We start from the raw sequence: 144179 nt of genomic DNA, 5'->3' as shown, positions 1-144179 counted from the left end.
TTACCCGATCTTCGTTTCATCAGCTCCTTGCTCCCCCACTGAGCATCCCCACGGCGGAGCCTTCTGTCCCCGAGGTTTCAGTGACAGGGGACAATATGTCCCCAAGGTGAGGAGTAGGGGGAAAGCCGCACGCACACCGCTCCTCCAATGATTATTTAATCAGACTCTTCACTCTGGATCTGAAAGAGGAGAGAGGTACAAAGTGGCGCTTATTACCCATTTGTTCAACGCAGGGAAAGAAGAGCAGAGAGAGAGAGAGAGAGAGAGAGAGAGAGTGGAGGGGTGAGAGGAGTGAGGGGCTTGAAATGGCAGATCAGTTAACACCGGTCCAGAGGAGCAGGCCAGAAAAAAGGTCATGATGTGAGGAGAAAAGAGAGGATCAAGGATGAGAGGAGAGAATGCGGACAAAGGAGATTGCATGCAAAAATGACGAAAAAAGAAAAGGAGATATGAGAGGACAAACGATGAAAAGGGCCAATTACTGAAAAAAAATCGATTAAAAATGACAGCAGATGAAGACATAAGAATCAATTTTTTTCATCAGTGTAGGATGGGTAAATTAGACACTAATTTGCTTTTAAATCAGAGATATTAATCACACAAACTCAGTGTTTCGTAGTGGTGGAAACATTCACTCATGTTTTTCTGTTTTGTGCAGCCTTAGTCTCCTGATTCTGTATTAGAGGCAAATGTTTTACATTTTATCCCGCTACATTCGTTTGACAACTATAAATTACATGGTATATATGATATTTTCTTTCTATCATGAGCTATATCAGCTTTAAGGGAACTATAAAATGACAAGAAATCTATATGCAATTTCTGCAAATTTTTCTGATTAAAAAAACAGTGAGACTTTACAAGTCATTGCAGAAGTCGTTACAATTTGACCCAGTGGAGCTTTACAGTCAAAGTTACACATTAACAGATCGGTATTATTGATACAGAAAATCTCTAAAAGGAGACCTTCTACCAAATTAATACAATAACTATAAAAAAAACCCTTTTCAAAGAACTTACACGTGAATGTTTTTACGCTGTTATGTCAACAGTGATTTATTTGATATTCAGAATCTGTTTGCTGATGGCAGTTGACCTATAATCTATAAACCACAAAGATTGGAGCAACAAAAGAGCATAAAAGAGCTTAAAAGGAGAATAAAAGACAAACATATGATGAGGTTTTGTTCAGTCCTGCAGGTGAAGCTTTAACCTGGCTCTCTCTGTCTGGCTACCGTTTGGTGTGCCAGTCGCACAAACGCCACATTTGCATGTGCAAAAAAGCCCTGTGTTGAAGTGCTGTGCCCTCCCCACCCCGCATCAGCGTGTGTGGTCGACCTGTTTGCGATTTGTTTAAGTGCTTATGAAACCTCCTCATCCACAGCCACAGTCTGTCTCTCAGGCCTGCTTGATATGAAATACCTGCTTTTTTCCAGGCTCCTGTTTTTCCCTCCAGCAGATATCGCCACGCAGGGAGGAGCCAGAAAAAGGCTCGCGGGTCACAGTTGTGTGACACGGTTTCTGCCCTCAGTGTTTGTCTTTCTATTTTAATACTCTGATTCCATTTGGATAGAGCTGCATTTAGAGCCAGGTGGTTGTTTTTGAAGGTCACTGGGAGTATTTCAGGAGCACCTGTCCGCAAACATTCACCTGAGAGACTAAATTTAGCCAGAACTGCGAGGCCTGTTTGGGGGGCCGCTTGCTTTCGTCCATTTCACGTTGTAAATTTGACATAAAGTGTTCATTAAGTGGTTTTAATGGGAGAAGTTTATAAGTTATGAAATTATAGGTACTGTTCATGAAAGTGTATATTTATCCCTCAACTTTTACAAGTCTGTTTTCAAACTCATGATGGGTAAATATGGACGGACTATCAACAGAGAGAAAGTGGGTGGGTGTTTTTTTTTCATCTACACTGACATATTACTTTTATCAGTGATTTTTAGTGTAAAATACATTGGAAGTTATTTCGACATTTTACAAATGTGTTTCTGACAAAGTTTAGCACAATACATTCCTCACTTTTGACTTGATTGATTGTATGTCATATAGAGACATTAGTTAGTCTACAGCCGCAAAAAACGGTATTTTTAGCTATTGAATATATTGCAAATGAATTGTATTTCTGAATTTGAATTGCCACTGAAGCATCACTTTGTCCTTCACACCAGGGTTCAACAAACCCTTGCTTGATGGAGTTCATCATGTTTCTTTAGAACTGACTTTACACAAGGAAAATAAAGTTTCTACATCTCCTGTAGAAAATGTCCTTTAATGCAATGTTGTATCCTGTTTTGAATATCTGATTGTGAAAACAACACTAAACTCTCCAGTGAATTCAAACTTGGTAGTGCAAGTTCAAGCTGCAAACAACAGAAAACATTTTGTTATAGCCAACTGATTTAAAAAAAAAAGACTTTAAAGTCTTTAGTGTCAATAACAGCACTCATCAATCAAAGATGACGATAGGCAATATCCATCCATCCATTCTCTATACACCGCTTTATCCTCACTAGGGTCGCAGGGGGTGCTGGAGTCTATCCCAGCTGACTCGGGCAAAGGCAGGGGACACCCTGGACAGGTCGCCAGTCTGTCACAGGGCTACATATACAGACACACAATCACACTCACATTCACACCCACGGGCAATTTAGAATAATCAATTAACCTCAGCATATTTTTGGACTGTGGGAGGAAGCCGAAGTACCCAGAGAAAACCCACACATGCACAGGGAGAACATGTAAACTCCATGCAGAAAGATCCCAGGCCCAAGCTGGGATTTGAACCGGGGATCTTCTTGCTGCAAGGTGAAAGTGCTAACCACTATGATGATAGGCAATATGTGGAACCAATATAGATTTGCAGTCAGAATTGAGAAAAATGAAAACTAATACCAACCATGACTGAAATGCCTTAATTTATGGCAGTGTTGTGGGCAAGATGTTGCCTGAGAAAACAGAGTGGTGGCTACAGATAAAGAGATAATGACTTAAAGAGAGAGCAAGAGAGAAAAAAAACAATGATTGGATAAATATTGATCAATTGACCAGTTGATCATTGGTGGACTTCTACCAAAAAAATGATGAATCTTTAATCAAAACATAGAAACCTGCCTGTTTCCAGCACTTTATAAATTATATATCTTTTTCACATTTTATCTATTCTGTGCTACTACTCTTAAATTTATTTTTTTCTGTGTCTTTTGTCTTTATTGCTGTTATGTCTGTGTTTCTTACAAGCCAGACAAGCTTCCATCTTTGGTTCAATTCTCATTTGATTTCATACAATCATCACCTTGAGCGACAGAAGTTACTGCATATCCATCCATGAATTTTATCAACACATCTTTACTTTAAGTGCATTTCAGTCATTATTTTTAGTTAACTGTTCCAACACTCTGTTTACGAGCCATTTTTCATGTGCTACTGGTCAAAAATGTGGTGTTTAGAAGTTAGAACCATGAGCATTTTTCTTAAAACGAACCAGAATTTATTCCTTTCCTAAAATTACTTTTGCAACACCACAATCTTGCGATGACTCTTTGGCAACTGCAGAAGAACCCAGTGGCTGGTTGAGACTCACTGCTCCGCACAACTACAGAAAAAAAAAATCAATAAAATTTATCTCAGAGTTGACATTGTTGAAAAACACTTGACATAATACAGGCTGATGCACTGGCTGGTCATCCGCTTGGTTCTATTATGACTGAGCACCTCCCTTAAGAAATCAATCTCAGCTGAGCCCTGCAAAAAAACATTCCTTGGCTATGTAAACAGTCAACTGAAAATACTGGTTTAATTAAATTCCCTTTATGATAATGATTTCATCTCGGGCCAATAAATAGTAATTTCTGCTATGCCTTTTTTTCCTCAGTGTAACCCCAATATTATTTTTGCCATTTAGCTGGAGCTAAAATGGGGGCAAACAGGATGAGTGCGTCATTAACGCCACGCATCAACACGCGGCGACTGGGGGAAAAGCATCCAGTCTGTTAATAAGTAATGACTGCCCGAGATCACAGGAACCTTACACTACAACAAAACAAGTTAAGCACAAGCTTTGATAATGACTGTTAATAATTCAATATGTGTAATTATCGCTTTACAGGAAAGCACAATGGCGGCGGCTTGCTGTAGGGATGGTGGTAGCAATTAAAGACGAGAGAGATCGGGGTCAGGAGGCATCTTGTCGAGTCGACGAACGCTGACCTTACAGGTGCTGAAATATGAAGAAAAAAAACTTGAAAGTAAAAAGCAACAAGCATTCATTTTTGTTCTCTCCTCTTTTGATTGAACATTTGGAACGTCGTTTTGACTTCACAAGAAATACGATGGTTTGATCAATGGGAAAACCCTCTTAGTCTTCATTGTGACATGCACAGCTTTTCCATTCCAGCATCTCTCACTGTGTGGTTTCTGAGACCGACTACTTCCTCGCATTTGCTTCTCCATTGTCCCTGAGACCTTGATTCGCACTAGCCAAATGTCGAGGTTGCACATTTGCAACTCAAAACTAGCCAGATCAATGGTAAACGTAATCACTGTATTTGTCATCCTCAGATTTGAATTTCACAATGAGTGTGTGGAAGAGAGAAGGAGGGAGAGAGGGAGGGAAAAAAAACTGGAACGAAGTCTGACTTCTCTCAAAATCAATGTCTTTCAACAGCCCTCCGATCCTCTTTGACGGGAAAGGGCATTCACGCGCATTTGGCGGCCATTGTTGGCAGCAAAATGACTAATCATAACATCATTGATGTGTTAAAAAAACGACTACAGACGACAGTACCATTGACAACCTTTGCACCCATCCAGAGAGAAAGAGTTAATTTGATCATGATGACACCAGTCTCTTTCAAGCCCCTTTTCAGGCCAGCAGCAGCTGGGGCTGGAAGAGCAAGAGATGGGATGAATCCTCGGCAGAGTGAGGGGGGAGGGAGGGATGGGTGGGGGGAGAAAAATAACAAGAAGAGTCGTTATTACGTCTCCATTTTAGGACTGAGAGGGGTTTCTGAATTGCCCTGGATTGCGATCCTGTCTTCGTTCATTCCTATATAGGCCCTCGGAGCAGCAAATGGGCCTTGGGCCAGTGTGATGCTCTGGAGCTGGAACACGAAGAAGATCACAATTGCATTTAAAGCCCAGAGAGGCAAAGAAGAGGCGGAGAGACAGAAAGAGGGAGCCTATGAGCCCTAATTGCCAGATGGTGAATATTTTCGCTCCCTTTCAACGGCGCATTAATTGCAGGGCTGCCCGGGGGTTGAGACGTACTGATCAGTGTGGTAGAGGATCCTGACCCTGATTATCCCCCCTCAGACTCCCCCTGCTGTAGGGCAGGGGGGGGTGAAGGAGGTCTGATAAGGGAGAGGAGGGGAGGTAAAGGGGTTTTGCAACAGTTACTCACCCAATCATTCGCCTATCGAGCCACCTGGGCCTTGACACTTTTAGGTTTCAAGTTGGAAAGGATGGCGATCAAGCAGGGTGGAGGGTCTTCTGGGTGCAGGAGAAGGGGACTCTAGAGGGGTGTGATAGGTAGAGGGGTGAGGGGAGAGAAGACCGCCTCCTGTCATCCTCTCTCCTCCCCTTCATCTACCTTTCCCTCCCCCTCCTCCTCCTTCTCCCCCCTCTCTCCCAGCCCCTCGGCTCCTCGTTTACATATCTCCAAAAGATGTAATTTAATTAAATAAAGCTTTCCTTCGGGGCAGCTGCCACAGCTGCTGTTTGTGGCATGTCGAAAGGCCCGCCACTTTAAGAGCACTTACATATGCTCCAAATTAGCAGGTCAGATAGGCGGACGCACGATGACAGGGCCAAGGCTGCCAGCGCGACAAGGGGCCCACAGCTGTGAGCAATTCACTGGCAGAGTGGGGCCTCTTTCAGACCCCTGATTATGAAGGGCAGCGGTGCACGTGCTCATACACACACAAACACATTAACGGGTGTAAGTACACCCACGTCGACACTTGCACATCACCTATTCACAGATGCAGACACAGGGGTCACTGTGGTAATTGGGAAACATCTCTGATTTATTAGAGGATGAGCCTGTGCATACGGTGACCCAGAGGAATCCTTTGAAAAGCACTAATTATTCAAAACAGAAAAGTAAATGGCAAACAAATTGAATCAAATAACCAGTGAAATGAAATCAACAACAAATTAGTCACCTGCACAAAACTAAAAAGTGAAAGCAGAAAATGAATTACCAACTTGAGGACTTCAGTTAAACTTTAGTGCAAATATAACACGTTATACAGTATGTCCAGCACATAATGCGCATTCAAGACAAAATATTAAAAAGAAATGAGTGCCTAAATTACTTTAAACTCATTTTAATTTTCTGCTTCTTGATACACAGGAACATTCACTAAAAATAGAAGCCACGGACCACATCCAGTCGCCTGCCACTGGTTTCTTGAAGTATGATGATTTACCTGAAAGCTAACCACTAATTATGTATTTTAAAATCTACTAACGCTTGCATGCTGCTACTCACATGCAGATGACTGAATTTCAAAACAACTCTACCTCCCAAAAAACATGTTCCTATGCATCACACGGTGTTTTTGTTTTTGTCTTGAAAGAAATGCATTTCTTCCCTGACAGGTTGACTGTGATGAAGCAGACGGCAACATTGACTCTTTTATCGAGCACAGAAAAACATAAAGGGCTGCTGTGAATGCTTCTGAAATGCGAGCTGTGACTGCGCTTTTTACAAGATACAGCAGCTGGTTACAGATCAGACTGTTGCTCGGTGTCAATGTAAATATTTCCAAGGTGTGCAGAGTACAGAGGATAGATATACCACAGGATTCCTGAAGAATTTAGAACTTGCTGCTGTGTTTGGGGACCATCAATGGAAAGCATGTGCAAATCGACACACCTCCAAAGTTGTGGACTGAGCATTTCAAGTACAACTGTATTGCTGATTAATTATAAACATGCGGAGGATTAAGAATTTCCTCGTATGGTCTTTCTCCAAAACAAACATTTGCCATAATTGCCACTTCTTTCCCTAGCGCAACCAGTTTACTTACAGTAAAGACAGTACATGTGTCTCAGATTTTGGGCTGCACATGGATGTCACCTGCACGAAAAGAAAAAAAGTTAAGTTGCATATGAATGTAGTTTTGGGAAGCAGGGTTGCCCCATAGTGCTGAAAATGAAGTAAATAGGCAATAAGCAAAAACAGCAAACCAAAATTCCCAAAGGATCCCAGTGTGATGGAGTTTAGGAGACCTGGGTACATTCATTCAACACTTTAAAGTAAAACTAATAAAAAATTATAATAGCTGAATTACAATTAAGTTTCAGTGCCCTGGCATGCACAGTTAGTCACCGCTAATGTCTGTAACACCTTTTTTTTTTAAGAAGTCACATCATCTGCTATGAAAAAGATCTACTGTCAACTTTGATTCGGGTGTGAGGGTGCTTCCATTTACATACAAACCTTTTCAGACACCCGCCACAAAAGTTATCACATATAAATGAAGTCAAGACTTTTATGTTTATCTCACTTCTTGCTTATTTTAGTCTCGGTTTGTTTTTGAGAGCTGTAGATCTGACTGCTACAGGGAAATGCTGCAAAAATAAATGGAAAAAAAGCAGCAATATTTGTACTGTAGCGACTGTAGCTGTTTATTGAGGGGTTGGAAGTGATGAGCAGAAGCATCTTAAAATGATCAACACTTTACTCCAGTTGTGTATCCAGTGAGACACGCCTGTCATATCGTAATCAACCGTTGTGAACAATCATCTAATGACTTGTCACTCAAGGTCTGCTGGGCAATTATGCTGCATTTGCATGGCAGTGAATGATGTTTATGACAAATAATCCATGTCCTAATTGCTTGTCTGTTTTCCTTAAGACGTGCACTGCTGATAGGATGTGATTAGGTGGGGACTGAGGAGTAAAGCAAAGTTAGCACTGATCATACAGGTTATGTTTAGCAGCGGAGTGCAATCTTTTATGAGTGCCGAATGTATGGGGAGCTGCTTTTTTTTGTAGGGACTCCAAACTGATCATCAAGGGGAGACTTTCGCAGTCACTCTTCTTAGCAAATACACATTCAGTTTGTTGGCTACTGAAGGGTGTAAACTTCACCTAACTGCAGAGAGTACAAAAACAAATGTTTGTTGAAGTTTGTAAGGTCACAAGAGAATTGTCTGACTTGTGTGGAATTATTATTATACTACTGAAAAAAAACTGTCTGACTTTACTGAGGTGACAAAATAATGGCACAGACATCACAGAAAAGGCTCTGACAGCTTTCTATTCCAGATAAAAAAAGTTCTTGACAAAACAGAATAATGCATTTTTAAGTTTATTTATGATCTGTGCAAGTGTTTGTGTTATGAGCCAGTCATAAAACAACTTTCTTGGAATAAAACAGAGATTTGCTAGAGCACATTTAAATGAGTTCTATTAGTTAACACTCAGATTGGAAGCATTTCTGTAGGACAAACCAGCTGTGGACTGTTTCAAACAATGATTGGTGAATTGTTTTTGGTGTTTCATAAATTCTGGATTGTTTATTGTAAAATGATTCAGTTGCAACCATAATCCCTTTCAAATGGAAGTTAATAGTGTGTGCTGACTGCCGGCTTAGTATTTAACCCAGTAAGTCCCAGAATAGTTGCACTATCATTAGTTTTAAGCTCTTATATCTGTTATTGTAAAAGCTAGCCATACATGTGGTATCCTGTTGTTGTTTTTAAAAAATAATAAGCTCTCCAGATTTTCCATCATTTGATATAACATTAAATTGTTTTCTTCACTGAAGTGTTCATATGCAGTAATCTACTTACAGAGGTGGCAAACCACACAGAGAAGCCACTTTGCTTTGGGCCTCCTTAAGTCTAGGGCGACCTGTACTCAAATTTTTGAATCGCTGCAATTCAAAGCAAACATATTATTTTGTGTTGAAGATATTTACAGAAGTTTGATCTGTCTTAGGGTAGTTGTGATGTTTAATTTGATGTGCATCACATCTCTGTATAACACAAAAAAACTTCTTTAATCACTGCATATATTTTACAAAAAAATCTCAAAGCTTTAGTTGAAATGTATTAATGCTGGATGTACATAGTATAAATATTCTCCTGGCTATATTTTTTAGTTTGCTGCCTTTCTTATCTCCTATCTAACACAGCCTGCAGTTCAGTTGAAAAGAATTTTTGTCTTGTGACTGTTCCTGTCGCTTGCACCACGGAGCACAGAATTTACTGTTTTGGGGAATCTGGTGCAAAAGGTTTAATTCTGATTATTTTACTTTATCCTTTGGTGAACTGTTCAGGCTGTTGAGGTGCCAGAGAGTGCAGGTCTTCGTCTCAGTACTTGCAGGGTTATAAAAGGCCCAGCCCTGAGCGAGGTAACTCTCCATCTCTGCTCTGCCTGTGACCACATTTTGCTGTAGGCTACATCCACACTAATTAAAACGGCGCTTTATAAGGAAAATGATCTCCAACCAGATGAGCATTTTGGCTCTGGTTCAGGAATTTCTGTACATACTAACATGCCTGGAAATACTGTGAGATGACGTTTTCATATACACTGACCATACTGGTGTAAACATGAAGCAGGAGGCTGGTTGCTTAGTTGCAGAAGGTGTTACAGAAGAACAGTAATGGTGAAAAGTAAGACCATAGATTTGCCTTAAACACAGCTGCTAGCAGAAACAACAAGGCCAGCAACTCCTGCAGCTACATTTTTTCTATATGGAACAAAACAATGATGGTCCAGGCTAATGTCTTTGTTTTCTCTCAGAAAATGATCAGGTGGTGGGAGTGTTCATTCTTCCCGTCCAGACTAAACCAGAGCTATCAAACTATAACGAGGTTACCAGTATTTATATCAACATGCTAGATTTACACACAGAAGGACTTATGCGCTTTAAAATGAAAAAGTATCACTGCGGATGTAGCCTTAATTTAACATTTGTTTTGGTTTCTGCTCCTTTCTAAACCTCTCACTACACTACACAACCACAGTTTCCCCACAGATGCCACTGATTAACACACCCAACACACCCAGTAAATACAGAATCTTTCTTGCTGGTGTTTTGCATGTCCATTCCTAACTTTGTCACATCCCCTTGGCTGGAATAGGACATTGGTTTCAGCTCATGTGATGACAGAACTGGAGCAGGGATTATTAAAAAAGCAAACCATGAGGAATGATTCACTTTACCTTCCAAGTGGGAACTGTTCAGACTTTTAAATCGCTGCTCAAGAACCACCTCTTTTTTTGGCATCTGATTTAAGTACAGCATGAAGCCCTGACTTCATCTTTTACTGTCTTGTATCTTTAATTCCTATTATTTTATCAGACTGGTCTTTTAGTCACTGTGTATTATTGTGTTTAAATGACCTGAAAATTTTATTTGTGCAGCACTCTGGTACAGCCTTTGTTATTTTTTATGTCCTTTATAAATAAATTTGACTTTAATTTAATATGGAAATAGAACAAGGCTCAGATTTTATTCACCTGCTTCTTTCATGGATACATTTGAATAAACTTTCCCACAAAACAGGAGTCAGTGTTCAATGTTTTGCCACCCCAGCAGTATTGTTGCCGTGGTGATGGATGCACAGCTTTACTCCAAACCATATTATGAAATTAGATACCATTAAAGACCCCCTCTGGTAAAAATCAACTTCTTTTCTTTTCTTTTTTTCAGAAATTCAGGGTTTTACACATAACAAACCCAAGGAACAATAACCTCCGGTGACATGCAAAGTGGGGCTTTCTGAGTCAGTATTCGTCAGAACTGGTTTCCAATATTTGTGGTGGATTTGCGGGGTTTTAGCAGAGTTGTAGGTGCGCTGGTGTGCTTTAGCTGCAGCGAGCAGCAGAGGACTGCATGGAGAGACAGATGGGGAATCATCACACATCTGCACATTCTAGACATTTAAACAACACGAAGGCATTATATTCATGGGAAACATGTGGAAATATGGTAGTTTGATACATGTGAGTTCTTAGAAAATCAGTGACCAAGGAGGGACTTTAAACACATTGTTTGTTCCTATCAGTCAAGAATGCATACATATTTCAGGCATGTCATAACATAGGATCAGTCCACAGCATCATTTCCCCTGAATTAATGGTAATATGGCAATGAGATATTTTCTTCTGACGTTAATGGAACCACTAGCTCCCTGCCAATGTCACAACTACAGCTTACAGATTACATTTTTCCAAAATGTGGTTTACCTGAAAGAGGGCTGAAACGTGTGTGTACTTATTCCTACAAATGTGAAAGGCTTTGCCATCACCTGGACTTGAAGAGCTCAAAAAGACCGACTGAACATCTGCGCCACAAACCGAACAGAATCACAAGTACTCCAGGGTCCCTCTGCTGTGTCCTGTTAGATTATAACACATCATTTGACTTCATCTGCAGACTCCAGCAGGAACAAAGGTTGTCAAACACAATTTAGAATGAATAAATCATATTTGCCTGTATACTAGCGGACACTTTTACAGTGGGCACTCTAATTTAGCATTTCAGGGTGTTCTTGTTTCTTGTTGTCCTGTGGCGAGCAGAAAGGCTGTGACTCAGCTGTTTGCATGCAACATTTGAGAATAATGGATGTGAAGGCACACCAAACATGGACCTTTAAAAATGCATGAGCGCCCCCCAAAAACCTCCCTCTCCCTCCACAGAATAGAGCTATCACTGGTGCCTGTTATCTCCCCGAACCCCCAGGTAGAAAATGGTAATGATACCACTTAACATCGCTGCACATATGGAGGGAAAATGGAAATGCCAACAGCACCTCAACTATAAAGCAAATCAAATTGAAATATTAATCCGCTGATTAATATAACATTATGAGAGCCCATTCTCTTTGTTGTTAAACAACAAAGGGTTGCAAAATAAGCAACTGCCTAAGAGGTAAGGGGTTTAAAAGAGTCCCACAGAGGTGCTGAAGCCCCTCTCAAACATCATTACTCTGCATAATGTATTCCCTTCCACAGTGCTGAGATTTGATATTGATGTTTACTCATTTATTTTTTAATTAACGTTCGTTGTTAATGAATTCTTTGATGAGAGGCATTTTGTAAATCATTATCCTTGGAAGAGGGAAAAAAGGGATGCATTGCTCTTGCCCCTTTTCTCGTGACAGAAGGGAAAAAAAGCAAGGTGTAAGGGGAAAAAGTTGCAGCAGAGAAGTAGGGTCATTGTTTAAAGTTTGTTTTTTGATGCGTTGATTTTTTTCTCCCCCTCCCGTGTTGCTGTTTTGGTTTTTTTTTTGATTGCATCGTATCTACGGGGATGAGCGAGTCGACAGGGACTCGTACGGGAGCTCTGTGTGTGAGAGAGCCGTTGTGGATACTTAGCTAATTACAGGAATATAACTCAAGGCTTTCAGAGAGTTGCTTCAGTGGGGAGGACGGGTGCAGTCTTATCCACGGAGCCCTTGGTGGAACTCTGTCCTTCCCCTCTTTAATATTGATCACTGGGGATCTCTTGGAGGACACAAAGTAAGCTTAGAGGCAGGGAAAGTTTGTTGAACCAACAGTTTACTCTTTCTCACAAGTGTCATGAGCGCAAATAATTTGTCAGTTTGAGGTGATTTGCTGTCCCTCATCTGTCTCACAGAGTATATGACATCCACTTTGTTTTGTACCATTGCCTTAATTTCTTTTACCAAGGCAGTTAGAGTATAAGTGGTTTAAATTTCCATTGAAAAAAGAATCTGCAGCTATTGTCAATAAAATTATGAAAAAAAAATCAAAACAACAAACTCTTTGTTGCCAAAGTAAGTACCAAGGCCTGATATATTGGAAGGATTTTCATCCATGAGAACGATGCTTGCATATCATATGGAGCCATTACCCTGAGACTTTTGTTTCCCTTCAGTATTCATTTCAGAATATCATGATTTTGTTTAATTGATGACCCTCTCACAACATGTTTGACGCTTTGCTACCATTTTCAGGGTTTCCAGGAGATCAGTCCCACCGCATCTTACATTGATTTGGCACAAAGTTAACTGAACATCTCAGTCAAGCATTATGTTGGAGTAAATACATTTCCTTCAAATGAGAATGCAGATTAGATGTACATGAGTTCAAACAATAGTAGTATGGCTGTTGCTGTAACTGGAACATTAATGTGTCTTAATCTGCTGCTGAAAATAGTTCTAATAAAGTCAATGCCTATTCTTGTTAACCACGCCTGACGTGTATGTCAGCGGGGTTACTGTATTCGCTTCGGTATCTGGTAGGGCTGCACCTAACGACGCGTCACTGAGTCGTCTGAGCACGATACGTCATCAAAAGCGAAAGTGAGCGCGCAATGCAACAGAATTTACCTTCCGACCGGAGCACGGAACACGGACGAACGTCGGCGCGGCATCGTGCATGTATTATGTATGCACGCTGCAGCGCGGACGTCCGTGTTTAGATACAGCTGTGTAGTAAATGCTGACATCCATGTTTACGATAGAACGTGGACATCCGCGCTGCAGCGTGCATACATAATACATGCACGATGCCGCGCCAATGTTCATCCGTGTTCCGCGCTCCGGTAGGAAGGGAATTTCTGTTGCATTGTGCGCTCACTTCCGCTTTTGATGACGTATCCTGCTCAGACGACGCATCAACGCGTCGTTAGGTGCAGCCCTCGTATCTGGCTGGCTGGGTAAGTATGTATGTGTGTGTGTTTGTCCGTTCATGGGCGTGGTTCAGCCATCTACTGAGGGCTCATCTAGTTTTGACTACATTAACAAAAAACTGCGATATCCGATGTCTTTAGGAGCTTTTGAAAAATATGCCTGTATCACTGACCTTTGACCTTATATATATTTCGTAGAAACCAGTGGTCTTTGGGCTAAGCAGCATAATCAACGAATTGTAGAACATTCCTTTAAGGCATTCTGTATTGACACAGTGTCACAAACAAAAAAATTCTAACACTATTTAGGGTTACTGTGTGGAGTTTTGCGTTCCTTGGTGTTGCTGTGGATCATTGTGTTTTTGAGCAGATATTGGTTTCCTTTCTATTTCCTTGTTAGATGTTACAAATTTCTGTCCATGCATGGACTGTGTGAGGGCCTCCTCCTCACCCCCTGTCCCACCTGGCATCCAAATCCCCTTTTCCTACCTTTCTCCCTCCTTTCTCTCTCCCTCCTTCCTCTCTCGCCCTCTCCTCTCTCCCCAGCTCTGCACCGGGTGGAGCGCAGCCTCATGGCTGCCTCCACTTAGTAATTTGCTCTCCCCAGATTCCGGGCAGCTGTGGCTCATTCACTGATTACTCCTCCTCTCAATAAAAGACCGGCTCATCCGCCCAGACTCTGCCAGATTGTAAACTCGACTGCATAGTCAGTTTCCATCTTGCCGTGCCTATTCTGTCCGTGTTTAGAAAGACTAGACTAACGTTGTTTCTCCTCTCCCTTTGTCTAGAGACCTAGCTGCCCGGATCCCCTCCTGTCCTGTCCGCCTCCCTCGAACCCATTTCCAACTCCCCCCCCCGGACCCTCCTGCCGCCTCGTGACCCAGCCGCTTGGACCTTCTCTCGTCCTGCCTGCCCCTTCATGCTGCTCCCTGGTTTTCCCTCCTGGACTCCCCGGCCGGAGCCCCGGAACTCCCTGCCTGGACCTTCCTACCTGGACCCCCGGATCTTCCTACCCGGACCCCTGGACCTCTCCTCACGCCCCCCTCTTGGGTCTGCCTCCGACCACTCTGCCGCTGTGGTGTGTTCTCTGCTCAGGTTCACTAGCCTGAACCGTGACAGACTGACAGTTACCAGGTGGCAATTACGCAGAATGAAGCATAGCAATGTGCCAATCCCTATCTCCACAATCGCAAGGAGACTTTACACTTTTTTGTAAATAGTTGTTTTAATTTACTTCCATCTATCTATCTATCTACACATATATATATATATATAGAGAGATATTTAATACTTGTTTAAGTTGATTGTTATGTATGTTGCTTTTGGGGTTTTGTTTTTTTCGGAAGTGCCAACAAAGTTTCATTGCAGAAATGCAATGACACGAAATATCCTTGAATCCTTGACTTTGAGGCACGTTCCTGTATTTAAAGGCTTTCCTGCTGTTAAGATGTCAAGTGTATGAGTACTGTGATGTGAACTGTCAGATAATCTTACGTTTATTGTGAGACCTTCTTCAAGATCTTGCCCTGTAAAATTTATGATATATATGTCTTCGTTCTGCACCCTTACAAAACGTACTCAAACTAAACATGGCTGTGTTGGGAATAAATTCATTGAGAGGTTTATCTGTAGATGACAGCATAGTTCTTGTCATGTTTTTTATATTGAGAGTTGCTGATCAAACTGTGAAGGAAACATGAGTCAAAGTTCCATTTTTTGTAAAATGGCGATGTGTTATTTCCAAGCAATGTGCTGTCCCATGATGGTGTGTTCGGCTCCTTTTCTTTCTGTTATTTTAAGTCTAAACGAACTCATATACTCAAGTACTACAAATATGACATCAGTTTAGTTTGCACTGGTTTAGTCCATAGGTCTTAAGATAGAGACTGGATTTGGACTATGGACATGGCTGTATTATAAGAACAAGGTGGGCTACAAAATACTGAAAAATGTACTTTTTTTGGCCACTTATGACAGTGCAGTTGAAGATAAAAAAGATCACCTTTTCAAGCTGACAGGGCAAATTAATTTATTTTTTAAATTTCTACACCTATGCTTTGAGTACTGTTTGCAGTCAAATTCAATTACAAGACTCCTTTTACATTGTCATTTGATACTTTTTGTAAAAAAAAAAAAAACACACACAAAAACAAAAAAGGTTGAACATCATTATCAGTCCTTGAGGAAATCCACAGTGCACTTTGGTGAGAAGCAGTCAGTGTAGCTGTTTGTTTACAGGAAAACTCAGTGGGGTATTTTCAAGTGCGAGAGAAGAGAGAGGTCAGCAGGGAAATGCATCATTTACTAATGATTTTCATATATTGACAAAAGATGCAGGAATATGTTTCAGAGTCTTGTTCAGGGAGTTGTGGGTCTCTGATACTGTAGGCTAGTCCCAGTGTGAGTTTTGGACCAGTTGGCCACAGATGAGTCTCAAGCCCCCAACCCATCTGGAGCCATCTTGGAGATGAAGCAAAAACCTGGAGCTTGTCCATCTCTTGGCAGGATCGGTCTCGTCTCTACACATACGAGGCTGATCGTCTCTAATCCCACCAAAGAATTAATTGCTTAATTGGATCAATTAGACGTCCCAATAGGTCCCGATGACGTGCGGTAGGTGCATCAAATAATTATGAATCAAATGTGATTCAATATTTGAAAGGACCGCGTGGCTGTTGTATCCAGGTTGCTGGCTGCCGAGAGTTGTTTGCGTCTCCGTCATATGATATTGAGACAATTCTAGACAAGTTTCAAATCTTACTTAATATCCATTTGCTCATGTCACAATCTCATTTCAATCATGCAAGCACTTTTTCAAGTTTGCGTCACTCGCCTACATTATGCAGTGCTTGTTTTTGAGACAGAAGAACTATTTTCATGACTTATGGCATTTGCAGTATCTCAAAGATCGCACTGCTGTTTTTCTTCCTTCAAGCCAGTTTTAAATGGAGCCAAACTGCACAGCTTTAAAGGCACATTCATCAAAAAGCGAGTGCACTGCAGATGCTGCCACTTTTTCTTTAAAAAAAAAAAAAGATTGCAAGTAGAATTATGGCTTTTCATCAGCCGATAAATTTCACTTGTGATTAATTGCAACACTCACTTTTGGGATCACTTCTACACAAAAGAGCATTTCTGCTTTGTAAAATTTATATAAAAGAAATGCAAATCAATGGTGTTCTTGGCACCAAACATATGCTGCCACAATGCCAACAAGCCTGCCCCTGACAACCCCAGCTGGGGGCTTGTAAGACTTGCTCTTGGCAAAAGACGTTTTTTCCACCCGCTTTGCAAATGATCACCAATTAATACGAACAGCATCCAATTCTAATTTTGCACCTGGTAAGATTGTGAGTATCTTGTGAAGCTCTTCTAAGCTATGGATCCAAATTACTGGATGCTTTTTCCCTCCCTTCTGGGATCACTGTAGAAAAAAAAAAAGGAAGAAAAAAAAAGATGGCAAAAGTCCATAACCCATCAAGATCAACATCAGTGGAAACCATGAAAATGACCGCTTAGCTAGAAAGGTGTTGTGTGTCAGATGATGAAAAGACAATTTAGCTGAGGGGGCATCAGAGGCGAGAAATACGGTTAAGTGTGGGATCTTTTATCATGATGCAGCAATATGATTCTAATAAACCAAACAAATATGACACAATGAGGAACAAAATATGAACTGTTCTACTACTTGATGAAAATATTTGAAATTTCTTTATTTTTTGTGAATCCTAATAACCATCCTTTATTATCTAAATAGAAAAATCACTTTTCATTGTCTCCTCATTTTGAAACTTTGAGAGGTGCAGGAGAGAGAAACTAGGGATGTGTTTATCATTTGGTAACACAGCAGCATCCATCCATGTGATGAATTTCACATATTTCGCAAAGAAATGAGACTAACAATTCGAAGGCGTTTCACGTCACTAATTGCTCATCAGAGCTCCTAGCATCTCTGTCTCTTTCTCTCTCCATCTCTCACTCTAAAATTGATACTCGCCATACAACTTATGATGGATAGGAAGCTTTAATGAGCTCTTACAAGCAATTAAGTAATCAGGGAACCCTGCTGCGCTGCGCTGGAGCTAGCAAGAGCAGTGACAAACGGAGGCCCATCAGTACTGTAATCAGCACAGGACACAGTCACCGCTGCTCACCACTCCCTAACCAAGGGCAGCAATGGGCTGAGCAGCAGGCTGCCATCGCATTTTATTGTTTTGTCTGCAAATACTCACTGAACTTTGTGACTTGGAGACATGATCCTGCTCAAGTCTCCACATTCTCTGCGCTTTTTCTGGAAAGTTACACAGTTGGCAAGAGATTTACAACTTTACAAGACATCAAAACATGGGAGAAGTAAATGAACACAGTGTAGCTGTCAGGTCTCAGTGCCAAACAGAGTGATAATGGAACCACCTTTTTATGCTGGAGAAGCAGTAATGGCCAACAGGTAACAGGTGTGGAGCAGGTTCCAGCTGATTCTCATTAGGCTCATTAAGAAAGAGTGCGGTACCTTTGTGTGAGGAATCAACAGGGAGACAAAAAATACTAAAATAAAGGAAGACAAAAAACAAAGAAAGGGAGAAAAAATCAGCCGCCTTCAATACAGCCACACATAATTACAACATTAAAAAGGTCAAGTGACGGATCGCCATATTTTGATGACTTTCGGTCTTATTGTTCTCTGTCTGTCACTAATCACACTCGTTTTAATGTCAGCTCTAATTTGTTTGCTGCACTCAGTTTTGTTTTCTTTTTCTCCTGCAATGAAAACATCAAACCACTCGCTAGTAAAATCTATGAAGGAAGTTTCCGAGTGGAGTAAAGCTTTATTCAAATGGAGATAACAGAGTGAATCCAGTTTAGAGGAAAACTGCACCTTCCACTGTTAAGAGGCATCACAAACAGATGTGTTTCTAAAAATGGGATGCCTGCAAAAAATCGCAGTTTCTTGAATATGCAGTATTCTGATGTTTTAGTTTTTCTGCCTTTTTCCGGCAATAAGCCTCGTGTAACCAAAGATGAGCATGCATTAAGGAGCAATTTTGACATTACCATGCAATTAAACACCACATATAGTAAGCAATGCTAGAGTACTAATGATGAAACCCACCCATTTAAGCCTGATTTAGCCAAATGTTTTAGTTCCCCAAACTGTATTTAGACAAACTGGTGCATCTGCCCGTTTTTCTTAAAACTGATTTTGTTTTTCCCTGTAGCATTGTTGAGTCATGCAAAAACAGCAGCATGTACAGTGACAACAAAGCAGCCCACATGGAAAAATAGCAAATGTTAATGTTTTTTGTTTGTTTTTTTTTTGAGTAATCAGCATGTCCGATATGGTTATGTGTCACAACTAATATCTATATTAAGGTGGTGATTCATAACACCAGCTTATTTGGAGCACAGAGAACCACAATGATGGAAGTTTGCTTAATGGCTAATCTCGCTAATGCACAGATTATATATTTTGTGTATTTTACTCCATTCTTTTATTGAACGGGGACCACAGTTTACGAATATGACTACCGTGCTGTATTCACAAAGTCTTGAAACGAGCAGTTGAAATCATAAAACTACTAGTAAAATTATTACTGTTTTAGCAAATTAAATATTGTAATAGTTCTAATGAAATGCTAGACAATCAGTAATCTTTTTTGCCACCGGATAAGTTGCCCCATGCTAGCTGCTAGGGAAAATGCAGGTTTAAGGCACTTCCATATTTGCTTTGCTGTCCAGAGCTGTAGGCTATGCCGATTCCTTATATACAGCCAATGGACTGAATCGTTTAACATTCATGTGGCTCTAAAGGTTTTCCAAGAACATTATGTAGTTAAAGATATTCTTTATATCATAAAACTTTGTATCAAAGGGTGTGGTGAGTCACTTGATACTTTATTTTGATTGTGCGATCTGATTATGTGTTCACTATGAAATTAGAGCCAGTTAGCGTGGCATAGCATGAAGTCTGAAAGCAACCTGTAACGAATCTCTCTCCAAAGTTAAACAATTACCATGCAATTTGGGAAACAGTAGTCCAGGCAGCTTTCCAGTGTAGGAACTTGGAGCAGGTATAAAGTGGCACAAATATTTGCAAGAATTCTTCCTTAATCAGCCCTTTCAGTCTGTTTCTATTGCAGTCTGAAAACTTTGACAGCAACATAAACTTCAGTTGTGCCACAACAAGACACAAAGGAGTTAATGGATGCAATTTCAGTTCCACAAGTACATAGGAAAAAGAAAAAAAAGGAGGGTTTGTTATATAAACAGTATATTTGATTTTACGTAGTTGCTGGCGATGTTACAGGGAAGAGTACTCTAGACAAGAACATCAACAAGGCGGAAAGAAATTATACTTGTCCACTCTGAATTCAACTTATCAGTATTGTCTTGCAAATGTACCTAATCAAGTTTGTGCCCAACATAGCAGGCCATTTTTGCTTCGAAAAAACGTCCCTGAAAGAGGATCTAGAGTTATGAATCATGCACAAAGATTCGGATCACCCTACAATGATCCATAGACTAGGCTTATAGTTGAGCCCTTGTCACATTATCTCATTGTCATCAGTTTTGTGCATCAAAATCTGTTGTTTCAGGACAGTTTGAGCTCCTTTGAGCTACATGTGGTAACATGTTGTGACAAGGAAAATGAAATCTAATTGCAAGATTTGGCGTTCTCAGCTCCTTGCTCACCTGGAGCATCCGAGCTGGTGAGCTCCATGTTCTCAGCTCCACATTCTCACCCACCCAAAGCATGTTGGGCGCCCCAGGGCGGCGTGACACCTCTCCCACACTCTCCGACTCCCCTGAATAATTCTGCCCCGACCATACACATCTCATGGCATTTTAGGGGGGCCTGAGATAACACGTTTCACATTGAAAATCAAATATGTTGCTTATTAATAGGACGACTTTGGCGAACGCTACCTGGAGAAATGCTGGAGGGGGGAGCTAAGAGAGAGGGACGCCTACAGTGTGGTGTGCTTTTTCTCTCTTCTGTGCAAACCGTAAAACAGCTGAGGGTGCAGATTTTCATTGCTAAACTGGCACAGTGGATGTAGGTGCACACACACACACATACGAGTGTGCTCACACACACTGTATGGAAATCAGAGAACCAGGGTGTGGTGGTTGGCCATGCATGAAAAGCACAGAGATTCATGTTTACTGCATGTATGGGAGAAAGATGAAATGAAAAAGAGACAAAGGAAAAGAGGACAAAAAGTGGGCACAAAGATGATCCTAATTTGCACATTTTTTGGTTTCGCAGCAGTGTTGAAACACCAAAAACACACAAACACATGTCAGTCAAAACACAGCCTGATGTTTGGGTGGCAACACTGAGAATAAAGGCAATGCCAGTTATTTTTTTCCGCTACCATCTGCTCCATTATATTCCTCCTTATTCAAACACGGACTCCTGCACTGTACAGTTTGTTTGTTTCATAAAGCTGCCTGGAAAAGGCTGCCGACGTCTCCATGTCTCTCTCAGGCTAAACGGAGAGCGAGTTGCGGCGCGCCGTGCCGCTAACTTGGCGTCATTTCCTCGGATTCCGTACAGATTGCACCAGCTAATTATGATCTAATAACTGGCAGACTGTCTGTTTCAATATTATTACAGGAAGAGTAGGTTAAATGAATAGCTCATCATCTGCCCCCTGTATCAGTCATGTTGTTTTAATGATCATAATTTCACCATTAAATCTTAATAATATGTCAAGATCATAAGGGAGACATGTCAATTTGGGGCTTCAATGAGAATTAAGCCAAGGATTGCTGAAGTTGAGCCTGTTTTTCTTTCCTGGGAAGACTTGATTTCGTTAGCTGTGTCCTCACACACAGCAACAGAACAGACACAGAGCTGTTTCTGACTCAATCTGACATTCAAAAAAATTAATTTGTAATCCCTGATTGATGTGTTGATGCTCAACAGGAAAGGAGCATGGTAAATGTTTTCTAGCATTGGCATTCTCAGAGTAAATATGGTCCTTTAATGATCAAACTATTTTGATCTGTTTCCATCATTTCTGTCTGATAACAAAGAATTTTTTAATTCTATATTCTATATATAATCAGCAGCTGACAAAACAGGCACCTATAGGTGCAGTTAGTTGCTGCATTTGATCAAATTACATGATTCTCTCCAGTATTTGGAGATTGTCCAGGCAACAACTGACAAGATAATCTGACCTCAGAATCTATTTAGTAGCTGTTCTGATTATATTATAAAATATTCATAAGCAGATACCAAGTTGACAAAGAAATGTAGATTTTCAAATGTTCGAGGACTTTCTGTCCACTCAGTGCTGACCTTGGAAACAGTTAACAACAGCACTAATTTGAAAAATCCTTTTCACACATATTGAAGCTTTTTAAAACAATTTTAGAATAAAAGAAATATTTTTTAGACCACATTTCACTTTTGAGAAGTATTCAAACAGCATACCTGAAAAGATTTGAAAAAGCCAACATGTGAAAATATCTTGTTAAGTGAAGACTAAGACGGAGGTATGTTTGATGCTGGAGGATCAGTTCTTGGAACACTCTATAGATCCTCTGTTGAAGTCACAATTACAGCACATTAAACTTTGAAAGGCCTCCAAGGACCTGGAGTACAGGCACTTTTTGGATGGACTTCTAGAGTCTCTTAAAAAAATCACCTCTGAGGTACAAACCTGTATTCTAATCACTTTTCCCTCAAGGTTTTTTGTTTGTGAGGCAGAGACAGTCACTGCATACAGCTCCCAGCTAAGAATAGCTGCAGGAGAGGGGAGAGAAAAGCAGCAAAGTGAGGAAAGTGAGGCAACACGAAAGGCACAGAGTGGGGGGAGAGACAGAACCATAGGGAAGGAAAAAAAAAGAGGAAGTGGGCGACAGTGGAAAAAAAATAACTTAGGGAGGGAGTGTGAATGAGACAATGGTTCTGTCAAAGAGTCAAACGAAGTAAACATCATCAGTGCAATCCGGCAGTGACTCGGTCTGGCTCGGGACTAAACACGACACAGGGAAGATCAATCTAAATCAATCAAGGGGCTGGTGTGTGTTTGCGAGCATGTGTGGACAGGGGTGGGTGGTATCAGCGTGGTGACGGGATGTACCCTGCCCCGAGGTCACTGCTCTGGTCAGACATGTGTATATGTAGATATATAAATCTGTGTGTGTGTGTGAATGAGTCTATTGAAGGATAGCATGCTGCAGAGTTAATAAGTGAGCATTATGTGGGTGTGTGCATGCAGAAGGGTGGTAAAACAGTCAATGAATCTATTGATGGACAGCAGCCTGTATACAAATAATAGGAGTGTGCAGATTGAACAGTAGCTGAGGAGAGGAAGCCCACATAGGAAGCTGACTGACACATTGTTAGAGATGCCACTTAGTGTCATGTATCTGCATCCAGATGGGAAGCAGCTGAAAGATATATGTTCATGGTAGATAATGCACGATTCACAGTGTTTCAGCTTTTCATTTTTTCAAACTGTTCAGGCCACTCTTCTTACAGGTTCATCAAACATCCAAAATGCACTAGTACAACCTAAACACTATGTTTTGTGCATTCCAAAACGCACATTTTGTTACTCATAACACAAGGACCTAAAATACTAACAACAGGTACCATTACAATTTGAATCCCTTTAGCCCAGTGTCACACCAGAATGTGCAACAGCTACATTGGTCTACAGTACAAAAGGTATAATTTTCATTAAAACGACTATAAAATGCTATAATCCTCTGTTCTTATGGGGACTCAGTTTGGTATGATGTAAAGCTGCTTTCACTTTAGGCCTTACATTGCATGATATGCATTTGTATTGAACGTCCTCCTAACCCTAACCATTGCGCTTGATTTTTTAACACTGTAAAATGACACGTGAAAAGCTCAAAATGCATAGACGTCACACGTGAAATGTGGCGTGCTATTCATATGCAATCCCATGTTATTACTGTAGTCATCTTTAGAACTTAGAATACAAGCAGAGCCTTGTGACTGGCATTTGCACAAACCAAAATCATGATCTTTCCCTGAACGACACAAAGAAAACTAAAGCAGGAGTGGCTATAAAGGACAGAGAATGAAAAATAAACACCAAATTAAACATGACACAGGGGTTGAATCCTTAGTTTCATAGGGAAAGTATTGCATATGGGTATCTAATGCAGATTTAGTAGCTGTTTTTCGGTGCAGAATATACTTGCATGTCATGTGACATGGACGCCGGCCAATAGAAAAGAATAGGTGGGAAAAATAAAGACATTTCACAGTCTTAGTGTCTGAGTGAGAGAACAGTTTCTGAGTTTTGAAAGATGTGCTCATCAAGTGCATCTTATGTCAAAACAATGAAATGAGGGATGTTTTTTTTCAGAATTGCAATCTTTTCCCAAACTACAGAAAACTGCAGCTGCCACATGCAAACATGCTCAGATAGCACATTTGTAAAAACCTAGAGTTTTTGCAGAATTGTGCAATATGCCAGTATTGTCAGCAGCAGCATAATGATAACCAGCTCTGTATATGAAGGGATTTAAAGGAAGTATCTCATTAGGGCTTGTTGTGACTTCAGGAAGCTGATGGTAAGTTGAGTGCCTCTAAATATTACTTAGAGGCTGTGACTTCAGATTAAGGTTTGGCTGACTGCTTTTTACCAAATCATTCAATTTTTTTTTGTTCTTACCAGGATGAAAAAGCCTCTGAAACAGCTTTTTAAATCATCATTGACACTATTTTTCCTGGACTTCCAGCCCTAAATCCAATCCAAACTATAACACTATAACAATAGACCTTCAAAAAGTTTATTATATGAAGAATATAGCAATACATAATAAAATATATTGTACAGTTAAACCTATGTGCATGTACCAGAAAGCCTTGAGCTCATAGGTAGGTCTGTAGTAGATGGACAGCCTCCAACAATATCTGTCTGAACTACCAAACAAGCCTGCTGCTGGAGTGGACACCTAAAATAGAGTGCTGGCTAAAATAACAATGTCGTCTCACATGCTTCACATGCTCTAATGCCAGTTGATCAATAGTAATTACCTACCTGTGGACCTGGCTAGCGGAGCTCCTTAGGCTCCTGGGTCTTTCTCTATATACAGCTCACAATCCAGTCCCAGGTAACTCCATAGGACAGACCTTTTAATTGCTTTGTTCACTGTGAGTAATTGAGGGTTGGAGTGTGTTTGCCACGAGGAGTGTGACTTCACTTGGCCTCCGTCTAATTAATCCCATCACACAAGCCTTCTGCCTTTAATTTTCACTTTGCGCGCGGCTTCGTGAGGTGCGAATACAACTGGAAATATAGGTTGGTAACTGTATACGGCATGCTGCGCCAGATGCACCACAAATGCAGCCATATGGATAGACGGCGAAGTGTTTCTGTGTGTGTTTTTTTCCCCCCCTCAGTGTGGCGGAACATATTGCCAGACGCTCGATGCATCATTTTAGCACAGCAACTGTCCCATGGTTCTGATTTGATCTCATTCCACGCTAGGGCCCCTAAATCAGATACATGGAAGTGTATCAATATGGTTTCATTAGCATACTGATTAATCAGCTGGTTAATTAGACAAATTTCCTATAGGCTGATTACGCCGCCTGGACCTCTTGGTGTGAAGACATATAGAGTGCATAAGTAATTTAATTATTCCGACCGTCACATGAGGCACGGTAAGTTTTATTTTTTCGTACAGTATAGTATTGTTCATACACAACAGCTTTTCAGAGTGCTTCAGATAAGGCATCAAAAGGAGGAAGAAAGGAACATTGCAACATGTCCTGTGGTTCTGCTTGATTCGGTGCAGATTAAAGTTCACAGTAAATATGCACTCCTCATTCTGTAAGTCAGCTGGATAATCATGCAAGTGTCATCCTGTATGTGGCTGAATGAGGCTGTCCTTACTGATCTTTAGTTCAAAGTACATTGTACATTTATGTCGTTACTTGGGTACTTTGAGGCAGAAGAAAGGCCTCGAAGCACAGTCTGAGGTGCTCATCATTTCACCAGAAACCTCTATGTTGGACACTCATTGATGACCTTTTATAACGGTTTCAGCTTATGTGATAAAAATATATTTTATCAGTCATAATCACATGTTATTCTTGTGAGGTTCTTTAAGAGTTTATTATATGTGATATATTTATTTTTAAGTATTCTGTCTTGTGATCATGTCTGATTAAGAAGCAGTACAGTGGAAAACAAAATGGTTAGAGCTAAGAAACTGAGAAAAAAAGTGTGTTAGTAACCAAAGAGGGACCATGTCTCCAAAAATGACCTTTCTGTAGAACTAACCTACATTTTTGGTTATGCATTGAGGGAAAAGGATTTTCTCCCAGATCCCAGATTATGGTTATATGTTATGTTAATGACGTATCTTAAGTATGTTTCAAATCAACATTTCTTTTACTAACCAATCCTATATTAGATGGTATGGGACTCATCACTCTCATAAATGGAACACTGAGAAGAAACTTCAAATATTACCCGAAACCATGGTATTTTTTAAAAACTTAACCAAGCTTCTAACTTGGTAAAAGCGTATATATTAACCTAAAGCATATTTTTGTAAAGCTAACCAAGTAGTTTCTGTGCCTAAATGTAACCCTACAGCATCTGAAAACAAAAGTAAAGTAAAAGTAAGCAGCGAATAAAAACAAAATTTAATCTGGCACCCCTCAAGGGTCATAACTTGGAGTCTTTGAAAGTGGCAACCATTCCTACTAAACTGCATTATGATGTAACTAAGAGAAAATTTTTAAAAATGTAATTGAGATTGCAGTTTGGTTGTATACAATGATAGTTTGGGAGAAAGAAACTGCTATTGAGACTAATGTTAATTGTCTCCTGCATGACAGTCAGATGTATTACACACCAACCCCCCACCCCAACCTCCACATTCTTACTTTCTGTCTTATAGGCAACACTATTCCTGGCACTTATCCTGAATCTTGGCATCGGATATAAATTGTGAGTAGAGTATTCATCCAGTAAATACGTTATTTAAAAGGATATGTTATTTTTATCCACATGATAGGTGATCTGAATGTCAATGCTGTTGTGGCACAACAAAAACTGGATCTAGAAGATTCTAGCAGAATATTTTTCCTCTACCTAAGAGACATAATTGAGATGACACTAATATGTATATATTGAAATGTGATATTGCTTTGGAAAAAGACAGTTTTGAAAAACGTGCACCACTAAAACTGCTAAAAAGTAATACAGTGGAGAAATGATATAGTTGATGTGGAAAACACTTTATGTACAGAAGCACATTCTCCAGATCCCTTCATGTTTTGCTTGAGATATAAATAATGTATGGCATTTGGAACTGTGACAACCATTTGAAGCAGAAAATTTGAGTACAAACAGTGAAATGATGCTATATACACACACTTTCATCCAGATATTATCCTTGTCCATAGCCTGTAAAATAACCTCAATAATCAACAACTTCAACTCCTCCCTGTGCTTTTGGCCTCTGTTTGTCCTGTAAGCTACACTTGCAGCAGCGAGACGGAGTGGGTGCTGCTGCGAGGTGTGATGGGTGCCGGCGCTGGCACCGCCAGGCTTGGGTGGCCGTGCAACAGTATCTGCAGGCTGCCATCCTTCTGTTCACAGAGCATCTGAAGAAAGCAAACTGCACTGTTGCTCACACTCCCCGATCCCGTTGTTGTCATTGGCCGGCAGCCACCAATAGTGAGCCAACTGAGTTAACAGACACTTCCGCTCTGCACATAAGGAACCATCTGTTTTAAAAGCTAGAAATAAATAAATAAAAACCCTCTCTCTCTCTCTCTTCCTCTCTTGCTTCCTCTCTCCGCCACTTACTCTTTCTACCACAAGTCTACACTATGCAGAGCTCTGCTATTATCCTGCACCTCACTCTTCATCATTTGTAATCTACAGCTAGCAACCAAAATTACCACTGTGACTACGCTGACTCTCCACTGTCCTTTATTGGCCTTTCAAATTGTCTCAAAATGAAAAAGTAACCAGCTTCTCATTTCAGAAAACTATTTTTTTCATCTGTTCTCCTGGTAAATAACAAAATTGTCTATTTGTTTTTGCCTTGACTGCCAGCTTATAATGCATCACCAAGTGAGGCATTGCAGCAGTTATCAGACACATTTGTAATTTATTGGACATTAGCAAGGTCAGAATCATACAGAAGGCTGATGTTTGTAACATCTTGAAAATCACGGTTGCACGCCTGTCTTGGCTGAGCTGGGCTCCTCAGACATGCCAGCTTGTAGCTAAATAAATATTGGCTGAGGGGCATTTGAAAAACATATTGTCCTGGCTCAGCACTTGGTCCCCCTGCCCTCTGTTGCCAAAACAAGACGACGGGGGTCCAGAGCAGAATCTCCTCTCACATGAGCGGTTTCGTAATGGTCAGCTTGCTGCCATGGCCTGCTCCTGCAGCCTTTGTGTCTGTGCTTACAGGTCCTCGAGTGTAATGTATTTACTCGGCTCTTCATCGTGTGGCTTGCGGAGGGGAGTCCTGGAAGCGTGCCCACTTGCGCTATCACACTACGCCTTTGTTTCTCATGCGGCTTACGAGAAGAAGGCTGCACTTGTCCTGTGTGTTTCTTTGCAGATTTTTGTGATAGCCAGAGATATATTTGTCACTCCTATTTATGACACGTGTTTTGAGATTGAGCCTTAAATACGACCGTTTACCACAGCGGGGTTTATTTTTCTGGCATTTTTAGTGCTGTGAACTCCTTCTGTATGCTGATAATTGTTTGCTTTTTTAGTTCGTATGTATTTACTGTGCATGTGCTCTAATTTAAGACCAAGACATGATGCTCTTTTAGTCTTTGGTATTCAATATCATACACAGAATCAGCACTTGTACTGTATTTCTATTTAACACCTTGACTGCTTAATGACCCCTAAATCTTCTCTCATCTCAAGTACAAACACACAATTCTCCCTTTTTCCACTCACTGTTTATGGTCTAATCCTCTACTTCCCTCACATTAGTTTCCACAGCCGAACCTGTGCAGAGAAACAGAATAACTTTAAGAAAAATATTACTAAAACATTACTGCCTGCATTCAGTTTAACCTGTGAATACCCCATGAATTCCTCCCTCTCTCCAAGAAATTAAGGTGTATTGTAACAAGTGCATTATTTAGTAGATTTGACATGGCTGCCACATATTCGCAGAGAAAGAATTAATACGCCTGTGGAAAGGAAAGCAAGGAGAAGAAATCTACTGAAAATAATTAATTATCCGAGCCTATTTCTAGTCCTCCTCTTAAGCCTATTTAAAGGGCATTAGGTATTATGAATGTGAGGTGGTCTAAATTTACCCCTGTAATATCTATCTTCATCTGACTACATTAGTATACTTTTCCAGGCTCTTTGCTTGCTATTTAAGTCCCATTGCATGACTCTGAAATCCAGACTCATCTGTTTTCTTTTTTCCTCCCTTTTGTATCTGTATTTCACACTCTTTCCACTGAGATTAATCTCTCCGTATGCTTTACTGTGATCAGATTTGCACACCTGAAAGTGTCGTACAACAAAAAGATAAACCTGACATGATTATTTGCTAAACGGGTGAAAGGCGCCCGTAAGTGACTCGGAGAAATGAATTATGTATTACGCTAAAGAGAACTCATTTGGGAATTAAGGAGGATAAGTAGCAGTCCATTTTGTGCCTGTTAGGGGCCCTCTTGGAGCTACACTGAGCTGCATTAGGGAGAGCTAATGGGCCCTGGGAGGGGGGCAAAGGGTGGATGGAGGGGGTTGGGCCCTTTTGCCGCCCAAGGTCTCCGGGCCCCAGTGACAGATGGTTGGCCACCTCGCTGGGTGGCTGTGGCTACAAGGTCTGTCATGAGGCTGATCCGCGGCGTTGACAGCGTCGCGGAGATCAAACGACATTGTGGAAGGTGAAGAGACGGGTGGCGTGCCAGTCCCAGAGCGGGAGAGTCCGAGTTTGGGCTCCGTTTGGGGTTTTCGCGGAAGCTGCCAATACAGATATTTTTAGACCCAAGTCACAGATAGCTGATGTTTTGTGCTGCTGTTGAAGAGCTGGAAAATCCTCAAGATTAGCGGGAAGAAAAAAAATCACAAGTGCGCCTTTGGAAAAACCTCTCAGACACAACAGATGAGACACTGAAAGTTTCACAGAGAGTCTGAGTGGATCAAATATCTAATTCTGGATTCTGTGCATCAGTTCGAGTAATCGAATGTAAATCTGGTGCAGCTTCCTCAGTGACAGATTTATATAAAAACAGCTAGTTGAACGACCCCTTACTATCTTCCTGTACTTAGTAATCAATTATTTTTCACAAACATGGCTTCAGTGAAGTGTTTCCGTGTTTCACAAAAAACTAGAAACTATAGAGAGATTTCCTGCACTGTTGTAAGAATATTTTTAAATTTATTTTTTCGAACATTTTTAGCAGGAAAACTATTTTTTCATGTTCAGTATAATTCCTACTTGCACCTGTTTTGGTTGCGGAAATGTTTCTTCCTCTGTTTTAAAACATCGTTTTAGTTCAGGTTTGTCTCAGTTTCAAGTGCTGCAGTCACCACTCAACAACACCATGCCACATCATTTTATAGCTGTGACAACTGAGAAAGACACATGCAAATACCATGAAGAGAACACAGGTTTTGTATGAGTAAAATACTAATTGCATTTGACCACAAAATACTGTTTTGCTATAAATGTGAAAATACCCAAAAGAAATACAATCCCTGTGGCAGTTTTTATGTAACTGGTCAGAGAAAAAGCTTCTATACATCTACCAGAAGTAGCCAATATTAAATTTTTCATTGAAGCAAAGTAGCCACACACTGAGTCCTCATGTTTATTAAGACAGCAACTGTACAGCAAACAGCTTTCATTAGGTTTCATCACACTCTGATCAAAGCTGTTTGCTCAAACGCCCGTGTCTTTCTAAAGTTGCAGAAAAGGAGAGCAGAAAGTATGGCTACTTCATCTGAATGTAGTCATTTCTTGCCTCTGCCTTGGCCTTGCCTGAGGTGTTTGTACGTACAGACTGACTGCAGAGCTGAGCGCTAGCAGGCAGACACTTGTACCCAGCAAATGGTGTTGGTCTGCGGTGAGGATTAGTTCAGTCTTAATAATGAAGGAAGGGAATTTAAAACTGCTTTACGTTAACGACCTCGTAGCAATACAGTTTCACTCATTTTTTTTCTTTGGTGATGATTTTATGAAAGGGTTTCATGAGGAGCTTTGTAAATGAAAATGATCCAATAAAATAAAAATATGAGAATAGAAGTGTTACTTCTTCCTGCCCTTGTTGGAGTGTTTTCTTCATTGCTGTGCAGGCCACGGACTGGACATATTGCATTGCACAATAGCATTTAATTGCCCATCAAATGCACCAACATTTTGACAAACAAAAGACATAAAAGTGCTTTTATGAGTCTCAGTGAAACTAAAGAACTGATAAATCCCCATTCAAAAAGAGCACGGCTTCAATTCCCCACCACCAATGCCCCGTGGGCACAAGAGACCCGGCCCGTTAGGCGATTAGCCCATCTTACATTCCCGGTGATCGGATTAGTCGATTCCCACAGTCTAGTCTGAAACTACTCCCGACCCGCAGCTCCGGAGAGCATCTCAATATCCAATTTCACAGCTTTCTAAACCTGGATCACAGAGGCTATTTATTACTGTCACAGTCTTTGTGTTGGGGAAGTGGGGTGGGGGGCAGCTTTTGTGTTTCATCTGCTCCGAAGCAGGAAGATGATCAACAAGACAGCGTAATGAGTGAGCAACCTGTGGTGTTGCCTTAAACCTCCTAAAAAATAACAGCATCCCTGTTAAATTAGGCCACAGCCGTGCTTGTTTCAGCAGTCAGGAGACCTTTGATCTGTACGCCGACCTGCCAGGGACTGCTGCTGAAAGAAATCATGACCCCACTGTGTGTCCTGCAGCACACTGCAGCGTGTTCTGTAATGGACAAAAAAGCAATGAGAAAATGTCGACTTGACTTTGAATTTGGGACTTCCGAAGAAAATTGGGATGTTTTTGAAAGTTTCTGATTACAGTTCAGAAATGTGTTCAGAAATAGTGATTTTGGACATATGTGCTAGTTGCCAGCCAAAATAGAGTCTCCCAGATTGTAAAACCATTTCTAAGGCAGCCTTAAACTGGAGCAGCAGCTGTAATAGGGGCCTCCATTATAGCTGCTTTATAATTTCCCTGTTTTTTCCTCTTAGAGCTTCTGTTGTTCCTCTGAATTACCTCTGAATGATTTATGCTCACTGGTCTGGCCACTGATAGACCCTGGCAACACAGATAGAAACACACTTAGGGCTTTTTGGTGTGTAAACACACTGTATTAAAAGCCAACTTGTTTCAAACAGCCAAACACATTTGCTGCGACGGGGGCCGCTCGGTGTCATTTCACTTGTCAAACACTGCCATGTCACAGCCAATCAGGGGACTCCATGGGCAACACAAGCCATTTAACCTGAGCAAACACAGTGTGTCACGAAGCCCGAGGATGACTTAAGAGCCTGAGCAAACACTTGCGAGAGCCATCGGGCACGAATCAAGGCGGCCTGGCCGAGGACAAGTCACTCTCATAATGGGTTTGTGATGACTCAAGATCGAGCGGCCATCTGTTTGTTACAGTGGGGGAGGACCACAATTCACATTTCAGATACACAGAATATTAGCCGGTAGTGCAGCAGAGGAGGGGAGGATTTGGCTGGTGGCACAGGAAGTAAAGCATATGTCCATAAATGGTAAATATGTTGATAGCTGAGGCCCCGATTCCCTGAGCAGGGGCCAGATAACAGGATTTGCATGGTGATTTTCAGCCTCAGTGACACAACGCCTTTAAAAGGTGTAAGACAAGTAATCCTGCGAGTGACCTTCAGACTCCTCACTACATACATGTAGAAAATACTGCAGCACTGCTTGTCCTGTCAGCAACTCACCGCTGACATGGAAAACTCACCACATATTTAAAACACCAGTGTGTTTGCATGAGATTTCAATGACGTGAGTTTGAATAAACCACAGTCATTTGTGTCCGGTCTGTAACCGTGAAGTTCATTTGAACAGCGAAAGTCAAACCACATCTGAGGAAGAAACTGGTTTTCCTGGTGCAGGACTGTCCCCCAACGTAGTCTTTTCTAGTGGGAATCTCACCAGACACCTACTAGAAATCCTTTAATAAGTGAAAGTACTCAAATACCACGGTGTAAAAACACTCAGATTCGAGTGGAAACTTTCATTTACTGAAGTAAATCAGCAAATTGTACTTAAAATCTAAAAGTAAAAGCAGTGACTATGAAGGAAAATTGACACAAAAAGAGGCCATATCAAGCACTGTTGGGTGGTTTAATTCACTATATAACATTGTATCATGTTTTATATCCTTATTATAGATTTTTGAATTCATAATCTAAAAAGCAAGTGTGTAAGTGGTTAAAAATCTAAAATGTTTTAAAGAGCAGAAAACTAAAAGTAGATAGGTAAAAATATACAATAGTCTTCCTCAGTAAATGTACTTTCCACTAACACCTAAGTCTGTAAAATGTTCTAATCAATTATTTTTTCTGTCTGTTGGTAAAATAACAACTACTAAATTCACTATACTGATAAGTACATGTGAAGATTGTTTAAGTTTCAGTTGTAAAAACATGAAAGGACATAAACAAAATAACCTCAAAAAGTAGACCGACTGAGACGAATTTGTGTTTTTGGAAAGGTGTTTAAAAAAAAAAGACTCTAAAGAGCAAATGATGATTCTGGAATTACACTCGATGTTGCTTGTTGCTGTTTGCTGTGGGTTTGGCCGTTTTTCATAAAGCCCTCCTATAAACGTGCTGTATTTTTCTCGGCTGAAACAGTTTATTATTGTGGATTATTGCCATTCTAAAGGGAAAACCCAAATTAGAAGTGTCATTCATCAAATTCGGATTAGATGCTGCTAAATATCCTCAGGGAAGCAATCAGGTGTTTAAAGTTAAGGGCAATTCCCTGCGCTACAGACAATCAATAAAAAAAATCTAAGAGTGGGGACCGTAATAGGGTTGGCTTGTAACCTGCTCTGACAAATTAAGGCAAGTAGTGTTTTTCATTACTTACACATCCGTTTTCATTTTTTCCCATCAGTGGAACCAATTAAACAATGCTTCCTTAAATTAGTCATTGATTTTTAGCAATAGTGACACTTTACAGAAGGAAATAATAACTTTAAGGCAGTGTTACCACTTTTTTTCCCCATTACTGCCAGTCTTGTGAAAGCAGCAGACACTAAAGGACAGAAACAATTCACCTACATGAAAAAGCGGTGTCTTCAATTAGCCATTGATTTTCCTCAGGTGTCACTTTGGCTAAATGCTTTGTGGTTGTGAGTTTTCTCTCCAACTTGAAACTTGACAAGAGTCCATAATCTATTAGTCTTTGTACACAGACAAACACACACACATATTTGTTTTTGTATTTTTTTAACCCGTTTCCGGTATGTAAATTTATCACCTCTTTTCTGTCAAGAAAGTTGTGATGAACGATAAATGTGAGTGTGGAAATAACAAGGGAAATGTTGGTTTTTTTAACATCATATATAAGCAATACATAAATCTGCTAAGAGAAAATACTAATACTTCTTCGCAACAACCTTTTTTGTAATGATCAGTTACATAAAACATGTGAAAAGTGGTCATACCTTTGTTTTTCAGAGCTATTTTATTACAGAATTTTTCCTATTGCCAATCCCATCCCATACACTTGAACCTCGAGAACAAAACTGAGACAGATCAGATTCTTTTTTAATGCTTAAATTAAACAAAAATAATAAAAAAACAAAGTGAAAATTCAAAAAAGAGAAATAGAATAGAATAGCGGGCCATAGCTGCCACACTTCTTTTCTTTCTTGTAATTTTAAGACTAGAAAATACACTTAGAATTTGAAGCAGCAACAAAATGTGCATTTACCTGATTATACAATGAAACATTATGAGTTTTTTATTAATCACATTATAAACCTCTAAATAATTCTTATATCTAAAAGCAACCTATTAATGGCAAAGCAACAGTTTTTAAGCAAAATATACACCTTATGTTTGCCTGGAACAAACAAAACAAAAAAATGAAGGAAAATTTAGTTTTTTAATTTTTTTTTCTGCTTTTTATTGTCTATGCCAATGAAATCAACTGTATTTTTTTATTTTTTATTTTTATTCTGGGGATGCAAACGTTATCCTGAACGTGAATGAACTGCTGTTTTCACTTGATCTGTACATACACTTCATCTGTTCATCGAAAAACTGAACACCTGAATGACAAAATGAATGGCTACTGCTCTGATGCATTTCAGAATACAAAGGAAACTGCTGTTTACAGTGAATGAGTTATTTTACAGCAGCCTGAAGCTTTATCGATTATCCTAAACACAGGTCGGTCACTTGTGATGCAGAAAAAAAGTATTCTCCATCCATCCATCCGTCTCCTCGGTGCATCCTTGTGTGCCGCAGTCTCATGTTTCCCGAACCACCATGTGTTTTTAGCTGTCGAGGGGACGATCCAGTGCAGTTTATGTTGTTACAGCAAGAACACCTACGTGATGAGATCTAAAGTTTGATTGGACGAGGGGTGGCAGGGATCATCGACAGACAGAGGTGCTGTGTTCAGACTGGTGGCGAGGCAGTTCTTACTGATAGCTAAAGGTTTCTTTTTTTATCACATTACTTTTTCAAGTCTATATTCATGTCACTTCACCATAAAAGTATCGGTACAACACGTTTCCAGTACAGGATGGTTGGGGACAAACTAAACGACAGTCGAACAAATAAAAAGGGTCATCCTTCCATTTGCTGTGTAGACTGTTTCTTTTGCAGGAGATCAAAGTTTAGGAATTTCACCTCGGGGTGACCGTGAATTAGCCGCTGAGTCCAGTCTCACAAGGCGGGCACATGCTCAAAATCATAAAAAAAAATTAAAAAAAAAATAACATAATGATTCCCACATTAATGTACAAACATAAACAACGGTCAAAAGCCAACCACATAGCTAGCCCCTGGCAGGTTATCACCGCGTCGTTCCTGTCCATAAAGTGCACTCTCCATTCTGCTGTGCGGCTTGGATGCCAGAAAGACGAGAGCAAAAAAGGAGGATGTGTGAGTGTGTGTCTATACGAGGCGGGAGAGGTAAGGGGAGCTCCGCTGCATGTGTGTGTTCAGTCTTATTCCCGGAGCGACTGTGAATTAGAGGACATGAGAGTCTCAGGCGTCTGGAGGGGGTGGGGGGCAGGAAGGAGGGCAGCGTGGAGGTGTTGGAGTGTGTGTGTTTGTGGGGGCTGACGTTAATAAACGTAGCCCTCGCTGTAGGGGTGCGGCTGGCAGTAAGGCCCGTCCTGTACGTAGGCCATGTTCTCGTCAAAGTGCGACAGTGGCACCGTGTCCTCCTCGTTGATCTGCCGCTCCATGTCCGTCTTCAGCACCGGCCGCTGATTGTCAGGAAAAGCCATGGAGAACAAGGCCTCAGGGTCGCACACAAACTTATACACGTATCTCTCCCCGGCCACCTACAAGATGACGGACACGACTTAGAATTTCACATGTAAGATGAAATCTTCTTTTAAATATGTTGTCTATGGAATGCAACTCTTCATCTGAACCCCTCAATGGGTAAAAGATTCATTTTTATAAACAAATACTATTTTATTAACCTCATGTCTCAAGTCAGTCTACGGAAATGGCTTCGGGTGGAATAAGATTTGAGTAAATTCAGCTCCAGCTACCACCCAATGAAGCTCAGATGGCTGAAAATGATTGGTGAAGAGAGCACGGTGAAGTGGAGAGGAGCACTTTTTATCATTTCAGACTTCATGTTTGTTTGACCCCTAATGACTTCCTTATTCAATTTAAACTCCTGACATGCAAACCTAAATGCTGCAGCTCTTGAGCTCCACCAACTCAATCATTCATCCTACAAAACACTCTGCTTCAGCTGCCTGTGGACGGACTCTAGTGAATAAAGGAATTGAGGAGCTGCTCACAGCAGAAAAGCATCTGCTGTGATGGGAGTAAAGCAACACAAGAACAGAAATACCTCAGAAAACACAAAAATAACAAAATAGAAGGAAATGAACAAGGTCTTGACTCTTGTTCTTTAGTAGTTCCACCACTTCTGCTCTGCCTCCTCCTTTTATAAGCTACCTGGGGGAGGGGAGTTAACACCTGATGCTGCTTTAATGCAGGTGGTGTCAATCAGCTCATTTAATGTGTGTAAAAGCTCGCAGCGCTTCATCTTAAAATGGTGAGCTGTTTTCAGAATGTGCAAATGACAGCAAAGAATAAGTGACTTCTGGATCCCCTTCAGTGTTGTTTGTGATCTTTTTTTAAAACACAATATTATCTGGAGTTGAAGATCTTGCTTCTCATTTACCTTTTGCATGATTCCCTTCTCATAGTAGTAGCGCAACGATCTGCTGAGTTTGTCGTAATTCATCGCCGGTCGATTCTTCTGAATACCCCACCGACGTGCCACCTTCACACACAAACAGCACAAAGCCGGTCAGTAAACAGACGTGGCAGACATAGGCGTGCACGGCCGACCTCACTTCCTGATGAGAATGTTGCAGCAGCTGAAATGTTAAATAAACTTATCCATATTCTCCTAATAACAGTAATTAGAGTGTGTCCAGCGTGAGCAGACCTGACCAGGGATGTGTTCATTAGGAGCTTGTCACACACCCAGCGGAGGAGGCAGCAGATGTTACAGCACCTGTCTACCAGACCACCCACCACCCGGCCTCGCAGTCCAAACCCACAGCTCTCTCTTCAGCTCCTCTTCTCTGGGATTTTTTTCACTCTAGTTCCCACTCTCACTCTTCCTCGCCCCATATGATCCTTTTTTTTCGCCCCAATCAGTGGATCTGCTGTCTTTTTGTCCCCGTAGCCGTTGACCCGCTACACCTGCCCACCGCGGAGCCAGAAGCTAACGTGCGTCCGCGGCGTCCCGAAGCGAGTACGCTTGGTCACCTGATGGCATGAATGGGCCCCCCTGTCAGCTGCAGCTGGCCTGTGCCTCTACACACCATGGGGTTGCGTGGACCACTGCCAGGCTCTCCTCCCCCCTGCACCCTGCATCCTCCCCCCTCCAGCAGCGAGCAACAGTGACTGAGCCCCACTGTGTGTGATGTGGGCGCACACAGACGCAGCCTCTGTTCCATTTCAAAAGGCCCAACTACCAACATGGGTTATATTTTAAGGAATATGTCCTGTGAAATATTTAGCAGGGGCAAAGCCATGAGGGTCAGATGGTTAGATGTGGCTGAATGCAAAATAAAGAATAAAAAACAAAACATATTGCGGCAAATCCGAGCCTGGCCACTTTAAGAGCAGAGGACTTTACACATTCCTTTTAAAATGTTCTTCTCTGACATCGTCTGATTTGATGGATCGCACATGTGTTGCTTTTTGAACTAGCAAATACACACATTTTTACCTGGCACTGGCAGGATTTCGAGAAGCAACTAGCAATTATTTTAATCACAATTGATCTTCTTTGTTTATTGAGTAATTCGAGTGAAGAAAACATCAAACATAACTGACAAACTGCCAAAACAAGCCCTAAAAATCTAATTTTTCTGCTCAACATTCAAACAAAACCAAAGACATTTAATTGATAATAATAAAAAAACAAACCAGAACCTTTTTTTTTTCTTGAATAACTTAATCAGATGATCGTTTGAGTTTTGTAAGGTTTATGTCTCACATAAACAAGCCAATATGTATAGTAAAATGCAACAGGCATGCTCCTAATAGTATACAAAAAATGAATACAGAATGAAACCTAAAGACAACAAATAGTAAATTAATATATAGAATAATGCATCCTGAGTCTCTCACCTCCTCTGGCTCGATGAGTTTGACCTCCATGCCACGACCGGTCCAGGCGATGAAGTGAGAGTGGACGGTCGTCCAGTAGAGCCACGAGGAACTGCCAAAGCTGCAGCGAACCTCTGCGCTGGTATGATGGGCCCTCACGGTACAGGCCTGACTCCTGCTTGATGTCGCCTACAGGAGGTACAAGAAAGGCTTATTGCACGAAAGTTAAAGATTGCATCAAAATACTTAGCTTCATTGTGATGTTCAAAAGTATTAAAATCTTCTTCAGGACGACTCACCTTCGACCTTTTCTGGCACCACGCAGTATCGTCGTAGAAGTGTCTCGCCACTTTATCAACATACAACCTGGAAACACATCACAAAGGAGTGTTTGATACAACATTCAGGGAAAAGCGGTAAATACACAATCACAACATCCACACGTATCATCGCTGGTACCTTCAGTCCTGTTAGTGTGAGCCAGATAGCCGTCTTGCCGTAAGTAGACAGAATGGCAGGCTAGGCACTTTCTGCTGAAAGCCAGGCAAGAACAAGAGTGGGTGTTAAAGGGCCCGAAAGGCAGCATTAAGAACACTATCTCAGTTATCTGAGAGCAGTCAAAGCCTGTTCACTCAATGCACCACTGGCTCTGATTAAAGAAAATGCCCTCCAGCATCGGCATTGCAATGGCTCCCAGCCACAGGCGAGCTCACTATATCACACTGCTAATATACACTGCGGGCGTCTCCACTCAGAGGAAGATTTACTACCGAATAAAACACGGCGCTCGCGTGAAAACACAAGCTGACATGATGTAAGTTTTTTCCATAATGCGAGGGTTCAAGATGATGCTTTTACAGACTTTTTTAGATCAAAACTAAACGGACCTGCAGGTGTTGGTTTTTTTGACGTTTTTCCCTGCGACATATTAGCTAGAATGGCTCTGAAGTCGTCATTTTGGATTTAGAGACCCTGAGAACTTCTCTTCTCAGTCTTAACTGCGAGTGACTGCATCCAACGTAAACACACTATTAGTCATTAGTTGGGTTATTTTAACGCGAGAAATTTTTGTTTTCTATTTTTCTTGTCACACTTCTCACTGGTTTTGAGTGGTTGGGGCTCAAGCGGAAAAAGTTATGTCACACAGTTTTTATACAAGATTGATTGTAATAAAAGGTTTGGTTTCACTTTGTCTTCTCTGGTCAACCTCTCAATCTGAGGGCTGAACACAAAAAACATTACGTTGCGGATTATTCTAGCAGATATTGTAACTGTAAAAAAAGTCCCAATCTCATTGGAAGTTGTAATTTTGATTTCTTAAATGATTGTGAAATCTTTTGATGTATTCTGGTCCTGTACGTCTCGAGAATATGACTTGCAGCTCCTGTGATTTGGGTTGTATTTAGCAATACTGCAATTTTTGATCTTTAATGCTTCTTTTTTCAATCTTTTCTTTCCTTCATTAACTTGTGGACTGAAGAAGATATCAAACTTTTACACTGGAACACTTTAATACATAATCAAGATTCTGATAAATCATTTCATGAAAACTAACTTATTTGTGCCTTCCTGCGTGATTAAATAATTGATCTAGAAATGTCTAATTTCATATGCAAGTTTTGTACACAACCCTTCCTTTATCAGTTTGCTTCCTCACACTGTCCCATTGACTTGCCTGTTTACTGTACATGTCCCGAACCTCCCACTACACAGATGAGCTGCTGTGATCAAAAAACGCCCCAAACAGGTTACAAAGTGAATGTTCAATAAACAGACTGAGGCCCTTCATTTCAGGCCCATAAACATTTCTCTGAGCTTCATCAAAGTAATGGGCTGGTGTAGAGGAAATTGCTGCTAATGAAATTACCAGCTCCCCTCCCATCCTTTCCAACAGGCCTGCTCCAGTCAACATGCTCCACTGTGACTGCTAATAGATTCACTCTGATGCTCCATCTTGGATTTACAGCAGTGGAATACATCACTGGCAAGGACCTCTTGTTACGATTAACTAAATATACATTTCTATTTGTTCATAATCTTTTTATTGAACGCCGTCTTTAACATGTTTGCTGCTGGTTGCTTGTCATACTTAACAATTTTGATCATCATTTAACCTATTTATCAAGCAATAAACGCAGTCTAGTTTATCTGGTTTTACTAGTTAAATGCAGTTTATCTCAGATTTATGTCATTGAAAACAAAATAACCTTTCACTTTAGACTGTCAGGTAGATAAAACAGTCAATTTGAAGCCTGCACACTGAACGTACTTCGTGCAATTTAGAAAAATAATGGTTAAAATTGAAATTAAATGATATATTAATTGGTGCAAGCAATTGAGCTACTAGTAAGGAATCACCTGACAGACAATGAGAGAATATTCATCATAAAGTAGGATGTTTTTACACTGAAATCAATGTTTCTTTCTGAAATTTTTCCAGTGGTGTTATTAGCATTTGAAAACCACGAGCGGCTGTGAAACTCTTCAAACACATCTAAAGCAAAGTAAACCTGCCACTGCAAAGCGAGAAAAACACCCAGAAAAAAAAAATCACAGCTGTCTGGTGTCGGTGACAAAAAACTGCCCGAGCTGCTGTAAGGAAACAAACAAAGTGTACATACAGTAAAAGAGATGTGAAGAAGCCCACAGTGTTTTTTTTTCTTCTTCTGGGTAAGGGCTTTCATTTCATCCTGACTGGCCACACAGATTCTCCTCAAGCTCTGCCTCTCCTGGGTCTCGCTGTCGCCTTGTGAATGAACCCAGCAGTCCGGTGAATGTCCATTCATGTCCTGATGTAGCCTCAGGCTCCACAGAGGCTTCGGGTTGATGATTAGGTCCCTTTACTCTCTGACCAAAGGGAGCGGACAAGCGTGGGAGGGCAGATTCTGGATTGTGACCAAGCATAGGCCCCCCTCTTTTCTATTAGAGCACGACAGGAAATGGCGAACGGCGCAGACACCCGGTCCAACCAGATCCCCTGCCCTAATAATGGGCAAACTTAATAAACGCTACCCCCTCCTACCATGTCTTCTTCCATTCCTGAAATTATAATGCTCTGGTAGCAAAAAAAAAAAAAAAAAGACTGCTAACACTTCTTGATTCTTTCACTTCCCGGAGTAGTTGAAAGTAACACCCACACACCAGAAACTTTTTCACATCTCTCACCTGAGTCGTAGGTGAAGTCCCTTGGCTCCTGCTTGATCATCATGCCGGCGGGATAAGCGTGGGGAAGCGGCGCTCCCATTATGGCCGGGTGTTCGAAGAGGGGGTCGGGGTACTCCTGCTTGAAGCCTTGAGGAGGGAAGGGATGCTAGGCTCAGACATCTGCCTGTGGTAGATGGGCCGGCCGTCCCGAGCCATCGTCGGTGGAGAGGGAAACGAGTGGCAAGGCTCCGAGAGCTGACGTCGAAATCTGAGCCGCAAGACAAATTCAATGTGTTCAGTATACAGCAGACATACATTTGATATTGTTTAGTTTAATTCTGTTTGAAAAATCAGTGATGAAAAACAATCAAGAAGTAATTTCTAAATTCAAGGATGCATGACAGTTTATATAAAGCTGCACGACTTGAATATGACATTATGACAAAACATTATAAGCTCAAAGGTCTGCTGGCTTATTAGCTTTCACAAAATACCTAATTAAGCCCATTCTCATTCATGGACAGGTAATAATATCATACAACCAAAGTAGAAAACATGAGTGGATTAACTGATTATCTGTGTTATATTACTTTATTTCTCTTAATTGACTAATCAAATAACCTCCATGCTCTGATCTCAGTTTTCAAAGGTGACAAATCAGATTGAACGATCAAACCGCATTAGACATACAAATAGGAGTTGACCAATAGGGTTTTTTTAAAGGCTGATTATAATTGTTAACAATCAAAGAGTCCAATAACCAATATTTGGAACCAACACACATTTACAGTAAAAATGAAAATGTTGGTGTTAAATTTTAACTCATACAAACTCACTGAAATGTCAATATTGATTTATGTTTTTTATATGCTTGATTAAAACCGAGGGCTGCACAGTGACTTGGTGGTTAGCACTCTTGCCAAGCAGCTAGATAATCCCTGGTTCGCATCCCGGCCTTCCTGGGATCTTTCTGCATGGAGTTCGCATGTTCTCCCTGTGCATTTGTGGGTTTTCTCTGGGCATTCTGGCTCCACAGTCCAAAACACGTTGAGGTTAATTGGTGGTTCTAAGTTGCCCATAGGTGTGAATGTGAGTGCGAGTTGTGAATGTGAGTGCGATTGTTTGTGTCTCTGTGCAGCTTGTGATAGACTGGTAACCTGTCCAGGGAGTCACCTGGGATAGACTTCAGCCCCCGTGACCCTAATGAAGACTAAGTGGTGTATAGATAATGGATGAACGGATGATTAAAACTGAGCTTTTTCATTTTTCTACTGCAGTGTTAACAGGCTATTATTAGCCAATCAGACAGCGCTGTGGTTGGTTCATTGGTCAAGAACAGAAAGCCGTGACTACAGATAGAGAGGTGGCCGCTTCAGAGTTAAAAAAAAACAACAACAAAATTTGGAAATTCTTTCACTTTATCGAGTTCTGAAAAAGCAAATAACAAAACTGATAATAACTAGTTAACAGCTGAATACCATATCGGACAATTGAGTGATAATAGATGATCCTTACTATTAAAGCAGACATGAATAGCAGAAGCAGTTAATGCATACAGATAAAGACGTGCTGCCATTTTTAGTACTGTATATACAACACATACTTGTAAATTAAAAAGAAATAAAGTTGTGCTTCATGCATATTTGTTTATACAGAATGTCACCAAAGGATGACACAAAGGAAATGTTTTTGCCATCACCATTGGCTCTAAGATCAGTAAATCTGTTTGAGGACACTGAAATTTAAATACTAAAATACAAATGCCATTGTCACCCACATTTAGCAGTGAGAGAAGTTCCTGTTTTTGCCCCGCCCACTGAGGATTCACTTAGCCAATGGAATTCTCCTGCAACTAAAACTCAGATGTGCATCTGCTGCTGTGACCTTATTCTAATACGTTATGAGCACAACCGCCAGCTAAAAGCCCCACATGTAAATGCGATGTAAATGTAAAAGGCTGCAGGCGCAGTACCTGTGGTCCATAGAGTAGGCGTTGTCAGGGAGAGGCTGCGAGGGCGGTATGTGGGCGTAGGTCCTGTCTGGTTTAGGTGTCGGGGCTGCTGTGGGTGAGCCATGATGAAGGGGGGACACAGGGGTGCTACAGGGGGGCGTCACTGGGCTGGAGGGCTTCATTCCTGTGGGCTGCTTCTGCTCATAGGCACTGTGGTGAACGCAAGAGACAAGAGTCAGCGATGCCTCTATTACTGCAGGAGCTCAGCATATGATCTGTAATGTATTCTAATTGTGCTGAAAAGAAGCTTCATATCAGAATTGGATGCTGTGAATGGAATGTTTCAGGTTTTAAACATATGTGTCCATTCCAAATAAGAAAGGAGAATTGCTATTGTCTCATCTTAATTTCACCATATTTTCTGTACAATAGCTTGAAAGATATTTGCAAATTGTCGTACAAAAGACAGATTAAACAGATTTTAATCAGATTAGAGTTGTGTGAATGGTTGCTTTGCTATTTCTTAAATTGGTGTTTTTTTTAAAAGGGAATTTGGTAAAAATGTCTATTCTATTACTGACCTCTTTTGTTCAGCACTCATTCGTCCTTCCTTCAGTTTTTTTAATACAAAGAAAAGCCACCTCAGAGCAGGGCTGACTTGTTTCAATGAATATATCAGGAAACGTTACAACATTTCTTAGCATAAATCATGGGGAATTTTGATGTAAAGCAACATCAACTAAATGATATACTTTGCCTTTTTTGTTCTCTATGTGCATCTGAGCAGATGTCACCAGATGAGCAAATGAATCACAGACTGTCAACATACAATGTCATTATAGCAGCATGCAAGTAGATCGGGTGCCATGTGGTACAAATCAAGTCAGTTCAGTGTAACTAAGCAACACTTGCATCCCAAGGACCTGTTAATGTTCATTAAAGTGAACAAAAGGAGACACTCACATGACTGTACATGTGAATCTTTTCTGAAGGTGCTTCGGATTCATTTTAAATAACAGACAGAGATGCCTGCAGTTTCTGATACATTTAATTTGTGATAGCAAGCAAAAGCATGCAAAATGTCTTTTTCAGGCCAATAAAAAATAATCACAATACAGAGTTGAACATTGGAAAATTATTTACAATAACTGATTGTACGTATATCAGTGCTTTGTTTTTACTGCCTGGTTGGTTGGTTTTGAAAAGCAAGTGTCTGCAAAGTAATTTTCAGTTGAACACAAAATACGATGTTGAACTGAATAATTGACAATACAAAATACAAGATTGCTTTTTTTGAGATGCTGAAATAGCAGTGGCTGTTCTTGCGGCTTCTTTTCAGTGTTTGCTTTTATTCGCAACTGTGATGGAAGCTTTCATAAGAATAGTTTATGTATTTGTAAAAGACATTTGAACTGTTTTCCCCACCTGATGCTGTACGGACACTTCTCCCCATACTGGAGTTTGAAGGGCCGCTCCTGACTACAGTTGGAGCTCTGCTCTGAACACGGGCTGTGCAGCTCCCTCTTGATCTTCAGCTGCAGTCCGTGGAAAGCCACTACGAAGGGGGGAGGAACAAAGAAGAAGAAAATTTAGAGACTGAAAGACAAGGTGGAGGTGCAAATGATTTTTTTTGCAATGTTTTGAAAGTTTCTGGTGTTTTGATATCAACAGCAGAATCTTATTTTTTCCAGGGTGAAAAAGTGGTAAAAGAAACAATTGATTACAACTATACCAGCAGCTTTCCTCAGATTCAAAAACAGTTGTATTGTATTGCAGGTATTGCAAATGTACACGAAGTCAGTGCAGATTAACTGAATTTGTGATGGATAAATTAATGGTAAAAGACTGGCTTTTCCAAGCATCCATCTGCCAAACAATTTGACATCTCAGGCCATCACTTACACAAACAATTCACTTCAAATCTCATTTGTTCGGCCTTTTCCTGACGGCGACTCAGTTAGTGAAATATGACAATCATAAAACTGGGTGTGCAGCAAGCTCCTCTAAATGCTTTATCTGCTTTCAGCTGGCTGTCAATACGTTCCAGACGACAACAACAGGGTTCATTGATCTGAAGGGGGCCCTGCGCTCTCTACCTATGGCCCCACAGCGAGCCCCATGCATCTGAGAGGCTGTTAAGTGCCTGATCAGTCCTGATTAACATCCCATCATCTTGAGTCATGATCAACGCTAATCCAATTGACTGCGCCTCTGACGAAAACCCAGTCAGTCAGAATGAAGTCAGACTCAGGTTGCCTTGCCAATCGCCGTCTCACCGCGACTGCACACAAAGCAGCAGTGCAGCCATCCCACAGCGCTCTGTCAAACAGGAGAGAGGGCCAGTCGAGGCTAAAGACGGGGATTTCTGACTGATGTTTCAGGCTGAGAGGTGGCCTTTTCCTGGGTTAAAAAACAAAGTGACCAGAAATTATAAATGGAGAAAGGAAGTTCATCAACTCTTAATCCAGTTTGAGTGCAAACATTTAGACATTCGATGACCAAAGAGACTCGAATCTGTGGTTTGGGAATATTTTTTTTTAAATACGCCCACAGTCAGAAAGGTCTCTGAGGCTGCTAGGAGCTGAGAGAGGAGGATGTTTTGGGGAGTTTTCTCACGGCTGACTGACAGCTGCCGTACGAGCAGGGGTCGATCTGCCAACACCCCCATCTGACGCACAGCCGGGCCCCTGGGGACGGGCCACACGGGCCCGGCACGATAAAGCTCAGGGGTTGTTCGCAGCCCTCGCTGGGGGCCTGACCTTTCCAGGTCATCGATCGGAGGTCAAAGAGATACTTCCTGAGGGGAGACCTTTGACGACACTGGCATGGCAGAGCCTTGTTAAGAGCTTATGAAGTCAAAACAATACCTCAGCTTTGCCTGTCGACATCACCATCAGCGCCACTTTAATTACCAACGACAATAAACATACAGGAATTTGTTTTTCTGAGTTTAGTCCTAGAGCTGACTCCTCTGACTTCTTGTTTGCAGCTCACCTCTTGTTATACTTTTTTTCTTGATGAGTCAGTTTCTGGGTTATTCAGCTTAGATATAAATATAAAATAAAACCATAAAAATACTGTGCTTAGCTGCAAACGTCGCATCAGCCATTAACAATGGCTTCACATGTGCCGCAGCACAGGGTCTTAAATTAGAAATGGAAATGTCACAATAGATTTCATCAGTGGGGTGCCAAGGTACACAAATCAATAGCGAGGGCATTGCCTCTGACTAAAACAGAGACTTCCTTTTTAGTCCAGAATGTCATGCCCATCACTGCTTGATTGCTCTCATTATCTACATATTGATTACCCGAGATGGTAGGGTGTTTAAAGAAGGAGCAGTTAGAACAATTACTGGGTCTATTTCGAATGCAAATGTTGTTGTTTTTTTTTCCTTTTCTGTGCGATTGACTTTAACATTTAGCAATTTTATTTGGTCTTTGCAGTACAGACTGAATAGAAATCTTTGCTTTAAATATTGAAAAATCTGTTTGTCTTTCATGGAAGCAATATTTTACAGTTCAACATTCAAGATTTCATTTTTATTTTTTATTTTCCTACAACCCTCAGTTCTAATAACTTCATTTTAGTTGCAATTTGTTTGCCAATCCTTTCACTACACTATCAAGGAACTCTTGGCCCCAACTGTTGTTTACTCTGAGGTACAAATTGTGCGTTTTGGCAGAACCAGAGCCTTCGTTTGGCAGATATTTCTCCAGTCCATTCATAAAAAAATACAGGTCTTTTGGCAACAGCGAAAAACCTTCCATTCCATTTTCACCTACTGTAGGTGCTCGCCTTTGCTGTTAAATGACGGAGGCTCGGATCTGCTGGTAACGTGTCATTTTACACCTCCTCTACTCCTTCATTCCCTGCTAAGTTATGCTAATGGTAAGCATCTGTGTTGGAGTTTGAGACAAAGAAATTTCTCCTTCTCCTCCTTCAGCCTGAGGACACTTTTGCTTCGAGGCCGCTCACATGCTGCTTCGCTGCCGCATAGATGGAGAGTGCGAAGTTGACATTGAGGGAAACAGTCACAGCTTCTCGAGAGAGAGGTGATGAATCTGAGGCCGTGAAAATATAAAATAACAGCAAAGGGACAAAAATCCTAAACCCACTTTTCTGATGCAATTTCTGAATCTACAGTATGCCTCAACGCAGATCTCTTTTTCTTTTCCCCTCCTTCAGCTTCCACTTGTTATTCTCATTCGAGCTGTCGACTGAAAACAATATTGAAACATTTAAATGTAAATGTTTGCTATACTGACACGGACATGAACCTACAGTTGGATAGTACAGATACAAAAAACTGACTTTTTGGGAATTTCTCAGGATAGCAAACATTTTTCATATTTTGTTTTACATTCTAAAAATAATATTCTTAAATGAATTACACTCCTATCAGAACATTTTGTTAAACTACTATTCTACTATCTGCTACTGCGACCAAGTTGTTAGCACAGACTACACAAACAACACAAAAGATTAGGTGGTAATGCTAACTGTGCTACATTCTTTTTGATTAATGTTAGTTTAGTTAGGATATTCTGAAAACTACACACACACACACACACACACACACACACACACACACACACACACACACACACACACACACACACACACACACACACTTAAACACACACTTAGGTCACATATTATGTATATTATATGGAAATAATATATGCATTTATTTTATTGCACTGTTTTACTGAAAAATCGATGTAAAAATTAAGGCAACACAACCCTACTCTTCTGGCAGTTTGCCTCAACTAAATGAGCTTACACTAAGGTCATAAACACAATATATATAAAGCTTTTTTAGTAATTTATTTTTGTACAAAGCTATTTCCTGAAATAAGCATGCAAGTAAAAAATTACTTAAGCAAGGTAAAATTATGCATTTTAAGGGACTTTATTCAGATGTGGATTTGAAATTTACTCAAAATAATCTACAGTGTTAAGCACTGCCAACAAATGCGGCTCCAACACCACCGAGCAGTGCACTATTTTCAGCTGTGGATTACTGCACATGTAGCGCTTTGATGGTTATTTATGGCCAAATTGCAGTGTGTGTGGAATTGATGGAAGCCAAACAGTGCCCACGTTGATCGTAATAAAGGAATATGTCACCCAGTGCTGTTTTTTTTTTTTTTGACTCTTTAACTCGCGGACAGATTAGCTACTGTATTTCACACTTTGGTTACACAATCCTTACTTTGTGTAATAATCGGTTCATTGTTGTTGAAAATACAGAATGTTACGGGTCTAACAGTCACCATCAGAACTGCTTTGTTGCACTACAATATCTCCACCTTCTACTCACTCTGTCGTCTCATCTCTTTAGGTACAACTTCTTCTTGCGTCTCACTCCACCTTCACCTCTTTCTGTCTCTCTATTTCACCATCTCTCGGCCTGGTGAAACCCATATGGGAGAGCTGCCGGCTGGGATGCCTGCTCAAGCGCCCAACCACGGTGCCCTCACCCTCCTGCCATCTGTTAGTGCCTCTCCAGTCTGCTGCAGGTTTGCCAACAGGACAATTCAGATGGTCAGCAGTCTCCTGCCACCATGGCCACCCACCCCTGGCTACCTCTGAAGGACAACAGGACAGTCTTGGTGACCTCTGGTTCTCTGCTCTACACCACAACGCTCCTCCATCTTGGATTTTAGGGTAGAATAATTCAAATCCAAGGTTTAGATTGTTTTGGTTGCAATACAGCTGCTGAGCTCATTGTTGTTCTGTTCTGAACAATGAAAACCAAGTCAGATGAATGGAAATTGTAAATTTAATTGTATTTTTTAGTGGTCTTTGAACTATAGTTGAATTTGATTTCAACTAAAAGAAATGTGTTTTTAATGTAAGGGTCATAAAATTGCTCAAATTAATTTCACTATAGCATTTTCCCAGTCAACCAAAGCTGTTAAAGTTTGCCATTTCAACGTAGAAGCAGTCATGGCAAAAAACAGAGAAAACTCTAAAAAACCACCAGGAACCCGCTACATGATTATCTGGGTCACGTGGGGTTACAAGGGCTGTGAACCATCCCAGTTTAATTTTACCAAAATGTTAGCTGCGACCACTAAATCTTTCTCATCTACACTGAAATTAAGGTTGTAAATATGAGATGTGATCTTTCCTCCTTGTTCCAGATCAGAATCTAACTTCTGCCTTCTGTTCAACTTTTCATTTCCAGGTTAAAGGGCGTTGAGGACATAGGGAAGACGCAGGGTGTGGACATGCAGTTTTGTGTATTTTCTCACAGTTTCATGTGCATTTTGGCTCCTCTGAAAGACATGTGCTCGCTCCGGGTCCCACTGAGCTCCACTCACTCAATTTCTGTCCCCACCTTGGCACTACTTCCTCCAGAAATGGGCCGTGCCAAGTCACCAGTCCCCATGTGCAACCACCGTACACAACCAGGTGAAGTACGACTAACTACCCTATCCTCTACACTGAGAGCGCAAAAGCGACTCATGTCAGACATTAGAGGATGTTTTCGAACTTTAAGGAAGTATTCTTAGAAACAGAATTTGTTCTTTTTGTGGGATAAAATATGTAGAGAAGGAGAAAACAAACAAAAAAACTAATCCATGCTTGCTTTCATGCTGTAAAATCCCCAGTGAAGGTTGGGGGAGTGTACAAGAAGGCCAGCCAAGGATAGATGTAGTAGTAACTAATATTACACTGCCTGATTTAGAAAATGTAACCACACTGGATGGTTTGCACAAAAAGCACTTCGAGGAAAGGTCAAGGAGGAGCATCTTTGAAAAGATTTTATTTTAATAAATTCAAAACAGCCATCAATTGACAGCAGTTTGGACTACCTGGAGTTAAAAATATCACTTCAACCACTTAAAAAAAATCAACCACAATATTTTGATGTTTCCTTATGCAAATAAGTGACAGTGCAATAATATCTCAGTGGCAGGGAGAGGTTCACAAGCAACAAGAGAGAGACAGCGAGACAGACACAAACAGAGAGATAACCCTCCACCCAGGCACCTGTCTGCAGACCCACTAGACTGCTGCAGCTCTCCAGAGAGCACTTGTGCAAGCAAAGGTGAGGGGACTGAGAGACACGGAAAAACACACACCGACACTTTCCACGAGTACAAACACACCAGTTGGGACGAGCGGAAAAAAACAGCACAGATGTTCACTCACACCAAAACACGCACGCACGCACGCACACACGCACACACGCACACACGCACACACGCACACACACAGAGGCAGAGAGAAGCGACATGGTCTCTTACTCACAGTTTTCAGTCTGGAAGTCTGGAACAAACTGCTCGTCATTGTCGGGAACTTGAGCTTAAGACAAAAACAGAGGAGAAGAAAGGGGATGATTGTTTCTGATGTTGATGGACAATGCAGCACTGATCACAGCTCTTTTACTGTCCAATATTTGCCCCCCTGGCAAAAGCCTCCTGGGATGATAGTTTGGCCTATCCCAGCATTGTTTGCCTCTTGAAGAACACAGCTGTGAAAAATATGTTTTACAGGAAATTGGGAATAGAATTAGTTCATTTTTACTCTTGCACCAATGCATATTTTTTAAATGCCTTAACATCCTCATAGTCGTGGTGATAACCTTATGAAATTATTATTTTATTTAAAACAAAACGAGCATTTTAATGATCATTTTAGTGAAAATTACAGAGCTTTCAGTCATACCACACAATTTTCACTTTACTGACTTCTTGTCAATATCGATATTATTTTCATCCAGCTTGTATCAGTAACTGATGCACAACCCTTTAAAAATTACAAAGAGGTTAAATATTAATTTCTACTTTTACTATTCAATAACAGGAAGAAAAACACATGAGTAACCAGGAAAAAACACACCACATAACCTTGAAACACTTCCACCAAAATGTTTTCCACAGTTTACTAAAACTACTAAAATTTTCCAACAAACTCCCGCTTGAGAGGGAGAAAATATTTTGCTTTAGGTGACCGTCTCCCTCCTATTCCCTTCCTGAGGTCGCCTTGTCCATTGACTGCTCCGCAGCCTCATCGTTCACTTCTTGCCAGCAGCCAAACACCCATTGTTAACAGTATCTAATTGGCTTCTTCCCTACTGGTGAATCCACCTGTACCTACCGAGTTAGGTCTGTTCCAAACCTTGCAATGCTTCACCTGCGCTTCAAACGCCCCTGCACTCAGGCTAATGCTAAAATAATGAAGCCTGCTCCACTCTGGCTCCAATTAGGCATGTACATATTTATACACACCTATTTACACTCAGCGACAGTTCTGTGTCCACCAAGTTTGAGTCTCTCAAGCAAAAGGCAAATAAAAAAAGAGAGATTTAAATGTGTCATTAGCACATCTATTTATATAGACAATGAGGTGGATCCTCATTATCACAGGATCAGGAACATGCCTTGACATGCTGAGCGATTTTCAAAAAAAAAATTACAGATTTTCCATTTTTGTCATTCTTGATGTGGTCAGGGATGTTTTTCTCCTCAGCAGAGGTGTGAATTGAGGAGAGTAAACAATTAACAGTTCAAAAGGAGAAACTGCTCCATATTTTCAAAGAATGTTAAGCGGCTGAACAGAGCAGCAAACAAAGACGCAGAAGTCACTTCATTTTAGATTCTGTGTAGTTGACGATGTCAGCACTCTTCTTTTGAACACAATTTATATTTTAGCCCGTTTGAATTACTGTCAGTGGAGAACAACTAATGAGACCTTCTACAAAGAGCTACTTTGCTGTATTACTCCACTTTCTAGCATGCTTTCTTAAAGGGCCATGACATTAACATCTGAATATGCAACAAATCAAGAGCAAATAAAAGGAAGATTTCCTATGATAACTCATTTGCAGGCATTACAAAACGCTTCACACTTAAAAATGTCTGTTTTCCAATAAAAAGTTCAACAACTCAAGTGCCCAACCAACACAACAATGAAAAAAACACAACCCAGGAAGCGTTCCCTCACAAAAAACTTTAAAAAACAGAACTTGGACAGAGACACAGAGAGGACAAATGGAAAACAACAGCAACAACAACAAAAAAAGAAAACAGCAATGTCTCAGTGTCCAAAAGGAAGTACAGGATGGATGAGTCACCGGCCTCAGTCTGTGAATGAGCCAGCTGATCTCTGCAACAAACTCCTGGGGAGAACGGCAGAGCTGGAAATCTGCCGCCATTCACAAAAAAAAAAAAAAAAAAAAAAAAGGGCGGGGGAGAAGGACAGAAGGGGAAAAAGAGGAAGGATAAAAAAAAGGGAGAAGTTGTAAAGGTTGTAAACAAGGGGCCTGAGACTATCAGAGGAATTTTCTTAAGTTGCCACAGCAGTGAGCAGGATTGAGTTTTAAACAAATTTACCATTTTGCCTGCTGATTTCCAAGACAAATAACGCTACCTACGCCTGAATTTCACGTGTTAACAAAGGAAAATGCACTTTTAAAGCCAGAAATCTGTGAGAATGTTTTTCTTCGAGGCACTTAAACGAGTGCACAACCCTGTGTGGAGGAAAGGAGGGCTGCTGTGGTCTGAGGGGTCAAACATTTGCCTGTCAGATGACAAACCTTCAACCTCTCGGTCTTAGGAGTCGGAAATTCAGTCTGTCGCTATAATTCCTCCTCTTGTTTCAATTACCTGAACTAATAAATCTTAGAAATGGGAAGGTATTCCTTTTCATCCTAATGGACAGGAAGTCATTCATTAAATCTACAATCCTGAAGCGCACATCATCACATTGATCCATGACAGGCAGAACTGTAATCCTTAACAGTAATACCTCTTATCAGCCGCTGTCTCTTTTCTCACTTTGGATACTGAAATATTAAAATCGTGATTCTTTTACACACCCTGCGGTGTGCGGCGCGACGCCTCATCTCACCTCAGTGCTGCTAAGAGTCGGCTCAACTCTTCCAATATCAGTTTCAAAGAATACGTCTCATTTTTAAAAGCTTTGGATTGCACTGCGAGCGTTTTCAAATGTGTTAAAGAATAGATGGAGCCCATAAATGATTGAGTCTTTTTTGGCTGCGCGGAGGGCGTAAGCCAAAATTTCTCTCGACACGTTTCCAGTGGATGTATTACAACTCAATCCTTTGTTAAAATAAAGTATTAAAGTTGATTCAATTATATTGCACACTTTAGAGTTCTACTTTCCGACTAGAATTATGGCTTTACGTGTGCACTGTTAAGAAAAAGAAATATTCTGGAGCAGGGCAGCATTTTATTCTTGCCAACGTATAATAGGAACAAAAAAATTCTAAATTCACAAATTGTAACTGACTTTGTTTGACACAAATTAAAAAATATAGCAAAAGAAATTGTGCTCATTCTGTCTTTCTGTCCTGTATTTTTGTTTATCCAAATTTAAATATGAAACATTTTAGTACTAAATTACATCCCCAACTCCAGTTTTGTCATTTTTTCCCCAAACAATCTTTTCATTACTTGAATTTTAATGTTAAATTTACACATTAAGAATAGCTTAAATAATACATTTAGAGTTTTTCCTTTTTTTTTTGTCACAACGTCTGCATAAACCAATAAGCTGCAGAAGAGCAAAGACGGAAATGCTTTTACAACTGCAGTGACAAAAGTAGCAAAGTGATTTACAAACTTAATTTTTACACCATTTTTCACAGGAAAAACTTCATTTGTTTTACTTTTCTGATTTGTAAACAAGAAATAACTTTTCAAGCAACCGTGCGCTTTCACACTCTACAACTCCACAGTCGTATTTGCTTGTAAAGGGACAAAGCAGATCAAATACTACTTTAAATATCCTCCAAAATGTCACACTTTTAACTGTAAAATTCTAAAATATCCTTCTACGGCAGTGGTATGAACTTTCACATTACATGCAATATTAAAGTAAGTAACCAACATGCACACATGCACATAAAAAAACAGTAAGGACAAACAATATTCACCACTAACCAAAACTTCTGTGCTGCAGACACGACGGAAAGAGGACGCTCGCACTTAAATCCTGAAGCATCACGTCTCAGTTAGACCACAATGAGCAAGTCTTGCCATTAGAGAAAAAAAAATAAGAAAAAGCAAAGAAATGGATGGAGAAATCTAAAAAATAAATAAAAAATCAATTGTTGCTTTGAGAGACTGACTGGTGTTTTGGAAGTTTGCGAGAAAAAAAAATTATAGATCCATTCTCTCTTTTTTTTTGCCGCCAAGAAATGAAATTGAAGAAGACAAGGTGATGGTACAGCTGTAGAAGATAGAGAGGTGTGCTGAGAGGAAGCAGAGAGAGAGAGAGAGAGAGAGAGAGAAAGAGAGGAAGAGAGAGAGAAAGGGGAGAGAGAGCAGATGAGAGAGAGAGAAAGAGGGAGCTGGTGGACTACAGCAGAGCTCTGGTGGAGGTGGAGGTAGTGGTGGCGGCTGGCGTGCAGCGCGTTAGCTCCTGCCAAAAGCAGAAGAGACAGTGAGCGTCGGAGAGCCTTCTCCTGGTAATTTGTGATGACACTCTCTGGGTAGAGCCTCCTCAGTCTCCCTCAAGACCCCTCGCTCGCAGTCTCTAATGTATGCATGACACACAAGGTGCCTCTTCCACACAGGCTTTTAATTGGACTGCGACGCTAGGCATGTAACTCCAGGCAGCTTTTTTCCCCCCTCACAACCTATCCATTTTTACCCATCTCTCCTCCTTTTTGCTCGAGATTTAAAGCACTCACCTTCTGCAAGCCAAGTCTCCTGCAGCTGACTGAGGTCCTGGAAGAGCTCTGAAAGGGAAAAACCAAAGCAGAGAATGAGGTTTGAAGGCAGTTAAAAAAAACAAAAAAACAAAAACGCAGTCAAAGCCCAGGAGAAGCATCAGAAACAAGTTGCTTCATTATAGCTGGCTGATATGCCATTGGAGCTCAGTGGGCATGTGTGCAGCTAATAACAAGTCAATTTGTGTCTCTGACCACTGACAGAAGCTTGTGAGAATCATCACAGGCCGCTGTGTTGTAATTGAGATTCTGTAGTTAGCAGCACAGGTGGCCACAAACCAATTGAATTTTGCTAAATGTTTAGGAGCCGTGAAATTAACTTCTCCCTCTGTCCTGTGCCTACCTTCAGTGTCCAGAGCCAGGTCGGACTTAATGAATTTTCTCTTTCTGTCATTTGCTGGCCTCTCGCAGCTCGTTGCCTTTTCTTGCAGCTTCTGAAAAAAGGAAAAAAAAAAAAAGATCAATTTTTTTTTCTCTTTTCCTCACTGGAGCAGCGATTCTGTTGTTGGCTGCAGCACATGTGCAAGTGAAATAGCGAATGAAAGAGCCTCAAGGAGCCACTCATTGATGCCTCACACACTTGCAAAGCTTGACACATGCAAAAGGGGCCTGTGCTTCACATATCAGACATAATTAACCAGTTGTAACATGGTGCATAACCGATAACACTGTGTAAAGTAGTGGGCACCTTGTTTAGCTGTTTATCTTTGATGATTAGAGGAAACTTAAATGGTCCCTGAGGGAGAAATGAGTCTTGGCAGCAGCAGAGAGAAAGACAGAGATGGGATCAGAACAAATAGAAGGAATTAGAGGGAGAACAGACTTTCACAATAAGAAACAACATTGAAGATGCTGCGAAAGAGACAAATCAGGATGAAACATCTTCATTAAGAGACTGGGAGCTGGATGAAGACAAGGAGGAGTGCATTATAAACTGATTCAGTGTTTTTTGAAGGCAGAGATCACTCACTTTGGAGTTACAGTAAGGCACTTGCTGGTCGTGAAATCCATCCATTCTGCACTGTGGTGGCTGCAATTGGCGAGCAAGCTGCAATCTGTCCCGTCCCGTCACCCTTCAGACACACAGACAGAAAGCAGAAAGAAGCAGAGCATGAATGACACTTTCTCATCTGTGTTTTATTCACTGAGAAACCCCGTTTGTATTGTTCTGTGCGACAACGCCTCCGGCAATGCTGCAAAGTTAAGTTGCCAATTTAGTCGTTTGGTGCGTAACGAGGAGCGCGCCGAGCTAGAGGGCGCACCGAAAGGTTGTCCGCTACGTAATACACTTATAAAGCGGAGGAAGTATGGAAACTACACGTACTCACCCAGCGACTTCATCCGTGTGCAGAGTGCCACAGAGCGGCTGCAGGATCTCCACAGTAGCGGCTGCAGCCTGCGCTTCACCCCGCTCACTGTGTTGCTTTCTAGCCGCTTGGCATCGCCTCCCGGGGCCTCCCATGGAAACAAGCCGCACTCCGCTTCCTATTGGTTGTCAATGCCTTTCACTGGATCAGATTGCTGGCAGTCAATCACGCCCGGCTTCAGGCACGGGAGAAGTCACTGACAACACCATGCGCTTATATTTGCGCTTCAAGTTTTGGAGCTCTTCATTAAAAACAGGAATTACGCACCAAACTTTAGCGGATTATTTTTTTCCCCTGCTTTTAAATTTACACTTAAACACACATGCAGACTGCACCTGCACTCCCCCTCTCTCGCTCTCTCTCTCTCTCACACACAGTCCTGTCTTCACCCACTCTCCCTCTCGGTTTCTTCGCATACAGTGTGTACACACAAACGCACCACTCACTCCTCTCCCGGTCAAGTTTGTGTCCATGGTAACGGTGTTTTGAAGAGCCTCCAGAGGGACTTGCTGAAGAGCCAGTTCTTCCCTCCTCTGTAAGGGAGACATTGTTGGGAGAGCCGAGGACCTGCAGAAGCCACTGACCTGGAAGTGAAGCTCAGGTCAGCCGAGGAGGGCGTCCAAAACCTCAGCATTGCTTCGTTACGCACATGTTAAATAAGAGCAGCGGCCAAAGCAAGAACACTCATTTACAGCTACTCCAAAAGATAAGGAAAAAAGGAAAAAATTAAAACAAACACAGTTTCATTTTTTTTAAAATTAACTTCACAGTCATGCCTAATAGTTTGTGCATAGCTATTGTTATTATTTTACTTTTTTGTGTCATTAATTATATTATTAATTAAGTCCAACCCATAAACAGGAATGTGTGTATTATTATATAAGTGAAGTCCAGATATTGTGGTGAAGGTTTAGCAACTTCATTCACATAATTCTAAGCACACATGGGCGCTCTGCTCTCATTTGCTCCGCACTCCCTTCTAAAAATCTTTATGTGGGCGTTGTGGCAAATGTAACGTGATAAAGATATTAATGAACACAACTGTAAACTTCACAGTTGTTTGCTGGATGATGTGTGACAGATAATAATGCTGATGGGTTAATTAACAGGCACATATTCCTGTTTTCAAAAACTTTGATTCCACTTTGTATAATTTTTTTTATATTATTTATTTTCCACAATTATAGGCACTGCACAAATTGATATATTGACATTAAGATTACCTTTCCAAATATGTTCTGACTAAGTTGTCCTTATTTTGTCACATTAACAACTGCTGGGAACATAACAGATGCTGACTTTGTGCTAAGATAACCGCTAGAGTTTTTCCAGGATGGCCTGCTCGCCAGTTAATGCACTGAATGCTACGCTAGCAAGGTAGCCTACTGCTAGGAACTTAGCATAACATTGCGAGACAATAACCATTAATAATATGAAAACATTTTGTACTTTTCCATCCTATATTACATTTGAAAGTAATGAAATACCCCTTGTCTGTGGAGAACTGCTCTGAAGCCTTGGGTTTGGCTTTAGTGTGTTGCCATCTTGTTTTTTTGAAACTGCTCATGATGACTGATGACTAATATTTTCTGTGGTTTGCCGGGAAAAATTTTTCAGCATGCTCACATACAGTATGTCAATAATACCAGGATGTCATTCTATGTCTGGTTGCATCTTGTGGTATGCAAGTCAGCTTGGTTTTCTGACCATTCTGACCCACAAAATTTTTTGCTGAAAATATATGACACTAACAATGTCTGCAAGCTTGAGTTGCTGAGCGTGTACAGATAAATGAAATTCATTTCAGACTGTGACGTTTAAAACACAATGTTGTGATAAAGTAGTTTGTCTCAATTTGGTGCATACTTCCTGCAACAGTACGTAGTTCGTAGACAGCTGCAATTCTAAGTAAGCCTGACTAGGATCAGAATTTACAAAAATAACACCATGCCGTATTAAAGGAGACTTGACACTAGTGATTGAGACCATGAACCCATTAAGAAATGTTTACTGAAGTAACAGTTCATGTGAGAAGCAGGCTCATTATCTCAGGGTTCTATGCAATTGATCTTCTTGTGCAACCAGAGGAGTGGCCCCCTGTTGGCCATTAGAAAGAATGCAAATTTAAGGTAATCCAACGTTACCTCAGCTTGGCTGAAATCCATTGTTTGCATACATTTTATGATTGTACATACCCACAGCAATAAAGTAACAACTTCTGCTGGCTACGCAAAACAACTTGAGTTGCAGTACATATAATAAAATAGTTGTAATACCAGAACATTCAGCAGTACTATAAAACTGAGTTTTGGTCTCATATCAATAATCTATGCCAGAACTGGTTTAATACTGATATTCATACCAATTACTGCTGAAAGCAATCCGTGTGTTGTCATGCAGGAGAGAGGATATATCCTGATTTTTGAGTCAAATGCAATATTAATAACTCCTGAAATAAATTACCCACAAATAACTTCAACAAGAAATTTCTTTTTAGCCGTTCTCTGTTAATTACTTAATCACTTGCATGTTTACCGTAATCACAAAACAGTTTTAATGGTTAATTAACAATATTCATTAAGTGAATTCACAGTCCACACATATACAGTAGCAGCAAATATAGACATCAGCAATAGGAGTATTTGTGTGTCCAGATGTGAAGCAATGATGTTTTTATTCACATAAACACGTAAGTTGCTGAGTTCAGCCACAGTGTGCTGTTGACTGGGGAAGTGATATATTTCCTAAAATGAGGTTTAGTAAGTAACACAAACACTTCTCAAATGCAGAATAACATTTATGTAACTGTTCATATGCTGCATTCAATGAGTTTAAAATATAATCTATTATACAACCTTATTTTAACTATAATCCTGAGTGGCAAAATGGGAAATGCTTAGAGTAAAAATATAGTGTGAACGCAAGAACAGCAGTTTAACTAAATGGTTTGAACTAACAATACTTGCAGCTTTGACAGCAGCAAGAAATGAATCCATCCTGTTGCTCCTTTAAAGTCTTCTCCTCCTGTTCAAGAATGAATTGGAATTTTTCTTCAACCAGAATCCAATGAGTGTCCTGAAATACATAGAATTTGTCTTTCCTTCTCACCTTATATTGTTATTATTTGCTTAGATTAGAAGGAAATCCTGCAAAAAAAATATTAAAAGTAAATATTATACATAAATCTATTACCAGACTTTGTACTAAAATGTGATTGCATAAGCTTCCAAAAAAGGTGAGACAAAGAAACAGTGTACAAACTGTACAAAGAAAAGGAAATCAACTCCAACCACAAAGTATACTTCTTTATATCAATATATAGGACTAAGTTGGAACTGGGTAAAATCTATTTCCACCATGCAACAATCCACAAAGATATCCGTACAGCAATACAGGCCAGTTGTAAGAGAACTTTACCTCTACTTCAAACGATTTGACTGAAAGACGGACATATCGGAAGTCAGTAGTGGTCACGCTGGTGCCATCTTGGATCCAGGCAGGGTTCCCTTATCAGGCAGGTGAAGTGGATGTGAAGTGAAGTACTGTGTCACTCCTGCTGAACACCCCGAAGACGAAGAAACGCAGGTCAAGTGCAGGCGTCCACCCATCTAACACTGAAAAACCAAGTGGCACTCCAAGAAATACAATAGACCTTTTCAGATTGTGTTTAGTGTGTACTTATTTGGCTAAAATTGTAATCACCAGAAAGAGGGGTTGGTAATCTTTGATATGCACATAATCAGCACTGGCGACAGTTCTTTTTATCACTTAAATTCCAACAATCTTTAAGAAGTTAATCACATCATTACTGTTCAGTTCTTTTTTTAGGATGCATTTTAACCCTCCCTGTGTCCCTATATGCATTAAAATTATCAGCAGGTTACAACTTGTTGATGTAAGTTTTGGCATTTTGATCATTTTTCATTACATGAAAGAAACAGCTAATTTGTTAATTAGACACATTTCCTTTCTAGGATGCAGGATAAACAGCAAATGTGCAGGAGCTCACAATAATTCAGCAGGTGTTGGAATAAATAAACATATAATCTAGGGGAATCTGTATTAATCATAGCAACATAGTGCCATCTAACCACATCATGTTTTTCTTTTGAGAAAAGGTCTTAGCTCAAAGCTTAAACTCTGTATCTGAAAATGTGAGCAAATTTACTTGATACCCTTTTGAAATATGAAGAAATATGTACAATCTTTGCTAGCCCAGAGATACAAAACACAAATTCTGGTGATTTTTTTCTCCCAGTAACAACCAAATAATGTTGTCATTACCACTGACAACAGGTAATGCAAACACACAATTTAAATTGCTGTATCATGCAAAAAACCCCAACAAAAACAAGCAAACAAAAAAAAAACAACATCTGTACAGTGGTCTTGGACAGGAATATTAGCTATAGAGACCAAAACCGTTATTTGTATCAGGGTCTAAACATGTTTATTACTTTTGTAAATTCGACATTTTAACATTGGGACTATGGGGATTGACTTGCTTTTGCAGCTGCTTAAGGTGGTCATTTAAGGAACTACAGTTTTTGGCACTTCGCCTTCAATTTTCAGCACCAAAGATTTTGTCTAATATTGTGGCTGCAACATCATTAAAGTTTTAATTTCAAAGAGTGAGGAGAACTTAAATTTCAGTTTCACTGTGTGTACTATGTGTGTCCATCTGAAATCACTTAAATCATAATCTTGAGAAGCAGAAGGAAAAAAATGTTGGTAACTTGCAAGTCAAACCACAGACGTAAAAAAAAACTGTTAGTAGAATGACTTTAAATCATCTGCTGCTGGCAGTTAAATGAAAATAAACTCCCTTTTTAACACTAATACACTCGCTGACTTCATATGAATTACACTGTTTCTATCTGGTTTTGCTGGATAAGGAACTGAAAAACAAGTAGCACAAGAAGAAGATAATTCAGACTATTAATCTGTTGTGCTTACAGTTTTTGTGATAATGTTTGAGAACATCCAGGTCAGAATAATTTCTATTCCCCTCATTCTGCAGACATTGCTTGAATTCAGCTTCAGTGGGCCACAGGCCAAAGATTTAAAAGAACATCATTTCAAACAACAAAAAGCTTTTTTTTTTTTTTTTAATCATTTCCATCACTTTTCTCAGTCAACACTGGCAGGCATAATTTGTTTTAGGCAAGAACAACATGGTGTGAGTTCTAGAGTGAAGCAGTAAGCAGAAAAATAAATAATACTGTGTACAAAATACAACCTCACTGTACAAACGCTGCACCGTACAAAGCAAAGAGACGGGAGACTCATCACCTCAGACCTCAGTCTCCACTGGCGTATGGCACTTTTAAAGACTAAAACAGTCAAGCCTAAAATTACTCTCAGAAATCATGCAGAAGAGCATTTCTGGTAAAAACAATGCATTTATCAAGTGTATCTTGCTGGTAGGTCTGTAATAAATCCCCCAAATTTAAATGTGTGTTTTTGTCTTTGGTGTGACTGAATAAAGTAAGTACATAAATGCAGAAATGCATTGAGTCACTACCAATACCACACAGAACACTGCAATAATTTGTATAAGGAGACTAATATGAAGCATTTTAATAATATTTTTCAGAAGCTACACTATGAATTATTTCATAGATGGCAAGTGCACACTTGAGTGGTATAAAATGCTTCCGAATTATGCTTATTCAATGGCATTGATTTGCAGTATTGATTCTTTAAATCATGCTTGTACTATATATATATGTCAATAGTCATCTTGTATTTAGACTTTAACTGGTTAACGTACGCTTGTATGCGCAGTGGACTGTAAACACTCAACAGTAGACATCAGAACAAATCAATGACCACAGGAGGTCAGACTGCGTGTTACTGTACCAATATGCAGTTTGATTGAATACCAGACACTTTCCTGCTGCCTTTTCACCGTTTTTCATTTCAGAAGTACCTGAGTACCTGTACACAAAACACAGGGTCGCATAAAAATGCAGCCATCTCATAGATAAAGGATGATATGGTTGAAACCGAGCAGCTCTGTAGATTCAAAAATGATCAATTTCCATAAGTGTCAAAACAGATCTTGGTCACTCATGCAACACAAAGTGTGCACACAACTGGTAAAACTGTCTGGAAATGTCTCGTGCGACGTAAAACAAAGAATGTCATGCATTTTTTAAAATGAATGATCAATAATCATTCCTAATCTTTCCACTGACGGAGCAGCAACACAGCCGATCAAAGCATGACAAGGATGACTTGCAGGAACCGTTAAAAGAAAGCAAATGTGGTTCTCTGTCTTTGCACTACTTGAAGCCATTCATGAGTGAAGCGCAGAAGAAATGCTGAGCAAAGAAACTTCACTTCTTACTAAAACACTTAGGGAAAATCAGCTGCAAACTCCACATATGTCAGTTCCAACAGCCTCTTTCACTGCCCATCATGCATCAGGGGTATGCAAATACAAAAAACAAACAAACAAACAAACAAAAAACATTAGAAAACATCAATAGCAGCAAAATATGAATAAATAAATAAATACATCATATCACAAAACACATTCATCTGTGGGTTTGTTCCACATGGCACAGAGCACAACAGCAAAAATAAAACAGACTTTTAGAAAATAGAAGAGAAGTGGACTTCCAGAAATAGCTTCAGTATTTTTGGAGCTAAACTACACTACACACTGTAGATCAAAGCGTCAGTGCTAAACACGCCTCATTTTGGATTGCATGAGGGCTTCTCAGTGACATCTCCATGCTGCAGGCGACACATACTGAACCTACAGTTTGCTACTGTACGCTGGGCTATCAAACAGACATCAAAGGCCCCGTTCACCAACGGGCCGAGCAATGCTCAACTTGTGACCGCTGACTCTGCAGGTGCTTGTGAGGACGCAAAGGTCTTGAACCGTGTCAGATCAGTCTTTGCTCTCAGTGCGTGTTCGTCTGATGACTGAGGAGAAGAAGCTCCGTCCTTGCAGAGGCCCCATTAGCATGGGAGCCTGGTTCTTGTGGACAATCTCAATCTGGAGATAGAAAAGAGGTGAGATTTAGCTTCATGTTGTTCACTGTAGAGGAGGCTGCATTATAAAGAAATGCGTAGTCAAACGGCACACAGAGAGTTAAGTTGACTTTGTACCGTATTCTGTTTGGAACATACAACTTTTGAGTCTCGTTGAGTCGGGTTAGTTGGCTTGTAAAGTTACTTTGTTTTCATAATGTGACTTCAGTTCTGTTCATGTGACCTCTTTTGTGGGCCCAGCTTGTTTTTTTTGTTTTTTTTGATTGATATTTCTCATTTATTGAGGGGGAATGAAATAAAACCCTTATTTTGAGAATTCACCTGTGACTCCTCATGCCTCATAAAGTGTGATGTACAGAGGCTGTACCCCACAGTGATCGACTCACACCACCATGCATCATGATAGTGGCCTCTCTCAACTGTCAGAATAAGAAATTAAGTTAAGTACGAACAAGTTTGAGTTATCAAGCTTTATTTAAAGGTTGTGAAAGAGTCTGTCAAATACAGTGTAACTGTCCACAAAATGCAACATTGTGGTGTCCATGGCCTCAAATGTGGTGCAGATGTTTTGAAGTTTGTTTGGAAGCAATTGTGAAAATGCTCCGCAACAGCTGTCTGCCCTCGTCCCCTCATGAGTCTTCTTTGTAGCCAACACCAGATACTGGACAAGTTGACATCTGAAAACAGCGCTAATTTCAGCTAGCTGCTTTAATCCAGTCAGCTCTAAAAGGCCATCTAGCCTCCTCCCAGCCAGCAGATTCCCCTTTCTCAGATTAATAATAATAAAAACTGAAATTTGTCGCTTTGTTAAATTATTTCTAATTAGATGGTAGATTTCAGAACTGACTCAACAGTTTTGGGAATCTGTAATTGAAAAGAGAAATGGCTGCAGGCTTTTTTCTGTTTAGTATCATTCTAGGCTGATTGTCTTTGAACACTGAACTGACATTCCTTGCTGCTTGTGATGGGCCATTTTTGTGATTTTCTGACAGCAACACACTTTATCAAAAAGTTAATTGAGAGATAAATTGACAAAGAATATGCAAGATTATTTACTTGGATGTGGTTACCTTTAATTCACCAAGATAAAACCATACATTGCTCCCTGGCTCATCTTTCTTAAGAGTTCATCCAAATAAAAGCTGCACACAACAACATGAACTTTTTTTGGTGAAACTTCAACTTTAACGGTTTTACCATTAAAATCAGGGTAAATAGAAGTTACATGCAACGTATGACAGAGAACAGTGGAAAGGCATGGTCGTCAACACGATTACGCATGACACCTAAGAAGAAGAAAAAGAAAGAAATAGAAGTTTCCACGGTTGTACTGAGTTCTTTACCTTTCATTTAAATTGCTAAAATTAATATTGATTAAATAATGAAGTTTCTGGGTACAGTTCATTATATCCAGTGATATATCTACACAGAGTTTAACTCAGCAATGCATCAACAAAAAAAAACTTCCCATATGGATCTTGTGTCCATATGGGTTCTTGTCAAGCGAGGTCTTTTTGCTTATAATGTATATTTGAAAGTCCTTAACACAACAAACTTTGAGAATCCCTGCGGTTCATGACTGCGATAATGAATGGTAACATATATTATGGTGGATTACAGTAACATTTGGATTTTATAATATCTGATAATATCCTGTTTGCCAGCAGTGACACCATTTCTTTTGAAAGTTGAAATTGCAGAACGATGGAACAGCAAATATCAACCATCAAGGGCTGTCAGATTAAGCACATCATTATACTGTCACGCTAAGAGTCTAAACGCAGTAATGGGGAGGGGAAATGCGACCATCTGCATTCAAAGCCCACGTTCACTTCAAAGAAAAGCTGCCATTTATTGTACTTGCACTCTGACTCTGTAGCAATTACCAGCTTTTGAAGGCTTTCTGCCAACATTTACCATGATTGAACTTAATGTTTCTGATGTACTTCACAACATACATGATAACCTGTTTTGTCCAAGACGCGGGTCGCGTATGAAAGATTTCGAAGAATAGCTCAAGTGGAATTGGGAGCTAACTGAGCACAGTTTTTAAGATGCAACATTAAAGGTTATGTGTGCACTATTCAGAACAACTGGATGTCACAGTCAGGACCAGTACCTTTGGCCAAAACAAAGACACATTGACCACGCCCTCTCCCTTCACTTTTATTTACAACCCATGGTTGCACTCTGATGGTTAGACTGAAGCTATTCTGACTCACTAGGTGTGCACTTTTTGTTGCTATGAGAAATGACAATAACAACCTCTGAGCAGCAAATCGTGACTGAAATTTTCAAATTTGCTGAGGATTCGGATCGTGTAGTAAGGCAGCCCTGCTAGTTTTTGTCAGTGTATTATCCATATTACGGTATTCATCTCCCTGCATGAAAATGTTTCACCACAGTTCATGTGTGTGGAAACAATAGCTTTGTGCGCTCAAGTGAAATGAGTTTCTGGGGCACCTGCTAAATGATGGACGGCATTTTATACGCATAGGGAAAGAAGTTTCAAAGGGAGGGACTCACATGCACTTATACGCACATGTGGCAAAACAGCTGCCAAAATTCAAGTGTGTCTTCTTTTTTTTTTTGCTAAGGACACATGACTGCACAATATCTTCAATAGCTGACAGTTGTTTGCTTCTATATTTATGTTCAACATCTTCCATATTGCACCTTTAACCATGCTCAGCATCTGCTTCAAGAGCCTCAGTTAGAGACCACTTTTAGACAGAAATTAAGACCAATTAGAACAAATGAATTATGTGTGTATTGTACTTATTTGCTATCAGAAATGCTCCAAATTAATAAAGCTCAGAGGGTATTATATTCAGGCCTTAATGAAGAGGTAATCCAGCAGGATAGTAACAATTTGAGTTTGTTAGCAGTTATTTCAGACCTAGTTATCAGAGAGGGCGATATACATGACGTGTGTTGTTTCAAAATGCAAATGGTTTGATGGTGTTAAATATGTTATGCATGCAGAGGAACTGAGACGCATTTGCATAGTTGTTGTTGTTGTTAATAATTAGTGGAATAACATCCCATTTGAGCTGCGATGTTTTTAGAAGTATTTAACAGGTTGAGTGATGCAAATTCAGCTCTGACATACAGTATGAAAAACTCGCTGTGGAAATTATTGCTGCACAATTATCTGTTATGTGTCCTAAGTTTGCTCTGTGGAGTTATGCTGGCAGATAGAAGAGCACTTGCAGGCTACTTGTTTCGTCATGCACTGGGTTTTTTAGCTTTTCCTGGGCAATCCATATGTAAATCTCAGCAACACTTCATCTGCAGCAGCGTTCTAATTAAAGTTAAACACAACCGTAATCAACACAAACTCAAGAGCTTCATTTTGAAAAAATAGAACTCGGACAGAGAGCAAACACTTATCGAGGTGCATGTCTGAGATGTAGAGGGTAAGCAAATTAGAAGAAATAAGACTTGTATCATCAAGGATTTGTTAACATAAATTACTGCACAATGAATACACAAGCAATAATGTGTGCAATGAATGCAAGGGACAGGCAAACACACTGGACACATCTCTTTTTTATACAATTTGACAGCACAAACTCAGAATTCTTTTAACAACCCAGCTGATTTGCCACATTCTATTTGTTGAAAAAAATATGTTCATGCAATATATGTTTAAATGTACCTTGTCTTAGGTAAACTGTAAAATAATTCTGGCACTGACTAAAATGTGGCACATTAATGGAATGATGATATTTAATGTGAGATAAAGAACAGCAGGAAAGTGAAGTTTTAATTCAGCGAGCTTAAGAGGAGAGTCATTGATTTCAAAACTGTAGCTTTTTGTCTGACCTTTGTGCACACACAATTTTTAGGTTTTAGGTCACTGAAAATGGACCTTTTGGAAATATCCATCCAGGGATAGCATTTACAGTTTGCGGCGTTAACAGGGAGAAATGGGAGAGACTTTATGTAACGATGGTGCACATAAACATGTTTGCTTCCTGATTGGGTTGGTATGAATGGAGGTTATTTCTGAAAATATTCTTAAGCACTCGCCATTTCATCATGATGTTTTCAAACGAAAACATAGTGTTAACAAAGCTTTAAAATCTTGCAGAAACATAGTTTTTACTGATGGAAACAAATCTTGTCACCTTGCAGTAGCGATGTAAACGTGCATCAATATATCACTGCTAGATGGTGTTAGAGGTGTAACAGATCACACTTCTGATAACAGACATCATAACAATGGTAATGATGTGTGTCGTCAAAGGTGCCACATACAAGGCATTCTTTGTATGATGCTGTCCCCCTGCCCATACAATATATCACTGTTACATGTTTAGGCACAGTGAATCATTCACTGAAACAACTTACAGTGCAGGGAGTCTGCATCCAAGGCTCACCGTCAATCTGCATGGGAAGTGATTTACTGGTTCTGCAAGTGATAAACAAGAGAACATGTTAGAATAACACGGAAAAAAGTCTGAAAAACAAAATCAAACAGAAGCATGTTGCACCAGGCAACTTTATATCCCTGTTTGGTTATTGAGCAATACTTAAAAACTCATCTCTCTGTATTAAAGTTACAATCTAGAAGTTTTTTTTTTTTTTTTTTTTTAGTGAAAAAATCTCTTCCTGCGTTAAAACAGTTGAAATGGAACTCCACCCACCCCTCTTTACTCATTGCAGTTCAGCACACCAGCTCACCTACAATTCTGCTCAAACACTACAACACATGTATGTTATGAATGAAAGCCTGGAAGTCTGAATCCATGTTTTTGAGACTGTCATTGACAGTTTAACAGTTTTAAACTGGAAATGCTCAGCCATGAAGTTGACTGCTTATTTCTTCATGATAAAGTCCTCTTCTAGCATATAATGCACCAGTGTTAACAAAGAAAAGGGGGTCTTTAAAGGTGGAGTCTCTAATTCTGGAAAAAGATTGCTGGCAGCTAGTTGGTGTATTTCAGCACACACAGAGAACTACAGCAAGCAGACTGTGAGGAGATATTCACTACATTTGACAAAAAGTACACTGGATTAGAATTGTATACTCAACCTTTAACGCGTTAGTCTTTTTAAATTACTAATATATATATATATATATATATATATATATATATATATATATATATATATATATATATATTTCCACATGCCACAACATATTTGTCGACTCAATTATGGAGTCACAGGAGTGCCAAATCAAAATATAAATAAATAAATAAATATATAAATGTGGAAATATAAAGAGAAATAAATAAATAAATAAATGTGGAAATATAAAGAGAAATAAATAGGAAAATTTTGTCTTTGCTTTTACCTTTTCTGTTTTTTCCCTTTTATTTATTTATTTATTTATTTCCCTTTATATTTTCACATTTATTTATTTATTTATTTATTTCTCTTTATATTTCCACATTTATTTATTTATTTATTTCTCTTTGTATTTCCACATTTATATATTTATTTATTTATTTATATTTTGATTTGGCACTCTTGTGACTCCATACTCAATAACCTCATGGAGATACAATCTCTTGCTTGGCAGGGAGAAATTGTGGCCATGCAGTAGAGAGTTAACACTGACCTGATGGTCACCGAGGAGCACTGTGCCAGACGTCTTCCAGCACTCTTCAAGCCAGTGTAGATCTGACCCATCTCCATGGCTCCTTCCAGCCCCACGACCTCCAGGAGCTGGTCAGACAGGTCTAAGACAAAAAAACACATCTTCAACTACAAAAAATCCAAACAAGCAGAGATGTTGCTACAGTATAAGGCCTGTGTTTGTGTAACGGCTCTAAATATAACAAGATTAAATACAATAATTTGTAATGAACATATATTGTATGGTTGATTCTTCAGGTATGCTAGAAGAACTCATGATATGCTTTAAAAGTCAGGTTTATGCTAAAATGGTTCAGTAAATGATCTAATATTAATCAAACGTCTATCTTGCTTTTAAATATCACCAACTCTCGTTCACTAAGTACTTTGTTTGGAAATAAAGTAAATAGTGAAAAACAGTTCTACAGGGAGTGAGAAGACAAATAAGGAATGAAAGAAATGTAGTAAGAAAGTGAGGAAGGACAGAAGAAAGTGAGATGCAGGTGAGGAAGAATAAAAGAACATGACATATGATCTTCCTCACTTTGCCTTCTGCATTTAACACTCACAGTTTAAAAAAAAGAAAAAAGGCAACAAGCTACAAACAAAACAGCTATTAATTAGATTGCACCGGCAATGCAAAGCAATCTTGTGATAATATAATTATTAATTTCTCTTCTGTTTTTCAGTTATGAGCATTGATTTTGCCCCTGCTGGAAGCCCAGTGTCACGCAGGGCCCATCTGTTTCAGCGGCCCGCTCTGCCTCCGACTCTCCATCGACTCGTCCCTCCACAAATTAAGAAGCTGCTGCCTCGCTGTTGGGAGTATACAGACTCTAATTGAAAGTAAGACCCATTTTTAGGCACTTGGTGCGTGCGCGCGTGTTAGCTCGCTGTCACCGATGCTGTCATGCTTATGCGAGTCGTGTTGGTTTCCTGAGGGAGTGTCGTAGGTAATGCTGCTGTTGTGTTGAGATGTTGCTGTCGCTGCCGACCTGTGGTGTCCAGCTGTCACCATGGTGATGGACATGCGTCTGCCCCTATCTTAGTGCCGGACAGTGAGTGCAGTGCTTTCCAGGGTTGGAGTGGAAGAGTGTGTGTACATACAGTCCACAGCAGGTTGACCTCCTGACACTGAGCTTTAAAGCTGCTCCCTCACTGTGGCTTCTCACGTTGATGCAAACGCCTCACACAGGCTCGAGCTGACACATATGATGGACAGCATCACCACAGTGATAGGGATTCCTTGTTACCCTGAGCTACAAAGATCTAGTATACCCTAGAGGGCTTGCTATGGAAAAGAACACAGAGGTTGCAGCATCTCTGCCAATTTAACAAGGTCAAAAGGAGTCTGTGCAACCAGTGGATATTAAAAAAACAAAATATATGTTTTTCCAGCCGGGCGTCAATCCCACCTTGTCACATATGGGTGGCCTGTCAGGACCCCTTCGTGTCACATTTTAGTATCTTTCATTTTAAGAGTAGTCTTATAAACCTCAGTATAACTCCCTGAATGTGTGAAATATGTTGATGTTGCTCTTTTTCAGGCAATAAGAAGCCTGCATTGTAACATACAGTTAATGTTGTGAGACGGTGTGTTTTTAACCCAAACTATGATCTTTTTCCAAAGCAACCCCATAAATTTGGTGCCAAAACATAACTAAGCAAAAAGCAGAGAAAATTTACGCAAAATATATTGAAAGAAACCACCTGAACATGTGACACAGACCCCATGCTCCTGTGTGAAAGTCCTGTGACACACAGTCCTATCATCCCTCCAACCCCCTTAGGCGCCTTGCAAACTGGAAACAACCTCTGTTTGTCTCCAAAGTGTTTGCTCTCAGTGTGTTATATTACTGGGTTGAAATCTGACCTGATTGCAAACCTTGTGCGTCACAGCACTGATGCCAGGGGACACCTTGTGCGCATCTCTGAGATGCCACTTTGATGAAATGCATTTGCACCCTGGGAATAAGATAGTTAGATGAGGAGTTCAACACCACTCTCTCATTTGTTAGCTTAGTACACCTGACGCCTGAAAAAAACAAAAAAACAATCAGCACACCTTAACACAAATAATTGTTTAATTTGTGCAAAAAGAAACAAAGTATGAAATAACAAGCTTTATTGTTGCATCAAGTTTTCAATACTTCCCTTTTTCTATTATTTATCTCACGCTGTCTCATTTTCACCTGCTTTAATACAGTGAAAACATGATTTCAATAAAGGTCTTGTGTGAATCAAAGTCAGTTTTCATCTAGTATGATTAACTGGTGAGTTTCCATTTTCGCTTTGAATCAACAACCATTATTTATTATATTTGTAGTTCAAATGAAACACTGGGAACAAACAATAAAAAGTTCGCCCTGCCAAATATAGAAAAAGCCATCTTGTTCTTTCCAGAGATAAACTGGGAGAAAAATGGAGCCCGCTGACTGTTTATGCAAGAGACAGGCTGAATTATTAACACAAGATAAGCAGCCTGTGGCCAAATATAAACCAAATCACCCCTTACCTCACCGTCAATCAGCATTACGTGCCTCACTCAGGTGATGAAATCAGTATTTTGATTGTGATAAGCAGACACTGAAGGTGGCAATGCAGAGAGAGAGCGACACAATCGTATGAAAAAATGTGCCTGTACGGGACACAAATGCAGCACTGTGGCTTTAATCTCAGCCACGTCTTCCCGTCCACAGTGTGAGATTAGAAACGGCGTCCTTGTCACTGTCAAAGAGCTACCTGTCGAGGCCGGTGGCTGCACTGACACATGTGGAGCGACAGGGTGAGAGCAGAGGAATAAAACACAGGCAGAGACGGAGCCGAGCAGGACCAGCAGCCGATCAGCTGAAAGTAAAACTAAGGAGGAATGGCGGGAGGAGGAGGGAGGGCGCGCGGAGGCCGATCCTCCAATGAAAGCTTCATGGGGCTTGTCACGGGGGATCAGTCCCAAGCATCAACCCCTCCACCCACACATGAACCCCCCTCCCCACCTTGCAAAACCTCAGTCCCATTCTAAATAATTCACTCTGCAGCCATTCCCTTCCACCTGAGGGGCTTGTCTCCTGGCGTCACCAGCGGGACGATTTAACAGCTCCCGAAAGGTCAGGGTTTTTTTATCCCCCAGCCACCCACCAGCTACCCATCCACACACAGATGCACCAACACACACACACACAGCACACAAAAAATAATCCCTGCCAACAGTTTGATCCATGCGTCGTGCTCGGCGTTGCCCCTCTGGGCTAATGCACTCCTGTGTTTACCTCTAAATACGCTGTTCTCTTGATCTGACAAGTTAGGCGGCTCACCTTGAGGGCACCTTCCACAAGGGCATTTATTCTTACAAATACAGTAGAGGTGGACACAGAACACACACATCAATACACAGGCACAGAGAGACACGAACGGAATGGGCACACAAATACACACTCCCCACTAAGTGCCTTCCCAGGTTCAGATGGTGGCCTCTTTTTTTAAACCACAAACACCAAAACGATTGATTTTTATTCAGGGATTAATGGAGTGTTCATCATAGAGAGGCTGGGCTTTGAATTGATCAACTATCTCCCTCACATTCTGCCCTTCTCTGTACCTTCATCTGACAATCACAGCGTTACATTAGAGAAGTTATAAGCATCCCAACATGCAGCAGTTTGTCTGTTTGGGTTGATTCCATTACGACTGAGCTGCTTCCCCTTTCGTCGTCTTCTCCACTGTCCTCGCTATGATTTACAACACTTTCTCCTTTTCTCAGCTTTGCCAACATCACGAAACATTTATTTTGCCTTTTGATCAGACGTACAATAAATGTTGCTGCTGTGAATTAGGGACTAATTTGACAGATTCTAACAAGCTTTGAAGCCACAACTGCTCCAAAGGAAACAAAAAAATGAATCAGAACAGAAAAAGAGGAATAGAGCTTCATCGGCAGCTTCACAGAGATCTGTTTTTCCAGCAGTCATGTTCCGACCAGTGAAGTCTCATAAGGGATCACTGGCAGCCATGTCTGGAGATCCTCAGTGACTCGTCACATTTCAAGCCCGACACAGATTGTAACATCCACTTTATCCACAAGTACAAACACAAAATCCCACCAGGAAACCTAAAAACATACTGTGCACACCTGAACAGGCAGCAGTTAGACATGGTAGAAAGAAAATTGAAAAAACAAAGCCACAAATATAAATAAAAATTTAGAAGGAGTCCTGTACTATGCTGGTAAATCCAGGGCGAGATAAGATCCTCTGCAAGAAAACATCAAAAAACGAACTTTTTTTTGGTGAATTCTTACAACTAGTAGTTTAAGCAATTTTAGAAAGTAAGTAAAATATTTTGTAGAGAACATTAGTGAAACATATAAAACCCTTCAATTGATTTCCACTCATAAAAAAAAAAAAAGTTTAAACCACATCATGGCAAAATGTCATTGATACACATGAAAATCCATTTACAGCTGTTTGATCTTACATTCAAGCCACATAAGTTCACACAAGGCTGATTTAGCCTGTGAACGGCAGATAAAACTCTCTCTCTGTCTCTCTGTCTTAGCTTTAAACCTGTTGTCTGCGGCGACATTCCCACACTGGTGCAACATTAGCTAACATTAACATTAGCTGTTTCGCACATAGATTGTATATGAAAAAAGTATGTGTCGACTGTGATGTCATCATTAGTTTGTGGACTTCTGTTTTTAAGCTTTGAAGGTGGAATTTGTTTTTTACCATCTTGCTTTTTAAAACCAGATGTAAAGAGCACAATTAGTACAGTGATATGGTAGCAACCAATCACGATAAATGACAAAGCATGTCATGCTTTATCATCAGTTTTACTGTAACTGAGGCCATACTTTACCATGTATACATTGTGCTGTATGAAAGAAGACTGGAAACTAGTGATTGAGAACGTAGGTTCATTAAGAAGATGTTCACCGACATAACAAATCAAGTGTCAAGTAGTGTCATTTTCTCATAGACCTCTATACAATCTGACTTGTTTTTGCAACTGGAGGAGTCGCCCTCTGCTGACCGTTAGAAGGAAAGCAGGTTAAAGGTACTTCTGCTTTGGCTTCATTTTTCAGAACAAGAGGCCACATCCCATCATAAATACCATCAATGAATCAACCAGCTATAATTAGTTTCACAGATGAGGAGAACAACTGCCCTAACAGAGATCAAATAGACCACAGGCCACAACTAGAAAAGCTCCAGATGAAAAACAAAGTTGATGTTCATAGTGAGGTTACAGCAGTGTTTCTGTAATTTCTTTCACTGCCAAGAGGGGGAGACAAAAGTTCCACACTGCTGGTTGACTCTTAAATTCACATTTTCACAAGAAACGTTAAACTTTAACGGTACTTTTCACATGATGGGAATGATTGGTTTTGGAGGTATTTGAGCATTAAATCAATTATTGTATTGTAATCTTGTAACCGAAATGAAAATCATTCATTCATTCATTCATTAAATGGAGGAAAATAACAGGACTAAAGTAAAATCTGACATGTTTGTTGAGTCAGGGCATCACCACAATTGTAAGCCTTCATCTTTCATGGAATTTCATGGTTTTGGATCTTAAGATATTTCAGTGCAGGACAGAGCAACTAACACTACCAGTTTGAGAATGACACTGCCAACATTGCTAAAAAGCTTGCCTGTCAAAACAGAACATCACAATATCATGATCTAAAAGTAATAATGCACAACAGCAGTAAAACTCACCTCTGCTCCATGATCATTACATGGAAAATTTGTGCTTTATTAAAATGGAAAACCTATTCTGCTGCTGGTTTTCAGATATTTTTTTCCGCCCCTGATAAATCCTTAAAGTGGTCAACACATTGTCACCAGTTACCACAGAACAGCTGACTCATTCCGTTTCATTCATTCACACTTTTCCATTGATGGACTTCCTTTTGACGTAAATGGATTCAGGGGTATGCCCAACACTCCACTCAGTCCGCTCCTATTAACTGAGCCTGTCCACTGGCGCCTACACATACCATTAATACACAAGTGACAGTTCCAAACAGTGACATGATTGTACCTCTTCTTTGCAAACAAAACCTGCTGGCTGTGATTCACCTTGTCATCAGTGAAATATTAATGCGCTCTGGAAAAGTTTGGCCCAAAGTTTAGTCTTTGATCTATCTGATAGAAGCAAGGACACAGATGGACTGTGTGTGATGTGGGCTTCAGGAGAAATACCCTCCTATACTGCCAAACCTTATTAGCTTGCAGTATTATTCTCCAATAGCGCAAACCGACCATACACTGTAGCTTTTGAAATGCTTTTAAAGTGCTGCTGACGACTCACCAATTCCATCACCAAGTGTTGAGCTTTCTGACACAGTGCTAAACACATCTTTTGTGTTTAAACTATTAGGCTCTGGGCTATTCTTTGAAATTCCCACCTGACAACACATCTCTAAATTTAGTCATTACAGAACAACCTTGGGCTGATGAATAAGAGACACTTGACTTGGGAGAATTTTGAAAGACAATAAGCTTCTCTGTCATCATCAGACCAGAGTGAAAGTTGGAAAGAGCACTTCAAAAGTTGACAGTTTTTCTTTCATTGGATCAAAGCTGATGATGAGCAATGAGTGAGTAAACAATGATGGTTTTTGAAGCTATTCTACAAAAAGCTCAACTGCAACTCTACTCAAACCAATGCAGCAGACAGAGCACAGCAATGATCAACCAATCCATCCATCCATCCTCCACTTAACCAGACTCTAGTCGTGGTAGCAGCAGGTTAGCCAGGGCATTCCAGTCATCAAGAGTTCCTCCTGTGAGATCTCAGTGCCTTCCCAGGACACATCAGTCATGTAATACCTCCCGAAAATTTTGATTCTACCCTGTGGTTATGGTGCCATAATTGTGTCAAAAGTCACACACGAGAAACACGTACACCATGCGTGCGTAGCAAAGTCTCCACGTGCAAAAAGTGAGAGAGTGTTACGCGCACGCGCAAGAGAGAGTGTTAGGCACACATGCGCGCGCGAGAGAGAGTTACGCACATGTGACTTTTGACACAATTATGGCACCATATGTGGTCTCCTCCCAGTTGGATGTGCCTGGAAAACCTCCATTGGAAAGCACCCAAAAGGCATCCTGATCATGATCTTAAACAACCTCAGCTGGCTCTTTGGATCCTACTCTTCGATATCTCCAAAAGTCCAAGCTCCTCATCTTTCTCTAAGCCTGAGTCCCACCACCCAATGGGAGAAACCAAAACAACGAGACTGCAGATACAAGCCATTGAAATGAATAAAGACTGGACTGTTGATCAACTTGTACATCAAGACCTTTGTTCCCTCTTCACCATTAGGGTTTAGTGCAACAAAGAATGAATATATCCATTGAACTTGGTCTTGGTACAAGGACCTTGAGGGTGGAAAGGATTAAAGCAAAAATCTAAAGTCTTGCTAGCAGCTCTCTGAGGCTGTAATTAGGCACTGCTGAGGATGATCATCAGGATTCATCCTCTGGGCACCATGAGAGTCTGTGCAAAAATTCTTAGCAATCCACCCACTTTGTTGAGATACTCTATGAACCGACATTCTTATCCCTGAAGCTACACCATTAAGTGTGGCTTGAACACAATCATCTATTTCATGATAATATATTTCCTATTTTATTTTAGAATTGTGATATAATGTGTTTGCCAACTACAGTAAGTGCAGGACTAATGACATCAGCTATACAACAATCAAATGCATTGTGGTGTTAAAGGTACCTTGAACTGCAAACATGAGTTCTTTGGGGTCAACCACTGGTGTCCTTTTGTCTTGGCCCTTTTTCCCCCCTTTGCGGTTCCCCCTCCTTTTCTTGCTCTCGCCCCAGAGGTTGGAGCCGCCGTGCATGCTGGGAATGTTGAGAATGGCAATGCCTTCCAAGGAGATGCTACTGAGGTCCAAAGTAACACCATCGCACTTTCAGAAAGGAGAAAGAAACAAATGGAAAGACAGAATTCAGTTAATCATAGCTATTGTGCTGTTGTAATAAGTTAGGTGAAATAAGTGTTGTGGAGTCTATCAGAGTAGAAACCTGAATCTTTCTGTTCTTATCTAAGTATTTGTTACTGTCTGAGCCACAATCTAAATGTGCCTCTTCTTTTTGAAGTCTGTGTATGAATTCTTATGTCCTTACTTTAAATTGGTTTATTATCTAAGTCTGAGTCTAAGCCCAAGACTAATTCTGCCTCTTTGTCTGAACCCGAGTCTGGTTTTTCATTTTTTTGCTGCCAATTTGATGTCATTGAGCTCAAGAGTCCACCAGAATGATGGCAAACCCTTGGCTCTTCACAGTTTCCCCTGTTAGACTCCTTAATATGTAAAAATAACACTCTCAATCATCTCCATACCTACTCCTCTACGGTGCTGTATGTACTCATCCAGCACTAATTAATAAAGACCTTTGCACTTAGTGGATAGCTCTGAGAAGGGGGAAGATGAATTGTATAGACACCATCTTCATTATCACTCAATATCACACACAGTGGGGTCATGTAGGGCTAATTACCTGTGTGTTGAACTGAGGTTCTGTGAGAAGCGGGTGTGGAGGTGCACAGATAGCCTTCACACATCAACACTTTGTCTAGCTGAATCTGAAACTTGTTTAAATTTGTGCTATTAATGGAACAGGGGATGACTAGAATATTTTTTTAGTGGTACCACAATGCTTCCCTTTATGTAAATCAAATATTCTTAATAATGCAGAGAATATATGACAGCTTCAGAAACAGAGTAGACAGAAAGGATGAGTTGAAAAAGCAGGGACCTTCCTAAACGTTTTTCTTTTGCTTTTGTTTCTTCTCTTGTCTTGGTCTCCACAAACAGAAAAGACGTGGTTTGATTTACCTCAACCTCCAGAAAGTCGTGGAGCTTCTTACATGTGGCCGAAAAGGTCTCCGAAGTGCCGAACTCAAAGTACCACAGCTTATTCTTTGTTCTGAAAAAACAAAAACAGGAACTGCAAAGGGACCAAGAAAAAAGGAAACATGGGAGTGTTTTCCCCACATCAAAATCTGAAGCTGGTGCACTCTCTCAAGTCCCTTATATGCTGAGAATATATATATATATATATATATATATATATAAAACAATAGAAGACCGCTCCATAAAGGTGTGTTTGATTCATGCTTAAAAAGGAATCTAATCTACACAGGAAATACACCTCTAATGTTTACCGCCAACCAAAATCACACAGTCATTAATCTCCAAAGAATGCATAATGTGCTTCATTAATCACATATTGAAGCATAATGATGAATCTAAAGCTTGTTAAAGAGGCATCTGAGGGAGCACATGGGGTGGCCAGTGGGTACCCATGCCCAACATTAAGGCCCAGGGAGGGGCATGAGAGGGTAATCTACCTGCCCCTGCAATTAACAGAGGACTGGGGTGCTGCTCCCCAGGCTTCCTACAGCACACACTCCCATTGCTAAGGCTGATGATCAATGACCTTGCAGGGATGAGTCACCATCTGTCTGCACACTGCTGCGCTACATTATATTCACTCACAACCACACAGATAAAACATTAACTTCATCTACATGCACACTAGTATTTCACCATTACTCAGAATTCGATATAGGAAACAATGTATCCCATTTGAATATTCTGAATTAGGCCTCATTCCAAATGTAGCATTTTCCCAGTTAAGACATATGGGACATGTTGGCGGTCTGTGAATATTAGGAGCATTCTTTGAATATGCACACAAAAAATGCATTTTAATTAGGGTTGTTACTATGGTTTGCCTGTTCATGGTCAGCTAGCCAGCAGTTTGTCAGGCTGAGTTGAGATGCATGCCCAAAAGAAAAGCACACCTTTTTGTTGGAAGGACAAACACACATACTTTAGAACACTTTAAAAGACTTGGATATCCACTGGGTTTAGGACATTTGCAAATATCACAACCTTTTGTGAAATAGAAGGCTGAAGGAATAAAACAGGGAGGCTGTATTTGCACAGTCGAACAAGTCTGCCACTGGCGGAAAAAAAAAATCCTGTTTCGCTGCAAAGAAGCTAAGTGGCACAAGTGGCTCCAGCTGTTCCACATTTCCATATTTTTCGCTGTGATAAATAACATGTCAGGGCATTGAACCGTCGAACACAGAAAGGCACCGATATGGGATTCTCTGGTCTCAGTGGTAGCGATGCGGCAAGCTCCTAAAATGGACCATGTTTGTTTGAACGGGAATGAATGAATGAATTTATTTTGGTCAGACACTTCAACACAACATTATATTCTCAATTTCATCATCATTACCAAAATGGGATGGGCATGAAGCAAGTGCTTTTTTTCCAGCCCACCCTGAAGATTAGTACAATAATTGTTTTGAATAGCCACGTAACCAGATCAAAATCATATTTTTTCCCCCTTTCTTTTTTTTTGAATGAGGCTATAAACATGTATACTTCTGCGGTAAAGTTGGGCAATTTAACATGGGCATCCAGGGGTATAGATTCACTTTTGGAACCAGCCTCAAGTAGCTATTCGAAGAACTGCAGCTCCAGGCATTTCTGCTTTGGTTGCAGAGGTCTTTGCTTGTCAAAGGAGGAAGCAAGAGCAAGAGGGACTGTCACTCTTAAAAAATTAGCTAACTAATTATTAACAGTCTTTCTCCAGAACCACAGATGGCTTTAAAAAGATGCAAAAACTTGAATGTATTCAATAAATGTAGAGGCAAAGAGTCAGTCCATCTGCCCATACAAATAATATATCAAAAACAGCCAACAAACACATAAACATGGCTGTTCGATATCAAAGAGGGAGGGCAATTGGGCATTTATGAGTTAAATGTACGTCAGAGCAACAGCTTCACAATTGATAAATGTTCAGAGTGTGGAATAATCTTCAGATGATCTTGTGACTTTCACGCACAACTTTATAACATATGGCATGCCAATATGAAAATTTGAATCACGATATGATTGGAATTACCATATAATGGTGCGACTAACACTTTTCAAATGCCAAACAGCTTTAACAATGCTCACTGAATATCATGAATTAGATCCTAGCGCTTACATTGACAATTTACAAACTTTTCGAGGCTGCGTTAACGCTCTCAGACCGCAGATATTGAGCTTTGCAAGAATTCAAACCTGACTTTTCCCACCAACTCCTGACCAGAGGTGAAATACTCAATGAAACACGTTTCCTCCAACTTTTTGTTGGCAGATATCCAAACCTCTTAGTGCTGTCAGTGAAAAAAGATGGCAGAGAGGTTCACTGACGGTGGGAAGGAGTGATTTCAACCAGCCAAACCACCAAATCTAGATAGCTGTTTATTGTTTTGTTAAATATATTTAGATTTTCTCATCAATTATCATGGTATGGATGGGTAGCGGTGCTATTTTACTTTTTTTTTCTTTAATAATTTTAGTGAAAATACTTTATCTTTTGCATTCATTTCCCAAGAAAAGGGATTTCAGGTTAATACTGAAGCACAGATTGCGATCGGCTTTTGATCTTACTAAGAAACAACAGACAACAGCACATAATTTATCTTAAAGATTCAAGGAGAGGAGGGGAAAAAAAGCCTACAACAGTGCTGACACGCAGAACTGAACACAATAAAAAATGGCCTTTTCTTAGCTGGAATCAAAGCACTACAAGAGGAACGTATTAGTATAAGCAGAGTAACAATCACTGAATTATTGATTTCCTCATTAGGACTTTTGTCAGGACCATTTAGCCACTTTATAAATGAGCTTTCATTAGGGTACTTGCAAGGTAGCCCGACTCACAGTTGATTTATAATGTGCAACATGGTCAATAGCAGAAGGATGGGGGCAGAGGGAAGTGGGAAGAAGCAGGAGGGTGACAGGGCCATGCTGAGAGGCTTTACACAACACATTTCTACATCTTCTACACCTTCATCACCATCATGAGTCTGTAAGCTCTGCAGTCAGGAGGGAAAACCAACAGAACACACACACACACACACACACAGAGTCCTGCACAAGTTTGCAAATAAACAAATGCAAGTGGCTACTCTGAAAGGCATATTCAAAACTAATGGTTCACAGAGGCAATGAAGTCAGATACAGTACAGGTAATGTTTTGGATCCCTTTACGCAGAGTTGCTGGTTTGCTGAAGTATTCAAGAGTCTTTGAGTGCAAGGTCAGAATTTTTGAAGCAGAAGACTGCACCGAGTTCAAGTATCACACACTGAGCTGAGGATGTTTCTGTGTGAGCTGTTGCACTTCAACCAGAGAGATAAACTTGTACTTTTCCAAAATATCACCCCACTTCTGCAATGTGAGGAAAATGATGAGAAACCAGAAGAAAGTAAAATTAAAAAAGTTTGTAGTAGATTTGGCAATCAGGTCTTAGCCTTTAATACAGATAAAGACCACACACAGGCACACACACACACACACACACATTCAGCAAGTAAGTGGCTAAATGCTACAGTACAGTTGTCAAAATGGATATTGTGGCATAAATAAATAAAATGACGCTGCACAACCCAAAAGGTCGAAGTTGGGCGAATACATTAAGGTAAATAGTTGCAGTATATAAGATTTGAACACATTTTACAGGGGAAGTGCACTGAATTTACATATTAATGTTTGTTTACAGGATTTGCTTAGCTGAAAATGGTTGTATAATGCCTTCAATACGATGCCAAAAAGAGCTGTGTGAAGTCTGAAAATGGTGCTGAGAAGTCTGTTGCTCTGTTTATGTGCAGAAAGATGTGCCAAAAAAACGTAAACGGACAGAACAGACATCTCACTAATTTGTAGTCTTTAGGTGGTGTCCTCAGTAAATTGTGTTTTCCTGAGGCCATACATAAAAGAGCCAGCGACACAGACAGGGCACCAACTGTCTATTCCCCTCCATGCCGCTGCATTCTCAACATTTTCTCTGGTTGTGGACACCTGAACAACTTTTCATAAAGCCCTGTGCTTATCACTTGACCCAATTGTCCAATCACAGTAGTGGAGGGGCGGGACAAGTGCTATACCAACCAACTGACACGTTCTACTTGTACAAGTACGGACAACATTGAAGGGAAAGTTCCTTGTACTGGTTTCTGACTGTCCATCCAGATCAATAGTGTTAATATGGTAAACCACGCATGGAGAAACATTTCTTTATCATTTAAGCAGCAGTCTGCTTTGTCACTTAGCTGAACGATGCTTGGAAGACATTACTTCCTTGGATATTTGTATCATGGTAAATGAATAGTCTTAGCGGTAAAGATACTGTACCTGCAATGCATTCACAGTCACTTCTATCTGGGAATTTTCAGAGTTTTTTTTTTTTTTATTGTGTTTTGGTGGACACACAGCCTTGTGGTGAAACTAATACATATTGCCAATTGTCGTGTAGTTAATACAAAAAAAAAAAAATCATGATTTTGATGTTGGATTGCATCACCATGGAATATAAAAGATGATCTATCTGGTTCTGCTGCATCAGGTTCGATTCTTAAAGAGAAAAAAAAGGCCCCTTTTCAGCCAAACAGTGTTATAAGTTTCCAACCTTGGTGCAGTACTCTTAAGGTATTAAAGCTTCCAATCTGCACTCTACGGATTCTCATCAAATTTTACAACATGACTACAACTTCTGCAGGGCAACATCAATACAGTACAACATATCAAAACTGAAGCCAACAACAGGAAAACATAGGCCACTGTAAAAAGAGATACAGTAAGAGACAACATCTGACCATCCTGTCGATTCCCACCACTTAACCTAACAAGCACACCATGGCAACAAATCACCTCATGGCTCTGTTCATTAAGTAATTAGGAGCATCTCATTGGCCGGATCTGATTGTCATTTGTTATCTGTCGACTAATGCCAAACTCTGGACTCATCTGACAGACTGACTGCGAGGAGCATCTTCAACAGTGGCCCATTTGACCGAGGATTAATAGGGAGTCCATTTGAGTAAGATGATACTTTTAAGGTAGATTAGGAGGACCTTACTTTATGGTAAGTGTAATAAAAGTGAACATAAAGTGCCCATTTACTTAAACTGCTGGCTGAAGTGAAGCTCCTGCATCCTTCCAGGACATCTTACAAGTTCATTCATTACATTGCTGTCGGAGCAATTTGTGTTTTCAGGGAAATAAATAAATAAAATCAGCAGCGTTAAATGTGTAGCAGCTTTTCAATTCTCTGAGTGGCCACAGTGCCTCTGTTTGTGACTGTACCTGCAGCGTATCAATGCAAAGTGTACTGCAGTAATAGCTTTAGCGTTGTTCATGTGAGATCAGCTGTAGTAGTCACAGCTGGCAGGCCCAAAGAAAACAGTGGCTCAAGTTTCCAGAGCCAGTGAAGTGTCGTGTATTTGCACAAACAAATCATAAAACAAAACTGAAAAAGAGAGGGCAGATACAAAGCATGTGGCCAGGAAGAAGAAAAAACAGAACAGCATTAGAAAACAAAAAAGCAGGAACAGTGAATAGACAGGTGAACTGTGCAACAGAAAGACAAATGCAGCTCAAACAGCCTGAATCTGAACAACACACCATGTTCATCAACCTGCCACTGATCGGTCACCATATTAAAGGATGTCAGAGGCGATAATCTTCAGTGTAGCATCGCTGTCCTGAGGCCACGGCACCTTTAGATGCACTCTCCACCGGCCACACTGAATTGGAGGCACACGAAACATTGATTTTTTTCCCCCCCCTCTGACAATCTCACCCAGAATGATCTACGACCTTATTTTCACACTAATTTCTTCTTGATCAGAGGTGATAAATATCGCATTGACATAACCAACTCTTTGTGCATTGCATCAATGCACTGTTTTGTTTAACATGACACCGCCTAGAGCGCTCCGAATCCGACTGGCAGTTTGAGAAATGACCCGAGCCGCGTAGTCTTGCCTTCAGAGACACAGTGAGCAGCTTGAAAAATGTATTTCTTTGTGTTGCACTGCAACGATTCCAAAGTGGGTTTTTTTTCTACTTAACCAAAACTACTGACATATATAAAGTATCCGACGTCTTTAGGAATTTACTCTGAAATGGAAGTGCTAGAATGAAGTGAAATGATAAACTTAAACATTTTTCGCATACCTTGATTTTGCAAACTTGATTAAAACCTCAATGAACAGCCAATTGTTATTTTTTATGCCAAGTAATGTCAGACCACAACTTTGATACATAATCCCCAAACTTAGTGGCACTTCAGGCCCATTTTTCAACAGAGTTGTGACAAACAAATGTATTGTGTATAGCTGCAGCCGGAGATATTTTGCTCTTGTTGTAGCTGGTGTCATTGGTGGCACTCTCCCAGTCCTCTTTGTACTACTTGTTCTGTTTTTAAGAAGCAGCTTGTATCTTCAAAAAATTATGTTTGTGAGTGCCAGAACGTGACATATTCATAGCCGACATGAATATATCATTGAATTAATGCCTTCATCGGCTGCTCAATTAAGCAAGAGAAGGATGGTGTTCTATTATTTTTAAGTTCATATAAAATACAAATAATATAATGCATACAGTAATTCAATTACTGAAATTATTATGAAATATACGTCTGTTATATTGGCATACAACAGACAAAAGAATCCCACCAAAACAATACAGGAAAATGTGGCTGCGGGAGAAGATACAACTACATGATACCGTGCTAGTCAACTATGTAGTAGCTCTGGTACCATGTAAATGTCGAGGCAAGTGAAGTAAATGTCTAAAATTTTGCTTAAAAAAAAAAATGGTACAATGAAAATGTGAATTAGGTTTGTTCGCATTTTTTAGTAGTGTTACCAGAAGGGGGCGGTGTAAGACTACGTTATGCATGGTTATAACAGAGTAGACGAAGCTGGTAACAAAACCAAAAGCCAAAAAAAGGAAAAAAAATGCACATATCAGAACTTATTCAGAAATGGCTTATCTATCACCCAGAAAACACATCTGTATGTTTTAAAGTCCAAAAATGACCTCAAGCAAGTACTTTTTTTTTTTTCGCGAATCAGAGGAAGTCTTTTTATTTTGTTTTAATCTTTCCATGAATTTTTTCTAAAGTGCTACTTCAAAATGCACGGTAAAATGCCTCATGGAAGCTACTTTGAATCAATACTCCTGATATGAAGAGGGCACGAGGTAAAATTCGTAGCATTCATTGTGCAGCTGTAACCTGGAATAACATGCAGAACAATCTAAGGTTTCACTCATACTTGGAGGGCAATTCAGGTTTTCAATTTCATCTCATTTTACTTCCAGCTGTTCCCATTTCAGTTGATTTACCTTTTAATAATTTTATTGCTATTACTGACCAAGTTTCTTATTTGTGTTCCTGCATAAGATTATTTCCCAACTCGGCTATATTGTGAATAAGGTCCAAACACCTTCAAGTATTCCAACTAATTAAAGGTTAAAAGACTGAATGAATTACTTTTAAACTGATACACATTTCTTTGGGGATTTGCAAGTCAATAGAAATGTAGGTATTTAGTTGTTAAAAGTGGACATAGACAAATTGAAATACAGTTTGAAGACTTAAAGTTGCATATAAGCACATGGAACCACATATCACATGCCACCCAAACATATTCAAGATTTCACGTTCCAAGAATGTGTGTAAATATATTCAAGAAAATCTGACATTTTGCTACGTTTACAGCTGATGATAGAACACTTTGGGCACTGTATTCAAAAAAATTAAGAGGATGCAGAGGAGTGAAGACAATGTCACTAAGTTTCACACATGGTGCTCCTGTCGTTATTTCCATGATTTTATGTTTAAAAATCCAGCTAATTAACAAAACTGAAGAATTGCATGGGGTTCTTTGCAAAGGCATTCATGTTCTTGAATTAAACATTTCATTGTGTGCTTTGTTAAAGGTGTTGAGGTGGGACAATTAAAAACAAGCATTATGGTAATTTAAGAGTTGAATGAAACACAGAATCTCATTTGTGATCCGTAACGCTGCACCAGCAACAATCATTAATTCTAGGAATTGTTACACACCTAAAACAAACTTAAAGCAGTGCTGTTAATTAATGATTTCATATTATTTACAAGGCTGGAGGTGTTTTAGTAATGTATTCATCAGTAATGTTTATGTTAGTGCGGGTGTGACTCAGTTTATTTCATTAGTATCAAAGCAAAACTGTCAAATTTTCATGACATGATTTTTCAGGCTTACTACTGAATGTGCAGATTCTAGTGTGTGGGTTTACTTCAGTTTGTGCCTTCTTCTTGTATGTTTTGGATGTGTGTGTGTGCTCCCACTGAGCTGGGGACAGGGCCACAGGTGAGATCCCTCTAAATTACACACAAGTGGTCATTAATTATAGATGACACTTTAGTCACATAAACGATTTCATCCTCAAATGAGGTCTGAGGGCGGCCGACACTGAAGTCCACCATGCATGTGTGTGTAAATGAGTGTGTGCATGTGTAATATAGAGCGGTGTCACCTGTGGCCCTGTTCCCAGCTCAGCAGGAAACGCGCGTACACACACACACACACACACACACGCGGGTGTGTTGTGATGGGTGCGGGTGTTAGTGAATCCGGCGGCCCCATCCAGCACATCGCAGGGCTTTGATGAACATACTCATTATGCTAAAGAGTGCTTCATGCCTGGGCTTCCCTGTGCCTTCAGGAAAGGTTAACTCAGGATGGTTACACAGCACAGCGAGAGCCTGTGGGCACACAGGGACAGAGAGGCTCTGGAGGAGCGTGCTGACGGTGTTAGAAGTCTCCAGACCAAAAATAGATCCGGGTATGCAGAGCAAATATCATGGGAACATCAAGGTGCCATGATGGATGCTGCAGTATAAACAAACATTGCAGGTGAAGCCACAGCAGCTTTCACACTGCAGCGAAACAGTCCCAGATCAGATGTTTTCTCTCACAGATAAGTTGTTGTCTGATGAGTGGAAAATGCTGCACAGATGCCAACTGTGTTTGCAAAATATGATCTGAATGACAAAGAAAAGTGCATCCTGAGGGAAGCAAAAACTCGTTCTGAGAACAGAAGACAGTATTTGAAAAGCCTACTGATACAGCTGTCACCTAATCATTTACAATTGAAAATAATGTATTTTCTCACCAAATGGTAAGACTGTAACACAGTAGGAAAGGCTTCTAGTTTGAAAGAGTTATAGAGTCTGTGTATGGAAGTAGGAAGGGATAATGCAGTAACAAATAAGCAGCAGGAATTCTGCCCAGCAGACAAGGATTAGCTTCCAGTGTGGGACTCAAAGCACTGTTTTGATTTGATGGATACCTTCGGTTGCGACTCGCCGATGGGCTAAGTTTAGGTACCAAAATGTTTTGGTCAGGTTTAGGAAAATATCATGGTTTGGGTTTAAATATGACCCTTTCACAACATATTTGAAGATTCTCTTTCATTTCCTGGGTTACCAGAGTGATGAGTCCAACCTCATCTTATGTAAGATTGGTTGACTGAAAACACAATTGTGACAATTACACAACTGAGAATGCAGTTTACTTGTCCAGTGTCCAGTAGCCCTCCAAATTCTGTCCATGTCTTATTTCCGCACTTAACTTATTTACATGTTAAACACAAATGTAACTTATTCTATTAGTAATGAGGTCAATGGAACTGTAGCAACTGACCTTTATGCCTGAGACTGGAGTTCCTCGACAGACTTTATATCGACCAAATCCATGTCCTTCCCCCATCGTAACCAAAAGTTGCCCAGTCCTAATAATAAATTAACGATAGCTTAATGTTTCCTTGGGTTTATTTAATGGATTTATCACCTTCATGGGACAGCTGACAGTGGTGAAACAGACAAACTTAAGGAGAGAGTGGAAGGGTATAACATTCAGCAAAGGTCAACAGTTGGAACTGAAACAGCAGCATTGTAGTTACATGGTATGTGCATTTATTTTTTGGTAACATGGTGCAATATTTTCTATTTAATGTACCCAGTGAGCTTTAAGTGGGATTTCAACTTAGTTCTCAACTGTATGACATTCAGTCTAAAAGTTTAAAAGTAAAATACCTCCTTTAGGCCTCGTTTCAAGCAGCTAAATGCAGTTAAAATCATGTCCTAAAGCACCATTGTGTTTATTCATTGTGCTAATTTATTCAGTTGTAAGTGGAGGAATAGCAATGATTAGTGTGAAGGAATTTCTCCACAGTTATATTGTTCTGCATGGTGTACACAAACATGCAACTTAATGTTCCATAAAAAAAATGTTAAAGGTCCCAAATGTGTATATGCCCAACTTCCATCCATCCATCCATTCTCTATACACCGCTTTATCCTCACTTGGGTCGCGGGGTGTGCTGGAGCCTATCTCAGCTGACTTGGGCGAAGGCAGGGGACACCCTGGACAGGTCGCCAGTCACATTCACACTTTCGGGCAATTTAGAGTTATCAATTAACCTCAGCATATTTTTGGACTGTGGGAGGAAGAAAACCCACACATGCACAGGGAGAACATGCAAACTCCATGCAGAAAGATCCCAGGCCCAGGCCGGGATTTGAACCGGGGATCTTCTTGCTGCAAGACGAAAGTGCTAACCACTATTCCACTGTGCAGCCCCTATGCCCAACTTAAATATTTTGAAAAATTTAACTATAGGTCAAAAAAAAGTATCTATTTTTTGGTCCAAATAGGTCAGTTGGATGTTTTATTCAAGTATTTTTTTTCAATGGCAATAATTAAGACTTTTCACAGATATGATGTTCAAAATAAGGCACTATAATGGCTATTTGTTGCCAGCAAGAAGCTTCCAATACATTTTAATGGGGGCAGTTGTATAAATTAATGTAAAATAAACTACAGCTTTAACATTGGAGGTAGGACATGTTTTTTTGCTGTTCCAGTTTCAGCAGCATAAATCTGTAAGGTGTATTATTTTCTTCCAAAGCTGATCAGCAGAGCGGTATTGTGAAAGGGGTAGCAATAACCCATGAAGACCTTAAAGAATAAAAATCATTGCTACTGCAAATCCCAGTGAAATGTGGACAAAATGTGAACATTAGATCAATCTCTTCAAAAACCTGTTCTAAAAGTCTTTCATAGCAGTGACCATTGTCATTTACTAAAACATCTTTAACAGAAAAGTGCTCATTCGGTTGAGATTTCATTTAATATTATTGTTCTTCGTGGGCATGAAGAATTAAATTCATCCTGATGCTGTAGTGCCATGGAATGTTAAAAGGCCATCAAATTACACAGCATTACGCGGGGTTGGTAAGTGCACTTGTTAACTGAATTTTCCTGCAGTTACACAGTGTCCGTGAGTGTTGGCTGCATATTGGGTAAAAAAAATGGTAACAGGATATTTTTCTTACGTAAAATCTGTTGAAATTAGTTTTAAAATGTGTCAAGATGTAAAGGGAAAAAAATGCTAATCTAAAATTTTTGTGTACAACATTCCAAGACCTGCACAGAAAAAAAAAGATCCCCTAACTCTCCACAGACTTAATAAAAATCCATTGGAAAGGTATTAATTTTGCAAAATAACAAACAGACCCACAAATGAGAACAAAAGTGAGAAGGCTGATGTGATTTGTTGGGAAATTCATAAACAATCAAGTCAAAATTTTGCACAAAAAACTCAATGAAATATTGTTTGTCTGCCTGAAATTGGTGTCACTGTATTGGATATGAGTGACATTGTAGAATGCCTAGAACTTGTTCGGAAAAGCTTAGTTGAGCAAAACCCATTTCAGTGTAATCTGAGGCACACGCCAAACAGAGAACTGCTGGTTAATATGAAAGAATGCCTCATAAGTGGTTCATAATCATAAAAAAAACGAACAGTGCAAAGGAATGAAGATGAATAACAGCACAAAGTTCTACATTTTCTAAACCGTCGCTTTCTCTTCCTGCACCTCTCTTTCTTCTTTTCTCTCACTATCTGTCTCTTTCCCTCAGAGTCAGAGATTAGCGTGTAATTACATGGGAGATCAGCAAAAAAAAGAAAAAAGAAAAAAGGGGGGTTAAAAAAAAGGGACCAGTATATTTTAACAAGGCGGTCGAGGAGGAGTTGCATGGGGGAGGAGGTGGCGCAGCCCTCGTCACGGGCCGACTGATTGTCTGCTTTTAATCCTCGACCTCATTATCACCTCCAGGTCCGGCAGTGGCAGTAAATGAATCTATCTGCCGAGTGTCAAATCTTCACACCTTCACCCTGGTAATCACCCCAAGGTGCAAATACAGAAGATGGATAGAATGAGAGAAATGAAAGGAGGGAGAGAGTGAGTGTATGACCCCAGCGTTTCATCAACAAAATCCCCTCATTTCATAATTAAGTGGTTCTGCTTAATTATGTTGTTTGCTTGGTAATTAAAGCCAATTAAATATTCAATCTCTTTAAGGTCAAAGCACTTCCAGAATGTATAGATTTTATTCATATAGAAAGTGAGGAGTCATCACTGTTGTCACATACAGGCCTAATAATTGCGATTTTGACATTTTTCTTTTCACACATATTACATCTTCTATGTTCTATTATAATGATTTGTTTTATTATAATGATTTTTTTTTTATTTCGACCTTGTCCAAGAGCAAAAGCAAGGATTCAAAAAATGACAGAAAAATAATACAACAACAAACCAGTATTTAGATGTTTTCAGATATACAGAAAGATATCACTGGAAACCCAAGTAAGAGATTTCCTATTTTTTGCATGTACAAGGGGATATCAAAATAATCCTATGATGCAAGTGAGGTGCCTTAAGAATCAGATGGACATCTAACGGGGTAGAGAGAGAGCACAATATGTAAAGAAAACACTTTCATTGATGTTTATATATGTTGATTTTGTTCAGAAAGTGTCTCATTTAAAAAGCACATTTATTAAAAAAAAACAATTATCTCAAAGTAAATTTACTATAATACTAATTTGCATTTGAAAGACAAAAAGGAGAATATTTTAATTTCAAAGTACAAAATATTTGATTAAACTAATTAGATATAGAAATGAATAATCACACTATCTTTAGTAGAGGAACCAAAACCACTGTGTCGTTGTGTGTCTGTAACGCCGTATAACATCACGAGCGCAGATGCTGTATCAGTTCTGTGAGTATTTTCTGTCAAAGTTTTATTCAAGAAAAAGATGAACCCATATTATAAAATGTGCTTTATATTTTATTATATTGTAACAATGCTGTCAGTTTAGCTTTTACATACTCCTTACCATTACTTGTTGTTTTGTTCGAGTCTTTTTTTACTGTGTAATCTTTTTTTCTATTTTTAAGTTAAAAGTGTGGTGTTGTTATAATGGTCACCGTGGTTTTGTAACCTATTATTGCATTTCTGTTTCTAGGTCTTTATTAGCAAAGTTAAGGATTTTTCTTTTATTTCACAGGAATTTTAAAGTGCATCAATGTATTAAGTTAGCGTCACGATATTTGAATCCTGTTAGAAACTTGTCAAAAACATTGCAGCTGCTCAGCCTTCTTTAATTCATTCCTGACTTGCACATACTCATTGCAGACTTGATCATAATGAAATAAAATCTTCCCCTCCGGACACGCCACACTTTGCTCCAATTGTCACAGAAGTTCCTGAGAAAGAGCTTCCAGCTGCAGCAATATGACTCAGTGATAAGTTGCAATATACTTCCAATGGACAGGAGCCCTTTGGACAAATCTAACAAAATCTATGCTACCTTGAAAAACTATAATCATGCATTATTGAATTGGCAAAGGATAGTGTGTAATAGAGAGATCCTAAACTCATTCCCCCGCCTGAATTATTAATTGAATTCAAATAACAGACAGAATAATTTTCTTAAAATATCTCAATCATTTTTCACAAAGGCTTAAAATGGTGTAAAACAACAGAGATGCGGCTCTTATATCCTGCATGGAGGTACAGAAATGGACGGACAGCAGGAGAATTATTTACCAACATCTGTAAAGGATGCACAACCACGTTTTAGCGGACGATGACCAACACTCGCCTTTTTAATGAGGATATTAATGTCGATAGCATTACAGTCTGTCCTGCTTGTTGGCTTTCCTCCAACATGGTGCCACGTCTGCAGTAACTACTGCTAACAATTAAATGGCAGGACTATGTTCATTTGAAACCTCGTTCACTTCCGTTTGGACCATTCCACTGGCTTATCTGCATGTTCTAGCAGCAGAGGGAAAGCTGGCTGAATGTTGTACTAAGACCAGGGTAAAATATGATAATGAGTACAAATGGGATTATTAGGAGGCTGTGTGTCATCACTCTGACTGATCCATGATGTCAAACTAGCCAAGCAAATTCAATTAGGCCTGCAATTACTCCCTGGCGCTAGTGGAGATGTATTGGAGATGTTAAATATTGATGGAAACATAGATGCCACATTTGTTCATCTCCAAAGGTGAACGCATCTCCTCAAGGTAATCAGAAATGCTAAATATGAGGCCTGACCATTCGTCATGCCGTGCAGCTACACAGTCTCTTGTCACAAAGAGGCCATGCAGAGGTTCTGCAAATGTACTGCAGGATTATTTCAACTGCGAACACTGTGAAATTTGATTTTGGAGACATTTTCCTGATTTTTTTTTTTTGTCAAAGCATACAGTGTAGAACAGAAATGAATACACCACTGTGCAATATCATTTAAATGGAAAATGACTCAAAATGGTGTTACCACCTAATCTATAAGCTGACAAGTAGAGTATTTACCCTTATGAGCAAGTAGGAAATCAAAAATAAAATACTTGAGAGCAAGTACACGGAAAATTCAGGCCCCAAAACAGAAATTCTGTGCAGCAAAAGTAAATACAGCCGTCATCACTGACACGCAAGTTAGAAAACCTGTGATTACTGGAACTAAATTGACTATATCTAATCAGGTTAATTGCACAAATGGGGTTATAAAAAGACCTGTACACCAGAGCTCTCTTAATTTTGGACCCATGGCCTCTATTTGCATGTCTACATCATGTCTCCACATGGAAAATGACTGCCAGAGGAACCAAACAATCTGATTGTGAGACTTTGAAAAAGACAGAAAAGGATATAATAAAAAAAAATCAGTGAAAACATGGATGAAACAAATCAGGAGTTAAAGAACAGGTCATAATGTCACTAATCAGTACTGCAGTTATGTGCCTAAAATGACGCCACGGACAAAGCATTATTCGTAGCTGAGAAAAACAGACTGACAGGTGTCTTTAACTTAGCCCTGTGGACAGTATCCAGTAAGAAAAATCTTACTTGTTTCTAGGCACCAAGCTACAATTATGTTAAACACAGTTTTACTCCAATCAAACACTGTATTTTTAAAAGCTGTATTTAAATATATGCTGTAAAGACATGCTTTTGGTAGAATGCACGAGCTGGAGTTAATTGTAACTCTACCACTGCAGAGCTTCAAAGGTTTTGTTAAAATGTTGGATTTTAAGCCCTAATTGCACACAGTTTTTTTTTTTTAATTTCATTAAGCTTTTAATCTCAGTTGTACTTGTTATTGTAGTTAGAATTGAAACAAAATGGGGCTCAGTGGGTAGCTCAGTTTCCTAGAAGGCAAAGAGACACAAACATACCTGCTGTTAAACTTCTCAGGGTGCTTCTCTCTCATAACATGGAAACGATGCGCAATGGAGGCGTCCTGAAAGAGAGAACAAATCTTTAATGAAGGCGCTGACCATATGTATATTTTGAGGTTTAATTAAGCTCATTTGGTTAGGTTGGTTTTATGGCAAAAAATTCAACCACTGTATCTGCTTCCAATTAGACTGCAAGTGAATCTGATCCTTTCAAACTTAAAACCTGCAGTCTTGGCCTCTTACACCTCGGAGTGGATTCGATAGCACTTTAAAGTAGAGAAAAGCCAAATAAAATGTTTGCAACTCTCCAGTCCTCACAACATCTAATATTTGTGCTTAAAATATGTCATTGAACAGAAGATTAAATCTATAGCCATCTGATATTTGGAGATGCTAAGATGTGGAGGTACTTCACACCCAGAACAGAAATATAATCATTAGCATGCAAATTTTACTTTTACATCCAGTGCAGCCTCTTCCTCTCCAACTCTAACACTCCCAAACTTCTCCAGCATTGCAGCTACACCTCGCCTGTCCCTTGTCTGTATTTCTATAAGATGAAAGGAGATGTGTGCTGGAGGTGGCGGCGAGGCTGAGCCTGGGATGGAGAGGTATTGACAGAAACCCTGATGAACAGCATGCCGTCTCCACACAGGCTAATTAATTAAACACACATTGTGAGTAATCACAGCTCCCAACCAACCAACAGGATGCTGCCGACACCCCAGCAGTCGACTTGTTTTCACTCTCCACTCTCTCTTTCTCTATACGTTCACTCTCACCCGTTCTATGCTCCCCATCCCTCCACCCCCTACTCCTCTCACTCAGTGACCTGGGGAAATAAAGGTGCAGCCACATTGGAGTTGGTGTTAAGGCATTTTTGTTGCATACATTCTTGTGGCGCGACACACGGGACACTTCAGCAGTATATTAACACCACCTCAGTGTGATGAGGCTGTTAGTAGTGTAGTAGTGTTTAGGTGTGAGCTTACAAAAGAAATTATAGAATAAATCTACATGGTTAGTACATATAATTTAGTTTGCCAATAGACAGAAAATTCCTTCACAATTAGATGATAAATCACACCTATTATTTACATGTCATCTGCCTATAGATTTGGTCAATGTTTCACTTATTGTTCCACTATGCTTTAATGGAAGTTTTATCTTCAACTGGGCCATAACGTTCAGTGCAAATCTAATTCCCTGTAAAGCATGACAGAAGCTCCTTTACATAAACCTGCATATCAACAACTAAGCACAACACTGCTGCCTGAGTAAGAAGATGCTAATGTACTGTAAAGTCTATCTTTGGTGCATCAATGCTAAACAAGGTGTTTAATCAAAATGTCAATAAGCGTGATCATAAATCATATAAGTTTAATTATGTCCTAAAGGATGCAGAGGACCTCTACAGAGTGTGAGGTCTGAACTAATGAACCACACAAAGAGATATAAGAGTAAAATTTCCTTTCATTCACACTTCCGAGTCAGCGTCAGCAGAAAAATGCTGGCAAGGCCTTTGTGGAAAACTCTGACGAACGCAGCAAACTTGTTCGGCTCTGAAAACATCTCAGGAAAGAGAAAAGGAAAAAGTTGCTGTAAACTTTTTGGGTTTGTTCCTCCCCCCCCCCCGCTGAAGCAATCTGTTTTGACCCACTCCGTTTTGAGTGGCACTATTGAAACAGCACCTACAGGGAGGACCCCCTGCTAGCTCTCTGTACAAAAATTTAGGAGAAGCCAAAAGAGAAAAATCAATTGGGCCTCTCTTGATGTCTCTTCAAGACGCTGTAAGCAGAAGACCAAAAGATTTCTTCAAGATCCCCGCAGACTCTCCTCACGCTTCCAACGGCAGCCAGAAAGGTGAGGTGATGGATATATCTGAGAGATTGTAACTTGATTTTCTTACAAACAGGACAATAGCTGCAAACAAGAGAGCAAAAGCGAGGTGAGGTTGTCTCCCCTTTGGTTTGGGGTCTATTATCTGAGATCTGTACAAGCTTGGAGCTGTGGCTTCGCAACAGTAAACAGCGATTTCAAGCAGCCAGGAGTGGATAAAAAGCATTTTGTCATTCTTCATTGCTGGAGCGTTTGTTTGCTTTAAATTGTGAAACTTTTAAAATGATCCAATCTAGCTCTGTCCTGCAGCTAAAATCAGAATCACAAACAGAATATATAAATGTTTTAACATTTGGTTTGATAGGGTTAGGGTGAATATATTTAAATATATAAAAACATTACAGTTATGCACAATTACAAAATAATACATCTGACTCTCTCTACCCACATCAGATGTAAAAATGTAATTTTTTGGCCTTTAAAATGTGTATCCTTCAATCTATCAAAAAGTAGAGATGATTTATAAGTATTTCACGTGAAAAAATCATTGAGAAATATTTTTCTCTTTTTTTATTGCTTTTTATAATTTTTTTTGGACTGATTTAAATTGAATTTAGTGAAAAGTGCAATGCGATTATAGCATTAAAATCAAAGAATTCTGCCAAAAGTTGAGTTTTTTTTTCCTCATTGATTCAATAAAGCACAAGCAAACAGCAAAAGAAAGTCTTTTCTAATCTAATCTGTTTTTCAGTGATGTAGAAGCATACTTCAGGACATGTTGGCTTTTCATTTGTCACAACATAATATGACACTTTTTTTAGTCAAGTCAGTTTGTAGAATTTGAATCAGAAATAACTTTTCCACTATTCCAGTTTTAGGAGTTCAGTCTTTAAAATCAATCATTACATCTTTGTGTAAATAGTAGCTCTAAGTAAACTATTATACATTTATGAGGTTCACTCTTGTCCAGTAGTCATGTGAGTGTAGATATTCCGGTTTTCATATTTCCTGAGCAGGAGGTGCGTGACTCTCTACAGGACCAAGCGGGTTCAGAAAAACGGCCATGTCAAGAGCACTTTTCTGTCTTCACGTTGGCTTAAAGTGTCCAAACTTCCTTAAACATGCGATGGCACAGAAATCCTCAGAACAACTACTAAATGGACTGGTGGCTTGATTGTTTTTCAAATTGCTATTTTCAAGGTCCAAAATGAACTTTGAATGTCAGCTTTCAAGCGATGCCTTTGAAATGATAAACTGAAAGAACTGCAATTCCCACAACCCCTGTAACTCCATCTGCTGATGAAGACCATGCCATACGACTGAAAGAAGCAGAATATTACTTGGAGCTTTGTGAACTTTATCCCCTCCCTGACTACTTCAAGAGATTTACAAACTTTTTTTTTTTTTTTTTTTTTTTTTAAACCTTGAGCCCGATTGTGTGGTCGAAAACTATAAATTCTGAATAACACAAGAGTGGTCTGCTACACTGTCGATACATGCAGGACGCATCATGGTGTGCTAACCCCCTCACGGCGGTGGGATGTCGTCTGCTCACTCACTCTCTCTCCCCCCCAGCTGCCCTCAAATAATTACCAATGTAAAAATCTGGCACCCGAATTAATACAGGACATGTGTAATGTCCTCTCATAGCTCAAAGTTTAGTCCAATTATGAGTGGGCCCCAGCGGTTTGATGTGCCTTTCACTACAGGGGAGAGTAATGGCTTTGACAGGAGCGCCAGGGTCATTAGGGCGACTGACTGCATTATGGTAGCGGAGCGCGCTCAGTGATTAGTTCTGTCTCTCACCCCTGGCCCTGATTGAGATCATTACACTTCACGTCACTTCCACATCCTCCCAAAGGGATGGCGCCATTAATTCTCAATCCAACTGGGCCGTGGCAGAAGGTTAGGTTGGGAGAATTTACCAAAAGAAAAAAAAAAGATGAGCCTTTCTTTCTTGGAAGAATTACCTGAGCTGTGAAATGGAAATGATTTGGAGGATGGAGTTGTACTGAGATTGGTTCAGATTGTTTGTCAGCTGCTAACATTCACCATTTTTGTCTCAGAGCAATCAAACAAATTTACAAGGACTTTTCTTGAAATGGCTCCACATTCGAGCACGTGTTGGCGGCGACGCTCGCTGGGGCTGCTAGTGCTGATCTTTGGATTTCAACAGTGTCATTACAGAAACAATCTACCCTTCATCTGCATAATCTCTGAGGTAATTATTAGCTTGACTTGTCGCATAATCTTTAATGCAATTTTTTCCATTCAACGGAAAGCAAAAAATTTGATGCAAACAAAATATTATATCACACTCAAATCCATAGAGAGCTCAAAGTCTTGTTAATCCCCCACAAACAACTTCATTTGTTATCATCACGCCTGCCGGGTGCTAATCCCACTAACAGCAAAGACAACAGGGCTTATAATGAGTTTATGAAGCAGTCAGGACGGAGTTGTTTTCGGTTAATGTTCTCATACAAGTTTGGTACAGTGAGAAGAAATCAAGTGATCGCTGAACAAGACAAAAACCTTCTGCAATTAATATAATATTGTAGTTGCAATAGACGCATCATGTGCTCAAGAGTTACAGAAAGAAAGGTGGGGGAAGCATTAAAAGCCACTACATATATTTGGTGCAAAGTCTACCTTCTGAGCAAACAGTAATAGAATTATTTTTCAATTTGGGAGCCGTCTCCAACTTCAGTGACTTTTTGCCGACTTTTTTCCAGTTACCACCCTCACATGTGAACAACTGTAATAAACTCTAGTACTGCTCAGATCCCCACATACACTCTGCCTCCTTTTCTGAAACTCTGCAGTCATTCTTATTTAGACAAAATCATGATTTTACAAATGCGTACATGTGTTGCCACACTGAAAAAAATTGATGTTTTAAGCATATTTAAGTGTTTTTCTTAACAACTTAGTATTCATTTACAGAACGCTGTCGTTTGTTTTAGTAAAATTACTCAAAAATACACATGCTAACCATAAAACAACAGCTTCAGACTGAATACTGTCCACAATTCAGTTTTGTTTTACAAATGATTTTTCTCAAGTTTTTACAGATATTATACAGTAACTTTACAACCATGAAATTATATCATGTTAAATTACTGATGATTTTTCCTACTTTTAATGCAACTGATATAATACATAAGGTGTTATTCTTCAGTTGAAAATCTGTAAGGTTCTATTACATTCCTGTCATTTAAAAGTAGTTATTGATGTAAACGTGATAGTTATCTGTATTCATTTTTATTACATTGAATTAATCAAATGGCTATAAACTATAAGGAACTATTACCATTACATCTTCACCAAAATTCATTGTGTACCTTGATCACTATCAAATATGTAAATATATTTCTCTCTGTCTCTTTAAAGCTGCCCTCCTGAAAAGCTCTGAATGCTCACCTGGCCGTACAAAAGTGAGTAAACGCTGAATAACCTCATTCCTATGAGGAACCCAGGCAGAAGCAACTCATGGTGACATAGATAAGTAATGGAAGAAAGACCTGGGCTTCAAATGAGAGATTCCAGACAGGTAAGCAGCAGTGTTTTCTGTGAGAGAGAATAACTAGGTGGAAACTTTGAAACTTTGCAGACCCTGTACATGGACAAAAAACTAGAACACACTGAAGGAAAAGGGAAAATTCAAAAATGTGGACATGGGCCCTTTAAGATATGCTGAAAATAACACTGTGTACATCTAATGTTGATCTTATCCAGGGACAATACTAATACATAATTTGTTTCTTGCACGTTGTCATCACTAAGTTTGGACAATCATGAAATCACACCCTACTGCTGCTCAAAGCTTCATGGTGCCTTTAAAGCTGGGTTTATAATTAACGCAAGATTATAATGAAGCTTGATTGAGATGTTGATCAAAACCCGAACCTCAGACTTCAGCTGTCGATATAACACTCATCAAAAACTCAATATTTGACACAAATTGACAGAAAGGAGCTTTTTCAGTTTAAAAAATAGCCAAGACAAAAGATCTCTTTGCACTCCTATTTAATGAGAGAGGTGCATAGGAGAGGGATGAACATATTATAAACAACTGCACACTCACCGAGGTGTCCCATGTTGAACCATTCAGGATTTTTTTTGTTTTGTTTAACCAAGTTTTGTTCCATTTTGTGACTTAAATTCCATTTTCTTTAATGATTTGCTTCAGTTTAGGCAGTAAATTGTTTGGGTTTAGGAAAGAATTAAAACACTTCATCTACAACAATAAACACGTCACAAGGAAAAAGTCTTGTTCCATGAAACGATGACAACACCGCGGTCTCAAGTTGTGTATTTATGATGCTCAGGGAACATTCCAGGTCTATTCAACTGTGGCTTAATGTTATGCACCTGAGCATCCTAACATGTTTAAGCTCTAAAAGCCCTTTTCCTGTTTGAAAAACTGCTTGTTTTCCATAAAATATTTTGCTGTCCAAAAAGAAGCAAAAGACAAAGCAACTTTTATGCTGGGACAGGAATGCTGTGAAACATTAGGATGGATGTTCGGAGAGGTTTTCCACACTGTAACCACTTCCCCTGCACACATCACCATATGTTCAGCCCTGTAGACAGATTACAGCCATCGCTCTCCTCTATCACAATGTTAACAAGACCTGTCCTCTAATATCCTCAAACACCGTCATTAGGGGCCCAGGCTGGAGGTGTTATTCAACTAACATTTGTAAGGCCATGCATCACTTATGTTCCTGCCACGGTCTGTTCAAATCTCACAATCCCGAATGGCTCCCTCCTCTGCCACCTGCAAATGTCAATTACCATATTTCCCCCTGACATTTATCAGTAATGGCTAACATGAGCTACGTGAAATCAGTGTCATTATGGTGGAGATGTACATGGGAGGCGCTGATGGGTGCGTAACTTGATGCAGACACACGGCAACGCTTGTTTATCAATCAGACATGGTTGAGGCTTGAGCACATCTCAATAAAGGCCGAACCAAACTGTGATCAGAACTAATAAACTGACGGATCATGATGCAAGTGCAGGTTTTCTATTGTGTATTCTTTATTTATTTATTTTTACCCAACATTTAATAACAGACCTAAAGAACCATTGAGGAAGGGAATTTATTTTCAACATGTCGGTCCATACCTTAGTGGCTGCTGCCTTTGTTCTGTTGTATCTTGGTTAAGCTGTTAACTGACACCTTTGGCACTCTGTGACTGAGATTCTTTCTCGTCAGGATTAAACTTGTTTAGTCAGCGATACTATTATGAATCTGATATCAGCCTGTTTAAACTCTTCCTATTCGACTGGGAAACTTATTAAGATTCGACCAGCTGCCATTATTTTGCAAATCGCGTTCCACCATGTTTTTTTATCCACAGAGCCCAAGGTTGTTTATTTTGGCCTCACAGTCGTGTAGCTATTACATATTTCATAGATTTATATTAGCGTTTGCAGGGTGAAATAGAGTGCAACAGCTAATAAATAACAGCTAACAGCTAGCTAATGCAGGCTAGTTTGACATCTGGACCAAACAAGCCTGCATTAGCTAACAGCTAGCTAATGCAGGCTAGCTGGACATCTGGACCAAACATAATTTATCAGTTTGACTATTTGATATTTTTAGTTTAGAATACCAAAGATATTCTTCTGTGGCAAATAAATTTACAACCTCTGCCTTTATTTTAAATGTTGATCTTAATGATTTACCATATCATTATCAGTAGTTTCACTCATCCGCTTTTTTGTCTTCTGTTTTTTCTGCCCGACATTGATCATGTTTTGGTGTCTACTTTGATTATCCAAAATGTGTGAAGAAATTATACAAAAATCACTGAGAATACACAACTTTGGGTGCAGAAGCTAAACGGTCAAATCGTGTTTTTTCCTTTCAAGTCGGGAGTCGTTCACATTTGACACTTACACTGTGAGACTCACCACAATCCTGATCACACCGAGGTGTTTTTGTAGTGAGAGGCGTCATGCAATTGCTAGGCAACATGCAATCAGCTGCCAATTGCTCGTGTGCAGACAGAACCACACATAAAATCAACTATAAAGATTGTTTACTTAAAAACTATTTATTGGAAATGCAGTGACAACAGCTATTGTGGATCTCTGTGTAATATTAAATTCTATTATGGTACTCAAGACTCTGACTGGATTGGAGCTTTGCATTAGTAACATTCTGTCTTTCTCTTGGGAAACAGATTACAGCATTCTGTGTTTAAACCATTCAGTCCTTTCTTTAGTTTCAAGATCCAGGCATTTTTCTGTGAACAATAATTTTTTTTAAAGAAACTAATTCAAAGCACTGACCACTAAACTCGCAAAGAAAAGTTAAGAAGCATGATGTATGCATTTGTTAATTTCAAACTGAAAAATGTGAACTACCAGATTAACACATGCATAATCATTATGAGGCAGAACTATCTGCATGTAAAACGTCTCGGTGTCCGACTCACCACTCCGATGGAGAAGTAGTTGTTGATAATGCTGTAAGGCACTGGGTCCCCGTGCTCCTCCTTGTCTGTGGGTGTGACATCAATCTTCCAGCGATCCAGCATCACCTCCGTACTGTTCTCGATGTCCCGTAGGATCTTAAGGAGGCTCTCACCCTCATAGCCTCAGGAAGAACAAAATGAGATTTTAGAATGAGCCCAGGACAGATTGTGCCACTCGGCTGCTACTTTGTGACACAAGTGCAAACAAACTACAATTGAGTTCTTCTTGAAATAAGTTTGCTTATATATGTATATATTTTAACATATGCTTATAGTTTCTTTTATTATTTAACTTCTCTGATTTCATGCAATGCTCACTTCAAAAGTTGAATTCCCAAAAATGAATGAATAATTGGCAGCTATAATCAGGACTGAAGTTGTGTAAAGCAACTGAACTGAATAAAAGTAGACAATGAAACAAATATATAACATTTTGATGACAGTGATTGATTCAGGTATTTTTGCCTCTTAGTTTTTGAATGTGGATTGTTATAAAAACTCCATTAAAACAATGTGTTAGAATCAATGTTGGTGTGAATCACTGACTTATCCTGGGCTGAGCCTCCCACAAATTGTACTTATCGCTAATTGCATGGAAAATAAGAATTTTGTTTCTGTGAAGTATGACAACATCATGGAAACAAACTGGCATTTAAAGGATTGAATTCCTGAAGATGAGCGTTTAGTAGTCATGATCAGGACTGAAATCTACCTCAGTAAAATTGGAAAACAGTGGTCCTTATCATGTATGTCATATTTTTTGGCAGCATTTTGACAAGAACATTTTAGTCCTTAAGATCTAGAAAAAAAATAACGCATCAGAATCGGAGATGTTGCTGACTGACACACTCCAGACTGAAAATATATTTAAAAATAAATAAATAAATCCAATAACCACTAATTATACGGAGAGTGTCTGTTGTCATAAAGAACAACATCATGTAAACAAAATGAAATTTAAAAGGTTAAAATCCTGAAAAATAATTAATATTTCATAGTAATCATCAGGCCTGACACTGAAATTAAATTGAAATACTAAAATCTAATATTTTTCGGCACTTTCTTAATGACATTTTTAAGGACCTCTTTGCTAGTGTGTTTCAAAAGAGAGCTTTGGTATTCTTGGGGATCCAAGAATCCAGAAAATGTGTGCAAATCGCACTTATAAATAATCTGTATGTCTGTTCTTCACACTTGGTGAGATTGCTGGGAATCTGAGGATGTGTATTCTGAAGTTTTAAGTCATTTGGATGAGCAGTTTTAATATTTGGACTAAGTTTTCTGTTTTGCTTTGGCCACAGTATCCTCAGCAGGCCTTTGACTGCTTGAGGGCAAAAGTCGCCCAGGTCACCAGAAAACATCATCGAAGACAAAGAGGGCCTCCCTGATTGATATATTACTATATCAGACAATATTAGATTAGTGAAGTGACAGTGTGTCAGCACTGTTTTATATACAGCTTTAAATAAATCTGGGGGCTCATCACATGATTCACGGGAGAAGACAGAGGAAAAAACTTCGTATATACCAATTTGTTTCCAGCTTTAGGACTTGTTCTATCTGCTAACTCTCTCAATGACATCTGAAATGTGAACTTCACTACACTGTTGTAAAATGTCAAAAAGGTTGGAAATCACGGGTTTAATCTTTAACTATGTGTTGTATTTTAAAAGCTCTATATCTTCATCTTAAAAAAAGCTTTAAAATAGTGGTAGAGTAGACTAGAAAGTGCAATATTTTCCTCTGATGGTAGTAAAGTGGAAGTCGGAAGCATCATACCACGCAAATACTCAAGTAAAGCACAAGCACCTGAAAAACGTACTAGAGTAAATATACTTTCTGTATTTTCCTCTTAGATAAATCAATATTTTAAGTAATTGCTAGCTTCAGATGGTGTCATGCTATTTCTCTCTCTGCATGAATTTCCCCAAATAATTATAGTAGCAGCACTGTTGTAGTGTAGTACACTAGTGTCGCGACCTACAACTACAGCAAAGGGAAGTTCAATGTTTTGTATCTGTCTTCTGTCAGTACCTCCTCCCCATCGCAGACATCTTGCCAGGTCGTTGCCAGTGCCAAGAGGAAGTATACACACAGGGGGGTTCCTGTCCAGGTTGGCCTTATCTGGAGCAACGGGACAAATAGCACAACAAGATGTGAACCAAGGCCAAACCGAGAAAAGAAAACTCACGGTAAAAACTTGCAAAGAAAGCACCAAATCCATTTTGCAGCCCCTACTAGTGAAACTACAAGTCAATGTCCAGTTGTACAGTCTATTTTGAGAGACACATTTTGCCTGACAGTTATTACCTCTCTTTGTTTTGATTGATAAAAAATTGAGGCAATTTTTGAAAGCCTGAACAAGTAACACATCTTCAAGATCAAATAGAGGAGGCCAGGTGATTTTATTTTTTCTTTCAAATGATGACTAATATGTTGTTTTCCAACTCCTGTAATCATGCCATTTTACCACCCCTGAATACGCAGGCTTGGACATAATGAAAGTGTTTATATACAAGCCATAAATTACGCTTTACCATTTCAGTCTGAACAACAAGAGTGCTGCAGGTTTTGAAAACTAATAAAAACAAACACAATTTTGCCCAAAAAGGGAAATGGAGAGTTGAACTTCTGCCGTGTTTGTACTTTATCACAAACAGAAGGTAGTACATGTGCAGTAGCACCCCAGGCAGTTTGGTACGGAGGAAGCACAAGGCCAAAAATGTTTGTTAATGTTGTGATATTGTGAAATATTCTGAAAAGTAACACATTGTGTACCAATGAAGTCCAGGATCCAGCCCACAGTGCCGTCACCTCCACAGGTCAACACTCTAAAATCAGCAACATCTCTGAAGAAGTTCAACCTGTAAAAAACAGACAGCATTGTTTTTTAGGTAAATGTGTAGATTAAAAGAGATGTTACCTACTTATACATGTTTTGTGCTTAGAAACAGATCTTCACTGGTTTGGTACCTTTGTTAGGATCTGAAAAGAACAGAATAGAATCTCACCTTTTCTCACTCTTTTGCGTGTAACAGTTCGTACAACACAAGCATATCCGGTGCATTTTTTTTAACCCGCTGCCACAACAAACCCCATCGAATCCCACAAAACAACACATGTTGCACTGATAATTATTCATTCAGTGAGCTAGCCTGCCTGTTCGAGGCCTAATTGGATCATGACAGGCAATGTTCAGTCCAACTTCTTCCGTTCCTTCACAATAACAAAGCCCTAACTGAATGAGCCAGCCTCCGAGCCTCGTATGGCGGGTAAATGATTCGCTCAATTACTCTCCAACTGGGACCACAAACCATATTAGACGCAAAACAGACGGCCGCGAACATGAAAGGCAACTTTGGGGATATTTAAATACCAAGAAACACACACTTAATTTGCTGTAATTGCATTAGTGAGGCAGCTAATTGACAGCAGTGCGTGCGGCTGCCTCGGCCTGCAGTGTCCGACGGTGACCGTTCGCCCTGCTAATGTGCGCTGTGGTGAGCACACTTGACAAAATATTAACAAGGTTACAGCGGGGCAAGGTCATCTGGAATGTTCTCAGCTCTGAAGGAGAAGCTCTGGATTCATCTCCAGGCAGCAGAGCAGAGGCAGGTGATGCGGCACAACAACGGAAGAGTCGGAAAGCAGCGAGCACAAGGTCAGGCCCCAAAACTTGGAGCTGCGTTGGCACAATCTGTGACATGAAGGCTGTGCCAGCTCCTCGTGCAGACAGTCTGAACCTCGTGGAGGTTTTTGAACCCTGTGTGTGCTGCCGTGTATTTATTTTTTATGAGTCACAAAGATTCTGTTTTCAGATCTAATCAAAGCCAAACAACGTGGCAGCACGGCGCCGAAGCATTCCTGCGCGTTTCACCACTGCTGGACGCTAACGCCAAATTGAAGGATCCTTATGCATGTAAATGATCAATTCATTTTCTCAATCACAAATGTGAACCATAGGAAACCCAACGCTGCCCACACCGATAGCCTGCAGTGAGCTGCTTGTCTGTATGCATGATCACATGTGCTATGAGGACAGTTTCACCTCGCTTCATCCGTCAGTCATTTGTGTCAGCGGCTTTCCCTTCACATACAGCCTTATGCATATGTAGCCGCTGCTCGTCTGACGCTGCAGCATGATACTGTCGTCTCCAGGATTGGTTATGTATGAACTCACCTCATTTGTGTGTGTACTGTGTGAGGCAGCCGAGTGGAGGCTTTAATACCAAAGGCCTCTCTTGCATGTGATGGTGGTTATTATATGTGAGCAACAACACAAAACACCAGTGTGTTTGTAAACAGAAGATCATTAGCTGATATGATTTATGAGGTAACAAACAAAGGGAGGGACTTTTTTCTATCCCTCTTCCTTCCTTTCAGTTTTAGTTTGCACCTTAATTATTTTTTGGTTTGATATTGACAACTATTAATGTAATAAAGAAAAAAGATACATTAAATGCAAAGTAAAGAACAGTAAATCCAACATATAGGTGGAAATACAATAACTGAATTTTTAAGCATGTTCTGTAATAAAAACCTGCAGTGCAACAGAATGAAGATCTTTTTATTTTAATTTTGCTCTTTCCATACTGTACTTTCAGCAAGAATTGATTTTAAACATTGCATTAGCCGTTTATTGGTCAATTGTCTTGGACAGACTTAGAGATTATGTTTACTTTTGTGCATGTCTGTCTTTCCAGCTTGGTGTGATCATTGCTCCTCTTAGCATGTTATTAGTAAAAGGTAGTTAATCAAATCAAGTACGTGTTTTGCAAAGATATAGACTTTTTAGTTTAAAAAAAAAATCTCTTTTGGTCAGAATTTTAACCTAAGTAGACACATTTTGGAAGACTTCACAAATCCCATTTTCTCTTTAGATGAGTACAGCAAGAAACACAGCTATTTTTTTCACTATCACTTGCTGACTGGCCCCTAAAACAGGAGGAATGATTAAAGCAAACAAAATCTGACTCGGTAATTGTGACCATATCCTCTAAGGCACGCTAGCTGTCCCCTTCAGTTTTTGTCCTCACTGATTTTCAAATCAGTAAAGAACAACCACTACAAAACTTTGGTAAAGCATTGCACAATGTGTAGCTTGGTGTTTCAATCAAAATATATCATCAGTAGGATACATTTGATATATATTTTTAAAAACGCAAATCATGTTATAGATAAATGTGGGTTGGTTTTTTTTCAAACACGTGTTCAATCACGTACCCTGGCATGGGTCCATTCTTGGCCAGATTGTACACTTGTCTCGGGTTCAGAAGATACTGGAACTTTCTGTAAATCCTACAGGAGTAAAGATACAGAGAAACAACATCAGAAAACATCTGTGCAAAACATAAAGGCAACTAAGTAGATCTCACATTGCAAACATCTGACTGAAATCTCCCACAGTAGCCTGGGGTTCAGTGTGTTCAGTGCAAATGCAGACCGGTGTCCAATCAGAGCGTGACAGTGCAGTGGACTGGGCAGCGGGGTGGGACATACCCAAAGTCCCCTTGAGGAGAAACCATTAGAAAGACTAATTCATTTTAATTTCAATTTCATTATATCAACTGGCTGAAGTCATATTTTGATCTCATAATTTAAACAAATGAGATCTGGCGTAATAAGGAGTGAATGAATATGTTTCAGTAATAACCCAATTAGCCCTGGGTTAAAGAAGGGGGACCAGCCAGCGACGTGATGACAGTGAGAGGAGTGTCTGAGGCAGGCTGAGTGTGAGAGCTGACGGCGGAGGCAGCAGCTTTAGGTAAATGTTATTGTGTTTTTATTTGACTACGGGAGCCTAAAGCACTTGGCAGCCATAGGCCTCGCCGCTGCTGCTGCCTTTCCCTCTGCGGCTGAGGAGCGCCGCTTCAGAGGCCTCTTGTAGCATGTTGAGACAGATTGTGTACTTACCTCTCTCCCTGCTTCCCCCCGCTCTTTGGATTGACAAACACTAGCAGAGGATGAGTGCCCTCTATTGTTGTGATCTGAATGGGAGATGTCAAAACAAACCGTTGGTGTTTGGAGACTGCAGGATGCTTCACAGGAATTCACTTTCAAGCCATATCCCTCAGACATTTTATTGAGTATATACAGCACTTCCAAGCAATGCCAGTCATCGGATTCCTTCCACACACTAGTTTTACTGTTACCTGGCTGAAGCCAGCTGTGAGCACTCCATGTTCCTCTGGCCGAGCAAAAACTTAATCTTGTGTTAATTATAAGATCTAATTATAAAGGAGAGCAGTGACAAAGATTCTTGAGCGAATACCTCTGAAAATACATAACAGCATGTTTCCCCTGGTTTTTAATGAACTGATACAGTGTTTTTAAAATAGTGAAATTCCATCTTTTTGTTATCAAAAACTCAAACAAATCTGGCTAAAACCAACAGTTCAGCAGTCTCACAACTGTATTAAGTCTAAATAAGGGTGTAAATGTTTAGATTTTTCAAAGGCTGGGGAATTTCCTAATGGTTTATGTAGGACTGAGTCAAAATAAACTGCAGCGTGTGTCTTCCAAGTCAGGAAGTGGCTAATTCATATATTTGTTTTTAAAGATTTTCAGACGACAGCAGAACTCAGGCTTTGTATAGTAAGCTTTGACTACACAAACTTATTATTTGTTGGATCAGTTCATTATTTTTGTGGGATTTGCTGAAGATTCACGTCATGTTTATACTTATTAAACTGACTAAATGATAACACTGAATTAGTTTTTGTTCTAATTTTCACCCAAATTTAATATTATTGTAGTACGGAATGCTTTTAGATGCAGGCCATTCCTCAGGCTTCAGTGCCCATAAAACACTGTATAGATGCAGCACCGTAAAACAGCTAATCTATCTAACAGCCAGTCAATACTCTCAACCTGATAACTCACAATTCACTATTTAGTTGCCTCCTAATCGGCAGGGCAGTTTGTCTCATGTGATGGGAGAAAGGATTCTCTGGTTTTCTCTGAGCGGCAGTGGAACCGTGGACAGGCAGAGCCCTCAGTGCCGGAGGCCGAACTCACAAACCGCCACAAAAAACAAGCTGTGATCCAGCGGCCCCGTTTGATTTGCCCTTCCTGCAGTTAGTCGGCAACAACTCGCCCAGTGCTCTCCCTGACACAGATGAAGCACTTAACTCCCCCTGTCTGCTATCCCAGCAGGCCAAGGGTGAATTAATGAGCACCCTGTCCAGTCCAGAGTGATCCATTACTTCCTGTAATTATAAATAATAATCTTGATTATTACGCTGGTTAGCCAGCGAGAGGCATAGATGGATGTGCCTGGGATATGATTTATCATATTTCTCTCCCAGCCACGCGTAGACGAGCAGTCGCTGCAGACGGCAGCAGGTTTCCATCGCCAACGTGCTGGCTGACAGATATTAGAGAGGATCAGGCTGGACTGGGATCTGCTGTATGATACTGATTAGCAGCAGGGCCTGCAGAGTCCCATCAAACAGCCCAACACCAACTGCAGAGGTTCATTTCAAAACATGACATTTAACAGTGAGAACAGGTCTCTTTATTCATTGCTTTTGGCTCTTGTTTGAGGATTGAATTTAAGATTCTGTCTGTACTTGTAGATCTCCAGTTAACCTTTCATATCATGTAACCTCTTATTTTGCATCAAAAGTCCCCATCGGTCAAATGCTGTCAGATCCAGGTTTAAGGAGTTTGCTTTTACTTACTCACTACTGAACCTGTGACTCATTTAACAGTTAAAAACTCAAAAGCAAGTATTTCTCAAGTCCCCATCTGCAGATTGACCCCTTTTGATTTGAGCAAGTTTGATTAATCACTGAACTTGCATATAGTGGATCTATACTATTTAAAAAAAGTGCAAATTAACACAACATTTATGTTAAAAGAGTCAGATTTGAGTGCAACCTGCAGTCCTTGGCCGTCCACCGTCACCGAGTTGGCTCTCTGCATTTTCCCTCGGCTGGACTGGCTGGATCGAGAGTCTTTCCTCAGTGTCGACTGCCTTTCCTGAGGTCAAAGGCCAAACATTACTGAAAACCATAACTAAAGTTTTGATCCTGAAAAGATAATTTCTTCTAGTAGGACAATGGCACAGGTTACGAAAACTTTATATATCTCCTCATTTACTTTTTAAAAAAAGTAATTATTGACTGAGTTGTATGACGTGCAGCACAGACTCAAACTGTGGGTTTTGTAGTTCTGTGTGTGTGTGTGTGTGTTGGAGCATATTGTATTTGTTACACAGCAACCATTGCATGACTTTGTTATATTTTTCCGAATAATTTGGTGCCATTGACAATTGATAAATAAAATAATAAACACACATTTGGTGAAATTCAGACTGAATTTCATACCCAGGACCACGGAGAGCAGTTTAACCTTCATGTTAGTAGATAAATCAGCAATTCTTCATTTATTTGACTGTAATTTTGCACAAAGTTACTTCAAAATACCAATTTAACCTGAAGTGCCAAGTGTAATTTTATTTACAGGTCAGCAGATTCTAAACTCCAGAGGCACTTCCTTGAAAGAAGTCATTCTAAGTAATTCAAATTGACTGCTTTAACTCTATAAACAAAATGTAAAATATCTGGTTGCCTACTCTGTCTGGCCAGCTTTTACCACAGAAGTTTAAAAGTAGCTAATTTGTGTTTTATTGAGAAAACATAGTTTTTCCCTTCAAACAAACTTGTGCCATTTTGGAAATAAACTCCTAAAAAAATAAATTGTTGCGATTTCAGAGCTCAGTGGGGGAACACAGGTTGATGATTGGATCCTCAGATAACACGGCATCAAACAAGGTCAGGTTCACTCAGTCTCTGAAACACTGACCGGTGAGGGGTGAAGTCTTACCAGGACGACGGGGCAGATTGAGTTTGGGGGCAGGATGTGATCCTTCAGGGGTCCACAATCACACTCAGGTTTCACATGGGAGGCACACTTGTTATGGAGCTGGAGGAGGTGGCAAACATTATTAGCAACCAACTTGTGTCACTAACATGTTTAACTGTACAGTTTTGGGTATATTTTTGGCATTTATTTGCATTACATGTGTCACTGCCTCTGTTTTGTTTTGTATTAACTCGAGACTGAAAATAAGTGTTTGAGTGTAAATTGGTGGGATGACTTGTGAGGTATCGGAGGTGCAAAAACGAATCCCTAAACAACAAGAAGCAGTGGGAATATAATGAGGAGGTGGCTGCCTCTCCTTGGGTGTCGGCTTACCGTGATTTGACACCACACACAGTGGAGCCCAGTCAGGCCCTGGTAACACTTAATGGTTTTGTGACACTTGTCACACTTGGTGGGGCAGTTCCCTTCCACCCAGAAATGATGCATTACCTGCCGAGAGAGGGAGAGGCAGCATACAGGGAGGGAAAGAAGTGAGAAAAGAAACATGGTGCAGAAAAACAAGATATATACAAAGGCACAAGTGACACAACAATTAAAGAAAGCAAGAGGGAAAGAAAACAAGCAAGACGGAAACAAGAAAAAAAAAGCAGAATGGAGAGAAAGACAGGAAAGAGACCCAACAAATGATGCTGTTTGTCTCTAAACTTGGCTCGTCCCGGTAATTAGCAATGCTTAGTGGCACACAGAGTTGTTTCAATTCCATTAGAGGAAGAGAAGCTCTTCTCCTAAGCTCCATGGAGCATCGCTGATCCAAGCGTGCTGACTAGTAAACACTTCAATTGGACGCACCTCTGTGTTTTTCTTGGACTTGACGTAGGTTTTAATGCAAGACAGCGGAGCACGAGCCACGCAGCGCTCATGGACTGTGTACTTGCAGACTGGGAAAGTGAAAAAAGAAGCATTTTAATTTTTTCAATTATAAAAAATAGGGAACATAGAGGAAAGAAAAGGAGGCTTCATATATGATTACATAAAGTATATACAAAAAAAGTACACTTGAGTTTGAATAATGTGTTTGTAAAAGCTGTGCTGAAGGTGATGTCTGCCAATATTTTGCAGAAAAACAGCTTGTGTGTAGGGAGCAGAGTTTTGTGCACTATGAATAAAAATTAAACTGGGCACTGGGTCTGAAACACAAGCAGTTTTTATACTTTCAGAATTTAAACCCCATAAAATAAAGACTACGTAGTCGATTGTGGAGTGACTTGTTTCTTTATTCTCTCTCATTTGATAGTTTCTCATGAATCCTTTGACATTTTCAACAATTACACAAATTGGGAAATCCTCTGAAGCGGCTTTGAGATGATCCCAGGACACAAAGGCTAACAGGCTAATTACATATCTACTTCAAGGCCAGGTGTTAAAATAAGTTGTCAGTTATTTTTATGTAAATATGATCACCATCATATTGGAAATGTGACACATGAAAGGCCATACTAGCCTACTAGATTACATTGCACCTGTCTGAATAAATCTGTCAAACCCTTAATAGCGAGTGAATTACTCACACGAGCAGCAGAGTCCCTGCTTCCCCAGTCCAATTAGCATGTTGAGACACAGGTTACAATAGGCTGGCTTGTTGAAGTGCTTCAGTCGCCACACATGTTGCCCGTCATCTTTTACATTCTGCAGTGACAGAACAGATCCAATGATTAATTGATTGAATGACTGCTGATTGACTGCTTCATTACATCACTTTATATTGTGGTGGAAGATTCGTTGGTTAATTATGTGACTGATTTATTTGTCATTTAGCATCTTGATTGTGTCACCAGTTGAATTTTGTACAAAAGCGTTTTGCTTGTATTTTACTTTTACGGTGAAGTGATCCAAATTCAGGAAGGACAGCTGACAGGATTTGCCAATATTCATTCACAAAAAAAGACATGCCATCTGATAGGGATTTTCTATTAAAGCTGGTCAAATGCTTCCACCTAGTGGGGAATCTATGAAGTGATGGTGTTCTCACAACAGAGATGTACAGTATGCGTTCTCCAGGAAACAACTCAGAGTTGTTTGAGCTGTTGTGATTATTCATGTATGATTAAAAACAAATCTTCTGTTCATGAAGCACATAATACACAGTACCTCCAGTCTTCCTCGAATTATCAGTTCAGCAACGAGGCCCCAAAAAGCAAAAATAAAGCGACTCATTTTGGTTTTATGTTTGAAATGTTAACATTCTAGTTAACACTATGAATCACAGTAATTTACAGTGAATTAGAGCTATTAAAGAAGTAATGTAAATGCATGAGATTTGATAATCATTAACACAATTATAATCTTATTGGAATGATCTGAAATAAGACTGAAAAAGTCAATTTACACTCGTGGGATGTGAGAGAAGGCGCTGTCTAGTTTTGACAGGTGAACAAAGAACGTTGTATCATCAAGCACCTTCTATATTTAGTTTATAAAAGCTGTGTCTGGTAGTTCAACTACTAATAGGTGTTGTATTTATATTCTAAGACATGTCAGGTTGACTCTGCATTTGTTACCTGGTAACAACTGGGCAATGTCGTTTTAGGTGCCTTGCTTAAAGGCACACCGTGCTTTGTGGCAGTTGTGCTGTCTGTTCAGATGATTCAGTAGTTTGATCTGGACGGAACATCAAGTAATGTATGATACATAATAATGCAATAATAAACAAAAGACAAACTAAAAAAATTAACGAGCTGCTGTCTGATGCTGCTGGTATCAAATAAACTCAGAAAGGATTCCTACAAACAGCTGGAAGCAACAAACTAAACTTCAACTCAGCTTAAGTTGTGTTTCCTTTTTAAAAAAAATCAAAACCTAGATTAGAGTCATTACTGATGAGTGTTAGTCTTCATTACAGTTAAGTTTTATTTCTATGGACACACAGATGTGCAATAGTTGGGCATAATGAATGAATGAATGAATGAATGAATGAATGAATGAATGAATGAGAAAGGCGTTTTGTGATTTTGGCCTTAAACCGTACTTTGTGGGATGTTTTTGGACCAACACGTGCTAAAATACGGAAAAATATTTCCCTAAATCACGTCACACAATTCAGAATGTGTCCTGTCTGTTAATGTGAATGGCAGCATGCAGGTCAGGAAAGGAAATGTCACTCGGTCCGGACAACTTAAATTATTGCAACTTTTACAGAAAGTGACCCTCTTGGCCAGGAGAAAGGAGTGCATGTCAAAGAGGGGCTTCTTTATTGAGACTATTTTTGTGAAAACCTTAAAAGTCAATTTGAAATATATTACATACAGTACTTTGAAGAATTTTTAGCAGTGCCCTAATTCCGATAGTTGTCAGAAGCCTCATCTTGCACCACCAATTTAAATATGATTGGGCTTGTACTTTTTTATGAACAGCTTTAAAAATAAGGATTTTACTCATCAGAATTTGTTTTACTTTATGCTTGGTGCTAATTATTAAGCATTGGTATTGTGGCATGTTGATACGAGGGCTAACATATTAAACCACATCATTGGAACTGGAATCATGAACCTGTTTGCCCCACAGAACCCAACGCACACGTAGACTCAATCTGGACTTGATATCATTCGGTTGTCATAAAAAAAAAAAAAAAAAGTGATTAAAGTCGACACAAACACTAATACGTTTAACTTCTAAAAAAAACCTCTTTATGACTTCATCGGTATTTGAGATCCTCTTGGCAGGAACCTTTAATTCCTAAATTTCATCTTTGTATCTTGGTTGTTTACGCCCCAATTGATGGACTTTTCTCCCAGAGGTTCTCAGACTGGATCTCACCGTTTTACTTTTTTTTAAATAGTGGTTATTATATCTTGTCTTTTATATTTTACGTTGTTCTTAATGTATTTTACTATGTCTGCTTGGTTTTCGAACCTTTGCATTGTCTTTGTTGTTTGTTGTATCTGCTTGGGTGTGTCCCTTGCACTTACAGTAAAAATGTCCTTTATGCAGCACTTTTTAACTTCGCATTAGAAAAGTAGGATATAAAAAAGAAGAATTTAACAGGTTTCTTCATATTTGTGCATCTTGCTAGGCAGCAGTAAGGGTCTCACCGTCTCCAGGCCCAGCAGGACCAACAGTGGGATGGTGGTCAGACCTCCTTGGATCCACTCTCCCAGTGACACAGTGCCATCATGATCGTAGTCAATCTCCTGCATCATTTCCTGAAGGATCTACGGTAGTAGCAGGAACAGAAGTCAAAAGAAAATAGAAGTAGATGAGGGCAAGGTTATTTCACTAGCTGCAGTATGAAATATGTAAAAAAAAATTGTTGTAACATAACTTAAGAATCAGGGATATCATTCATTGCTCATATTTTTACTCATTTCCATTACGCATCACATGTCTTTCTTACTGGTTTCAGCTCTGTCACATCCCACTCCAGGTACTCTGCTACATGCATCATCTGGGAGATAATGTGCTCTAGCTCCTGCAGTGAAACCACAGACAGTCATTACAAGCACAAAAATACTGTATTTACCTTTCTGTATATTGCAGCCTTACAAGTTAATGTCACCAAATGTCTCTGACGTGAATGGACTGATAAACAGCCAGTAATAGCAGGTTGAGAATGTCATTCTTTCGCACATGAGAGTTGGAAAACAAAGGCAGCGTGGGAAGAGCTCCGCGGCTGATGGTTTAATTACAATGGTTGCTTTTTGGAAAGGAGGGGCAGAGGAGGGTGACATTATTATCTACTGGCAGAGTGAATCACTGATGCCCTTTGGGCTTCTTAAAAACCCAGTGTCAGAAAGAGTGTAAATCGAGATTTCACACTTTTTTTGGTTTAATTTACTGGAAAATCTTGAGTAGAATTTGGATCACACTGAATGAATATCTCTGTTGTTGTATTGTGTGTCCTTTCGTCTTTACTCCTTCTGCTCTTTCTCTCCATCTCCCTGCCAATATTGTGTGGGAGATGACTAATAATTGGATACATGACAAACCCCCTCCACCCAGCCCACCCTTTCCCTATTAACCCTTTTATTCCAACTGCTACACCCACCTATATACTGTCTACAAACATCAACTCTGGTGCTCTTTCGTTCGTAAATATGTAAACAACCCACATTTGCTTTCTCTCTTTTGTTTTTTTTTTTTAAATTCATTTGTCCATTCATGTAATTTCATTCATCCACTGGTTACATCTGTTTAAGGATTTCATGTCCAGGATTGTAGAATGCTACATAGAGATAGATTCAGAGAAACAGATTGATGGAGGAACAGAAAAAATGATAGATATACAGGAAGCAAGACCTAGAGATGTTGTGCTGACTAACTAAGAGTTAGGATGCATGAATAAACCTTATAGATAACATACACAAACATGTTAAATTTAGCTTCTCAGTTCCGGTAATTTATTGATTTTCTTTTTATTACATGGTAATAAACTAAATATCTTTGTGATTTTCATATCTTTTTCACTATTTTCAGTCATTTCCCGATATTTAGATCGATCTGAAATGTTTTGCTCATTAAAAACAACATTTCCAGGGGGCGGGATCAGTTTGAACATCTGCAAATAAATTGAAAATAACACTCTCTACGAAAGGAAATATTTACCGAGCTGTCCAAAGACCCGTTTCCATCCGTGTCATAGAGGCGAAACATGACTGTGAAGACAAAAAAAACAAAATGTCAAGCTACCGCAGTAACTCCCTGTGGCCTTCTCAGCCCTTAAAGTGAATATTTAAAAGGCCCACGGCAGCTCTGGCACCAACCTACACAGCACTCTTCTGTGTGAATGTCAGTGTGCACTTCACTGCAAAACAAAGCCCATATCTCAGCAGCTGTAAGCATCTGAATGCTGCAACTTTAAGTGTCCCCCAATTACCACTCAAAGGTGTCACCATGGTAACAGACAGGTCCCACATCAAAGCTGCGATTGGTTGTTCCTTAACGTCACCGACACTGAATGTAACAGAGTCGTGACAGCTACAGCCTGACCTGGCTGCAGATCATTTCCATGCTAATGTCTCCAGATAGAAGTGCTGCAACCCACCGCCCCCGCCCCTCCTCCAGCTCGGCCTTCATGCGAGTGTGGCCGAGCTGCAGTAGAGGTTGGCTGCTGACATCATAAGCAGTTGACGTCAGATGGCCGTTCGTCAGGCCACTAACGAGGAGCTAATTGCCAGTTTCCTGAGGGGGTGTGACCTTTCAGGGCGGAGGAAGGGGGAGGTGATGCCGGTGTCTGGCGTTTGGTGTTGGGTGGAGGTTTATGGTGTTCGGAGGAGGTGACTGCGGTGACCCAAAGACGCCCCGAAAAGGCAATAAAGTGCAGACGATGATGGGGCACTGCCTGCAGTACGAATGTGTTGGAGGGAGAGGTGGAAAATGTTTTCATCACTTAAATGTGTTAAAATTAATCTTCATGATTGTACAAGTTCCAGAGTAGTTCCACTCAAAACCAATAGTTTCCTGATTATTTCCTTTTAACTTATTGTCTTCTAAAACGAAGACTGTCCAATCATTGCCACCAATACTCGAGACAAATTGAGTTGCATTTATAGAATCCATTACGTAAATTGTTGTCAGAATATTTTAGAGCATCAAAAAGGAAAATTAATTTTCTATAACCACTGAGACATTCTCTTTTCAGACCAAATTTTTGGGGATGTTTCTGTTCAGTCTGCATAAACCTTGAAGCAAACACAAATTTCAGAAGTTTGCACTTTTTAAGTTTGTTTCCAAGTGAATTGATTAATGACTTGATATGTGCCTGAAGGAGTTTTCTTAAACATGTACATTCAGCTTTAATCACTCCTCACAAACACACTGAACACCTTTAAGCCATTTTCACCCCCCTTACTGTTAAAAAAAAATCCACACGTTTACCAGTGAACACTCTTCTACTTTTCCTGACTTCGTGAGCGTATTGCTACACATCTTAATGTGCTACTGCCACCTGTGCTTAACATGACACCAATGGTAGAAAAATCTCAGCTGCATAGCACACACAGAGCAAACTCTCTGAGCTCTTGGTTATTTGTTTGGGTCATTTTGACACCTTAACTTTTAAGCTGTTATCTCAGGTGTTGTAATGGCTAGCCATACATACTGCAGCTTTTCTCATAACAGTCCAGGCTATCCAGATCTTTCATCATTTGATATAATAATCAAAAAAAAATGTTTTGACATATATTACACATGTATCTCACCACAAAATGCTGGGACTGGAGGGGTCTTTCCTTAGTTGTGCTGGTGAGATTGAAATCTGGAAAAATCAAAACCATGCTGGTGGTAAACTGTATAACTGAGAAATTAGAAAAAATGTGTGTTCAGTTCTAGCAAATCTATTACTGTGTGTGTTTTCCCAGGTCAGTCCCATTCTCGAAACATGGCAGACATTGTGTTTCTGAAACTCTTTCGTTCACAGCAAACAAGTTAAATTTTGCCGTTTAAAGGGCTTTCTTCAGCGACACCTTGCAAAAATGAGAGAAACAAGGGAACCGGCATTGAAGCAAGACAAATTATTTCCTCCTACAAACAGTTTTCCTCCCTTTTTAAGACAAATAGGTTAAGAAATATGACTTTACAGTGACAACATCAATTGCAGATGACCAAAAATCACTAACTTAAGTTGATCTCAATAAAAGGAAACCAACAGCACAGAACCAACCTAAACAAGCTGAAATCTGAGCAGCTCTCAAACAAACCAGCAGAGGGACCCATCTACTAAAGAAACACAAGGCAGGGACCCACACAGGAGGAGACAGACAGGGATACAAAAGCAAGTGCTCAATAAGTTAATTCTATCGTGTGTTCACACACAGACAGCACTGGTTGAATTATTTAGTCATCCCAGCACTTAATGAGTGCCACTCTTCTCAATAATTCAACATATGGATGACAATTACTGCAACACAGGAAAAAAGCCTGCTGTCTAAGCAACATAACCTTGTGAATAAATGATGTGATAAATGTAATTAAGAGATGTGTCGATAAGCTGCCAACTTGAGGCATCAAACACTCATTCGGAGAAGCTTTGTAGGAGCTGCGAAAATCGTTTCTGAAGAATTTACAGAAAGAGGAAACAGTTTATTAGAGAGGATTGCATGTGATAATCAGCTGTGACTATAAGGTCCAGCCAGAGGGATAAAACGAGTCCAGAAAACCTAAAATCTTAATGTTGCATTGGCATCTTTTTAGTTATTTTCACTGGCAGGGAAGAATAACAGAATAAAAGGAACTAAATTTGATAGAATGCACTGATTAATCACCAAATATAAACCAGAAATTTCAAATACACAGGAAAGGAACAGTTTAAACAGCAGTGAAGACTCATGAGTAATGCAGCATATAATGAGTTCTGTGTGGTACTAGTTGGGGGAAAAAAGGCTGTCGGTGTGATCATTTCACTGCAGAACCAAAGTTTCATGGCTCTGAGCTTCTCATAGCCTGAAGTAACAGAAGCAGAAACAATTCAAACTCACAAATTGGGGGAGTTCAAGCCAAGTACTTTAGTTTAAAGTCACAAGTGAGGAACCGAGGTCAAAATACAAAGCAGAAATGGCAAACAAGAGCAATTCATTGATTTTTGCTGGTGAAGAACCATTTTGAGAAATTCTAATGGGAGTATTTCACAGTTTCCTTCAAACTAAATTTATTTACTTGTTAGTTTGTTTTCAAACTGTTTCATTCATTGTTGAACATGATTCCGTAACAAACAGCTACATTTAAAATGAGGTCATCATTTCACATATTTAACAGGCAGATTATACAGTACATCACCCCAGAACGCATGCACAGAAAAGGGCACATCTCTTAGCCAAGATGCATGACTTTATCCTCTCTTACCCTTTGTCTTTTTCACTGAGATTCAGTCTGACCGTACTGAGCCTGAAAAACTGCCCTTCACCCACTGAGGTTTAACTCAGCCTGTGACATTTCTCCTACCTCTCGGTGGCTCAGCTGTCTGGCTCGTGTGCTTTATCATTTCTTTTTTGTGTTTGTGAGGTTCCCGGTGTTGTTTTTTTTGCATCCATACAATTTATAAATCTCCAACTTATTCGCAGTCTGCACATTGTTGTATTTGTGATGCTTGCTGCACATCTATCTAAGAACCAGTCATGTGACGTGGCATGATACTCACACTCCAGCTTGTCCTCGGGACGCCCGCCCTCCAGCAACGAGAGGTAACAAACAATGTCCTTCAGCTGCACCGTTTCCAGAGGACTGGGCAGGGCGGGCGTCTTCAGAGGGGTCGAGTTGCCTTTGATCAGCTTCAGGCCTGAAGGGAAACGCACATGAAAGGTCAAAACATCCTCCACAGTCCCTCTAATTTTAGCCCTGCAACCTGCTGTGTTCGAATGCTGGACATCAGTCATATCCTCAGATTGATCAATGGTGGCTGGTGTCAAGTTCACCAAACAAACAGCAACAGTATTTCAAGGCCCATCTCATTGTGTTTAATGGCAGAGTAGAGATCAATACACAACGTTAAGTCATTAACACTCCCCCTATTGATTCACCGTTCTGGTTAGCTGATATAGAACTGAAAAATAGACCTCAGTATTGAAGTCAAATACACCACTCCATATCCCATATGGTTCTTTTGTTTCTCTCTGTGGTATATGTAATATCGTATTTACACATTTGCAAGTAAAACACAAAGTATTTGTGGTGCTACAAAACCACACACTCAACCCATAAATATGAACTGATGGATTTTTTATTAACACTGACAAGAACCATGCATTCAAAATTACATTAAATTTTATTTTTCCATCATAACCAAATGAGCTTTTTTTTCTGTCCGACTTTATGATTAGAACTATATTCACTTCTACACTACATAGCTGGCCAAGTATTACTTTAAGGGAAAATATGTTTTAGTTTGAAAACATGCCAGTGTGGAAGTCCCCAACTGTAATTATAGATTTATAGTTGTGGCAACCTCATTTTTTGCTGTTACTGTGCTTCAGTATATTTCAGTCTCCATGAGGAATGTTTTCAGCCTCCAGTTATTTAAAGACACCAGCAACTTTATTTCAGTCTTATTTTATAATACACTATTGATTCTGCTGTTTAATGACAGAACAAACTCTGCATTAATATTGCAGAATAAGTGTAGGTAAATAAAAAAACACAAAGAGGCAATCCCACTATTTTAACAACTGTGCTTGACATCACATTTATGCATAGCTGCAGCTTGATGTCGTTTTAACACCGTTTAGTTATTGCTACTTAAGCTTTCAGAAGTTGGAAATGAAATGAGCGAACCCTGCACGATTCTGACATTAGAAAGAAGCCTAGTTCTTAAAATAAATTGCCATGAAAGTCTGAAAACTGAATCTCTCAGACAATTTTATCAACATGAACATTTGTTGTACATCATCAATTTCTAGTGAGTGCTTTAAAAGAAATTTGATGATGGCTTTCCTTTCTCAAAGCAGTAAGTAAAGATAATTTTGTTTTCAGGTTTTGCCTGCAACTCGTTTCTGAAATCATATTCAGTTCTATAATATGAAGTCTGACTGTATGTACTTTCATCAAAAGTCTGTAGAGAAAAGGCTCATAAGAGAACGCTGGCGCTGATATTTGACATCTTTAGATTACATGTGAGTTAATGACACTATTCAAACAGGTTCCCCATATTCAGTAAAATACTTTGTTTTTTCATTACCTTTAGAAAAACACATAGGTGTGATCTGAAATTAGCAAGAAGACAATTTGTTATTATTAAATAAATCTGTTTTACGATACGATGATGTTATAGAAAAGAAAGGCTTGGTTAGGTTAGACCAACCTGTGGGACTGGAAAATGAAGGCAATGTGAAAAGCTGCAGTTTCTTTAACGACCACTTGAGGCTGACTCCAAAAATGAATCTCCACAGACCTCCATGCCAGAATGTCCAACTTTACAGCATAAGTAAACATGTTTACAGCTCGACATAAAAACTATTTTGGTCTGTATAGCCAATTTCCTCTTTCAAGACACCTATACACTGGGTAAATTATGCATATTAGTTTTTTGATTAGCTGGGATTTGGGAGTCAGGCTCTGCTGAGATAGCAATGGCAGAGGACCTATACTGAGGTGTAAAAACATTTATGATTGTTTTTCATTTTCAGAATATCTGTGGATGAAGTCACAGAGTCGGCCTTTATATACAGTCAGTGGTTTAGACACAAAAATGTCTTGATTAGGATAAGTTTCCAATTAATTGGAGCTTTGCCAGCATGTTCACAGTAATAAATATGCAACCATCACTTCAAGTGATGTTTTAACAGAAACAATGTTGATTCTTGTTTGAAAATGGTGGTCTCTTCTACTAAAGTCCTGTGTTTTGTTCACCGCTACATCCACCATCTCACTGACCTCCATCTTTGCTTCTGTCAGAATTACAACTGCCTCTGGAGAGCTTTGCCACTTCAACACGCTCTATGTCATTTTGAGCCACTCTCTAAAATGACTGATGCTCTTCTTGGGAGACCAGCCTCTATTATTCATCTCTGATAGTAGGCAGTCATGGAGGTGTGCAGCCAAGTGTCAGTGCAGGGGGGAGAATGCTGAGTGGACCAGCACTGGTCTGACTAAGTGGTATTTTAATATCAGTTAGTCATTACCCCACAAGAATGAGATGTTAGTATAAATGTGATAAACAAACAAGACTCTTGCCAAGACAATTGGCAGCCACTGCACTACAATTTACATTTGGTGCCACCAGGCTGGACTTGGCAGAAAACTGGATAAATTATCTGACAGTTCATAACAGAAATAGTAACAGTGGCATTTTTAGAATGCAAAGAAATGAAAGTTTATGGCAACGGCAAGGCAGAGAGGCAACAATAATAGCACTGTGAGGGCAGAGATTAGCTGGCTGCACTATGTCAACAAAAGCTGAAAAGGTTTCTACTACACAGTTTTTTTTATACACAGTGTATACATCTATATACGTGTGTGTGTGTGCGTGTGCGTGTGTGTGTATAAAACTATGACGCACCAGCATGATGTGTTTACGAAGCCAGCGTTTGTTAGGGAGAAGAATTTCCGTCCTACACTTACCAGAGACTCTAGGTTTGTCAGAAGATGAGGGACTGGGTTTGGGGCCCTTGTTGCTAAACGTCATGAAGAGGTGTTGACAGAATTCCTCGGGGAGTTCACTTTCCAGGAACGTTTGCATGAAGACCTTGAAGCCCTCAAAATCAATCTCCTGATAAACCAAGATAGAAACAAAACATGCTGCTTGCCGTGAAGGGCTACAGTTGCTGCCTTGAAGTTACAAGGAAATACAGATTATTTTTAATATGAACAGCGAAAATCTGTGATCACTTGCAAAAACTTAGGTTGCAAAGATACAAATCCGACTATCATAGATTGTTTGATTGATACACTGAATCTGCGAGTCGTGTGGTCGAAAAGAGGGCCTGTATTGTCTTACATCTTGCTTATGAACGTACCAATTACCAGTCAGTGAAAGACATCTTAAGTGCGTAATATTAAGTGGTTGCATGTCCTCGAAAAAGATGATTTTTTTTTTTTTTATTGCTTCAACTCTACTTGAGAGAGTTGAGCTATTCAGTGAGGAGCTATTTGAGCACTCAGCAAAAGCCAACAATAAATTAGAGGGGAAGAGACGACGGTTACCTGGGAGAGGATCTCCTGCTTCTACAGTCCGTAGCATGGGAGAAAGAAACAAAGTGAGCATGTTCATGGATGCTTTCATGCAGCCACGACACTTAAACTGCACAAAATATTCACATTTTACATGCTCTTGTAAACCATTATAACCAACACTAAATTAAAAAAAACGGTCAATTATTCATCATGCATCCATTTCCTTTTTCCAAAATAAAAAAAAAGATATTCCATTCATTATTACACATTTTCAGCTTATAGTTCTGCAGTATGTGGAAGGATTTTTCAGATAAGTATGAAAAAGGCAGACTGTAAAAATTACAAATAAGATTTAGAGGAACTTCTCTGAACTCAACATCATTTCATGTCTAATTGCTGGCAAATTCAATGCTTAAAATCAGTTACAAAATCACTTATTCATGTCAGGATATTTTTCAGCAAAGAAAAGCAGCTATAGCAACGAAAAAGTGTCTAAATGCTAAAGAATGGACATTTTTCCATTTCTATCAACATGCAGATAGGTGTGCTGTATAGACGCACACATGGGCAGAGCTGGCATCAACGGTCTATAAACTGTGTTATATAACGTAATATAAACTGAACATACCTCCTCTGGATTGTATTTAGCCAACACACCATCTCCATGGAACTCCTGAAGCACATCCTTCAGCTTCTTGGTTGAGTCTGAGGAAAAACATTCAGGACAGACGACTGCGTTTACATTTTGTTTAACGTTAAAGGTTCATTTATAGCACAAGTTAGGTTTATGTATGCATTTTGTAAAGAACCACTCTATATTATATTCCACAGCTTAAACACATGCCTGTTTTTACTGTGACTGAACCACCTCAGCTGCACTGAATGTAATATTACTGGACACGCATCTGCACAGTGGTAGCACCTCTAAGAGCTACAGAAGCAAACAGTACAACGCCAGGCACCCTGTCTGGATCACACATTTGGCTTAGATGTAACATCATCATGTCTGCAGGGAGACATCCTCCCCATTCGTGAATCAGAGGTGTGAAAATGTATTCTACACTCCGAGCACTCTCAAGTTCTCGTCCGTACATGATGGGAACCTCACTGAAGATCTGTAACTTAGTGATCTTAATGGTATCAGCTAGTATTGGAAGCTTAAAAAAAATAGATGGTTTTCAGTTAGTGCAGCTACAAACCACAGCATTTAGAGACAAATACAAACTGGCATGTGGTATAAAAGAAATTAAACTATATCGGTGCAATAAATAGAGTGTTGGAGTGGGATGTGGTTAGTATCTGAGCATAAACACTGGAAACAGCCAAACCGTCTCCGTTCATGGGGAAAAAAAAAAAAAAACACTTTCCAATACCTCTAAAGCTCACAAATTAATGAGTTGTCTTTTGTCATTGTAACTTGTGAAATACAGTAAGTTTATATGGGTTTCTGAGTTAAGAATTTATACTCATCAGATGACAGCTGAGATGTGAATGGACCATTAATGTCAGTTTGACATAATCGATTATTAACAAGATTAACATATGATAAATAATCAGGATGGCTTCATGTCAGCTGGATAATGTTTCACTCCTAAACCTTTAAACCAACATTGCACATTTGGGAGTTTTTCAAATTACTGATCATCACATAAATGGCAAAATTGTTGTACAAATACAATCATTTCCAACAACACTGTAGTGAGTTTACCCCGTTTGGTCGTCTACTATTTTGCCCATACAGAAACCAAAATCACAGACTATGTGGCAGCCTGCGCTATAGCTGGAAACAGTTCACATGGAGGAGCCACAACATTAAAGCCACCTGCTGAATATTATGTGAACCAAAACAGCTCAGACCTATTGGTTCATGGATGCAGGACCACTGAAGTGTCCTATGGGTCCTTGATCAGATGGGGATGTGGGAAGGTTAGATGCTGGATCAATGCCTTAGCTCTTTGTGGTGTTCCACTAACTGTTCATATGCTCACTTTGCAGGGTTTTGGAGTGAATTGTCCTGTTTGAGAGTGCTGTTAGTGTGAGGGGTTGCTCTTGGACTGCAACAATGCTTAGGGGGGTGTGGTACATGTAAAAAAAAAAAAAACACACCCACATGAATGATAGAACTGAAAAGTTTACCAACAAAACACTGCACTAAAGCAAGATAATCCATGTTGTAAACTTCATCTGCCAGTGATTGTAATGATGCTCATCTTGCAGAGTACAAGTCTTTGTTCCTCAGAAATATTTGGAGCATGTAAACCTCTCCGAAACCACAAACTGTTTTCATATTTTCTGTTTATGAACAGGTTATGTTTGCTCCAGGCACTGTTCTCTAGACTATTTTTTTAGTCCTTCACAATAACTTTTGCAATCCTTTAGATCTATATGGACAGTCGGTGTGTTTTCCAACATGCAGCCAGTTCAGGGTAAAACCACCTCAGAGACTATGCAGAGACGTGACACTTCATGTGATGCATTTATTGCCCATTACTTATTTCAAAAGGGTTGAATTCTGATACACCCACTGGCAGTGAGCAAAGCTGCAGCTGCTTTCTTGACTCTGATGGGTGAGACCGTGGCTGGGTTTGGTTTTCTGGTGCTATGTTTGTTTATTTGAACCTTTAGTGCTTCCATGACAGACGTGCTACAAATAAGCTCAGGAATACAGGAAAACTCAGCCGGCAAACCATCACAGCAGCACTAATGTTGTATTACAGCCATTATTAAGCCCGATTTGTAACAACTAAAGTAGAGCCGTGAATGCAGCCACAGTCACAGCGATGCCATTCAGTGGCAGCAGTCATGATCACAGTGTGCGACTGATCAGAGAGCTGGGTAACAGCTGAAATGCAATGATGTAGACTTGAGCTTAAGCAGTCACAGCTGAGGATGCACCGATTCTCACTGGAATCATACCCAGCTGTAGTCGACTACACAAGATTTTCCTTCATAATGCAGCACATCTCAGTCTCTATAGGTCAGAGGAAATGATCAAATTAATGTAGGGAAACACAAAAGTAATCCACTAAAAACAAACAAAAAAAAAATTTCAATCACGACCCACACTCAAGAGCTCTACACTTTTCCAAAATGGCAGAATAAGCAAAATTACCGTAAAACAAATAAAAAACAGACAGATAACCGTAACACAAAGGTTGATCCATTTCACTCGCTATGGACAAATAAAATAAATAAAGAAATTTAAAAAATGCTGTGATAATTACTGCATGCTGCAGAGAGTTTATGAGCCCGGCTGCTAAATCAATTTGCTGCACCACAGATACTAGGTTCTAATGTTGCCGAAGTTAATTAGAAGCACCATTTCCTCACATACACCAGAGGGGCACGGTTCATCCCTGAGCTTAAGCTGCTGCCTGCTCATCACAAATTATATTAAGATGCTAGCTCTACCTCTTTACAGGTTTGATTAGCACGAGAAAATGGATCTTTAACTCCTCCCTCTAAAGGTTCAGTGTATACATAGACACAGCAATGAATGCAACCTAGCAGCTCTAGACAAATGTTTGTCGAAGTAAAACTCCAACCCACCTTTAATTACACTGAGCAGCCCGGGAGGCCGAGGTAAATTTGTTGTTTATAAAACTGCACAGCGGGGCATAGATTGATAATCAGCTGTTATGGTGGGAGTTTAGGCTTGCTGGCGGGGAAGTAAAGTGCAGATAGTTGGTTATAAAAACAGTCCAACTTGGTGAAACTGTATCATCAGACGGAGTAAATTTATCAAAACACAGATTTCAAACCAAATATCTTAAAAACATCAAACTTCACACAGGCCTATTCATTTATTGAGCTGCAGCATCCACTTTATATTACTTTCTGTTGCTGCTGTGGAATAAATGTCACAGAAAATCCTTGTGTTGCGTTACATTTGGCTGAAATTCTGTATCTAGTTGGATGTGCATTTGAGCCCTCTCCCTCTTAACAGCAATTTGTCACCTTTTGCACTAATGGCTTTGCATCTTTGCTTTGTCGGGATCCATTTTACCAATAGTGAGTTGAAATAAGCAGCTCACAGTGGCCCGTCTGTGCGTCATCATCACTGACTCTCTTTATTGGCACACCATTCACACAAAACCAGTAAGCAGCAGAGTGATTATGTATCCACTGATTGTCTGTCTACAATATATTTTCTCAATCAGGGTAATGATTTAACCATTGTGTGGCACATAGTAATCACACAGTAATGTTTTTCATAAACACATCGAGCTGTTCCTCTGCCTTCCAAGGTAAAATAATTGTCCTTCTGTCCTTCAGCTCGCTGCCACACAACTCACATTAGCAATGATATCACATAAAGAGAAACTCTAATTGTTGTGAGTCAGATCTTCGGTGCCTGCCTGGGCGCACAGCCATTAAAATGTTATGAAAGTGTGCACAGCTCACTTTAATGAGAAGGAGATGAAGGCAGAGATGAAGGGGGAAGGTGAGGCAAAGACATGCCCATTATTGTACCTCAGAGAAAGGGATATTTTATAACCTGTAGCTAAAGTGTGCAAAAGGAGACGCCCTGAGCTCATTGAAACGTGATTATCCAAAAAATTATCCCTCTTCCGGGTGTGCACAGACATCAGGACCTTCTCTGCTTTTTTTCTTCTTCTTCTTTTAGTACAGTTGTGAAACATCACGTCTCGGATACACGTTTAATTCAACAAACGTCAAAAATCCTGCCAGAAAACACTTGCAAAACATGGAAAGAAAAACCAGAACCGGACTGAATTGTAGGTCTCGGATCCACCAGAGAAAGAACAGAGGCTTTTTTCCTTCCTCAGAGTAGAGAACAATGTTTGCTCTGGCACAGAGCAATTAAAGGGAGAAATGTCGTTACCAAGTGAAACACTGGTGCAAGAGATCCTGGGTGAAAAGCATTAATTATTAAGATTCATATTCGGTGCTCTGAATAGCAAATATAAGAGGTTAGCTCTGAAATACATTTAACCGCTATATCTTCCCTGCTACAGCACAAGGACAGCTGATAGATAAGGCATTTAGAAGCTAAAAAAGTTGGATACTTAATGACTATTCGTGTCCATACTTAGTTTCACCATTTATCCTCCTACAAAGGATTTACTGCGACTGGTGTTTTGTTCTTTCAAAGTCTGACCAAAACTATGTGTGGGTGGTGCTCAGCATCCTGCAGTCAGCCTGCCAGGTATCGTCACATTTTCCATTCTGGTACTATTTCAATTGATGAAGCGTGTCAACATCTTGGAGCGAAACATAAACTCCAGGTATCCACAGCACAGTCTGCTGAGCAGGGAAGCCATTTGTTGGGCTGCGAATTAGTCATTCATAGCTCACCGTGAAGTTTAAATGTTTGAGCAGCCTGAGCTTCCGACATCAGCAATTTGAACTGAAAGTCGGCAATTACAGCATCAAAGTTATATCATTAAAACAAGACGTGTTTGAGATTAACTGCAGCGAATTTAAGTGCACTGCAGGTTACAGCTCACAGACCTACTCTTGTTATTGTTTCTTTGGTGGTTTGATGCTATCTGAGAGAACCTGTGTTTGCATGTGGTGTGCAGGGACCTCTGAATGTTTTGTTTCCATTTAGGAGGAGGATTACAGAAGGCACGAAAGCAGAAATCTGACTCATGCCAACTTTCCAGCAACTGAGAGCGCTGAAGTGAAAATTTGCCTCGAGTCAAGAAGACTCAAAAATCTAATGGTGAATTGGAAGAGAGTACACAGACAAAACAAACAGGAGGTAATGAGCAGAGAAATACTTTAACATTGGAGTTTTGTTTTCTTAGCAGAAGCTAGAAGACTGACGATAAATGTGTTTTATGTAGAGAGGTCAGCTAAGGATGTGCTGTGCCTAACAGCAACCAAAATAGTCATCATATCCTAAAACCATCTGAGGCTTCCCAGAGCAAAGGAAGTGTACACAGCTGAAACTCCAGAAAAACTTTGCCTACCTGTTGCTAATATAAAAAAGTAAGTGAGACCTAACTACCAAACTACATCTGTGCTCATATTTACCTAAAAATGACCATTTTGGAGACACCATGCTGAACATGTTGTGCACAGAAGGCACGGACTGGCCTTCTTGAAGTTTGAGAATTTTGCTGGCCTTGCTAGAACCGATTAGCTTAGCCGCGCTAGACAACCCACGGCAACGAATTTAATTCTCTGCCAGGGTGGGTCTAGTTACCCTCCATAAGGCTCGAGGCTGGATGCTCCTAAAACTGGCCGGACGAATCACCATGAAGTGTAGAGTCAGAAGGCGGGCGTAACAAAGTAACGACAGAGGCGCGACGATTCTGACAGAAACAACCGGCGCACAATAAACAGTTATCTTTCAACTCAGCTTTGGCCTCAGCCCTTAAAGATTTGAAGCTAAAATTCAACTTGAAAGATAAACAAAGGACGGCACTGAAGTGTTTCATTGAGAAGAAAGACGTATTTGGACTTATGCCGACGGGATATGGCAAATCCTTAATATACAAGTTGGCTCCGCTGGTTGGGAAGCTAATGGGACTTAGCCACAACCCGCTGGCGCTCTAGGAACTACGTCAGCCTATTCGTTGCACTGATTGGTTGCATACCTACCCAATTGCTGCAGAGTGATTTGAAAGGCAACCTTTTAGCCCGCCTCCCTCCCTGTCGAGCGTTCCTAGACCCTTGTGCCTTCAGAACATGGGTCTAGCGCCGCTAGGCTAAGAACCGATCTTTATATTCCTAAACTCAGCATCAGTAGCCGATATGACCACATACAGAAACTCAGTAGGTCATCTTAGCTGCCACAGCACAACTGGAGACATCTGTAACAGAAGATAGCAGTTGCCATCACAACTGAAAGCACTCACTAAAGGTATCAGTACTCCTTAGCGAAACATGGATGGAAAGAAAAAAACGATCAACTGTGCAGAGAATGCGTCCAACAAAAGGGGAAAAAAAGTGTGCTAAGATGTAACAGATTCACTGAAGCAGTCTGCAGGTGATGCTGACAGCAGAAACACCAGAGAGGACTGAGCAGGGAGCAGCTGTTTTGTCACGCTCACAAGCTTTCTACTGTGAAATCACTAAATGCTTTGGTTACCTGTGGGCTTTCAAAGCTGCTGCAGGTTTGAACATTCTCCTGGTTTTAACAATTTAGATTCAGTGCAGAAATGCTTCAAGAAATGCATGCTCAATTTCTCAATGTCTTCAACTTTGAGTGCAATGGTGTAAAATATGTGGTAATGGCAGACAGAGGGACCTGCACAGATCCAATTAGGGGTGCATGATTGAATGTTAATGTGTGACTGTGAAATAAATTAGACTACAATGCATTGTTAATACGATAAGGCTGGACTTCATTCAAGAAATGTATAGTTCATTGGCGAGTAAGATGCAATATTTTAAACAATTCTAACAGTAAATGAAGGCTTTGAAGTCATTAAATATCAGGAGATTATTACATTCATTCAGCTTTTAATTTTTGCTTTTTGCTCACAAACATCAGCAGGAAAATCTTGGGAAATAAGGCTAGTTAATATTTTGTGATTTGTTGATGAGCAAAACATGTTGTGCCAGTCCTAATTATGGAATCAAAGTGGAAGTGCTGGGCAACAAATTCCTGGGTTGCTTTTAGTAGACAGTCTGCCCTTGATACACAGTAATAAACTGGTATCAGCTTTCTTCTGAAATTCCCTGGAACAGAAAAATTTATATCAAAATATTGGAAGAGAACTATGTATACACACCACACAGTGCTAGTTATTTGTTCAAACTGTGATAGTTGACAACCTTATGCTGAGCTATGTTGAGGTAGAGAGGAGCAATGATACAAATATGTAAATAAATAAAAGCTGTAGGCTTATAAACAAAAGAAAACAGATAAAAGTTGCAATAAACATGTGAAAGGAGCAAATTAGATACAACAATTAAGATTTCAGGTAAGGTGAATCAGCCAACACAAACAAAAATATGATTTGAGATGAAAAGGAGTCAATCTTTAAATTGCTCTGTGCGTTATTTCAGGTTGCAGATGCATAGTAAGTAAAACTGGATTTCCCAAGTTCAGCAGAAACAGCTGGAACTTACAACATAATCCAATCATTTGAGCAAGTTCAATAAGGGTCAGTGAAACACCAGAAGAGCCTCATAAATAAATAAACCCCAGTGTCTCGCATGCTTTACAGAGAGGGGGAGTCAACTCAGCATACATCTCACACTGATACGCATCATAATTATCAACAGTTATAAATCTTAGCGCAGAATGATAAAAAAACAACCAAGTGCATGCATATAAAACACACCACAATCCAGTAGTGATAGAAAAGTGATGAGAAATGACAGGAATTGTCTTTATAGAAACACAATTTTAGAGGTAAATGGTACAAGGACAAGAGAACCTCACACTGAGGATGGAGGAAAAAGAAGCATGATTACAAGTCTACTCCTGACTATCTCTTTTGTCCTGCCGACATATTTCTACTGGTGAAAAGTCAAATGTGATTTTTCTTCTCCTCCGCAATGAATGCTTTCAATCCTAGATCCATTCAAGGATCACAACCAGAAAGATTTGCATTCAGGAGTAATGACAACAGTGGACAACATACTGATGCAAACACATTCAGCAATGGGAAAGTCTTGCAAACACTAGTCATAATGCAAGAACATTTTTTTATATTCTCACAGCAGAATTACGCTTCTGTTCAAGCATGCGGAAACCTATGCAGGTTTACATGCCACATGACCTGCACAGATCAATGATATGGGTAACAGAGGGTCCCAGAGGCTCACAGAAGGAGCCACAGTGTTTATCTTCTAAATCTCAACAATACATTATGTAGTTCAGCACATTTACCCAGAACCCTCTCCTCTGTGCGGGTCATAATTCTGCTTAAGAACACAAAATGTTCTTGCACATCACACAAGCTGATTGGTTTGCTTGGTTTCTGTCATGATGCAGGCACAAAACAAAGATAAACAGGTATAAAAGAAGCTGCCATATAATGCAACCTCACACATGTTCATTTCAATGCACTCATGCAAGTATAATTAAAATTTTTGCAAATGGGTGCCAAAAGTGCCGCAAATTATGCTAAATCCAGCAGTATCCGTAGTGGTATTACAGGACCTGAAAATACATACTATTGAAAATATCATCAAACTTGTCAACAGTGTGCCACTCACGTTACATGAAAGTGAGAAATATTTTGATGTAAATTGAATGACAAATCATCTTGCTAAAGGAAAGTGATCCATGAAAGAATACAGTCAAGGGAATGTGATGGATATGGATGGAGAAATGAGACAATATTGTATGTACGCTAATATAATAAGTCAGAATTCCAAATTTATTATTTGGCAAAGACAAACTGTTATTGACTTTAGAAAGACTATCTGTGCATCAACTGTAAGCCAGGCCTTGAATTTTTGCTTTAAATGTGAAAGAACTCATGGCAGATAGTTCCTCTACATCCTCAGCATTTTTTTATTTTATTTTTTTAAATCAAAAGAACATCAAAAATCTTGCCCAGTCTACATACTGCATCTAAATACCTCCCCATACTGACTACTGTAGTTCTCTCCTCTTTGGTTTTCCTCTCAAGTGTCTCTATAAACTGTACTTGGTTCAGAATTCAGCTGACTGCATCATTACCAGAACCTCCTCCATGAAACATACAACCTCTGTTCTCCAGCAGCTCCACTGGCTCCCTGTTAAATATCATATTGATTTCAAGAATCTGCTTCTCACCTTCAAAGCTCTTCATAACCTGGCACCAGTATATCGCTCCAAACTCCTCCGTATCCGAACACCCTCCTTTACTTTCAGATCCTCTTCTGCCATCCAGCTCACTCACAAAATCTGCACGCTGGGCTGCTATGAGGTCAAGAGTTTTTGGTCATTCCGCCCTGAGCTTCTCAAACTCTATTCTACAAGACATTCACGATCTCTTTCCAGCTTTAAATCCCCGGTCAAAGCGTCCTTTCCAAACTGGCATATTTGGTCTCAGTCCGACTTGGATATTTACACATGTTCAGGTTTGCCCTGATTATGCTTTTATACATATTTATTGTATAAAGTTATTACTTTACATCACTGTTTTGTCTAATTTTGGTGCCTTCATTCATTGTTGCCTGCTTTTGTGAGTGCTTTAAAAGACACCCAAAAGCATTATGCATTATTATTAGTGGAAACTTTAACAATCACACACAGTATCTCCTTGTTAACCCAGTTTCCAGTTTTTAGCTGAGCTGTTGGCAGCATCTATAGGCACCTTCATGGCCGCCTGAGGCTGTAATGTGTCACCTGTTACTGTTAATCAAAACTAACAGCAGCGCCGTCAGACACAGAGAGCATCTCTACTCACACTGGGTGTACTCCTGCAACAAGGCGAATTCAGCTGGGGTCAGTGTGACCCATTTGTCCTGGCTGCTCATTGTGTTCGGGCCTCTTCTCGGTGTCCACCGAGCATTCCCTGGGCAGTGACACACAGCAGGTCGTCTCACGCTGGAAAACAATAGACATCAGATCACATCAGCTCCATTAACAACTCAAGACATCTGTTTTTTAGATAGTGGAAAACAGAATGGCAAAGCAGGGTAGATGCACCATCTATACGGCTGAAGTGCACGACTAGTGATACTTGTTTGTAATTAAAGGAGACAACCAAACCAAATAATTGCTGGTACATTGTAGAGAAATAAAGAAAAGTCAGAAGTAGATATTTCACTTTGTCTCTGATCCTATAAGAGTACAATTTTGAATGTTTTCCTGCCTGCTCCTCCTTCTACAGCTGACATCTTACCCAAAATGTCTCTTTGTTGATCACATACTTTTCAAAGTTGTTGCAAGAACATCTCATGCACTAACATTCACTTTTATTAGACAGTGCAAAAGGAAGAATTTAAACTTCCTCTTCAGTCATAGATTAACTCTCGAAATGCCCGAATACAAATTTGAAAGGTATGTTATCACCAGCGAGTCACAATTTTTCAGATCCAGAATTGTAACAAATACTCAGACAAATTAGACAGACAGAGCTTAATAAAACTTAACTGATAAATAAAATACATGCAGCATGGCTAAAAACTGGTATGGAGAGGTGCACATTTTTGGAAGATACATTCAGAATGGTGAAATCTCTTTAAAGGTATGAATAACATGGTTGTAGAGGGTGTAAAAATGTAAATCAGAAAATATCAACATAAGTAGAGCTGTGTTTTTTTCCCCCACTACTGGTAACACTTATAGACACTTGGACAAATCTTGTTCATGTTGATTCCAGTTGCCTTTTTTTTTATAATCAGTTTTCACACCTAAACAAAATCCAAGAAATTCTATTCTTTGTTTATAGCATTATACCTTTGTAAAGCTGCACAACAGACAGACATTTTTGAGTTCTCTCTACTTCTAACTATGGCTGTTTTGTTCCCTGGGATTAGGAGGTCCTCGGTTTACGACGTCCTCGACCTACGGCATTCTGTGATTACGTCGGAACTGGTAACGTGGAACTAGTTGTCGAGCACAGCAGATGAATACTTAGGCCCCATCCACACGAAGACAAAACGCTTAACAGTTTCAAAAACAATCGCCATAAAGACGAAGGCGTCTGAGAAAATGTGTGCGTCTACATGAATGCACTCGATACGCATGGAAATGCTGTAAAACACATGCCAGACCTCGAGGGGCGCTGTAACGATATGACGGAAACACACGCAAACAGAAGAAAAAAACTGTGGGCATGTGCACTTGCGGCAAAAGTTGTAAACAGAGACCAAGACGGGAAGTAAATAAAGTGCCGTAATGTGTCCTCGATAATTGTTTTTTAACTCGGTGGTGATTGAGAAGCCGGAGATTTTGCTGCAACAGGGATAGTAGGGTCACTAGCTTCGTTGCCGCGTGTGGCGTATGCGTGTCAATGAAGATACGAAACTATGACGCAAGCATATCAGAAATGTAGCGGATAGCCAGTAAACACAGAGCTGCATATATAGTGTTTCGAAATCTTTCCACTCTGGAACCTGGTTTCAAAATGATCGTTTACAGACCCCCAAAACGCCGTCTTCGTGTGGATGATACGCAGATTTGGCAAGAAACTTATGCGTTTAGACCTCGTTTTGTCTTTGTGTGGATGGGGCCGTAGTCAAGTGTTGAGTGTTGCTATAAGAGGAAGACTGCTTTGTTTTCATTCGCTGGCTGTACACTACATTGGATTGTGCTATACACAGGGGATATATATATATATACACAACGATCAGGCATAACATTACGACTACCTGCCTAATATTGTGTTGGTCCCTCTAATGCCATCAAAAAATGCTCTGAACCATTGGGCATGGACAAGAGCACCTCTCAGATTGTCCTATGGGGTCTGGCACAAGGACTTTGGCAGTGGATCCTTTGGGTACTCTGGGTTGTGCAGTGGGGCCTCTGTGAATCAAACTTGCTCCATTGCATCCTGTTGATGCTTGATCAGAATGGGTCCAGGAAGTCTGGAGGTCAAATCAACATCTTGGGTGATTGTCATGTTTCCCAAGAGGTTTTTGATTGATTTTTTTGCCATGTGGTGGGGTGCATTACCTTGCAGGGGTAGGCCTGTGACATTTAGGGTTGCTATTTGCATAAAGGAGTGTGCTTGTTCTGGGACAATGTTTATTTGGGTGTCTAAGTCCCATCAACACGGACGCCAAAATCCAAGGTTTTCCAGCAAAACACCACATAGTACCATTATGATCAACGCTATTAACTTCACCTGCATCACCGATCGGCTGATTGGCGTATATACACTTTTATATTATATATATATATATATATATATATATACACACACACACACACTTCAATGTATCCAAAGAGAATAAAAATGTGACAAGAGCAAAAACCACCCAAGATAACTGCTTGGAGTTCATTGGATTTCACTCCTACACACACACACAAAAAAAAACTGTTTCACATGAGAGGGTGTCTAATTTAACAAAAAGTACCATACAGATTACAAAATGATTGTGACTTGAAAAAAATCCTAAAAGAAAAATCAAATGACATTGCATCATATAGATATTCTTGGGTATTTATTGACTTATGTTGATTACAGTGAATCTATAGTCTGATGTCTGGTTATCTACTGTAGGCAGCATTTATAATTTCTCCAATTTTTTGTCTTTTATTAAATAAACAAAAAAAAGAGTCACCAACGGACTCATTGTAAATTAAACCCTCAGTCTAGGCACTGCAGTATCTGTGCCATTGCAGAATATAATGTCACATCTGAAACATCAGTGAAACATTTAGAACATGGAAATATTACCCATGATACCACTTACTTCTGATTTTGGCAGTTATAATATATACATAACAATATGATTGACATGTGGGTGTGTGGTGTGCATTGCCGTTCCAGAAGGCAAAAAACAAACCACAAAAAAATCCCACCCTGAATCTAATATCAGCTCAACTGTTTGGCTTTGAATGTGGCATCACAAAATTTCTGCAACAAGTGAAAGGTCCGTTTTTGAAAGAAATGTCTAATTTGGTTATTAAAAGCTGTGTTGCTGCATTTCAAATGATTCTGCCTCAGTCTGACTGGTTGCTATGATGACAACAAGATCGAGTTCAGGCTTAATGGGCTTTCGTAGGCAGGTACTTACATTTTTGAACCGAGTCCAATATCCAGTGTGTCACTGGACGTAAATTAAGAGCTGCCTGTGTTTCAGCTTGAGCTGTAATTCTGTCTACATGTATTGAAACAACTTTTAAATTATAATGGCAAACAAAATATGTTAGAGTCTGCATCTGATTTAAGGCAGGATGGTGCACTTTAGCGAAGGCAGAACATGGAACAAAAGTGTGTGAATAAATCAATTTCAGGTTTTGCAGGATTGTATCAAGAAGGTTCAGGAGGAGCCAGAGTCACCATTTCAGCATATAAATAGCATGCTTCAGACGTTCACTTGATACTAGCAAAGCATCATTTATGACTTCAACAAACACATTCGAGTCGTACGAATTCACTCAATGTCACGATTCTGGTATTGAGACTTCAATGACCTTGCTTTTCCTCTTGTTTGTGCAATATAAATGTACATGTAACGGTTTGTGTAGGTGTCACACATGCATCTGTGGGTGTGTGTTTGTGCCACATCGCCAGTGAAGCATTTGACCCAATTACTGGGAACTGAAACCCTGGATCAACAAGTGGAGGTTCAGTCATGTGGAGGATAGATGTGTGTGTGTGTTTGCACGCTTGTGTGTAAATAATTTACATTAGTGTGAGTGTGTAGTGAGGTATAAATGTGTAATTTGTACTCATGTCTGAGGGTGCCTGTGTCCATGCCAGTGTGTGTGCATTCATGTGCAAGCGCAGAGAATTTGCTTGTGCCACATTTTCACCACGAAGAGGTGATTGCATAAACAAAACCTATGTAAATTATTAAGTGAGCATCATTATTATGTAGACCGCACAGATGAGGCAAAGCAGTCAACACAATGTGCTGCCACCAGTGTTGCCGTGTTAACACGCTGGGTGCGTGGGAATCAGCCTCCCTCGCATAAACTTTGATCTGCCTCTGGAGCTTAATCTAGAAACGCTCTGCAACACTGTTTTTAATGTTTGGCACAGACAGCAAAAAAAAAAACAAAAAAACAAAAACTGAGCTGATGGGATATTACTTGTTATTTATCTCTCATCTCCACTGAGTGTAATTCCAAGACAGTGATACCATCTCTAATATAGAACTAATGTGTGCAGTGTGTTCCTTCTGTGCCCTGCACTATAATCATCCTCCTCTTTCCCTTGTTGCCTAACTGCAGCGCATCCTCACAAAACGCTCAGCTGGCATCCTCTCAACAATCAAAATCCAGCTCAGCAAATGTCATCAGATCAGCTTCATTGTCCCCCAGTGGTGCAGTGAGGAGATAAAGTGTGGATCCATGTGTTACGCCCCACCGGCAGAAGATCATAGCCGAGACACTACTGTTGCTGTGACTTGTAGGTAGTGGCAACTGCGACATACAACACCATGAATGAACGAGATGAGACATCAACATGCTGCTCACCTGCTGCAGAGCTGGAGTAAAAGCACCAAGAGAGATGAGGGAGGAGTCCTCCAGGCAGATGCTTGCAGATGAAGCTCCTCGCTCACATAACCCTCCTCTGGATCTTCTCTCAACTGCAAGGCAAGCTGGGTGTTTGTAATTAGATGGAGAGTGAGAGAGTGTATCTGTGTGTAGAGGAGAGAAGACGAAGCAGCAGCAGCAGCAGCCCTCTCCGCTGCATGTCAGTGTATGAGAATGTGGATGGTTTAGGGTTTGTTTTTCTCCGGCGGAGTCTGGTCAGAGCAGCATCACTGGGGAGAAGAGAGATAGAGAGGGGGGGGGGGAGGGATATGAGAGAGCAGAATTATCCACCGCTGCTCTGCCTGCAATGATCAGTTTCCATACTCCCGCTCGCTCACGTCACATCGCTCCATCCCTCCCCTCAGCCGCTCTGCTCCTCACCCTCCCCTCCATTCCTTGAAAACCATGAGTCCTCTACGCTCTCCTGCTTTCTGCCCCATCTTTCTTATCCCACTCCCTACTACTCCCCCCCACCTCCCTCCTCCTCTCAAGCCATCTCCACTCCGGTCACTGTGGCACGCATCAGCCGGCCACATTAACATTCAACACCACCACAGGAGGTAAGTGCAGCAACCTGTGAGATATTCTCTCCTGAGGGCTGAGAGAAGGCAAAAAAAAAAAAAAAAAGGAAAGATGAAAACAGAAATGGGAGAGAGGATGGGAGTTGGTGTACAAAGTGAGAAAGAGAGATGAGAAAATGGGACAAGCAGATGGAAAAGAAGAGAGACTGATGGAGGTGATTCAAAGGTGGAGGAGGATGGTCTACCTTACTGTGACCCCCCCCCCCCCCCCAAAAAAAAAAAAAAAAAAAAAAAAAAATTAAAAAAATCTGTTTCCCCCATTGTCTCTTTACTGTTTAGAGGTCAAGTGTGAAATTTAGCATTATACAAAAAAAAATAAAAAATCACTCTAAATTCCTCTGCAATCAGACATGGAGGGTAATTTTACAGAAATTATGATGAGAAGTCTTTGATTTCTACTGCAGGAACTTGGGGCAGGCGTAAGATACAAAAGTGCAGTTACAGCCTTGCAGGATGAGACTGCTTCAACTGTAACCCCAATGGTATCTCCAAGTGTGCCAAATAATGAAAAATAATATTACAATAATAGTTACTGGATGTTACTTCACTTCCATGAGAAAATAGGACAATGGAGGTTTGTTATATTAGTCTATATTTAAAAATTATGTTATTTAAAGCGATGTTTAAGAAAATCATCTGAGTTGATATAATTGAAACACAAGGGTTCAGGTCACCATAAAATGATATGAAGGTTTTCCTGCAGTGGAAAACCAGTCGTTAATATTTTAATCAAAAATATAAAATACTAAGCACTAAACCAGAAGACGATTCACAAGCAGTTTACCTGCCAGAAAATGTGTAGATTCAGTGCTTGTACCACAATGTGGGGTATTTTTCTGTTGACTGAGATGGAGTTACAGGTGGGTTTGCTGACTGACTCATGCCGACGCTAAACAAAGCTTAGATTTCAATTGCTCTGATCAAAGCTGTACAATACTAATCTACTTGCATGATTGGTCACAGAAGCTGCAACTTTTGGCTCCCGTGAGTACAGACCTGATTTGGGGGAAAAGCAAAAACATTGCATGATCCTGGATCAGGTGGATAAAAAGGGTGGTCGAATAACATGATGTGCCTCAGTCAAAAACTACTTTACAGAGTACTGAATGTGCTCATATATTTTCCTGATGAAGGATGAAACCATTTTCCCCGCTGTCTTCTTTCTGACCCTTTCTCAAAAGATTTCTAAAAACTGGAATACATTCATTTATGATATTGGGGTCAGACTCTGTATATAAAGATGTAGGGAATTCATAACAGCCTGCTGATGTGCTATGTACGCTTGAAACACTGCTTCTTTCCCTGTTTTGAGACAAAAGGATTAGGCAGTGCTGCTACTCCCACCAGCCACTACTGATCACTTACATACCACACAGGCACCATCCAGACACAGAAGGCAAGCTATAACAGCACTGTGAATACTAAAAAGGTTGCAGGGCCAGAAAACCCTTCACAGACTGCTGCCATCATCTTCGATCTGTCCAAGACTAGTCTTCCTGCTTGTCTGAAATTTGCCACAATCATAGCAGCGCCCTGTAACACCAACCATTTCAATGTGAATGCACTCAGATTTGGTTTAAAAGTATATTAAAATCACTCTTCCCTCTCACCTATGACCAGCACACCTACAGAGAAAGCCATCATCATGACTCTCCAAACTGCATTGACCCACCTTCAATAGCAGAGAATGTTTCTTCTAGACTAGAGCTTTGCATTCAAAGGAGCAGGTTCACCAAACTACTTAACCCGTGTCCCTGTCCATGTGGGTCAAAAAGCTCATATCTAAGCGCCTACAGATAGCCAAACTCAGTCCCCATCTCTGGTTAAGCTGGATCCTTTCCTATCCCCAATCATTGCATTTTCAGATGGTGCCACAGGAGTGATCTCAAACACAGATGATACAGCCTACTGAGATGAAGTCTGAAAACTACGTAGGATGTTGTACAGAAAACAAACTGTCGGTGAATGTCAAGAAAAACAAAGAACTCATCACGCACTTAAGCAGATACTGAGAAGACCTTCGCTAAACATCAACAAAGAACAAGTGAAGAGGAGTTCCAGTTTTCCATATTTCTAATAAAGACACCATAGAGGGGGCTGCACATTGGCATGCATTCTTAATTACGTTACATTTAGAAAGAAACAGATTTTCCACGTTGAAAGGTTTCTTCCACCAAGAAGAGTACAGTTTGTGTCCCACGTAGGAGCATTATTTTGACTCACTGTTTAATTAGGCGTGGTGGATAGCACTTTTGCCTTGCAGCTAGAAGATTACCAATTCACGTCGTGGCCTTCTCGAGGGTCTTTCTGCATGTAGTTTGTATGTTCTCCCTGTGCATGCATGGGTTTTCTACGGGTACTCCGGCTTCCTCCCACAGTCCAAAAATATGCTGAGGCTAATTGAGGACTCTAAGTTGCCCGTAGGTGTGAATCTGAGTGATTGTATATGTAGCCCTGCGACAGACTGGTGACCTGTCCAGGGTGCCCCCTGCCTTCGAACCAAATCAGCTGGGATAGGCTCCAGCTCCCCCGCAGCCTAAATGAGGATTAAGTGGCGTATAGATAATGAAGGGATAATGGACACCACAGAGGACCTTGTATTTAAAATCAGCACAGGATTGTGTTTTCTCAGGGTACCTAAAAGGATCAAAAAACTAATTTGACTGCGATGGTGATTGTACCAACATACTGTACTACAGACCAGAGAGCTCTCTGAAGAGTCATAACCACCGCCCAGAAAATAGTTGGACTCCCATTACCCTCACTATAACACACCTTCAGATCACGATTCCTCTCAGAGCCAGCAGCAGCCTGAAGGACACAACCCACCCTTATCATCATCATCATCTCTTCCCTCTGCTGTCATCTAGAAGGCACCACAGGGCCTTAAAGACCAGTAGTTCCAGCTTCAAAAAAGCTTTTACCCTGGAGCCATCACTTAAGTGAACTCCCCTAACACGGTCACTGACTCACTCGCCGAAACTCATCAAATTCCACATCACAGCGAACAACTGGAATAATATTTCCATATGGAGAGGAAACATGAAATAGCATCTGTAACTATCTGTACATAATATGCAATAACATTTTCATAAGGTGCAATTGCATTTGGTGCAATGTGTGAGAGTAGCGCCTGAGATGCTGCTTGTCTTTTTAAGTGACAATTTTTAATTTTATCTTAATGTTGTAACCATTTATACGGATGGACAAGAACAACAAAGAAAGTGTTCCAGGCTGCTATACAATAACTGAACTTCTAATTTGAATACTGAATCTCATACATTCAGTGTAAAATGATGCATTTCAAATTCAATGGATTATTAAATACAGTTATAAAGGTTGAGCAATTTGAATTGAAAGCATATGATTCAGCTTGCGGTGATTTAGCAACATCTTGAAATATGTCCAGCAGCAACACTTTACTACAATAACAGATAAACACTAGATAAGGGCCACATTCCCGTCTACCACCTCCACATTCATGCTTTCCCACCTTGCTGGATAAACGGCATCCTTCTTTCTGCATTGTCACTTTACAATAGCATTGGATTAAAATTGTAAGTCCTCAGGATAATAAAGACAATTTTGGGAATCTTTACATTGCTAATTCCCATCTCTAGGCTCTTTGTTGGTTTAAGGCAAGAGAAGTAATGGTTAGCTGCTGGAAATAATGAAAAGTCAATCAGAAAAGATTTATCTGTCAAAAAAAAGTCATCTCTGTGGACAAAATAACCTTTTCCTCCACAGAGTTGCTCATGGCATTGTGTGTTCGTCCATCATTAATATTCCAAAGGCTGTCATTGACATTTCAGGCATTTAGCTGACACTCCTATCCAGGGAGATACATGAGGAGCGCACATGCCGAGATGGGCTCAGATTCTTATTTGGCCTCAGTGACAGCAATCAATAGTAATGAAGTCAGGGGTTAGAGCCACAGCGCCGACACGAGATGTAAGAAATCATTCCGTTTGTGCAGAAGGATCAGACAAGGTAAGAAGAAGCGTGCAAAGAATGGAGGAGAAAATAAGACTAAATTTTTGGGTCAAGGGTTTGTCAAAAGGTTCACACTCATGTGTACCACAGTTCACATGAACATTAAAAGCATCATTGAAGTAGGCAGTACAAGTCAGTGGAAACAGTAACAGCACAGTGTATGTATACTCCCAAACATAACATGCACCGCAGCACATTCATATGAAGGATGCAGAAACACCAAGTCAACTGAATAAGAAATATTCTGTCAAGTAGAATTTATGCTTATATATGATTTTGTAACAGAAAGTATGCTTTAAAAGAAACAAATCCAGGCAAAAATCACAATTTCTATCAACGTGAGGAAATGTTAATGTAACTACCGAGTCAGCAAAGGATCTGACCCGAATCGATGGGTTCACTGTAGGAATCAAACAACCAGAATTGAATTAACTACTATGTATACATTGGGTGCTACTGTACTATTAACCAGGGCTCAGGTAGCTCTATAGGCAGGAAAGACACTTATTTTGACCCCAGAAGGACAAAGGATTTCTGACCACTGCGGTGCAAAATGTTTGTCGGTCATGCCGCAAGTTGTGTACAGTTTATCGACACTGGAAAACTTACTTTATTCACATTTGTGTACTGTGCAAATCCAAATGTTAACAGCAGACTAAAACAAAGTATCAACCAGGTCATCCCTAGGTTAGACATCTCAGCAGGTTAAAAGATTTAGATGCTAGCTTTGACTAGTCTTCAGGCCTATTCTTATTCTAGATTCTTTTGGTGCAATATTTTGCAGCGTAACTCGTCCCACAGCTTGGAGCAAACCCATACAAATTATGTATGAAAACATGAGGCTCAATTGGAAATGGTGTGCTGTGTCTTTTGGTAGTGATTCACAGTACAGTTTTAACAAAATTCGTAAATGACACGATCTGAAAAATGCCCAATCAAATGAATAGGAAGTCTGCCGGACAATGCCCAATACCCATTTATCTTTGCAACCCTGTAGCTCTGGCATTTTTACAGTACAAACTTCATTCAAAGTTTAGATGAATTACAAGGATTTGAATGTTATGCATTTATATTCATG

The 144179-nt window shown here is 39.9% G+C and overlaps 2 protein-coding genes across 2 annotated transcripts; both read right to left on the bottom strand.

Moving 5' to 3' along the window:
• Positions 1-34288: 34288 nt before the first annotated feature.
• On the bottom strand, positions 34289-57213 carry etv1 (ETS variant transcription factor 1). The gene is given in 16 exon segments (XM_051957051.1): positions 34289-36144; positions 37008-37109; positions 38474-38540; positions 38542-38641; positions 38752-38778; positions 38781-38801; positions 38894-38971; positions 41609-41761; positions 41764-41864; positions 43569-43757; positions 44973-45102; positions 50814-50867; positions 55222-55269; positions 55604-55694; positions 56231-56333; positions 56589-57213. Coding segments are annotated over 16 exon segments (1620 nt in total). The 5' UTR covers positions 56723-57213; the 3' UTR covers positions 34289-35922.
• A 4675-nt stretch (positions 57214-61888) lies between these two features.
• On the bottom strand, positions 61889-138788 carry dgkb (diacylglycerol kinase, beta). Its single transcript, XM_022197380.2, has 25 exons — positions 138468-138788; positions 133780-133919; positions 124083-124159; positions 123485-123505; positions 122903-123050; positions 119988-120125; positions 116459-116508; positions 115251-115325; positions 114949-115068; positions 112429-112546; positions 111710-111798; positions 111233-111349; positions 110861-110959; positions 109913-110014; positions 107945-108018; positions 107255-107329; positions 104810-104895; positions 104066-104155; positions 101993-102153; positions 93696-93760; positions 78088-78178; positions 76965-77160; positions 69208-69328; positions 67992-68052; positions 61889-63639 (listed from the first exon to the last, which is right to left on the bottom strand). The coding sequence occupies exons 2-25, from the start codon at positions 133847-133849 to the stop codon at positions 63532-63534; spliced, it is 2352 nt and encodes a 783-aa protein (XP_022053072.1). The 5' UTR covers positions 133850-133919; positions 138468-138788; the 3' UTR covers positions 61889-63531.
• Positions 138789-144179: the final 5391 nt, after the last annotated feature.

This window comes from Acanthochromis polyacanthus, chromosome 12 (assembly GCF_021347895.1).
Source record: "Acanthochromis polyacanthus isolate Apoly-LR-REF ecotype Palm Island chromosome 12, KAUST_Apoly_ChrSc, whole genome shotgun sequence".
Classification (NCBI taxonomy): Eukaryota; Metazoa; Chordata; class Actinopteri; family Pomacentridae; genus Acanthochromis; species Acanthochromis polyacanthus.
This window is presented reverse-complemented; position numbering and strand designations above follow the sequence as displayed.

What these genes read in the sequence shown, in the direction of transcription:
- dgkb (XM_022197380.2), bottom strand. Translation starts at nt 133,849, where the DNA reads ATGAGCAGCCAGGACAAATGGGTCACACTGACCCCAGCTGAATTCGCC. An exon ending in CAATCTGCCCCGTCGTCCTG is followed by an intron (nt 110,015 to 110,860) that starts GTAAGACTTCAC and finishes CTTTGACCTCAG; the next exon opens with GAAAGGCAGTCGACACTGAG. An exon ending in ACTACTTCTCCATCGGAGTG is followed by an intron (nt 93,761 to 101,992) that starts GTGAGTCGGACA and finishes TCTCTCTTTCAG; the next exon opens with GACGCCTCCATTGCGCATCG.